General features: G+C 44.2%; 3 protein-coding genes across 4 annotated transcripts; all 3 read right to left on the bottom strand.

Annotated features, from left to right (window-relative positions):
* Positions 1-4,093: 4,093 nt before the first annotated feature.
* ACTA1 (actin alpha 1, skeletal muscle) lies at positions 4,094-6,253 on the bottom strand. The gene is made up of 6 exons (XM_022553171.2): positions 6,094-6,253; positions 5,664-5,988; positions 5,420-5,581; positions 5,127-5,318; positions 4,859-5,040; positions 4,094-4,759 (listed from the first exon to the last, which is right to left on the bottom strand). The coding sequence occupies exons 1-6, from the start codon at positions 6,220-6,222 to the stop codon at positions 4,616-4,618; spliced, it is 1,134 nt and encodes a 377-aa protein (XP_022408879.1). The 5' UTR covers positions 6,223-6,253; the 3' UTR covers positions 4,094-4,615.
* A 5,413-nt stretch (positions 6,254-11,666) lies between these two features.
* Positions 11,667-70,822, bottom strand: NUP133 (nucleoporin 133). Its single transcript, XM_022553119.3, has 26 exons — positions 70,485-70,822; positions 68,704-68,822; positions 66,029-66,132; positions 59,575-59,682; positions 57,805-57,939; positions 57,014-57,184; positions 55,235-55,390; positions 54,851-54,921; positions 51,249-51,396; positions 49,642-49,789; positions 48,629-48,786; positions 47,128-47,219; positions 42,729-42,892; positions 41,378-41,472; positions 38,580-38,804; positions 35,278-35,400; positions 34,608-34,707; positions 33,789-34,040; positions 33,015-33,148; positions 30,509-30,667; positions 24,388-24,523; positions 22,686-22,804; positions 21,059-21,139; positions 20,251-20,315; positions 18,870-18,958; positions 11,667-14,437 (listed from the first exon to the last, which is right to left on the bottom strand). Exons 1-26 carry the CDS (start codon positions 70,664-70,666, stop codon positions 14,301-14,303), a joined length of 3,471 nt encoding a protein of 1,156 aa, XP_022408827.1. The 5' UTR covers positions 70,667-70,822; the 3' UTR covers positions 11,667-14,300.
* A 2,476-nt stretch (positions 70,823-73,298) lies between these two features.
* ABCB10 (ATP binding cassette subfamily B member 10) lies at positions 73,299-104,789 on the bottom strand. Of its 2 annotated transcripts, XM_022553120.3 has the most exons (13): positions 104,284-104,789; positions 96,873-97,073; positions 95,896-96,098; positions 92,356-92,490; positions 91,450-91,596; positions 90,322-90,457; positions 84,783-84,878; positions 83,369-83,578; positions 81,412-81,491; positions 80,080-80,260; positions 77,537-77,580; positions 75,750-75,784; positions 73,299-75,287 (listed from the first exon to the last, which is right to left on the bottom strand). In XM_022553120.3, exons 1-13 carry the CDS (start codon positions 104,777-104,779, stop codon positions 75,056-75,058), a joined length of 2,196 nt encoding a protein of 731 aa, XP_022408828.1. In that variant the 5' UTR covers positions 104,780-104,789; the 3' UTR covers positions 73,299-75,055. The 2 variants fall into 2 exon arrangements, with proteins under 2 accessions (XP_022408828.1, XP_089753504.1); XM_089897378.1 differs by lacking the exon at positions 84,783-84,878.
* Positions 104,790-144,179: the final 39,390 nt, after the last annotated feature.

Genomic DNA, 144,179 nt, shown 5'->3' on the forward strand with positions numbered 1-144,179 from the left:
ACCACAATGACTGTCACAGGAAAGGCAATCCTGATTCTATGGACAGCTCTGAGAACCGCCAACATCACCTTTGCACATTTGAGTCTTTCACCCAATAAACCACCCACAGAAACTGTTCAGTATCAGTGCTATTGAACTCAGGTCCGGCTGCTCATCACTCGAAAGCTAATATTTGAGAGGTAAGTGTTGGTAGAAAGGAAAGTTTGCTTTATTCTGGAGGCTGGCAACCTGAGGAGAAGGTGGACTCATGTCCAAAGGCCAATTCTCCCCTGCCAATCAGAGGGCAAGAGCTTTTAAAGGGGAGTTTCAGGGGTGAGTAGACAGAGGGAGGGGGCTACAGGCAGCAACAGCACAGCCAGCTCTGACCATCATCTTGAAATTGGTCATTGGTGGTCTGACCAGCGTCAGCCTGGTTGTTTTCAGTACAGTGAGCCTTCAGTTCCAGGGTCGGTTTGTTCCCCTTTCTTTGAGGCCAGTTCTGGGAATTGCGGCAGCTTCTGTCATGGCTACAGTCTGGTCATCATGGAGTTAACTTCTTCCACCTGGTGGGAGTTTCAATATCTACAGGGCAGCTCACAGGATATGGCTCAGAATATTATCTATAACCCTTGAGGAGGAACTAAAATCCTTGACTTTGTTTAATGACTAAATTATTATTATTATTGTTTGACTGCTTTTCTTTGCTTCTGCATTTTCTCACTTCTCTGAATAAATGTATTCGTTGGCTAAAGTTTTTCTACAGACAAGAGGCAGGCAGAGGACATAGAGGGGGGCGTTTCTGTTCTATGAAGACCCCTTAGGGTCCCACTCCATTCCATCAGGATAAGCCATTAAGGAACTGACAAGCAGGAGCAGGGTCAATCAGAAGGCTCAGGGCTCCTGCACCCAGTGAAAGGGCCACTCTTAATGAGGGGCCCCCATTCCTCATTCACGTCAGCTAACCTCCAGCTGCCTTTGCCATCTGTGCCCCTTCTGGAAGGTGCAGCCCATGGCCTGCTGGGGGGAGTGTCTCTGGCTGTGGGTGACAAGGACGCAGGTGGACCCGGACGTGGGACCCGCCATGCTGCCCACCTCACCAGCGCGCCATCACACCAGGTCTTCTTGGCTTCTCTCTGAGCTGAGGTCAGACACAGTGCATCAGCTTGTGGGAACTCCCCAAAAGGACTGACATAGCGACAGTGCAAAAGGGGGTGACTTCCAAGGACAGTGTGGGGCAGAGAGGAAATGTAAGCGACAGAAATGAGGCAAGAAGGAAAGGGAGGAAGGCATGCAGGTGGCCTGGCCACATGAGTGCCCTCAGGGACAGGGCTGGTCTGTGGCCTGAGCCCATTCTGACTCCTGTTCTCAGGGTAGAGGCACTGCCAGGTGAGAGGCAGCAGTAGTCTGTGTCCCCAAGGCCAGGGGCGGGCAGGCCTTCTCCAGCACAATGATGGATGTTTCCCTGTAAGAATCTATTTCTGGAACCATCCAGCCTCATCAGAAAACAATGCTGTGCGGGAGGGAAGCCGGCCTGGTGGTGGCGAGTGCAAAGCAGCCAGATACCCACAGCATCCGATATCCCAGCCAGCTCCTCCAACAGGCTTTGTGGCGATCGGAGTCAAGGCATAAGTGCCTGGTGATGGCAGAGGTCATGACAGTGAACTCCCAGGATGGGACCACATCTTAGCCTTCTCCGCACCCCTGGCACACAGTAGATGGGCAATAAAGTATTTTATTAACCCCTTAGGGTTCTGCCAAATCTGGGGTGACAGTGCAGGGGACTAAACAGCTGGGAGGTACTCTGGTATCCATGGTCTAATTCTAACCGCCAAAGGTTTAAATGATAAAGCCTAGGCTGTACCCCAATCCCAGGCCCTTTTATTTTTCCCACTCAGCCTAATCCTTCTTTTTAATCCTGACACATCCTCTCTTCCCATTTTCTTCTTTGTCCCTCCTTCCTTCAACTGGGCACTAGCAATATAGATTTGGTGCGAAAAAAAAGTATGGCTATTTAATGAGCTTTTGAGAGAATGAAATAACTGCAGTGAGATTCCTGATTAAGACCTACAGGTCTAAGGAAACACACCATAAGTGATTGCTGGGGAAATTGTTTTTGTTGCTTTCAGTTCTCTCACAGCTCCAAAAATTGATTCTCTGAGATGGCTTTTCAGTGGGAAATTAGCCGTAACATTATTCCCTCTAGTGCCAAGTACACTGCTGTCACACAGGAGCTTCTCGCTTCTTCATACTGCAAGCACACTTAGAGCTGCTGGGTGTTCTCCTCACCCAGCACAAACATGCGTATATCTCTATACACACTATAAACACTCTATATACAGTGTGTGTGTTTATATATATTTTATATATACACATAAAATTATATATAATTATATAAAAATGTATATAATTATATATACATATAATTATACATTAATTATATATGCATATAATTAATTATATATACATAATCTATAATATATATGTTATATATACATATAATTCTTTACTACAGCAACCAAAAATCTTCTTTCAGGCCTAATATAGGTAACACAATTTACCAAATACCTATAATCACAACCTACTAGGAGAGCAGGAAAGATACAGAACACCAATGAAATGTGTGATGCTTGTTTCTTTTTAGAGAAGAACCAGAAAAGAAAAGGCCATCTGGCACACTTCCAGTGAAAACACACAATTCCTAATTTTTGCACATGTTTTCAGTAGAACAACGTCAAAGGTGGGGCAGAAGGAAATGCTACAGATTTTACTGAAAACTTCTCTCGGGCATTTGATGATTATGACCACAGGAGAAATGGGTCATTACCTCCTTAAATATCTTACTTAAATCCTAATTAAGAGACCTGGGGTTCTGGTTAAAAAAGATTTAACATGCTGGTTAGCTGACTCATGTAATTCTGATGTGTTTTCCCAGCTGTTGGCTATACGAATTATTCAGGCTGTGTGTGTGTGTTGTTTGCTCAGATATGCCTGTGTCAGTGTACTATTATCCATAAAAGCTGGGTACTTCTGGAAGGCTAGAATTTAGCCCTTTTCCCGGTACGCGGGCCTCTCACTGTTGTGGCCTCTCCTGTTGCGGAGCACAGGCTCCGGACGCGCAGGCTCAGCGGCCATGGCTCACGGTCCCAGCCGCTCCGCGGCATGTGGGATCTTCGCGTACCGGGGCACGAACCCGCGTTCCCTGCGTTGACAGGCAGACTCTCAACCACTGCGCCACCAGGGAAGCCCTAGCTGGTTTCTAAGCTTTATCCATCCTAGGTGGATAAATGCATGGTTTTCAGCGGATTTGGTATCATATACTTGTTTTATTAAAATCTTAAGTTCTACTGAATGATGATTCTCTTCATATCTGGATTTGGCAGTATTCCTACCTTGGAGGCTTCAATGATTTCGGAAGCTTCTCAATAGGCCATAACAGGAGGGAATAAACATATGGCAAAGTGGCATATAACACAGCTATGTTGTTAATTCTACTTATAAACTTATTTCTGAATGAGTGTATTACCTTCTTTGAGTCAGAATCTATTTCATTTAGGGACCACTTTTCCCGAAAGTCTTGACTGGGAAACACTGTCTAAAATATGTAGATGCAGTGTTCGCTCATAGAAATGCAAACTGTTACTATGTTTTGTGCCTTTCAGACACTGCGGGAGTGGAGTGGGGTTGCTTCTTCTCTCTTGCTGACCTCTTCTTCAGCACCATCTGGGCTCCCTTCCCTGCAGGCATTTCCTTGTTGGCCGGCCCCCAGTGCCCTTCCCCGCCTAGGATGCGCTGTCCTTCTTTTGGAGCGTTCACTTGGTCCTTCCTCGCCCTCCTCCGACCTCTGAGCGCTGCTCCTCCCCCGCCCCACCCTGGAAAGGGCGCTTCTTTATGCCACCATCACCTGGTACGAAGCAAAGGACTTCCCAATCGGGAAGAGAAGTGGGGATCTTCCCTTACAAATGAACACAGCCCTTTCAGTTAGATCGCAGATTCCGGAGGGAACCCGGATTCTGTAAGGCCACGCCCGCCGCGGGCGGAGCGTAAGTGCGCGCTGCGAGGCGGTCCCTGGGCCCAGCACCACGGTCAGCGCCCTGCCTGCGGCGTCCCCTGGCCACCCGCGCGCGGCCCCAGCGCCGCCGCCGACCCGAGCGCAGTGCAGAGCCGGACACGCCCGAAGGTCAAGTCGGGCCCCGGCGCGCCTGCCAGTCTGGGGAATGGATCTGAGCCAGAGGGAAGAGCCGTGAGCAGGGGAAGACTTAACTTACGGTCTTGAAAGGCGTGCACTCATTCGGAGTATTGTGCAAAGTGATGGAGGAAGATGGGGTCCCTCTTCCTCCCCGACCCCGGCCGCTCCCCGCCCCCGCAAATAAACACAACAGACAACTTTACGCAGCATAACAGAACGGCTGAGTTTAATGCTTCAAGTTTTCCATTTCCTTCCACAGGCCTTCGTTTTACAAATAACAAAATGAGGTAAATAAGTTAATGTATGTACACGTTATAAACAGTGTCGGTTTGCGGCGGCAGCAGCGCAGGTGGTTGGAGGGCAGTTGCCGCGCGGTGGCTCGAGGTCAGCCGCCTGCGCCGCAAGCGGATTCGTCGTCCTGGGGAGAAGTCGCGGCTGTCGGAGAGGCGTCTAGAAGCATTTGCGGTGGACGATGGAGGGGCCGGCCTCGTCGTACTCCTGCTTGGTGATCCACATCTGCTGGAAGGTGGACAGCGAGGCCAGGATGGAGCCGCCGATCCACACGGAGTACTTGCGCTCGGGCGGGGCGATGATCTGCAAGACAGTGACAGTGACAGTCCGTCAGGGACGCGGCCGCGGCCCGGAGCCCCTCGCGGGCCGGGGAAGCGGGGCGGGGTGGGGGGCGCCGCCCACCTTGATCTTCATGGTGCTGGGGGCCAGCGCGGTGATCTCCTTCTGCATGCGGTCGGCGATGCCCGGGTACATGGTGGTGCCGCCCGACATGACGTTGTTGGCGTACAGGTCCTTCCTGATGTCGATGTCGCACTTCATGATACTGTTGTAGGTGGTCTCGTGGATGCCCGCCGACTCCATGCCTGGGGGCCACGGGGAGGAGCGTGAGCGGGCGGGCGAGGGGCCCCGGGGGCGGGCGGGGGCCGGGGGGCGGGCGCTCGGGGCTCACCGATGAACGAGGGCTGGAAGAGCGTCTCCGGGCAGCGGAAACGCTCGTTGCCGATGGTGATGACCTGGCCGTCGGGCAGCTCGTAGCTCTTCTCCAGGGAAGAGGAGGAGGCGGCCGTGGCCATCTCGTTCTCGAAGTCCAGGGCCACGTAGCACAGCTTCTCCTTGATGTCGCGCACGATCTCGCGCTCGGCTGCGGGGGGCGGAGCGGGAGAGGAGCCCTCAGCGCGGGGCCCTGGGACCCGCGGGCCGCCCGCCTGCCCGCCCGCCCGGGGAGCCCGGGGCGCAGCGCACCTGTGGTCACGAAAGAGTAGCCGCGCTCGGTGAGGATCTTCATCAGGTAGTCGGTGAGGTCGCGGCCGGCCAGGTCCAGACGCATGATGGCGTGAGGCAGCGCGTAGCCCTCATAGATGGGCACGTTGTGGGTGACGCCGTCGCCCGAGTCCAGCACGATGCCTGCGCGGAGGTGCGGCGGGGGGTGAGCGGCGGCTCAGTGCCCGGCGCTCGGGAAGGGGGTGGGGCGGCTCCGGGCACTCACCGGTGGTACGGCCGGAGGCGTAGAGGGACAACACGGCCTGGATGGCCACGTACATGGCCGGCACGTTGAAGGTCTCAAACATGATCTGGGTCATCTTCTCGCGGTTGGCCTTGGGGTTGAGGGGGGCCTCGGTGAGCAGGGTGGGGTGCTCCTCGGGGGCCACGCGGAGCTCATTGTAGAAGGTGTGGTGCCAGATCTTCTCCATATCGTCCCAGTTGGTGATGATGCCGTGCTCGATGGGGTACTTGAGGGTCAGGATACCCCTCTTGCTCTGCGCCTCGTCGCCCACGTAGGAGTCTTTCTGCCCCATGCCCACCATGACGCCCTGCGGAGCGGAGACACCACGAGCTCGTTACCGCGGCTCCGGGTGGCGCGGGGCTGGGCTGAGCGGGTACCCGGCCCGGCTCCCTCCGCGGACTGGCAGCCTGACCTGGTGGCGAGGGCGGCCCACGATGGACGGGAACACGGCCCTAGGGGCGTCGTCGCCGGCGAAGCCGGCTTTCACCAGGCCGGAGCCATTGTCGCACACGAGGGCGGTGGTCTCGTCTTCGTCGCACATGGTGTCTGGTTTCTGCAAGGTCGGGAAGGCCGTGGAGACGCTCGGCGTGGCAGGCGGAAGGCCCCGCCATCCCGAGCGCCCTCCCTCCCCCGGGGCCTATGGACACCCCCAGCCCCCAGCCCGGCGCGGTCCCGAAGGGGAAGCAATTAATGCCACCCGGGCCGAGCTTCGCTGCCGGGCCCTGCGCTGGGGGGAGACCACACGGAGCTTTTCTCCATCCGGGAACCCAGGGCACACTGTCCCCGAGGGCTCTCTTCCTTGGTTGCAGGCGCCGCCCTCTCCACACCTCCGGGGTCTCACCTAGGGTGTCAAGGTCCGCGAACCCTGCCCGCTGGGCGACTGTGAGGGTGAAAGGAGACGCCGTGGGAAGGGTTTGGGCGCTCCACCCGGGGACGAATGGCCTATTCCGGACCCCCACGACACACCAGACTCACAACCGAGGCGCCCTTGGGCCTGACGGCGAACCCGGGGAGTAGTGGCCCTTGCTGTCCTTTGGCTCGGTTGGGACGGAACTGCCCTGAGGACGACTAGAGCAAAACCTTTCATCTACTTGGGCACAAACTAAGTGTCAGGGAGAGCAGCCCCAAGGGGCTGGGCATAAATTTGGAGAAGTTTCCAAAGGACGAAGGTTTCCTGTCTCTTCTTTAAAGCGCACGTGGCTCTGGGGTCGGAGGCGCAGCACTGAGGACGCAGGGCTGGGACTGATATAGTGAGTCGGCCGGGCCCTACCCGGAGTTCTCCGGACTCCCTTCGGTGGTGCCCCGTCCCCCTGTCCCCACCCCGACCCCGCCTACCTCGGCGGGTGGCTACACCTGCTGCTCTCCGGCTGGGGCGCTGCGGTGGCCGCTCGTCTCCCAGCTCAGGTTTTATATAGCCCTCGGGCGCTCCCCCCGCGCCGCCCCGCAGGAATGTCGCTTCCCTTCTCGAGCCATATTTGGGTGTCGGGCACTAGAGCCCCCTCCCCCGGCCGGTTCGCGGCCTGGGTCCCCGCCCGGGTCCCCCGCGCTGACCAAAGAAGGAGCGGCCTGGCCCGAGCCCAGGTAACGCGGGCCGGGCCGTATATGGAGCGTCTCCCCGCTGGTCGGCCCCTCCCGACCCCGCGCAGCTGCCCGGCGGAGGGCCTGGGGTGCGGCGAGGGTCACCGCGTGCGCGGCGTGCGCCAGCGCGCCTGCGCCCCGGGCTGCACCTGTCCGCCGCCGCCGCCCTGCCCCGACCCCGGCCTCTGCGCGCGCACTGGGCCTCGGGGAGGTGCGCCCCACATTTCGCCCCTTCTTCGGGTTCTTTGCTTAGACCCCAGAACCTCAAGTGCGGCTCCAGGGAGGAGGGAGCCGTGTTCAAGTGGTGGGCCCGAGAGGACCGGGGGAGCAGCAGTCACACCCGCGTCCCGGGCAGGGGAGGCAGGCGACCCCTCCCGCCAGCTCCCCAGCGAACATGGTCTCTCCCCCGACCCCGAGCTCCCCGAATCCAGAGGGCTGACCCGTCGGCCCCCACCCCCACCGGAGAGGGTCACCAGCGGCGGGCGGGCGCGCAGCTGTCGTGGGGCAGACAGCTAGCGGCGGGAGGCAAGGGCGGAGCGCCGGGGAGGAGGCGCGGGCCGGCTGTGGCAGCGCCGGGCGCAAAGCCAGGGCCCGTGGACCTGCCCGCCTCGGGGACGCGCGGAGCGCTCGGGGGCTTGTGAAGGCAGTGAATTTCAGGGCGTGACTGGCGCGCTCCGGGGTGCGGCGGGCCGCGCGGAGCGCCCTACCCTCCCGCATCCTTGGCGGAGCTCACTGAGGGCCCTGCTTCTGGGGCCGAAAGGCAAAGGTCACAGCCCATGACCTGGAGGTGGGAACGGTGAGGTGTTCTTACTAGATGAAGCCGCGCCCGTCCCTCCTCTCGGTAAAGAGGACAAGGACGTCGCGCTCTAGGATGGGCAAAACGTTTTCCTGCTGCAAAGGCTGAACAAACTCATCGTTATATTTAGAGGGTGATGCGCAGCCAAGGCCGGCCGCTTCCCAATCCACCTTGTAGAGTCACCGGTCCACCAGAGCCTGCTGAAGCGGTTCTATTTATACCGCTGATATATGGGGATATGCCTTTCTAATTTTCTAGAAGGATTTGGATCTATCTACTTATGGTAAGGTGGAGTGGGGGTCAGAGGAGGTTACCCAGTTGGCGCTTCTCACTCCCCCCCCCCACCTCTGCTCCCGGATGAGAACAGTTCTAACCTTGCTGTGGAAGGCACAAGGAGAAACAATTTTCTGTGATGAACTCAGTGACATGCTTTAAGGGGTACATCAGTGATGCGGTGTGAGCCAGAATGGAACCACTCATTTTTCTGATGTGCTGAAGTGTTCCCAAAATAGCTACCATTCACATTTGGTGGTGGGACTCCAGGTGTGGGTCCTCTTGAGGAGGGATATAAAAGTATATGAAACCCTTCTCCGCAGCCCACATCATGGCAGCCCTTCCCCAAAATGGCCAAAGTCAATGACAAAATAAGGAGTTTGGTTAGTACGGGGCCTCGGTATGAGTATAATGTCACTGTGGCTTCATATTCAGTTTCTGAAATTTGAGAATGAATGAATAATGGACAGAGCTACATTTCATTTTCGATACCTTGTGTCCTGCTGTGGCAGTGTGAAGTGGCGACACTAGAAAAAAAAAACAAAACCTGGCAAATGCACTCTATGTACAGCGTAAGGGGAATAAATAAATTTTGGTCTTGAAGGTAGGAAGAAGTATGCTGTCATTTACTGAATACCTAAGAATTTGGTTGACATCTTAAAGGGGAAGGAGGTTGTATTTGCCAGAACTGTTGCTCAGGGCAACTCCTCTCCTATAGCGAGCTTTTCTAATCTCAGGGTCTGTTAGATTCAGACACACATGAAAAGCTATGAATCAAGCAGTCACAAGCTAGCGGAGATCTGCTGGTACAGCAAACCTTGGGGAGGTGGGCTTGGGAACGCCAGCTGGGACGCCTGCGCGGGTTGAAATAGTACCCAAGGGCTACCACAGGGCGGCCGCGGGCCCATCCTGGTCCTGCTGAGTTCTCATTGGCTCATAAATGGCCTTGAGGAGCAGGTGGAAGGCCATCTCCATACATGTACACTCTGGGGATCACCCCAGCACCCCACGCCTGAGTAAATGGGTCACTGCTTGCACAGCCTTTTGAGAGACACTCTGAGGAAAGGTCAGCCATGCAGGGTATGCTCGACATAGAGCTCCTGCTTCTAAGTTTTCGGGGGCAGCCTTAGCTCGATCCTCTGACAGGCCCTTCTACTAGGGCCCAGCCACTGTGCTCACACCCAATCCAGCCGCATCCCCTCAGCTCCTCACATATCTGTGGTCCCCAATCTCAAGCAGTCTAAGCCTTCTACTGTGTTTCCTACCTATTTAGACACGAATCTGTAAAGTGCTTCACATGTTTTTGTGTTGTTCCATTAATCCTGTAACTGTCTGGAGGTACATGAGGCAGGTACTATTTGCGTTAGCTTTAAAAAGAAGCAAACCAAGGCTCCATGAGCCAGACAGCACGTCCTGGGACACACAGGGGCTTGGGAGACCCACCCTTCCCTAGGAGTGCTCCGGGCTGCTTTCTATCTCCCTTTAACCTCCTCCAACACTTGGTATGTTCGGGAATATAACAGATCCTCGAGGGATCTCTTCCAGTGAAGGGCCAAAGACATCTTAAATGAAGCCATGGCTCCATGTGCAGCCATCCTCTGTCATCTCAAAAAGAACAGGGAGGGGGGCTGCCTGGCAAGGCACAGAGTCAGAAGCGTTCCAGTGAGCAGGGGGGTAAAAGAAAAAACCAACTCACTGCCCTCCCAAGCCACACATCCAGAAATGTCCAGCTGACCGTGGCAGGCAGGAAGAGAGGACTTCGATCTTCTACTGGTTTTCCCAGACTGGGACTCGCTCTGCTTTGGCATCTCTAAGGGACTAATGATTCCATCCGAGGCTTCCTTTGGCCTCCTCCCCTTCTCCTCCCCCTCCGCTCCCCTCGTCCCCACCCCAGCCCACTAGTTAAGAAAGCCTGCACTTTGGTAAAGCACATCTGGGTGTACCCGCCCCTCTGACGGAGTATGTGGCCTGGGGCCGGTGGCTTCCAGAGACACTCAGCTGAGGATACCATCTACTCCTTTAAGACTGATTTCAAGGTTGAAACTAGGTAAGTGCCTGGAACACAAGAAACGATAAATGGGACAGTACCTTTCTTCTAAGTGTTTGGAGGAGGTCAGAGTGGGGAGGTGAGCAAAGGACACTAAAAATCATTAGAACAGTTCACTGACCGCTTATCAATGTCATCACTAACTGAACAGGAAGAGTCGGTGTCATTTGAAATGTATCTGGAATGAACAAAGATTTTTGTACAAAGATTTATTCCAGTATTACGGTAAGAAAAAAAACAAAGACAAAACCCCAACCCAACCCAACCCCAAACCATTAACCCAAGTGTTTTTAAGACTGTTAAGAAGAGAGAGACCTGTTAAATTATGATACAGCCATATATGGTAAAGTGTCAGGCAGTCATTAAAAAAAATTGTACCTTGAAGAATACTGAAGACATACATTCTTTTTTTTTTTTTTTTTTTTTTTTTGCGATACGCAGGCCTCTCACTGTTGTGGCCTCTCCCGTTGCGGAGCACAGGCTCTAGACGCGCAGGCCCAGCGGCCATGGCTCACGGGCCCAGCCGCTCCGCAGCACGTGCGACCCTCCCGGACCGGGGCACGAACCCACGTCCCCTGCATCGGCAGGAGGACTCTCAACCACTATGCCACCAGGGAAGCCCCTGAAGACATACATTCTTGAAGGGGGAAAAGTTGGTTCTTAGGGGGTTAAAAAAAAAATCTTAGATATTATAATGATGTGTGGCTCCAAAGGCTGTGGTACATAAAAAGATATACAATAGATTTGTGGTATTAAACTTTCAGGGGGGTGAAGGGAGCAGAGTGATTAAAGAAAATTGTCTTAAGAAGTCTCCTTAGGAGGAGTGATAATGAAAAGGAAGGTTGGCAGATGAATGGATAAAGAAGATGTGGCACATATATACAATGGAATATTACTCAGCCATAAAAAGGAACGAAAGTGAGTTATTTGTAGTGAGGTGGATGGACCTAGAGTCTGTCATACAGAGTGAAGTAAGTCAAAGAGAAAAACAAATACCGTATGCTAACACATATATATGGAATCTAAAAAAAAAAGGTTATAAAGAACCTAGGGGCAGGATGGGAATAAAGACACAGACCCACTAGAGAATGGACTTGAGGATACGGGGAGGGGGAAGGGTAAGCTGGGACGAAGTGAGAGAGTGGCATGGACATATATACACTACCAAACGTAAAATAGATAGCTAGTGGGAAGCAGCCGCATAGCACAGGGAGATCAGCTCCGTGCTTTGTGACCATCTAGAGGGGTGGGATAGGGAGGGTGGGAGGGAGACGCAAGAGGGAGGAGATATGGGGATATATGTATACATACAGCTGATTCACTTTGTTATAAAGCAGAAACTAACACACCATTGTAAAGCAATTATACTCCAATAAAGATGTTAAAAATAAAAAGGTTGAGAAATACCAGATTAAAGATACATAGAAATGCTCACAATACCTCACATCAAAATCAGCAGGTTACAAAAGGTAACACATGCACAGTCCAAATACTGATACATGCACAATCTAGGATATATTTCAAAATGGTAACTGAAGTTATTTCTGGCTGGTGGGATTACAGGGGTTTATTTTCCTCCACGCACTTCTTTTTTCCTAATAGGTTTCACATTTTCTACAGTACTTATACCTTGGTATTTAATGAGTGAATTTTACGTAGGAATATAGAAAGCTGTTTTCTTTAGAAGCATTCCTTGAATAAAGTCTCCAGGAACAGGTAGGTGGGCTACACTAATACTTTCGTAGTTATTAGCCTCAAAACGCACACGTGCGTGGGGAGCGAGGCTGCAGTCACCTCGGCGTGGCTCTCCTTCAGGCCCAGTCACCTCGAGGAGTGTGCTTCACACCGATTCCTGACAGCCCCCTACACCTGGAGGGTGAAGCTGTGAGAAAAACACGATTCAGACCCCAAAGTAAAAAAAGCAGCACAACCCGATTTCTAAAAAGTTTTCTTCAGAAACGAAATCCCTAAAACTGAGGGCATCAGTCGCCTTCCACCTCACCAAGAATTCCAGCACCGTCTCTTGCTGTGATTCTCAAATTCTGTCTTAATCCTCGACACGTTCAAAAGTTCCTAAAACACAGCCACACACAAAGCCTGTTGCTCACAATCAAACCCCCAACCTTCCTGTTTGATTTAATTGGGGCCACAAGCTGTGACTTTTCAAGCAGCGTTCAAAGACAGGAGTGAAGAAAACCTTTTCCAAGTCAGTACACTTTCTCTTTCCTAGTAAACATGCTCACCTTTACAGCACCTTTACACTTTGTCATCGTCAACTACTCAGTTTATATAAAAATCAGTAATTCTTTAATGAAGACTACGTTGTGCAACAAATTTTTAAAATTTAGAAGAAAAAATTACTCAATATTTTAGGCCTTAATTTCACTACTACTGTTAAAATAATTTTTAAGAAACCCAACCATTTTGGAGCTATGGCTACCATCTCTAACAGGGGTAGAAGAGAGAGCCTTTTTCTCCCTCAAAATGAGACGACTATCCATCCTGCTGTGACAGCGGCAGCTTCACATCCTCGGGTCCATGGGCCGGGGTCATCGTCAGACTGGCTTTCGTCACACGGGGATAACTGGGTTTGTGGCAGCGCATGAAGGTGGCAGGGTCCTGTGTCCCAGTCACAGCATCACCTGACAGGATCTCACAGGTGAGAACCGTAGGGCCCTGTAAAACCAGTCTTCTAACACAAGAATTCAACCATTTCTTGTGCTGTCTGACAAGTTCCTCTCCCTAACTTCCCCTAGTGCCCTTCAGGATATCCCTAACTGCGCCCCGCGCTGCAGACAGAGGCGAGGCTGCCCGTTTCCCTCCTTTGGTGACGGCCGAGAGCAGCTCCTCCATGAACCCGTCCTTCCACACATGCTCAGAGGCGGGGTCTGAAGCCTGCAGGGGACAGCGCGCGAGAGCTGCACTTTGTGAAGCCGGGAACCGGACTCTCTTCACCATGTTTAACTCCTGACCTTTTCAGCTGCTGGAGCAAGTTGTTTAGTGAGGATTCAACTGGGCCAAAGCCTGAATATGCCAGCAACTCCATCTTTACTTAAAGCCCGATAAAAACTGAGTGACAACATTGGTCAGGACAAACCTTTGAGAACAACTACTTTTCAGTTAAATCAGTTGCCACATTAAGAAAACCTATAAGGTTTCTAGCATTACACACACCTTAGATTAGCTAGACAGACTGTGGTAAAGATGGAATTCAGCGTAAATCATCCTGAACATGCATAAACCTGACTGAATCCCCATACTGACAGGTTATAACCCATTATATGGTAACTTATAGATAGATGAGAAAGCCACATAAATATGTTTTATTCACCAAAATACTTTTATTAATACTCTATTATTTATGTAGAAAAGTCTGACATTTTTCCCAGTGAAGTAATCAGTTATCAAGCTCACAATGAATTAGGCCCACTTTGTCCTTTAGTTTCATAATAAGTTGGCAAATTTTGACATTTACCCCACTAGATATTTTCCCCAGACCTAACCAAAATGGACACCAAATATTCCAGACACTGTCCAGTACGTAACATCCAGAGCCACAGCAATTTCAGAGACAACTTAGTGCACTCTTTCCATTTTTAGAGTTACAGAGGCTGAAGCCTAGAAGTGACCCGTGCATACGTGTAGCCAGAACCAGGGCCCTGGATGGAGTGAGATAAAAAGGAAGGGTAGCAAGTATGAAACCCACAGATAAACTTCAGAAGGAAAAGAGGAAGAAAAAATTATCATGTAACCAAAAACTAAAACCACAGTCATACAACTATTTTGTAGTAGCTTCCAAATACAGTATAAAAAATTCAGGAATACATGTTATAAAACTGTACAAACTTCTAGATATTTAAGGCCTAAAATTTTTATAAGGACACACTCATAAAAATTTTCAGGAACAATGACCATTTTAGCAAAATCACATTTGTCCCTGGACGTAGTATTCATAATTAGCTTTCAAAACAAACTCAAAGTAAGGATTGGACTTCAAGCTTCCCAACTGGTCTGATTGCAGCAGGTCCTTCACCTCTGGCAGGTACTCACTGAGCTGAATGCCTATAAACACAAACACAGAACATTTTTTTTTTTTTTCACATAACTCTCAAATGAACTGAGATGACTGATGATAAAAACACCTGTGCTTCTATTTAAAATATAACGTCACTCTGCTATTGGGAAATACTCTGTTCTAAATTCCTTCCCATCTGCCAGGCTAGGCCTGAGAATATGACATTCCTTACTTAGCAGGGGCTGCGTGACTGTTCTTCGCCCTAGTGGTCAAAACAGCCACTCTATTTAAAGTCTTTAATACAATCTGAAACACTTTCATTTCTCTCCACAGCTTAAGCCATTCCTTCGGTGTGGAAGTTTTAAACTAATTCACTTGAAAATAAGTATTTCAAGCCCGAGGAAGCAGCTTTCTAAGCAGCTGTATAGTGAGAGGTAGAAGGTATCAGTGAAAGATTGCTTATAATCCACATGTAAAATTTGAAAGACAGGAATCTGAATTATCAAGGAAGACAAGTTATACCAAATCTTCTTAAAAGACTTTCAGACATTTATCTGTCCCCCAGATCAAAGATCCACTGTTTTGCTTGGATGGGTGGTCTTCCCACACTCTAGAAATGCTTCACTGCAGAGGTGCTTATTTGAGAACCGGTTTTTAATGTTTTTTTCCTGGGGTGATTGGTCTGCTTAATTTTTTAAAAATAATTTTCTAGAGTCAACTCTGGTAATATGTATTTTCCTTGAAGTTGATCAACTTTTTTTTGTATTTCAAGTTTATTTAATTGTTTAAAAATTTAAAAAAAAGAGAAGAAAACAAGTATTTCAAACAATATTCTCCTATTCAGGAAAATAATTTAGTAGAAGCACTGCCGTGAAAGCTATCTACAGTGTCGCCAAACGTATTACAGTTTCTCTCTACGACTGGAGAGGGGGAAGAACCATGTCTTCATCAGTCAGTCCTCTATTGAGTTGGAAAGCCAGTGCACATCTGTGTAGTCACAAAACAGTATGTACGATTTTTCTCATTTTATAAATAAAGAGAACTGGAAGAAACATTTTAAATTAATAAGACAATATTTTATAGTTTGTTACATTATCATAAGTTTCTCAAAATCAAATACTGTTTATTTTTAATACCATCTAAGTGCCTAGCACCATTTTTGATACTTTATTATACAATAAAAAATCTCATAATAAGTGTTATGAGACTAAATCTGCAATATTTATATATCATTTATTACAATTAACACACTTTCAAGAGAGACTTTTTCTCTGTAAAACAGCATTACACTTGTGAAAATATCACATTAATTTCCTAAAGATTAATTCTCTTAAAAAAACCATCTTATTTAACTTCTATTTTTATAATGCATGCCTTCTGTTAGACATAATATTTGATGGTTTATTTTTCTTTAGAGCAGGAGTCAAAAAAACTCAAACGCCTGCAAAGCCCTGGCAGGTACCATGAGGAAGATGGCCTAGGGACTTTGGTAAACTTAGGACCAGCGCCCCATTCAAAGTGGGCAGTGCTCATCAGCTCCAGCTGCCAGCTGCCAGGTAAATATTTCAGTCTGGTATAGGCAAACCTTTTGATTTTTAAGACAAGTCAGAAAACAAGACTTTCGTAAGAACTATTCTCAACTATTAAATGCCAGCGACTAATTAGGAAAAATGTTATACTCCATGCAATGACGTGCATTTTTTTCTGTATGTATAATGTACTTTAATAACATGTAAAAACTGAAAAGCTCCAGGTGGCTAATTTAAATATATCTGCAGGCTGAATTCATTCCACAGGCTGAAGTAATTGTTGGGCTGCCCAAGTCTATGAAATACAATGTGAAGCTATCTATATCTACCTTCAGAATCTGCCTTTTAAAAAACATTTACTCTTGGGCTTCCCTGGTGGAACAGTGGTTAAGAATCCACCTGCCAATGCAGGGGACATGGGTTCGAGCCCTGGTCCAGGAAGATCCTACATGCCGTGGAGCAGCTAAGCCCCTGCACCACAACTACTGCGTGCACGTGCCACAACTACTGAAGCCTGTGCGCCTAGAGCCCATGCTCTGCAACAAGAGAAGCCACCGCAGTGAGAAGCCCACACACCGCAACTAAGAGCAGCCCCCACTTGATGCAACTAGAGAAAGCTTGCGCACAGCAAAGACCCAACACAGACAAAAATAAATAAAATAAATTTTAAAAAAAACCAAAAAACAAAAAAAACATTTATTCTTGTACATGGAAGCTATATTATTAAAAGGTTCCAAAAATAAATGTCTTTGGCTTGGTTTTATAATATATATATAATATTATAAATGTATGTTATTAATATATATGTATTATATATTATATCATTACACATTATAATTTATATATAATAGTTTCCACTTGTTTTTGTCCTTTGGTCAAAATTTAATAATTCTTTTTGTAAAATTATAGGTTTCTATTTCTGTTTTCCATCTATGAGTTATAATCTAAAAATAGCAACAACTGAAAAGTGAACTTTAAATAGCACCAAATACTTAATTAGCCACAATTCGGTTCAGTGGCACCTTTACAAGAGCTAACTTCATGGAAAGCATCAGATTTGGGTCCGAATGAATCTCTTCAACAGCACAGAGAAATCAACCATATCCAGTTATTTCTTCAATTCCAAATCTAGCAAAGAGAAAGCTTAATAGATATATTTTAACTCTGTCTGAATTTCAAGTATTTTTAAGCAAAAGATATTTTCTTTTGCTATACCCCTTCATTATTTAATTTTTTATTTTTTTGACAATGAAAAGGCTTAATTGCCTTTGTGTTATTTATTCATCTTTGAAAGTAAAAGCATTTAGTAAATCTACTGTCAATGTGGGGTAGTCAAGTATTCATTTTTCATAAGTAAACACCCAGGTCAATGCTGAGGTGGACAGCTCTATCTGGAGTGAACTTCTGGCGTGTAAACACCGAGTTCAGCGCCCTTTACCCTCGGCACACTGGTTGGTGTGGTGAGCTCCGCAGTGCTTCTCTGAGGCCCCCGTCATTTCGGTTAAGCCAGTGATTCTCAAGCAGAGGACCGCAGAGTGGAATCTATTACAGAAGAACTGGGGCTATGAATCTGTAAAATACTTCTAGGCATTCAAAGAACAAACGTTTGTTGGGTGACTACTATGTACCAGGCACTGGGCCGCACATGTCTTATGTAGATTAAATAATGTGTCTTGCAGATATATTATGTACAGAAATTTCCGAATGTGTGTAAATGTCAGCATCATGAATAAAATCCACATCCATTTAGAAAGGCTGCTGAATTTACTGTGGTTTTTTGTCACTGTGTACTTTTTTCCAGCTGGTATTAAAGAGAGTGTCCTTACATCTGAAAAGATTGGTAAACACTAGGTTAGCCTGTTTTGCACACTGCCTGCATTATCATCATATATATATATATATTTTTTTTTTTTTATTTTGCGGTACGCGGGCCTCTCACTGTTGTGGCCTCTCCCGTTGCAGAGCACAGGCTCCGGACGCGCAGGCTCAGCGGCCATGGCTCACGGGCCCAGCCGCTCCGCAGCATGTGGGTTCTTCCCAGACCGGGGCACAAACCCGTGTCCCCTGCATCGGCAGGCGGACTCGCAACCACTGCGCCACCAGGGAAGCCCATCATCATATATTTTGATTTAATAATTCTACAACAAATGAGCCACACTTGTCTTCATGTATAAAATGTGGAAAATCTCTCACCTCTAGTCTTTCTCCATATATTAACCTCCAGTTATATTAAAGTTAAGTACCCTCTAATTCATCTTCTCCCTTCATAATAAACATTTAACCATAAACGCTTCTTTACTTACTTGCACCTCGATCAGCAAATGGAATTTTGCTCACTTGTCTTAGGTACAAAACATATACAAAACATACTCCCTGTCTCCTTTTATTTTGTTCTTTTTTTTTTTTTTGACGAGGACCATTTTTAAAGTCTTTATTGAGTTTGTTACAATATTGCTTCTGTTTTATGTTTTGGTTTCTTGGCCCTGAAACATGTGGGATCTTAGCTCCCCAACCAGGGATCGAACCTGCACCCCCTGCATTGGAAGGTGAAGTCTTAACCACTGGACCGCCAGGGAAGCCCCTTATTTTGTTCTTAAAACTAATTTTATAGTATTAATGTCCGAAATGGATTGATAAAACATTTTGTAGTTTGCTCTCAGGCGTGGTATGGCCAGTTCAGTACGGGATATACCAAAAAAGTCACATTTTAGGTTTTCAATCTTCACAAGAGTTAAGTGGCCAAGCAGACGGCAACTCCACCATGACACAGCTCCCCAACATGTAGGGGAGGAAAGAGCCCTCCCTTTATTTTAAACAAGTTTCTCTAATTCTAAGTATGATACCGTTTAATTTTAACCCCCTGGCATTTGACACCTAGGCAAATCCCCATTATTCTAAGATTCTAAAACTGAGGAGTGACACTAATTTCCAACATGAACAAACCACTTACCATCTTTTAAAAGTTTCTGTAAGATTTTCACAAATATACTGTCTTTAGATACTTCAATTGGATCATCTTTACCATCTGAACTGGACCAGCTAGAAAACAAAATCACTGTGAGGAGAAAATGGAACTGTGGCCATAATCTGAAACAAATGACTTGTTTGCTATTGTGGATTTGTTTTGATGTTTGTAGGGGGTGAAGAATCTTGAGTTTTGTGATACTGTTGAAAACTATTTAAATAAAGGAGCTTTATTAAATGTTGGATATACCCAGAGTCTCTCTATTAGATAGGAGATGCTATACTCAGGTAGCTATTTGCCCAATATAACCAGCATGTATTTGATGTCAAAACCAAGTAGTGAGGTATCTTTCCCAAGAAAATTCTATATGTAACAACCTAGTAACGACCCTAAAGTATGGCCCTTCAGAGCACAGGCGATAGTTAAAGAATGTTATATTCTGTTTCTCATAAAAGTAAAATGGCAACCAGTGTCTGGTGTAACCTAAAAAGTTTTCTTTATCTAGCTGAGATTATCTACTACTGAAATACAAGCCCACAGAACCACCCCTTTGTAGTAATCAATGGCTATATCCCTCATGATACCGTAGAGTGTTTAATCAGGAAGCCAAGACAAGGTATTCCAGTCAAATGACATAATACATCCTTTATGATTGGGAAGGAGAATCCAACAGGCAGAGCTAGATGCTTCGGAGGATGACCTCCAAGACCAAATCTGACAACAATTTTAACTATCTGGGAGTGATTAAAGGAAGAAATGCTTTAGTAAAAATAGTTCCATTGCAATTTCTCAAAGCCACAGGAAAAAGGAAAACCGAGTAGAGAAGGCTTTTAGCACTCAAGTCATGCTCTCTTTAAAATTCTTTCCGTGGGAAAAATCCACCTCTACAGCTGATTATTCTGTCTCTCTTTGCCACTGAATCTTAATACCACCGTTCCAGTGGACAGAAATCCTCCTACGTAGGGAGATTACAGTGAAAAAGATGTCGCAATAACTTAGAAGAGGGTACTGGTTCTCAAACTGTACTAACTTCTTATTCAAAAAAAAAAAATTTGTAGCCTCAAGTCTTTCTTGGCAGAACTGGCCCAACTTCTGTGAAAATAAGGAACATACACATTTCTGTGCTAACTGACAGTGTAAAATTTAAAATCAAAAGTAGAGAATTATATCAGTGGTCCCAAGTCCTTAAGCTATTCCTTAATTATTGAATAAAAAAATTAGGATTGCTAATGAAACCATTAACATTTTTATAATATACGTTACAATACAATTAGGTTACAAAACGATTTGATGTGTATGGTATCATAATCTTCCTAAAGAGTCCTTTTCCAAAACCATGTCTTATATTCACACTATGGGAACTTACTTATCTCTCTGAAGAGCTTTGCAAAGGATTTCCAGTTTTAGATTATTTATATTTATATCTTCCTCCTTCACAGCAAAACAAAAAAATCCTCATTACGTCCTGATCTAAAAAAATACATGCTTAAATTTGAGTTATGTCAATTCCTAATTCCACATAAATATTATTATGCTTTAATTTATAATTTTAAAAAATTTCCCTTTCTTTGAGACGTTAATACTACTCAGAAGAGTAAAACTATTAACTTTGTGTGAATTTGTTTCCGATTATTCTGAGATAATCTGATTTTATCAAGAAGCTTGAGAGAGTCAAGATTTTAAACAGAGTAACAAAAAAGCCAACATATTATTGTCTTTATAATCTACCAAACTACTTTCAATTGCAGGGCCGACTACTCACCCTACAGAATTATCATTATAATCTTTTTTTCAAAGAAGGCTGAGAAACAGCTTCTCTTGGGGTGAATACTATGAAGAATAAATTGACAAGCAGCATATCAGTTTGAGAAACTAACAACGACTCAATAAATGAAAGAGAAAAAATATGTCAGGACCTTGAAAAGCAACATTTTTTATTTGTGCAGGGAAAAAGACACCTGGAAATGTGTGAGAATTATCAAGAGGTGAGATCTCTTGACAGCTTTTCTAAAGAGCTATACGTATTCCAAGAGTTACGGGTAGCTGAACCAGAAAGTCTTTTATTTTTTTGAGAGTCTTTTAAAATTAAGACATTTTCAAGATGTACTCAGTTCTACAGAAAATCATACACAAATTGTGATCCTTGCCTGAGATCATCAAGTGATTTTACTTACCTCATCAATATATTCAAGCAAGTCCAAAGCTTTCTTGAAATCATACTCATTAGCTCTTCTGTTTTCTTCACAGATATACAGCTATGGCAAGTTAAAATAAGGTAGAGAATTATTTTAACTCTTCATATAACCAAGACTGGAGAGATTTACAGAGAAGTCATCACGTCTACAGGTATCTTTATAGCAAAGAACAGCAACACGTTTGGAAATTAAACTCCATCTACCTCACAGCAAACTGTCTTTTAAAACACACCTATGTTCATTCTCAGTAACTAACTTGTATAACTTGGTATATATACTTCTAAAATGCCAGTAAATTTATATTCATAAGTTCAAGATAGTATACATTTCAGTACTCTTTCAAGCATACTCTGTAATAAACAGTTGCCCTTGCATTTTTAAAGCTGGCTATAATGCTTCTGAAATGTTGCCCTTGCAATAGTTTTAAAAATTGAGACCTATGAGAAAGCATGCAGTTGGTCTACAGTTTACTTAAGAGATAACAAAACACACCAATATGTTACCAATGCTTACCCCTGATTGGGTAGATCACAGCTGACTATATATGATCATAAATGTCCCGTAACTTTATAATCAGAAAAATGCTTGCCTTATTAACAATATCAATTTGAATTTTTCCTAACTTCTTTTTCCAAAAATTATTTATAACATAACAAATTTCATTTTAAAATACTGCATATAATCCTTTAACAGCAAAGACAACACTCAAACCATTTCAGAAGAAAAGCTATCTACTTGTTGTCATTGTCTTACAACACTTGAAAACAATATTTTATTTCACTGTTTCTGAACCTTTTTTCCCCACAATGTTAACATCCCTGAAATTGGAAGGTAGTATTAAAATTGATTCAGTATCAAGGTAAAGTTGGACAACTTTTTCCTTCTTACCAATACATAAAATAATGGTGAGTCTTAGAGGCAACAGCCCTTTAGATTTTTAAATTAAATGTGCTCTATCAGGAGAGGGTGCTGTGAGCTCAATGATAGGAAATCTGTTACTAATAATGACTAAAATACTGAAGTTTTTGAATTGTCTGCTTTCTTAGTAACATAATTAGGGCAATTCAAGGTGATTCTATGACACCGCTTTTGCACTGGAAATGCTTTCTTGAAAGGAAAAGAGAGAAGCAGAATTAAGGCTATTAAGTGTGCACAGCAACAAAATTACCGTATCTGGGTTGCAGCCCCTAATCTAGCTATGTCCTCAGGAATGTGCTATGTTGCAGAGGGAAATGGTGACGATGGCACTTAGAGGCTATGCAAATCCAGTTCCTAAAACCATTGTTTTTGAAGAGCCTGAACTATGTCTCATGGTACACATCTGTCCTGTACTAGAAAAGCACAATGGGAGTAATTTCTTCTGGTCGCCTGGATAAGCGTCTTGAGGAACAGGCAGAGAGCTATGGGGGGCAGAGGCTGACCCACTGCTTTCTGCTAACTGGCACCCTGCTCCTAAGCAGCTTCTGACACCTGACTCCAGGGGAAAGTGACCAGGAAAATAAGAAATGGAGAGATGACTACTCTGAGGAACTGTACTACGTGGTCCAGGAAACACTGAGGTGGTTTTGAGGCTACGAAGTGGTGCAGGGATTTGAAAAGCACGTACGCCAATGAGCTGTGGTGCAGTCAGTACCGGCATCGCACTGAGACTCAGCTGCTTCTCGGCCAGCAGCTGTTCAGGCAGCGTCTCCTGGTGCAGTAGGAAGCGCTCCTGCTCAGCCATTTCTAGGAGGCAACACAGGGGGAGGGGGAAACATTCACTTTTGCTCTGTCATAAACAAATCTAAATTTAAAAAGAAATGGAACAGCTCTAAAGGTAATCCCATCACTAATTCAGTGATCCTAGAATGTTATTAATTCTGCTTATTCTTGATTCCTAGTTATGTTACAAATATTCAGGGTTTGATCCAAGTCATGTGGATTATCACAGCAACCAGAAATATTAGGAGGGGAGAGAAGAGCTAAGAAAACAAACCTACCGATTGAAGCAACTGTAGAGCAGATGGATTTCAGAAGCACAAGTCCCCCAAATCTGAGGTCTCTCAGGCCATTTTAAGGTTACTCTGTAAAGTACTGCTTTTCACTTTACCAGAGTTTCTAGTATAATTTCATTCACTAAGGGAAATGATCTACTTAAAAGCCACCACGAGTACATGCCAGGAAAAACACAAGCCAGAGGACTGTGCACCAGACCTATTACCCAGCAATGGTTATTTATCGCCATACGATAGGGTGACAGGGGCTTTTGATTTACATAAACTATCATAACCTGGCTTCACCCACGAGAATGAGCTGGGCTGCAGGAAAAAAGGACGGAGAACTGTTTGCTAACAGCAGTTACAGCAAAATGGAGTGACTAAATCACAGATATGCTCATTCAAATACTGGCATCATTCCACATGATCCCAAGCTTGTAAAAATTAAACAAAACTGTTTTGTGTAATTTCCATACCTAAGAAAACAGACTGGGAGGATTAAAAAAGTAACAATAATTATCTCTAGGGCAGTGGGATTATAGACAATTTATTTTGTTGTTGTTGTTTTTTCTATACTTTACTAATTTCCATAATTAAACTTGTATAACCAATAGAAAGTTATCTCTTAAAAATCTACTCCCTTCAATTAGATACACTGTGATAATAGTCTGTAGGAAATTACTGAGACCTGAAAATATTCTCATTGTGCTAAGAAAGCAAAAGCTAAGAAGAAGTGATCAAAATGCAAAGTGATGACCAGAAGTTGGGGGGGAACCAGCAATAATAAAGCCTTGTGTTAAGATATTTTGATTAACATGATCTAACTCTGGTGGGCAGGTTAAAATACAGCTCCCCTTTCAGACTACCAGCCAGCCTTGCAGAACATATACACACTTCTCTAGAACAAAAGGCACTATTAGCGTTTAAAAATAAAAGAATGAGGAAGAATCTCCCAAACCACCACCTACAGCAGACCACCACTACAGAATTACCACCACCTACAGCAAACCCACTGAGTAAACGTCAAGTTTCTTTGCAGTTTGTTCTTAGCATATGAGTCACTAGGGGTGTAATCAGAGTACTCTGTTCAAATCATTTGAATTTACTCTTTAGGAATTCTTATTTAAGGCACAAATTACTTTTCCATAAAAAGAGAATCCTAATTATGTAACTGAGTAATTGCCTAAGGACACTGAATAGAAAGCACTCCTCTCAAAGGAGATGGCTCCTGTTTCTAATGGACCCCATTAAATGATAACAAGAGCACATTCTAAGAATACACTGACAGTATGACTGATTTGTATGTCTTCTTGTTCAAATACTGTATTTTACCTTCAATTTTTCCTTGCAGTGTATCTTCTGGAAAGTCTGAAGCTAATGCAGCCAATTTACTCAAGCCAAGAAGGGTTTTTTTCTTTGCAAAGTAACGAGTTTCCATATTTGCCAAACCCAGAAGTGTTGCATGAGCCTACAATAAACAAAATATGAAAACTATGATAAAATCTTGGATACTAATTCAAGTTGCAATAAAGATTAAGTAAAACCCAAACTTGGTTTCCCCCCAAGCTGTATCAATGAAAGATCAAGTCACTGCTAGCAAGCCTAAAAACAGATGAGTACCATACTCTGAGAGTAATTACACATAAAGTATCAGCCACCCACACTAATGACTGGGAAAAGAGACATGTATAAAACATTTGCTCTCAGAAGCAAGAAGAACTACAATTCTGCAGCTCACAGAATGAAAACCTCAGTCTCAGAAAGACAGACAAAATGAAAAGACAGAGGACTATGTCCCAGATGAAGCAACAAGATAAAACCCCAGAAAAACAACTAAATGAAGTGGAGATAGGCAACCTTCCAGAAAAAGAATTCAGAATAATGATAGTGAAGATGATCCAGGACCTTGGAAAAAGAATGGAGGCAAGGATCAAGAAGATGCGAGAAATGTTTAACAAAGACCTAGAAGAGTTAAAGAACAAAAAACAGAGATAAATACTACAATAACTGAAATGAAAACTACAGTAGAAGGAATCAATACAGAGTAACTGAGGCAGAAGAACGGATAAGTGACCTGGAAGACAGAACGGTGGGAATCATTGCCATGGAACAGAATAAAGAAAAAAGAATGAAAAGAAATGAAGACAGCCTAACAGACCTCTGGGACAACATTAAACACATCAACATTCCCATTATAGGGGTCCCAGAAGAAGAGAGAGAGAAAGGACCAGAGAAAATATTTGAAGAGATTATAGTCAAAAACTTCCCTAACAGGGGAAAAGAAATAGCCACCCAAGTCCAAGAAGTGCAGAGAGTCCCAGGCAGGATAAATCCAAGGAGAAACACACCAAGACACAGTAATCAAACTGACAAAAACTAAAGACAAAGAAAAATTATTAAAAGCAACAATGGAAAAATGACAAATAACATATAAGGGAACTCCCATAAGGCTAACAGCTAACTACTCAGCAGAAACTCTACAAGCCAGAAGGGAGTGGTATGATATATTTAAAGTGGTGAAAGGGAAGAACCTACAACCAAGAATACTCTACCCAGCAAGGACCTCATTCAGATTCGATGGAGAAATCACAAGCTTTACGGACAAGCAAAAGGTAAGAGAATTCAGCACCACCAGACCAGCACTACAACAAATGCTAAAGGAACTTCTCTAAGCAGAAAACACAAGAGAAGAAAAGGACCTACACAAACAAACCCAAAACAATTAAGAAAATGGTAATAGGAACATACATATTGATAATTACCTTAAACGTGAATGGACTAAATGCTCCAACCAAAAGACACAGGCTTGCTGAATGGATACAAAAACAAGACCCATATATATGCTGTCTACAAAAGACCCACTTCAGACCTAGGGACACATACAGACTGAAAGTGAGGGGATGGAAAAAGATATTCCATGCAAATGGAAATCAAAAGAAAGCTGGAGTAGCTATACTCATATCAGATAAAATAGATTTTAAAATAAAGAATGTTACAACAGACAAGGAAGGACACTACATAATGATCAAGGGATCAATCCAAGAAGAAGGTGTAACAATTATAAATATATATGCACCTAACATAGGAGCACCTCAATACATAAGGCAACTGCTAATAGCTATAAAAAGGAAATTGACAGTAACACAATAATATTGGGGGACGTTAACACCTCACTTACACCAATGGACAGATCACCCAAAATGAAAAAAAATAAGGAAACAGAAGCTTTAAAAGACACAATAGATCAGATAGATTTAATTGATATTTACAGGACATTCCATCCAAACACAGCAGATTACACTTTCTTTTCAAGTGCACATGGAACATTCTCCAAGACAGATCACATCTTGGGTCACAAATCAAGCCTTGGTAAATTTAAGGAAATTGAAATCATATCAAACATCTGTCCCAACCACAATGCTATGAGATTAGAAATCGATTACAGGGAAAAAAACGTAAAACACACAAACACATGGAGGCTAAACAATACATTACTAAATAACCAAGAGATCACTGCAGAAATCAAAGAGGAAATCGAGAAATACCTAGAGACAAGTGACAATGAAAACACGACGACCCAAAACCTATGGGACGCAGCAAAAACAGTTCTAAGAGGGAAGTTTATAGCTATACAAGCCTACCTCAAGAAACAAGAAAAGTCTCAAATGAACAATCTAACCTTACACCTAAAGGAACTAGAGAAAGAAGAAGAAAAAGAAAAGTTAGTAGAAAGAAAGAAATCATAAAGATCAGAGCAGAAACAAATGAAATAGAAACAAAGAAAACAACACCAAAGATTAATAAAACTAAAAGCTGGTTCTTTGAGAAGATAAACAAAATTGATAAACCATTTGCTAGACTCATCAAGAAAAAGAGGGAGAGGACTCAAATCAATAAAATTAGAAATGAAAAAGGAGAAGTTAAAACAGACACTGCAGAAATACAAAGCATCCTAAGAGACTACTACAAGCAATGCTATGCCAATAAAAACGACAACCTGGAAGAAATGGACAAATGTTTAGAAAGGTATAAGCTTCCATTCTATTTCTTCCAGGAAGAAATAGAAAATAGGAACAGACCAATCACAAGTAATGAAATTGAAAGTATGATTAAAAATCTTCCAACAAACAAAAGTCCAGGACCAGATGGCTTCACAGGTGAATTCTATCAAACATTTAGAGATGAGCTAACGCTCATCCTTCTCAAACTCTTCCCAAAAATTGCAGAGGAAGGAACACTCCCAAACTCATTCTGTAAGGCCACCATCACCCTGATACCAAAACCAGACAAAGATACTACAAAACAAGAAAATTACAGACCAATATCACTGATGAATATAGATGCAAAAATCCTCAACAAAATACTAGCAAACAGAATCCAACAACACATTAAAAGGATCATACACCATGACCAAGTGGCATTTATCCCAGGGATTCAAGGATTCTTCAATATATGCAAATCAATCAGTGTGATACACCATATTAACAAATTGAAGAATAAAGATCATCTCAGTAGATGCAGAAAAAGCTTTTGACAAAATTCAACACCCACTTATGATAAAAACTCTCCAGAAAGTGGGCATAGAGGGAATCTACCTCAACATAATAAAGGCCATATATGACAAACCCACAGCAAACATCATTCTCAATGTGAAAAACTGAAAGCATTTCCTCTAAGATTCAGGAACAAGACAAGGATGTCCACTCTCGCCACTACTATTCAACATAGTTTTGAAAGTCCTAGCCACGGCAGTCAGAGAAAAAAAGAAATAAAAGGAATACAAATTGGAAGAGAAGAAGTAAAACTGTCACTGTTTGCAGATGTCATGATATTATAAATAGAAAATCCTAAAGATGCCACCAGAAAACTACTAGAGCTCATCAATGAATTTGGTAAAGTTGCAGGATACAAAATTAACGCACAGAAATCTCCTGCATTCCTATACGCTAAGTGTGAAAGATCAGAAAGAGAAATTAAGGAAACAATCCCACTGCAGCAAAAAGAATAAAACACCTAGGAATAAATCTACCTAGGGGATAAAAGATCTATACTCAGAAAACTGTAAGACACTGATGAAAGAAATCAAAGATGACACAAAGAGATGGAGAGATATACATGTTCTTGGATTGGAAGAATCAACATGTTCTTGGATTGGAAGAATCAACATAGCAATCTACAGATTCAATGCAATCCCTATCAAATTACTAATGGCATTTTTGACAGAACTAGAACTAAAAATCTTAAAATTTGTACGGAGACACAGAAGAGCCCGAATAGCTAAAGCATTCTTGAGGAAAAAAAACAGAGTTGGAGGAATCAGACTCCCTGACTTCAGACTATACTACAAAGCTACAGTAATCAAGACAATACGGTACTGGCACAAAAACAGTAATATAGGTTAATGGAACAGGATAGAAAGCCCAGAGATAAACCCATGCTCCTGTGGTCAACGAATCTATGACAAAGGAGGCAAGGATATACAATGGAGAAAAGACAGTCTCTTCAGTAAGAGAAGGAAAACTGGGAAAACTGGATAGCTACACGCAAAGGAATGAAATTAGAACACTCCCTAACACCATACACAAAAATAAACTCAAAATGGATTGAAGGGCTTCCCTGGTGGCGCAGTGGTTGAGAGTCCACCTGCCGATGCAGGAGACATGGGTTCGTGCCCCGGTCCAGGAGGATCCCACATGCCACAGAGCGGCTAGGCCCGTGAGCCATGGCCGCTGAGCCTGCGCGTCCGGAGCCTGTGCTCCGCAACAGGAGAGTCCACAACAGTGAGAGGCCCGCGTACCGCAAAAAAAAAAAAAAAAAGGATTGAAGACCTAAATGTAAGACCAGACACTATAAAAATCTTAGAGGAAAACATAGGAAGAACACTTTTTGATATAAATCACAGCAAGATCTTTTTTGACCCACCTCCTAGAGTCATGGAAATAAAAACAAAAATAAACAAATGGGACCTAGTGAAACTTCAAAGCTTTTGCACAACAAAGGAAACTATAAACAAGACGAAAAGACAAATGTCAGAATGGGAGAAAATATCTGCAAATGAATCAACGGACAAAGGATTAACCTCCAAAATATATAAACAGCTCAATATCAAAAAAACAAACAACCTAATAAAAAAATGGGCAGAAGACCTAAATAGACATTTCTCCGAAGGAGACATACAGATGGCCAAGAGCACATGAAAAGCTGCTCAACATGGTTAACTAGAGAAATGCAAAACTACAATGAGGTATCACCTTACACTGGTTAGAATGGGCATCATCAGAAAATCTAAACAATAAATGCTGGAGAGGGTGTGGAGAAAAGGCAACCCTCTTGCACTGTTGGTGGGAATGTAAATTGATACAGCCATTATGGAGAACAGTATGGAGGTTCCTTAAAAAACTAAAAATAGAACTACTATATGACCCAGCAATCCCACTACTGCAATCCCACTACTGGGCATATACCCAGAGAAAACCGTAATTCAAAAAGAGACATGCACCCCATTGTTCATTGCAGCACTATTTACAATAGCCAGGTCATGGAGGCAACCTAAATGTCCATCAACAGACGAATGGAAAAAAAAGATATGGTACATATATACAATGGAATATTACTCAGCCATAAAAAGGAATGAAATTAGGTCTTTTGTAGAGATGTGGATGGACCTAGATATGGTCGTACAGAGTGAAATCAGAAAGAGAAAAACAAATATCATATATTAATGCATATATGTGGAATCTAGAAAAATGGTACAGATGAACCCATGTGCAAGGCAGAGACAGAGACACAGATGTAGAGAAGAAACGTATGGACACCAAGTGGGGAAAGTGGGGGGTAGGGAGTGGGGGGTAGGGAGTGGGGGGTGGGATGAACTGGGAGATTAGGATTGACGTATATACACTCACATGTATAAAATAGGTAACTAGTAAGAACCTGCTGTATAGCACAGGGAACTCCACTTTGCTGTAAAGTAGAAACTAACACAACGTTGTAAAACAACTATACCCCAGTTAAAGAAAAAAAAGGGCTGTAACAGGAGCCTAGCCAAAAAAAACCCCAAAAAACCCAACATTTGCTCTCACGTCAATACCCTGTCAAGGACAAACTTTAACTCATGTACTCTTTTTACTGATAATTTGAACATTTTTATTACAAGAAAATACTCATTACAAAAAAAGGCCAATAACTGCTAATTATGTGTTAAAGTTTTTGTGCTTTATTTTACTGTAATAACAGTCAAATCACAATAGTCTTCATTTTTTTTTAACTGAGATATAACAAGTAATGGCAGTACCATCATAAATGAAAAATACTTTTATCAAATTATGTGAGAGAATAGGAGATATACATTTTTTAAAAATCCATAAGTAGTATTTAACTACAAAAAACTAAACTAGTTAAAACTAAACAAAAAATTGCCTAAATCTGCTCCATATAACTGAATCCTTCTTACCTTTTCTAATTCTTGGCTGTTAATTTCATGTAACCAGCTGAGATGTTCATGAGCTTGCAAAAAATTGGCCAACTGTCCGTGCTGAGAAATAGGCTGAGATAATAATTTGCCTCGCTTTCCTTTCTCCAGATACCAACGGAAGAGAAAGTCTGAAAAATTCTATAAAGAACAAAGCCATGAATTCAAGAATATATAGTAATACAGTTTTTAAAACCACATTTCTGGGGCTTCCTTGGTGGCGCAGTGGTTGAGAGTCCGCCTGCCGATGCAGGGGACGCGGGTTCGTGTCCCGGTCCGGGAAGATCCCAAATGCCGCGGAGCGGCTGGGCCCGTGAGCCATGGCCGCTGAGTCTGTGTGTCCGGAGCCTGTGCTCCGCAACGGGAGAGGCCACAACAGTGAGAGGCCCGCGTAGTGCAAAAAAAAAAAAAAAAAAATTCTGATAATAAAGTATTAAATTTCTCCCAAAGGTCTTAGACTCCAGAATAGAAATCCAGTTTTAAACACTCATTTCCTGCATTGTAGGGTCCTCAAATCACCTCATTTAACAAATGAGGCCATTCAGATCCAGAAAGGGGATCTCGCTCAGGGTCACACAGATGTGCGCTGTCCAATAATATGGCAGTCACCGGTCACATGTAGTTGCTTAAACTTAATCTAAAATGTAAAATTCAGTCCCTCAGAGACACCAGTCACATTTCAAGTACTTGAAGGCCATCTGTGGTCAGAGACTCCATTTGGGACAGCACATATGGGCAAGATCTCCATTACCACAGAAAGTTCCACTGGACGGTGCTGAGACGCTATCCTTCCAGAATGAAAGATTCTCAGGGGCAGAACTGGGTGCCACGTGTCCATGTGGGCTGGCACAATAAATCAGAATCTAGAGAGGCATATCCAGTTTCCCCACAGGACGTTTGCTGGATGCTGGGGTGGTGTGAGGCTGGGCTGGAAAGGAAGACAAAAGTGTCCTGCAGTCTCACAGTACTTAAGAGATATTTCCACTAAAGGGGGAATTCTGCAAGGAACACACCAGCCCCATAAGACATCTGAAACCAGAAATGAATGAATTTAACGGAAGCTGCAGTCAAGCCCTGACCCACCTCTATTCTTGATGTATTGAGTGATCTGCCGCTCATCTTACCTGTCTCCCAGGGGAAAGAACAGCATTGATTTTCGTCTTTACGGTTCTTTTATACACAATGTCCAAAATACAATTTAAAAAATTGCAAGGGACTTCCCTTGTGGTCCAGTGGGTAAGACTCCATGCTCCCAATGCAGGGGGCCCAGGTTCAATCCCTGGTCGGGGAACCAGATCCCACATGCATGCCACAACTAAGAGTCCGCATGCCGCAACTAAAAAAAAAAAAAAAGATCCTGCATACCGCAACGAAGATCCCATGTGCCTCAACTAAGACCCGGCACAGCCAAAATAAAAATAAATAAATATATATTTTTTAAGTTGTAAGACATAAGAAGCAGAAAAATATGAATATGCAGGCAGCAGAAGCAGACCTAAGAATGATCATTTTGGAATCAGCACAAAAGGACTTAAAATAACTAGTAAACATATTAAAGAAAATAAAAGGAACAAAGCACAAAAGGATGGAAAATATCAACGGAGAATAAGAATCCTTAAAAGGAATAAAAATTATGATGGGCACAAAGTACTTACTTCAGCACTACTGTGAAATACGAGATAAGCCATGTCCAGCAATCAAGTACTGATCAAATAAGTTACATCCAGTCCATGAAATACCATAACAACATTAAAAATGTGGTTGTGTAATATTTAGTGATATGGACAAATGTCTGTTATGTATTAAGTGAAATAAGCAGTTAACGAAACATGTTTGGTAGAGTAAAAAGACTAGAAGAATAAAACCAAATGTTAAAAAGGGTTCTCTCTGGGTGGTAGAATTATGAACGATTTTTTAATCTTCTTTTTTGTTTATAGTGGTTTCCTGAATTTTATACAATGTTACCTTTATAGTAAGAAAAAAAATCAGGTTTTACATAAAGATCAACTGACTGAATAGACTGGCTTTAAGGAACAACTTAAATGTACCTAAATAGTGTCACAATGCGAACTTTAAAAAAAAATAGTAAGCGTAAAAAAACAAAAACAGGAAGCATGTCAAAGAAGGAAAACAAGAATCTTAGGTGTATGGAAATCTGAGCTCTCTAAAAGTAGCATCCCATGCTCCCAAGATCTTCTACTCAAACTTTAGAACTCTAGCAATATCCGTATCCCTAAGTACTTTTAATTATAACTGAAAATATAAGAATAGAAATAAAAGTCTTAACATCTTTTTCAGAGGTCAAAGAATCCGTCAGTAATATTTATATATAAAGAATTGTCTACCTATTTACAAAGAAACATAATGTACAAATTAGTGTCTGGTAATCTGCAAAAAGACTGTATCATCTTCCAAAAACCCCAAGTAAGATTTGAAATGGTAAAGTCTTCTTACAGGGTCCACTGCCTACACCCCCAGGGTTCGTTACCTGGTCAGCAAACTGTGTCATGTAGCGCTGCAGTCTGGCCTGGTTGTCAGTCTGCTCACACATTTGTACTAAGATATCAAAGTCACAGTATTTTTCTGCTAATGAAGCAGCCCATGGGTACTGGCCTAGTGTGACTATGGAAATGAGAACAGATGGAAAAAAATCCTGTTAGCGAAAACTTAATATGTAATAAAAAAATATTCCTTGAAATTTTACCTTTATTCATATTATATGCTAAAGTTAATTAATAGAAACCTTTCCAGTTACTGGCATTTAGTTTCATAATCCATATAAACTCATTAAAGATGTAAATTCAGTCCCTTGCTTCATCACTGCCCACCTAAGATGCTATCCCCTTCCTTCATGTAGCAAGACAAGCTTCTTCTCTGAATCCTGGCTGTGACCGTCTCGTGTCCTCCTCTGAAGAGCCGTACCACCTCTCCACACCGTGGAACGACCCTTGTCTGCTCTACCCTGCAGTCTAGCTGTTCCTGTGAAGGTCTGAGATGGTAAGCAGTCTCCACATGCTGTTAATTTATTTATTTTTAAATCATCTTTAACACCATCTAGGACACTTGTTACCTGGTAAGTAATGACAACGAGGCTGAATAAACGAACACAGAAAGCTGTACACAGGAAAGCTCTGCTTTAAGCTCTGAGCTACAGCTGGGTTAACGACATTACACTGCATAACACATTGCGTGAATGATTTGGCTCCTACATCTGTTCTGCAGACTCAAGACCCACAGCCCTCACTAAATATCAGGCACTTACGAAGCGGAGATAAGAGATCTGATCTTTTCTGCAGGTATTCCATTTCCAGATTGTTATATCTTTCTTGATCACTGGATCTGTCCACAGACTTGAGCTGAGAAACATAACCATCCAGGAAGCAATCAATCAGTGCTACCAGCTGCTCTGTCAGAATGTTTCGGAGGTTGCTATCCGCCTGAGGATAAACCATTTTCAGGACAATCCCATGCTGGCGCACTATTGCTGTTCGAATGCCGGCAGGACCACTCGTTGCTGTAAAATCACACAAAATAATATGACAAGTAAGGATTCCATAATGGCTACGGGAAAGACCAACTGCCTAAAAATTATATCCCGTCAGCCTTGATGGATGGAAAAAGAAATCAAATAGGAGGTCAGCTGATACTTTTCTATGTCCTGCTCAAACCCATCTTCTCTATGAGGACGGCCTCAGCAGAGCCAGGTAAACATGATTCTTCTTCCTTCTAAATTCCTTTAATGCTACTCCACTTATTTTCTTGTATTAAATCAACAAAAAATACAGTCAGTACATCCAGGGCCTGCTGCTATGAATAACTATACGTACTAAAACCTAGTAGATGCGTGAGTACCAGTTTAAAAAAATGAGTTACAGAGAGATCTACAAATTATTCCAAGGCAATAAAGTGATTTTCGTAAGAACTACTCATCTTGGAGATGGCACTTATGTTATTTTTCATTTCACTCACAAACTTGCACTAGGAGAACAATATGGCTTCTGAAAATAACAGACCATTAGAAATATATTTTGATCAACTGCTAATGAATCAGTATATTTGGGCGCAGTGCTTGCAATCTCACCTGTCCACGGAATATACTCAGGTTCTTTTTCTACTGGCTCCTCTCTTCTATACAAGGAGTTTCTATTTTGTCGATAATGACTAGCAGCTTGCAGCATGTCCTGGAAAATGAAATGTGTTATCACATGCAGGAAGCAAGGGATCCCAGGATCTCTAAGATAATCTGAAACATCAAGTCTATTATTACAAAAAATTACTCGGCACAGACCTGTTGGACTACTTTTTGATTCTTTCTGCATTTGAAATTTGTTTTACTCTACAGTTTAACTTCAGTTTTAGAGAACTATGGTAACCGAACTAGGAAGACAATTACTATAAAGTCCATGAGCTAAAATTAAATGAAACATTTTAATCAATAATATAAGTAGTGTGCTTTTGTGTAATTAAAAAGCAGTTACAGTAACATTAATACCTTTGCAATGATATACATGTCTTCTCCAAATAAAAGGTTTATTCTACCAAATAGAAACTTCTAACATGCACAAGGCAAACACTCAGATGTGTATTAACTGACTGATAAAATGACTGAGGTTTTCCTAACTTTTTGGAATGAACGAATACCTAAACCATTATGGATCACTGGTGATGCAAAGTAGGAACATGGAGACCACTTCCTCCTCCATTCACAGCCTGGGCTTTGAGTTGCTGGTACCTTCAGCACGCGTGCGTACCTTGAGAATACTGTTCACACTGATCGCCGCCTCCGCCCATTCAGCTGGCTCCAAGGCCGTGTCCTTCAAGACTTGCTCCTCGTGCTCCAGTAAGCACTCCCAGACGCTATCTACCTGGGACACCTGAGGGAGGACAGAGACGGTACCTACTAGGAACAGAGACCATGCCGATGTGCCACGCTTACAGCTGCCTGGAATCGACTCAGCAGGCTTTCCTCACTAAGTCACACCCTCTGCTCAGTAGTCAAAGGGACAGTCAGTGATGAAAACAAATTTAAAAGCCAAGAAAAGTTAGAATCTCCTAACTTTTAAAAGGTGGAGAGCGCAAATAACTGATAAATAAGTCTGATAAATAAGCAATCTGGATTGGTAGCCGGTAGGTTTTTTATTTAAATATCAAGTAACTGAAATATTTGTTTATTATAGCTATGAGGGCTCAATGCCACCTTTAAATAGTACTAGGCTACAAATGATGTCACATAACAATGCGAGACCCCAAAGTAATGAATTAAACGAATGAACTAATGGATTAAAATAGTTATCCAACCAATGAAGTTGCTAATTTCTTTCTCTGAAGAATTTCTTTTCTTTAGACATAATAGAAATGTTTGTAGAACAGCAGTAGCTACATAGAAACTAACTAAATACATAACTTGTAACTGTTCTATTTTTTGTGATTAATTAACACATGAAGGTAACTGTGCAAAAATGTTAAGCACTGAAACACTTGTTTCCAGTGTCAGCCCCCAGTTAAGCTTTTCCCCCTTTATTTATCAAGTGGATATTTACTTGGCATTTAGAGTTTGCATAGCATTGGGTGCTCAGAGATAAGAAGAAATGGAAATTAGATTTGCTGCCCTCAAGGAACTTACAAACTAGTTGAACGAACGATTCATAAACACATGCACAATGGAGCCCAAACAAAATCACTCTTCTTCCTTTAGTATTTCTGATGTCAGTCAAAGGCATCCTAACAGCCCTAGCAGGAAACCTCTGGCACGTTGAATTTGTAAGAATTTTTTACACTGTTAATGTGAAAAAGATAATGCATATGTGATATAAAAGGCACGAAATAATATAAAAGCAAATAAAATCCCAAGACACTTGCTAGACAGCCTTACCACATGAGTTACATGTTCAGTGGTTTCAGACATTGCTCATAAGCTGTACCAACACTGCTGAGGGCCTGTTCTGAAGCAGTTATCTCATTTTATAGAGCCCCAGGAGGTGCGGGGGCTCCGTCCAGACTGGCTACAGGTGGAGGGTCAACCCTCAAGCAGAGTCTGTATTATTTTACCTTCTATCCAGGGTTGTGAGATCACATCTCCCCTACACAGCCCACCAATCAGAGCCTGACTTGGGTTATCCAGCTCTTCTCTTAAAATGCATACCTGTTTGTAATGTAATTTACCACTCCCAAGTGGATGGACAGGTAAAAAGAAAAAAAAAATTGATACATATTTTTTCACTAAACACATGCATACCTCTTCAGCTCTCTCTTTTTATTATGGTTATGCCATGTGGGAGGACCTTTAGAACTTCACCCAAAGGAAGCTTAAGACCAGTAAATGTAAAGAGAAATTAAAATAAATGGTGATGTAAACAGTCTTAAACATTACTATCTTCCATATGGAGCATTCTTTTGAGGAACCAATCACATTTTTAGTTTTTCTTTTTTCCTATCATATTCCTACGGTGCTACTCATGAATTATGTATTCATCCAACTGATAACTTCCAGACCCTATGTTTTTTCCAGTTAATTGGAAAAATGTACTTATACATAATTAACTAGTATGCTTTGCACTTTGATCCCAAAGCAGAAAAAGCAACCAGGCTTTTGCTCAACTCAATTTGTCATTAATAATTAAATAAGAAAAACAAAAACTTTATCATGTAAAATTATGTATGAATAAAGACAAAAAAGGACACAAAAATGACAACAGTTTGGTTAGATCATGAAATTTGAGGTGAACTTTCTTTTTTTTCATTCAGATTTCAGGTATACTTGATTAAAAAACAAAATAAAACAGAAAAGTGCTTTGCCTTACATTCCCTAGAAAAAAAGCCCAAACGTATAAAAATGAGGCCTTCTTCAAACTAAATACATTTACGGAGTCTACAGAACTGAACATAGTTCAGTGTCTTATTTTTGGTTGCAGTACATCAAATATTCAGAGTAGAAGAGACCCTTGGCACAGGCTGTTAGATGCTAGATGACAGCCGGACTGCACGAGGAAGGAGATAAAATTAGAGGCACCAAACAGAAAAACTTCCCAAATGCAAAAAACAATTCCAAATTCCACAGAGCTGGGGGAAGAGCTAGCACTGTTTCTAAACTCAGATAACGCCACAAAGGGAGAAGGGACAGCCCTAGTGAAGGACTACAAACTCCTGAAGCAACTGACTAGCACACCCAGAACAGCCTGCTGAATGGTGGCTCAGAGCCAGGGTCTGTGGTCTCAGCTGAGTCAACCGGCCCCTGGGTCTTGGCGGCAACACCTGTAAAGGGAGACGGGAAAGTCAGCCCTGCCTTTCATGAGGTTGCGAGGTATCGCTCAGGTACCAGAGCTGTGTGCTCTGACCAGTGCCCAGCTGCCACCAGCTGGCCAGCACCTTCATCTCCCTCCCAAGTTTACAGCAGGCTTTTCTTTTCCTCTAAATCTGACTTTAAAAGTGAGGTGTAGAGCAGGATCCCAGCAGGTAGCTGAGGAGAGTTTAGTGAAGGGACTGTTTACAAAGATGTGGGCAGGAGTCAGGGGACCAAGGCGGGATGGTGCAGCCCCGGGCTAGCAAGATGGGGAGCCACAATTAGGTCCAGGCCTGAAGGGGAACTGGGACAGAGCAGTCGCTGGAGGGGCGGAGAGGGCGGCCTGAGAGGAGCCTGGTCTGACAGCAGGCACAGCAAACAGGTGGAAGCAGCAAGGAAGGAAGCTGGGGACGACAGCTCCAAGCTCTGACCTGATGGTGCTGCACCTTCATCAAAACAACAGAAGCTGGGGGACAGGGGAGCCCACCACGGAGATGCCCTCTGGGGCAGAGTCAAGACGTGGTGTGGAGAAACACAAGGAAAACATCCAGACGTGATAGGGAAGACTTTGTAGTCATCTTTACAAGCCCTAACTTACAGGGAAAGCGATAAATGAGTGATACTTTTGAGGGATAATTTACCCAGAAAACATGGAGTCCAATTTAAAACTTCAATGACATCTTTTGTTCTCAATCCTTTCCTCACCGGGGGCCCGTTCTGTAAATGGCACAGCACTCCAGAGCCGCACTAAGGGGAGGACGGGTCTTGTCTCACCTCTCTGAAGAAGACGTCTGCGGGAGTCAGGTTGCACGGGATGTCGCAGTCCCTCTTGTTTAAGGCCATCAGTATTGCTGTGTTGACAAGGTCGGAAAGCCTCGAGTGGTGGTTCTTGAGGACGATGGCGGCGGCCAGCTTCTCAGCGTGTTCACAGAGCAGCAGCCGTGTGGCCATCGGCAGCCCTCTCACTGGAAAAGTGCCGAGACGTCCAAACAAGCCGACCTTGAGACAAGACGAACACGTGTTATTAGAAAGCATTCACAGTAACATACAGAAGAACGCAGTCACATTTCCACCAGCAGCTCACTGGGTACAGAGATGCTGGCCCCATCCTCCCCCAGAAAGACCTCCGTCCATTGGTCTTTGGGGCTGTTCCTAACTCTCTCTCTCTCTCTCTCTCTCTCTCTCTCTTCAGCCAGGGCCATTTACACCTGTAAGAAAGTACAGACATTCCTGTTCTAAGATTAGGGTCAACTACTGTTGTCTCTACCTACCTTATTCCTCAAATGATTGTTTATGGTTATCAAAATCATAAAATTGTTCTTTTCTAGCTACATTGATCAACTCCCCTAGACTCCAGACCTTCAGAACTAGAAACTCAGCAGCCTCCACCTTCCAGAACCCTAAAGCCATGGGGAGGGTGTGGGGGGGTCTCTCTGACCCTTTGCATCAGCTGCCTCTGATTTGCTTGATGCCCATTTCTGGCTTGAGGAGGAGAGTTTTATATTCAGAATTATTTTCTTAGATACAAGTACCCAGTTGTACATTTTTCCTGATTATTAATGTAAATCTTTCAATGAAATGAGCTCTAAATATTAAAGGAAATATAAAGGCACAGGCAGACTGGGGTTTTTAGATCTGGCTAGACATTCCCTTGCAACGGATGACGCTGCCAACAGCTGTGTGACTCCACGAGGGTCTGAGGCCCAGGGAGGCTGTACCAAGAGATGCCACAACAGCTCCAGACCCATGGCTCCCCCCCCTTCGTACCCCGCCCCTCCTGATAACTTAGCATCCCCGCAATGTGGCATGTGAGGACCACGGACTCCTCCCACCCCAGCCTTCTGCACACCCTTCTGCAACGTAACCTTGCCACTCCTCCCATCAAGAGGCACAATCAAGTTCCCAATCCCTTTTATCTGGCCTGGCCTTGTGACTTGCTTCGACCAACGTCGCTTTGGTGGAAGTGATAATATGTGACGTCTGAAGCCTACAGCTTCTAAGTTCATCCCCTTGAAGCGCCGCCTGGAGACCACAGGAGGCCAGTCCAGCTTAGAGGAGGATAAGACTAAGTGGGGGGAGAACCAGGAGGCCCCAGCGGACGGTGGCACCGACTGCCAGTCTGACAAGAGACGCCTGGGGACCTGCCAGCTCAGCCCACCCCAAATGCAGCTCAAGGAGAGGGCCCAGGGGAAATCAGCAAAGAACCGCCCTGCTAGCCCACAGTTGTTTTAACCCACCACATCTGGGGGTATTTGTTATGTATTAAGAGTTAACTGATAACAACTGACAATTACATCAGAAGAAAACATGTTTTTTCCCCATTGATCTGCAGCCCACCTAAAACACTTTATTTGTCAATGAACAAATAAAGTTCTCTTGCCCAGACAGTAAGAGCAGACTGGAGCCAGACTGTGCATTAAAACTGAAGCAGAGGGCTTCCCTGGTGGCGCAGTGGTTGAGAGTCCGCCTGCCGATGCAGGGGACGCGGGTTCGTGCCCTGGTCCGGGAAGATCCCACATGCCGCGGAGCGGCTGGGCCCGTGAGCTATGGCCACTGAGCCTGCGCTTCCGGAGCCTGTGCTCCGCAACGGGAGAGGCCACAACAGTGAGAGGCCCGCGTACCGCAAAAAAATAAAAAACTGAAGCAGAGTGAGGTATTAGAAACCAAGGTATTTCTGGAATCCTCTAGAACCACACTGTCCAATAAGGTAGCCACTATCCAGCAAAGTGGTGACTTTAAGTTAATTAAATTTAAATTTAGAAAACTTCAGTTCCTCAGCTGCAGCAGCAATTTCAAGTGTTCAGCAGCCACACAGGACTGAGGCTGCCAGGCTGGGAGGCACAGCCACAGGGCAGTCCCATCACCACAGAAGGTTCTATTAGGTGGCACTGACTTCAGTCTCTTTAACAGGGAGGCATACTGATTCTGGGAGAAAGTGTGCAAAAATGGATTTAAATTAATTCTTTTGGATTATGCCTGGGAGCCACAACTGATCAACAAGGTAAGGATGGGTGATTTTGTGTAACAACTCTGTCTAGCAGCAAAAACATTTACTATTATTAGGCTCAATATAAATGGGAATTCCCTTACCCCTTAAAAAAAAAGAATACTTTATATGAGTATTTGATGCTAATGGCACCTCGAAATTAAACATCCACATAGAAAAACCTGTCACCACCTTCAGATTCTTCACTGTCTTTCTAATAATACAAAATCAACTCGGGAAAACCTAAGTTTTATATAAAAGCACACAGGAAATCCGAATGAAAAGCAGGGTATCATAGGATGTAACAAGAAAAGCTGAAATAACATTTCTGCTGAAATACACTATTTTTCTTCTTTTTATCCTATTTTCAATGCAGCTTTGCTTCTTGTAGTAACAGGCCTCCACACAGCCCTGGAATTATTTACTTAAGTCAGCAAAGAAAATGGACAACACTAGTCATGTCCCACCCAATGAAACACCTCAGAATTAGTGAGAAAGGGTCTCCCACTGTCCTGGAGAGAGCCACAAAGGGCACAGTAAAGCCAGGTGTCCGGCCATCCCTGTTCACAGCGACTGGGTTGCCTACTTGGTGAATGAAGTCCATAAGGAAAGAATGGGCTTTCATCTTGTCTTCGAGTTGGTGGAGAATAATCAAAGATGTATTGCTGAACCCAGGTGCTTCTGGTGAAACACAATAACAAGACAAAAACATAATACACTGGCTTGACAGAAAGTACTGCTATTAAAAGTTGAGAAAAATCTATACAAAAGGAAAGTACTAACCTTTCAATGCAATTATTAATTACATTACCCAAGAGGTTAAAAATTTAGACGAAACTTTTGGGGGTTTGATACAATTCATACCGTATTTATTCAAAACACAAATATGTTATTATTAGTTTAATCACTTGTATCATTCTAAGCTTGACAGCTCAAAACAGTCAAAGAAAGAAGGTGAGCACTGATGTTTTCTTCCTAAGACTCTAATGAGAATTGCTTGCTAGGCAGGAAATTAGGGATTGAAAGGATGTTTGTGACAGTTGCATGGTCCTTGGGGACCCCTGAGTGCCCCAATGCTGCATGGAGGGACAGTCACCCAGGCCGAACAGGAGGACACATGCCCACTTCTACAGGCTGAGATCTGACCACTGCTGCTCTTAGAGAAGCACGTAATTTCCATTAGCCAAATTCAGTAACTTATGCTAAAATTATCATTTAATTTGGGGCAAGTGTCAAATGCCTACCTATGCCACCAATTTCCTTTTAGAAATAACATGCTGAGAAAGCTAAGTAGGGCTGATTAATCTGTTCAGACAGAACATGTAGGATTTGCTCCAATGTTTCCTCAGTTTCTATTCTACTATGTAGACCTGTTCTGAGCCCTTTATGTATGTATGCATGTATGTATGTAAAATAGATGAGGTGTTTTTTTCTTTTTTTCTTATTTTGGCCATGACACACAGCTTGCGGGATCTCTGTTCCCCGACCAGGGACTAAACCCGGGCCATGGCAGTGAAAGCTCTGAATCCTAACCACTAAGACCATCCAGGAGCTCCCTGTTCTGAGCCCTTTTAAAAATCTACTATGGGCTTCCCTGGTGGCACAGTGGTTGAGAGTCCACCTGCTGATGCAGGGGACATGGGTTCGTGCCCCAGTCCAGGAAGATCCCACATGCCGCGGAGCAGCTGGGCCCGTGAGCCATGGCCGCTGAGCCTGCGCGTCCGGAGCCTATGCTCCGCAACAGGTGAGGCCACAACAGTGAGAGGCCCGCGTACCGCAAAAAAAAAAAAAATCTACTATAAGGAAAGTTACAACTTTTATAAAATACTGAATTAATATTAAATTGTTTCAGAAAATAAAAAATATGCACTGAGAAACGCTTGAACAAAAGAACCAGAATGTTCTTCTCCATAACATTAACATTAGGATGCTCTTACCCTCGGGGACAGACTCAGCCCACCGTGGATCAGAAGCAGGGTAGTCGTCCACCAGGTCCACGCTGATTTGGGTAACAGCTCTGTCTAGTTCACAATTGGAATCCGAATCAGAGTGAGAGGAAAACAGCTCATCGACTATCATTTGAGCATGACCTAAATCTTTTCTGAAATAAAATCAGAAAACAAAAGTAAAAGTATTAGGAGATACGGGGATATATGTATATGTATAGCTGATTCACTTTGTTACAAAGCAGAAACTAACACACCATTGTAAAGCAATTATACCCCAATAAAAAATTTTTTTAAAAAAGTGAAAGTATTAAACTCATCATGAAAAAGTTAATTGTGAAATTAAAAGTCCCATATGTTAGCCCAAAGTTTATTACTTCTAATAACATTTATTTAAAAGGGAGACAATTATGCATTCATTAACTCAACAAATATGTGTTGAACACTGATAATATGCAGGCTCTGGAGACAGAACAATAAACAAAACATCAGAACACAGTCCTAAGACTTCACAAAGTATACAGTGGCATGAGGAGTCAGATAATTAAAGAAGCAGTTACACACACACACTAGACAGGGAAAGAACAGAGGCCACATAGCACACAGAGGGAAAACCAAAACCCCCGACAGGCAGGGAACACTTCCTGGAGGAAGAGGTGCAGGGAGGTGGGGGTGAGTGTGGGAGGGGCACACAGCGGCAGAGAGAGCACAAGGCACACCTCTAAGAAGTACGCCTGCGTCCCAGCAGAGAACGGAAGCCCTGGGGGAGAGAAGATCATCCAGTGAGGAGAGAGGGAAGAAGGGTCCAAGGCAGACCTCTTAGAAACAAAGGACAGAGCACAGAAGGTCTCGTAAAGCATGTGACGGAGTTTGAGCTTAGAAGGAAATGTTGCAATCTGTTCTATTTTTAAAAGATCATTCTAACTACGCTATGGAGATGAGGGATCAGACAGGAGGGAGAAAAATCCAGTGAGGAAGTTACTGCAGAAATCTATCCAGGCAAGAGAGGACGGGAGTTTCCACCAGCAGCAGCTGCAGCAGCTAGGAGACAGGCAGACAGCTTTGAGAAAGAGACACAGGAGGGAAACTCTGGCCATCGGCTGGCTCTGATGCATAAGGATGACTGAACAACTGACTGTGGCTGCTAGGACCTGCCACTGGAACAGGGGCTAGGAAAGAAGGAATAAGCTCTGGAGAAGACAAGCACAGTTTCACATGTGTTACAACTAGGTTCCTGTGGAACACACAACTGCTTCTGAACATTCTTCATTTGTATGTAATGGCCCAGAGCAAGGTAGGGCTGTGCTCCTTCAGCAAATGAAGCCAAGGAAGGAGGAAAGATGGCGCAGGGAGTAGAAAGAGAAAAATATGGAAGACGATAACAACTGGAGACGCCGTCTCAGGCAGTTTAGCTGTAAACAGGAACACACAGAAGAGGTGCTAGCTCAAAGGGGGACAGACTGGTCTTTTTAAAATGGCAGATTAAATATGATTAACAGCTGATGAGAAGAGGCCAGCACAAGGTCAAAGATGTAGAAGGGGAGTAACTGAGAGAGTACAGTCTCAAGGGAAACAGGACACAATGGCACTCAGAACAGAGAGACTGGCCTTAGGAAGAAGAACACCTCTTCCTACTCCCCAGGGAGGGAAAGGGAAGAGGAGTCGGGATGCAGGTAAGTTTGTGGGCGCTAAGTACAGGGAGTTGTCCTCTGATGGCTTCTACTATCTCTGTGCAACAGGAGCCTGAGTCAGCTGCTTGGGGGGGAAAGGGGCAGAGAAATGGCAAGGTAGCGAGGCGAGGAAAGGGTTGAAATGGTCTCTGCAGAAGAGGAGACAGAGCTGACCAGAGAAACACAGAAAAACTGCCGCGAAGTGTTAAAGGCAAGGTTGAAGCCGGAAACCTAGTTATGCTAGAGGTCGTGGGAATGCAAAGTGGACCATAGCATGATCACTCAATAATGAACTATTTTAATCAAAAGACTAAGTTCCTTAAAACTCTCACGAACAAAAGATTTTATATTTATATTAAGTAAAATGAAAATCAAAATAATATAAAAATTAATTTCAAAGAAACCATGCTATAAAAATAGTAATATTACCTTAGCAAAAAACTGAATGGATAATAGTTTAGAGTTCTATCCACCAGCTTTGACCCCCTGAAAATAATTCTGGTTGTCACGGGTTGGGGGGAAGGATGCTACTGGCATCAAATGGGAAGAGGCCAGAGATGGTGCTAAACACCCTACAGTGCACAGGACGGCCCCACAACAAAGACCATCTGGCCTCAAATGTCTGTAGTGAGAAGGCTGAGAAATGCTGCTTTAAAGGTTCCATGATCCCATTTGTGAAGAGGCTAATTTTTTTAGACCATTGGCTGATACCACCCCAGAAATGACTTCTTGTTAACCTCATGGTACTTTATGCTAAACAGGATAACACAGTTGTGTCAGAAGTCCAGTAACACCGGTCCTAAGGTTACTACGCTCTGAGCACTTGAGGTCAGGGACCCCTTTTCGTACTTAATCATCTTCCCCAGTAAAACATTTAGAAATGACTATACTGGGTTGAATGATGTTCCCCCAAATCCAAGTCCACCCAGAACCTCAGCACGTGATCTTATCTGGACAGAAGGTTTTCGAAGATACGATCAGCTAAGTTCACGCTGAGGTCATACTGGATTAGGGTGGGCCCTAAACCCAATGACCGGCGTCATCATCGGGACACGTGAAGACAGACGCACAGGGAAGAAGGCCATATGCCAATACAGACAGCTGGAGCGATGCGTATGTGGCCAAGGAAAGCCAACAACTGCCCGCCATCACCAGGAGCTAAGGGAGAGGCTAGCGAACACCCTTCCCCAGAGCCTTCAGAGGGTACACGGCCCTGCTCCCACCGTTCTCTTGGACGTCTGGCCTCCAGAACTGTGACAGAATAAATTTCTATTGTTTTAAGCCACCCAGTTTGTGGCAATTCACTACAGCAGGCACAGGAAACTAGTACAGTGACTCCATTACCATTTAAATGTTGAGATGCCACAAGTCTGACAGAACTGTTAATTAAAAGATAAATTTATACAAGATAAAATCAGAGTATTAATCCAAATCTTGGCAGTCAGACTGAACACCATGCAACAGAACAAGACTTAAAAGAATACTATTTAAAAACAGAAACAAAACACTGGTGCCCTCTTCTGGACAGGAAATTAAGCTCAGTAGACCATCAGTACGATGGCACAGAATTTTCAAACTGTAAATGCACTGCAAAGTCTCAAGTGTGTCCCTTCTGTGAGAGGGAGCCTCCACGCACCAGACGCCACTAGGAGTGGAATTACGGGACTGTGAGCTGAGAGCGGCAAAAATGGAGGCAGTAAAGTCTGACTATTTCTTCAAAACAAAGATCTGCTAAACTCCAATTCCAGAGACATTAAGCAATCTGTCCAAAGTCTCACACAGTTAATCGGGACAGAGCAAGGGCTGGATCACAATTTTCCCGAGCATTCATTCCAATATAAATGGAAGGTACCAGGTACAGAACATGAAGAACGTGTGTGCAGGACAAACTGAAATGACTGTATAGGGTCAGCAAGTGCGACAGAGCGAGTGCAGTTGTTTCCTCCACCCCGCGCACACCCTCCTGCGAGCAGCCTTCCACGGGGCCTCACCCCGGGACTCGCTGGGGCCAACGGGATATTAGCAAATGTGACCAAGCAGAAACTCGAAGAGCACTTGTGCAGCAAGGCTTCCTCTCTTCCACTTCCAGAGCCCTGAGGTTTGTGAGCAGGCCAGGGTAGCCTGCTAGAGGAAGAGATGCCGCATGAGGCAGACAGAGCTGACCAGCCAGGGTCCCCAGATGGGAGCAAGTGTAACCAGACAGCTGGCTGCTGACCACAGACCATGCGCGAGCCCAGGCAGGACGAGGAAAACTGCCACCCCAGCACAGCCCCAAACAGCCAGACACAGGGCCAGAAGCTGTATTAAATAAGCCACTGAGTTCTATGGTGATTTCTACACAGCAGAACTCAACCAACAGGCCAAGACTAATTCCTTTACAACAGCGATGATAACCCTTTGTATGCAACTTCACTGCCTTCACATTATACATAAAGCATGCTTGCAAGCTGCCTTCATGACCACCATTTCTAGTGGGACATTGTTTCCATCGAGTGGAGAGGCTGTGTTACACCAGGTTTCTCCCAGCCTAGCTGGAACCCTCCCGCGGCTACCAAGTTCAGAACAAGAGTTTGTTAAAGTGCTAAAGCTCAGAAAAACATCTTCTCCTGGATGGCTTCACTCCTCCAACTCGTTCCCACTAGTCAACAAATAAGCAGCATATGTCAGTAACATGTGTCCTCAAACATCAAAAGGGCAGTAATTTTAAAGACTTGTCATACCTGCAGTATTGCAGAAAAGCAGCTTTTAGCAATTTGGTTTTATCTTCCCGGGCAATAGTTTCATTCTTGGTAGAGGTGTCAAAAACCACACTCTGTAAAATAACAAACTATAATTTAGAGGTGAAGGTATAAGAATATTCTTAGTTATTGGACTAAACACTGGACCCACCTATGAGAGCAACAGTACAGACACACAGCTGTTTGCCGTACCCTCTATACCAATGGTTTATATATTGATACTTAAGACATTTATTGAAACAAGATAAAACACACCAAATGATCAACTAAAGTCCTATAGAAAATGTATATATAATTCAGGAATTATATTGTGAGTAAAATCATTTGCAGATTTCATCACAACACAACCTTCTTATAGGCTTACCCTTATACAACTCATCACAAAGTGTATTTCTAAGCATAATGGTTGATTTCAATCTTAACATACAGCAGTATTATGAAAACCACATGATTACAAAAGAAAAAACGTAAAAAAAGAAAAGTTACTTTCTGTTGAACCTGTATCAAATCATTTTCATTTTGAATTACACAGTCTATATATTTTACATACTTTTCAAATGGAAATTACCCCAAACAGTGTTAATTTTTAGCCTCCTGTAAAAGAATGATAAAAATCTTTTTTACGGATCAGGGTATTTCAGAATTCAAGATAACAGGAAAAAAAAATGATGTTTTTTTCCCCCACTCTCCCCTCAAAAATCATCCCAGAAGAAAAAGAAACACAACCACCACACATCTGCGGTTCCAACTGCAACACACAAAGATGGAAACCAGAAGGGAGGAGCAGCAAGTGACAGAGCAGGGAGGAGGCCAGGCAAACCTGTGCAGTGCGGGGACAGGCCCTGAGGACAAGAAATAGGGAAGTTCCAGGCAGACAGCAGGCAAGGGGCTTCTCTAGAGACGTGACCCTGGGCAAAGCTTTACGGAAAGGCACCTACGCAGCTGCTGGAGGGTGTGGGAAGATTAAGCCATATATCAAAGAAAAGTAAGCAAATATGAAATTAGTCCACTCCAAGAATCACACCAAGTTGTACACTAAAGGAAATGGAATCAGCACACTGCTTCACTCTGGACTATAAACAACATTCACATAGCCCTTATAATGGAAAAAATGTACACTGGGGTGATGAAGGCAGAGAGGAATGCAGGTTACCCAAGTCCTCATCCTCCAACAGGAGATCTGCAGATGACGAGAATCAGTGAATGAGAGACAGCAATACACGCATATTACTTAGAAATGTGGAGGCAAACGCCAAAAAAAAAACAGCTGAAGGACTTACAAGTAGTCGCTTCTGAATAAGAGGACAAAAAAGATGAGAGAGATAAAAGAACTAATGTCTTCATCACAACTCTTTTAAAAGTGTCTGACTTTTAAACATTTGTGGGAAACACCCTGATAAAAATCGTTAAATCCTTCGCAAATCAGCTACACTTTAAATCAACTATACTTTAAAGAAAAAAAAATCTTATGGAACCACGTTACTTCATTGCCTGGTCCAGCAACTGAAGATGCCAGGGAATCTTCAAGGTCTTCTGCCAATACGGACACATTTTCCCTTGAAGTAATCGACACCAATCCACTGTTTCTGGAAAAAAGGATAGGAACGCCCCCACAGGAACCAGCTCCTAAAATACTATCTCCTAAGAGAAAGAAAAATACACGATCAGATAGACATAACCAAAAAGTACTTTCCTAAATCCACCTCCCAGCAGAAAATCCTGGTGATATCCTTTGCCGTGTTACTCCTACTCTGTAATCCCGCGTCAAAAGTCAAGGCTCCCCGCTATCTGGAGTGGTAGGCTGTGTCCTTCACTGTGCCTTGCAAGAGTAGTGGGCACAGAGCACCAAATGAGAAAATCACCCCTTCTGCAAGACTCAGAGTACAGCTTGCCAACCCTACCTTGACTTACTGAGTAAGCCAGTGCGGAAGGAAAAGGTTTAAGCTCTCTTGTAGTCTTAACAGCATCCCACTCACCCAGTCAAGGCTCTGGTGCTGGGACTAGAGAATTGAGGTTCCATCCTGCTGCCTCACATGGATTTTGCCCTTTGCCCCTTAAGATAAAGACCCTAATGAGACTGTCTGCTTGGTGTTTTTCACACCTGGCTGGCTCCCCCCATCACCCACACCTCCCCCCCAATTCCAGTCCCCTTGCATGAGTCCAGCACCTGGGATTCTTCTTACCCAGGGGTCTGGACAAACATTTAAAGAACATCAGCTCAGAATAAGTCACTCTTACTGACCAGGAACAAGCAATTACTTCTGTTAGCATCAGTTCTTTTCTTCTTGGCCTCTTCTGGGAAAAACGTTACTATTTTTTGCCCATAAATGTATCAGTTTGGGAACTCTACCACCCTTCCAGTTTTTCAGCTACTGTAGGCGTGGGATTGAATGTCACAGGCATCATGCTTGAAGCAAAGTTTATGGAAAGAGAACAAAAACTGCTCAGAATGACTAACGAGTTCCCTAATCCTGTTTTCTAAAACCACTACCCTACCTTGTGTATTGAAGACGATTTTCTCCCGAGGAAGAGAAAACTTCCCAGTTCCTGTGGAGCACACGTAGACAGCACTTTCAGTATACAGATAGGCAGTCTGGTTTGAAAAGTTTGGGACCATCAACTGACATATAATCAAGTCTTCAGACTGAAAATTAAATTTAAGATTACATTTAATCAGAATTGAAACAAAAATACTTGTTTGTATGATTTTGTAATTCACACTTTTGTACGCTCATAAAAATGATAAAATAATTTGTTGATTATCCTTGTAAAAACCTAAACACTATCCATCAGATGATTTACAAAACATGACAGAATAAGTTTGTAAACATCAATTAGAGAGACCATTTGCTGAGTTGCAAATAATTAGCAAAGTTTGAAAACGTTTCCATGGTGATAAGATTTTAACTAACCGCCTGTAACAAATGTGAGGAAGAAAATAAAAGGATTAGTTCATTATTTATTTTAGAATTGACAAATTTATTTATAAACGACCCCTGATAAATACTGTCTTTTTCTTCACTGTCCAGATATCAAGCACAAGAAAACTGAGTTAATTTGATCATATATGAAATTAAAAATAGAAATAAGACCTAATTAAATCATAAAATTAGCGAAAGCTAAAAAGGATATTCCGTTTATTAAAAGAATTTTACAAACATAACATAAACATGGAATTTTTTTATTCTCAAATTGTCTTCTTTATACCCTTTCCCACTGTCTGAAAAATTTTAACACTGAGCATATTTTTCTTGTATAATCAGAACACATAAGGTTTATTTCTGTTTGAAATAAAAGACCAAACTAAAAGATTTCCTTACAGCACTCAGCTACACAAATCATATTAAGAGTGAGAGTTCAACAGAATTAGATACTATACAAGATTAAATGAAATGAATTTACAGCAGTTAAGGCCTTTCCTCAAAAACATCATACTTATTCAACAATGTTCGATTGCTATTAAGAAGCTTAAAATTAGAGAGCTTGCCTTTTAATCGTTCACATGAAATTTGACAAGTATATAATGTGGTTACCTACAAATATAATCCTACTCTGAGGAAAAATGGGATTTTTCTGTAGTATATAGGGCTCAAAACCAAAGCCCAGTTCATGTCAGGTTTCTTCCTTATTTTTCACTCTGCAGTTCATCATCAATGTTTTCCTTCTCAGCAATACTGAAATGAAGACCCCTTCACAGAGCTATGGCAGGAGAGGCACGCTCCTCGCTGTGAGGGGCTCCCACTCTCACTTCTCTTTAGCTAAGGCTGAACAAAGGACTGAGTATGAGATGGCAAACAGAATGCAATGCCTAAAAACTAGCTATTTAAAATGTATTTCCAGGAACTCCTTGGCAGTTCAGTGGTTAGGACTCTGCACTTTCTCTGCCAAGGGCCCAAGTTCAATCTCTGGTCGGGGAACTAAAATTCCGCAAGCTGCCAAAAATAATAACAATAAAGCAATAAAGAGATTTTAAAAAATAAAATAAAATCTACTTCCAAGCTCTGCAGATGAATTTCTCAAAGAATCTGACCCTGCAATGGTTAGGAAAAGAACTCAGCATGTTACTGTCACTTTGTACTTTAACTTACAGATGTAAACCTTACCTGAAAAGGTGGGTTATACTGAGTGACTTCCACAGTCACTGCATCTGACATTTGGTAGCCGTTATCTTCTACTGTTACCAGCGAGTAATAGACGAGACAGGGCTTGTCTGCCAGGTGCCATGCCGCTGACAAAATCAGGAGACCATCGCTAATTAGTGAGAAAGAAAGATCTATTGTCTCTTGGGCAAACAGTCCAGCAATGTCTTGAAGAGTTAAACACACGTTTCCCATATGACCTAGCAAGCCCAGTCCAAGAGACTGGGACCTTATAGTGGCTTTACTCATGATTGCCTAAAACTGGAAACAACCCAACATCCTTCAACTGCTGAATAGATAAACAAATCCTGGTAAGTCTATACAGTGAACTACTACTCAGCAGTAAAAAGGAAGAAACCACTGAACGAATATCAAATGCATTATGCTAAGCGAAAGAAGCCAGACTCAAAAGGCTTTATACCCTATGATTCCATTTATACTATAAGGACAGAAAATACATCAATGGTTGCCAGGAGCTGCAGGTGGAGAAAGGGGTTGACAAAAGAGTACAAGGAAATTTTGGAGTGATAGAACTGTTCTGTATCTTGATTGCGGTTCTAGTTAAATGACTACGCGTTTGTCAAAACTCACCAAATTATACATTGAAAAGCGAGCAAGGTATTTTCTATATGTAAAATAAAACTCAATAAATCTGACTTAAAAAGACCAACAAATCATCAATTACAGGGATTGGCAAAGTGCAGCTCTCAGACTAAACTGAGTCCCGGTTGAGGTTTTGTAAATGAAGCTTTCCTGCCATGCAGCCACGCCACTTGTTATGTGTTGTCTATGGATGCTTTAATGCTACCACTGATAGAGTAAAAGAGCTGCAGTGAAGACCACATGGTCCCCAAAGCCTGAAAATATAAAACAGTTTTGGAACCTTCACAGGAAAGGTTGCTAACCCCTGATCTAATCTGTCCTTTAAAGCTTACTTTTGTACAGAGGAAAAACATTTTGTTTTTAATTTTAATAACCAATCATAGAACTGCTGCTGTATATTCAAGCTGCTGTATATGTGAAAAACAAACCTTTTTCCATCTTAAAGTGTATATGGTCCTCTTAAGTCTATCAAAGTTGTTGCCCCCAACCAATTAAATGGTCTCTAATCTCAACCCTTCTAAAACATTTAGTAGCATTTTTAGCAACTCTCGGTTCAAGTCTCAGAAATATTAACAGGGTGGCAAGCACCCTCTACTGACAACTAAAAATAATAAACCGAGCTAGTGGCTGGACAACATGCACTTCAAACCAAGCAGTCCTAACGTGGCTCTCATTTCCCTTCTCCACTGTTCTCTTCCTCCAGCTCCCCAGCCCTTATCACTTCTACCTGAATTCCCGAGAAGAATTCAAGGACACTGGCCCACATCCAAACATACTGGCAGTGACCTAAAGAGCTACTGATGACACGTAAGAAGGAAGCGAGTGAGGCCGCAGAGAATGCAGTCTCTTGCCCTCCGTACCAGGTAGGGAGGGAGAGACGGCCACGTCCAGATGTCACTCCACACTGAAGTCACTCCAAAGACTGGACCGCTGTGGGGTAATGGGTGCCCCCTGAGGCCCAGAGACACAGCTAACAGAGGATTCCTCAGGGAGTGGTGCTTGGACCAGTTTCATTTGACATCTTTATAAAAACAAATCTTCCTGATTAAAAAAACATGAAGGTATTTTAGGTAGCAAAGATGATAGGAAGATAACCAATTCTGCAAATCAGTAAAAATTTGACAGGGACTTCGCTGGTGGTCCAGTGGTAAAGAATCCGCCTTCCAATGCAGGAGACACAAGTTCGATCCCTGGTTGGGGAACTAAGATCCCACACGCCGCGGGGCAGCTAAGCCCACGCGCCACAACTACTGAGCTCACATACCTCAGCTAGAGAGCCTGCATGCCACAAACTACAGAGCCCACACACTCTGGAGCCTGTGCGCCACAACTAGAGAAGAGAAAACCCGCGTGCTACAACTAGAGAGAAGCACATGTGCCGCAACAGAAGATCCACATGCCTCAATGAAGATCCCATGTGCTGCAACCAAGACCCGGTGCGGCCAAAATAAATAAATAAATAAACAGAATTTTTTTTTTTAATTGACAAATTTTTATGCGAGTATATACAGGGCAATACATTTATGATTTCAAAAAATCCAGAATGAAGCTACCTGAGCTTTGCGTCAGTAATCATCTGGTAAAAGAACTCATGAGGCTGTTCACTGCAAATAGGAGCCGAGGTTGCAGCTCTGGCCAAAAGGAGCAATCGACCGAGGAGGAGCAATAAGCATCAGGGAGACACACTCGCTCCTTAAACAGAAGAGGCCCACCCAGATGCGGTGCACGGATCACCGGAACAAGAGTATTCAAAAGAGCGATGACCGCATCATTTGGAGCTATGGTGGGGAGGGGCCCAGAAGGAGGGTGAGAGCTGCATCTCACAGGCCCCATGAGAATCGAGCTGCGTTAGCATGACAGCACCGGGGGAGGTGCCCAGGGTCTGCCTTGGCACAGCCAGTCCTAAGCAGGTTTCTCTGTTCTCAACCTGTGTCTCCGTTCTGAAAACTACACATGAGGAAACGTCTGCATCCCCGCATCCTACACCCACAGTGGGCTGTGTCCTGGCAGCAGTTCTAAATTTATGAAGGTCTGGTAAAGCTAAATGAAAACAAGATATACTGTACCTAATGCAACTGTTTTGGGAAATTAAATATATACTATTATTTTTACTTCTTTGATAGTTTACATATGTGGTTTTCAGAAACTATAAAGGGTCCTGACAGTCCCAATAGCCCAAGAGAGAAAAATTAAACAGCACAACTTCAAGCCAAGAAACAAGCAGAATTTGTTCTACTAAACTAAATTACTCTAGAACACATAAAAATACTCCTTAACTTCTGGTAAGTTGCGTTTTGAAAAATTACAAGTCATGTATTTGCACTCATTATGAGCTCTGCCACAGAAGCCATATTACAAATGGTTTTTAAGTTCCATATGGCCTCTGGTATTAAAGCTAAACAATAACATGGGATTAAGTAGCTTTATCAGACTAACCTGGGATCTTAAGCACCATTTAGAGCACCATTTCTAAGAGGAAATTCACTCTGAGTATAAACCGTGACTGAATTCTAATTTGTACCACCACGACAAAACCTCACCCCATCCTTCCTTTATTCAATACAGCGACAAACACAGGCTAAAGCTCCTTCAGCAACAGAAAAAGGGCTGGAGAAGAGCGCCTGGCATCTCCACAGAGTCGGGAAAAATGACAGCATGGAGCAGCCCCAGCAGCGGGGTAGGCAGCTCTTAGAGGTTCCGGCTGTGACAGCAGAACAGACGGATCCCTACTGAGGGCAGACAGCTAATGGAACACACAGTGGAAGGCTGACAACTGCCTGTATTTCTCAAATGAATTAGCATCGCTAGACAACACAAAACGATTTAGTTAAGACATAATAGTATAAGATTAGCATTAGAGGCATTCGAAAAACAGATGGCAAGACTGCTCATCATTTTATAACAAACATCAGTTTGTTTTTCCAAACAACTCCTATGTTCTTCATGACAAATTAATTGCTTACCAGTTTTGCTTCAAATCCAAATACCGAATGTTGACCCCTTCTTTAATAGCTTCATAGTTACTTTCAGATCCCTACATGAAAATATCAATAACGTAAGCTCCTTGAGTTTAGGAATCGTTTCTTTTCACCTTTATATCCCCAGCACCTACTAAAGTGCCTCATCCACAGTAAGTCAAACATTTACTGAATGAATGTATGCATTGAAAAAGTTAAGTAAATCAGTGCTTTCCAATACTTCTAAAGATTGACTACTCCATTTCAGCCTATCTGATGGCTAAAACTTTGTGTATTACACTGAAATGTGTTCTAATAAATACAACAACTAAAGGAACTAGCGGTCTCACATAAATGAAAATTACAGAGATGAATGTTACTGTTCCTTACCCAGATAGCATCAATAATGTTTTCCTTCAGGACTCTATTTATATCCCAACTATGTGCTTGTTTTTCTGAAGAATCATCTAATTCCCATTTACCGATGTTTGAACTTGTCAAGCTATAAAAGCTTGATCGCTCTCTATCCCAAAGGACACTTGAAAGCTATATGGAGAGGAGAAAAAAGTTTATAGATTATTACGTTCTAATGTTAATGAACTATTTTTCTGAAATTCAAAATTAGTACATTTTATAACTATTTGATTAGTAATCCTAGCAGAATTCTTCATTTAGGACTCGAAGGAAGGAGTGATCCTGAAACAGACCTTGAGTAAGGAGGGTTTCCACAGGCACAAATATAAAGGCAGAAGGCCCAGGAAGAGCAGAGTCGGGAGGTGGGAAAGTCACAGGATCTTCAGAGAACAAGACACAGCCCTGCTTAATTGGAATGCGGATTACAACCAGGAAAGAAGCAAAAATAAGGTTCACACACAGCACAGTCTTAAATGTGAGCTTGTAAACCTAGTAAGCAAGGGAGATAGTCTCAATGGCTTGTGAGCACAAGAGCTGTGTTACAGGAGAAGGAATCTGGTAGGGCTGTGTGTAGTTCCATGTGGGTATGTTAACCTCGTCTTTCTTGCTTCTGAAGAACAGATGTGTTTTTTAAGTTGCGTATACAGAACTGTTGAGTGAAAACCCTAATTGTCTCCACTTCTCCTGTCACCATGACTCTAGTCACTAATGGGACCGGAGGGGCCAACAGTGAGTAAAGCGGACTGGCACCAAGAATTAGGGGAAATTAACCAAGAGTGCATATTAGGGCCTTACAGTGGAAGCAGGAAGATGGGGATGGCAGTGAGACATGAAAGAAGCCAAACCTATAGAACCTGGTAAGGAGAGAGAGAGAGACACACACACACACACACACACACACACACACACACACACACACACACACACACACACACACACACACACCAGGGTTTTATACCTGGGTCTCTGAAAAAAGTGACAGTGCCATTAGAAATAGGTCAAAAAAGAAATGAGTTTTGTAAGTCAACAGGAGAGAAGAGAATATCAGCAATTTGCTTCCAGACATGTTACGTTTTAGGTTCAAAGACCAGTTAAGGAAGCAGATAATAATAGCAACCTGAAATTAGAGGGAACAGCATAGTTTAAAAAAAAAGGTGTGCTCTCAATTCAAACAGACGTGGGTATGAATCTGCCGCCGAGTGATTCTGTAACCTTGGGCAATTTAGCCTCACTGAGGCCAGTTCCTCATCTACAAATTGGAAATGAAGCTCTCTACGTTACAGGTCATCTAATAATTACAGGAGGTAACAAACATGGAGCACCTAGCAGAGAGCAGATGCCCCCCACACGTTAGTTCCCATCAGCCTCCCTTCACTATTCCAGAGACTGAGGCAGAAGCCCAGCAGACATAGATTTGAGTCATCCACACAGATAGCTGGAGTCATGGGGGTGGAGAACACACTTTTGGTTATGTCTAGAAAGCAAAATTAATCCTTAAACACGTTTATAATTTTACATCATAGTTTTAGTTCAAAGAATTTACTTATAAGATAATCTGTGTGACTTAAGAATATTAACGTTACAGGGTATGAACTCATTTGACCATCATAATAAAAATGCTTCACTGAAAGATCAAAGCTTTCAGCTCATGTACACCACAGTTCATACAGAGGCAATACCAACTTCATAGGGAACTGCCAACTTATTGATTTCACTAAGAGAAGCTTGTAAAACAAAGTTATTTTATCAACTTACTATGAGATCACTGCTAGAAGATAAAATTCCCAAAAGAGAAGAAACCTTCCGACCAATTCCCGAAAGCACACCTTGCCCTTGAGGCAGGATATGCTGATGAATTTTTCCTACACTTTCGGGTATCAGGCGAATCAGCTGGCCTCCCGATGAGGATAAAATAAAACTTCCTCCCTGTGAACAAACATAGCAAAGTTAGTTAAGCAGTTAAGACTAAGAAAAGAAAATTAACACAAATCAGTTTGATACAGAAGGAAATCATCTGTACCTTAAAACAAATCTAAAAGAATAAAAAAGAACAGTGCTATTTTATTAAAATCACTTACTTATGAATCCATTCAACTTAATATTAATTCTACACAGAATAACTTTGTTGCAATATTTTTAACTGCATGTATTTTTTAATTCTGATTTTTAAGTGATAGGTTCACCATCATGCAGGTTCAACAAATCAAGTATCAGATTTTATTTCTTCAGTAAACCTGCAGAGTATATATTAGCAAACCATTCCTCCTACTGTCTAAGAGTTTCTACGTCACTTTATGAAGATCTTTCTGACAGAAATGAATAACATCGGCTACTATGCACTACTGATATTGCAGAGTCCTATGAGAAGGGCTTCCCTCTGTCTAAGTGTTCAAATCCTAGATCCTGACATTCTTTTCTTGCCTCTTTTTGATTCCCCCCACCCCCTGCCTGTATGATGTGCTCAAAACCCCAAATTTTTAGTCATTTAAATCCCACTTCCAAGCCAAATCACAGCGTTCCAATAAATATAAAAGAATATCATATACCTGCACTGTCGTTAGGAAACTGCAAGTCTTATCACCTCCCAGATCTACGGACGTCTCTGTGTAGGTGTCTTCACTTGCAAGGCTTGGCCAATAGCGGATGGATCCTTCTCTGGTGGCAACCATGACAGCAACAGCCTCAAAACAAGACCATAATACTCAGTAACCACAATAAAAGAAGGAGCCCAAGTCGGGAGTTTGGTGACACTGATATAAAGAAACCAGGGCAATGTACTATTGATTAACAGAAATCAGAAATAAAAATTCCTTTTTTTCCATATTAAAAAAATTATCATACAATAAAACTGACATTTTCCCCCTTTTGTTTTACAATTTTTATACTCTGGTTTCTCTTCAGACCGCATAAAATCTTTTGCTTTTTACAGTTCTGTGAATTTTAAAACACGTGTAGACTCATGTAACTACCACCCTAACGCTTTCCCTTTACTGTCACACCCTTCCCTACTCTAACCCCTGGCAATCACCGTTTCCATCATTATAGCTCTGTCTTTCTGAGAATGCCAAACAAATGAAATCATATAGAATATAACCTTTTGACTCTGGTTATATTTGACACTGAATAGAACCTGTATCTCACTTAGAATGACGTCTTTGAGATTCATCCAGGTTGTTGTTGCATGTATCAGCAGCTCACACCTTTCTACTGCTGAGTAGTATTCCATCCTATGGATAAATCGTTTAAAGGACACTCGTACTGTTTCTGCCGTTGGCTATCACAAATAAAGCTGCTATGACATTAGTGTACTGTTTTTTTGTGTGAACATAAGCATTACTTTCTCTAAAGTAAATAGGCAGGAATGAAATTGCTGGGTCATAGGGCAAGGGTACTTTAACTTTATGAGAAGTGAAAATCAAGTGGCTGTACCACCAGCAGGCCCGCCAGCAACGTATGAGGTTCCGGCTGCTCCACGTCCTCGTCAGCACTTGGTAGTGTCAGTGCTTTTCATTTCAGCCACTCTAATAGGGGTGTAGTGGTATCTCACTTATTTTATTTGCATTTTCCTAATGGCTAATGATGTGAACACCTCTTCATGTGCTTATCTGACATCCTTATATCCTCTTTGGTAAAGCATTCAAGTCCTATTCTAAATTGGGTTGTCTGTTTTCTTACTAAGCTTTGAGGGTTCATTTTATGTTCTACATACAAGTCCTTTGTTGGATATAAAAATCGTATATAATATTTATATAATATACTATTTCCTACCAGTCTGTAGTTCTCTCTTCATTTTCTTTTCAGTGCCTTTGGCAGAGCCAAGTTTTAAATTTTGATTAAGTCCAATTTATTTTTTTTTTATGAATCATGTTTTTGGTAATTTCTAAGAACTCTTCACCTAATCCCAGGTCATGATGATTTTTTTTCCTGCTTTCTTCCAAAAGTTTTTAGTTTTACATTTAGATCTATGATCCATTTTGGGTTCATCCTTACATAAAGAATGAGGTTTAGGAGGAATGCTTCTTTTTTCCATAAAGACAGCCAATGATTCCAACACCAGTTACTGAAAAGACCACCCTTGATCCACTGAATTTCTTTTGCGCCTTTGTCAAAGATCAAAGGGCCATCCTTGAGTGAGTCTATATCTCTAGTCTCTATTCTGTTCCACTGCCCTGTGTGTCCATCTCTTTGCCGTCACCTCTCCGTCTTGATTCCTGTAGCTTTATAGCTACGTTTCAGAACTGGGCTGGAGGATTCCTCCAACTTTAGAACTCCCTTATTTTAAAAAATGTACTTCAATAAGCATTTAAGTCACCTACCTGAGTAGAATGTGCTTCACCTGAGGTAGCAGAGTAAGACAGAGCCACCAAGTTGGCACTCCAGTGGAAATCAGTAGGTGGCAGCTGAAGTTCTTTGCAAACAGATAACTATAGAACATATCCAAACAAAACATCTTTCATGTCAAATCCAAGTTTTTGAATATGCATCTGGCTTCACTATTTCCCTTCTCTGCATATTTTAGATTCTAATTCATTGCTGGAAATACCATTCTACAAATACTCTTTCTTCTCATATCTTTTTGATCAGGCTTTCATCATCATTTTCAGTAATTTTAAAACAAAATATTTTAAGAGATATAGAATCAGGAAAACATAGCAGCTAGACCAGACCCTTAATATAAACTACTCCAATCTCTTCCCAGACCAAAAAGTCTATTGGTTGAAAGAAGTGTGTAGGCTTCCTATGGAATTTTCCCAGTCTAATCTTGATTTGTTTAGTTGACATTTAAAATCTGCATGACCACAGAGTTAGTATTCCAAGTCACCTAGAAAACATTTCTTAGACTCAGCCAAGTGTCAGCGTTCCTCTGCTAACTCAGGATGCCCACCCCAGGCCCTCTCCCTCACCTATGCTCCTAAAACTACAAACAGGGTTTTCTAGGTAGCAGCAGTACAGAGGCCAGTAGACGTGAAGAGTTTAGGTAAGTGGGAGCCCAAATCCCAGTGGAACAATGGCCCAGTGAACACAAGTGGTGCAAGAGAGTATGCCTGATCTGGAGCGGAAAGAAAAAGAGGCTGCTGAGGGTACGGGAGTGGATGTACAAATGAAAACCCCCGTGTGAGAAGTTGACAATTGAAAGTTAAATTAGCGTTATAAAAACTGGTATCATTTTTTCCTATTTTATTATGCATCATTCAGTAGATTCAGTGAAATACATTCCTATCTTCTAAGAAACTCAGTTCAGAGTTACGGCAGAGAGCACGGTGAGAAGCGGATGGCGGCCTTCTAGCTCGGGGCCCTCCAGGCCCTCCGGCCTCTGGTCGGCAGGTGAACTGGGGGGGCCCCCGGGACAAGCTCAGGCTGTGTCTTACCGAGCCCCAGAGCCCTCGCCGCAGCCACCCACTGGCAGGGCCCGAGCCTGGAAGCAGCAACGAACTGCCCCCACACCCCGACCTCCGCGACCTAATGGCGGCGGACCCTCGGAGCCCAGATCCCACCCACCGCCGGGTCTCTTGACCCCACGCTGCAAGGGTTAGGCGAAGCCTCCGGCAGCTCACCGAGGACGTGGCGCCTTTGAGCGTCGGGCGTGGCAGGGCGAGAAGAATGGCGGCCACTGGAACGCTGCGGAGGGCCGTTAGAGCCTCGAGGGCCCGGGAAGGGGGCTCTACGTGGACGCCAGCTCAGCCACCCTTAGGCCTTAGAGCCCGCGCGGATCCGGGACCTGAGGTGACCTCTCTGCCCCAGTTGGACCAGACCTCACCTCGTCCGGACAACAACGGACAAAGGCCTTAACGGGCCCGGAAGGTGAGCGGAGCCCCGGTCGACGACGAGTGGAACGTTATCGGGTCATCGGGCGGTTGGGGTTGGTCATCGTTCTACCAAGACCTCGATGTCGTTAAGATAGAAATGGTAGAATAACGTACCACATGCGGCCAATAGGAACTGCCCGCCACCCTTTGGGAAGATTTACTGGCCGTTTATAGAAGGCCTGTGTATATAATATGAAAAAGCTGCTCTCAACTTTCCCCCCAACCTTTCGAAAGAAAACTTCGCTACATATAGGCCTTCTAGATGTGAGGAGGTTGCCGACGTATGATAGAGTTAAAGTCACATGTCTTGTAAATGCCTATTTGTTTCTTTAAAAAAACCGTAGAAAAGAAATGTCTTCTAGAAATGACTTTTCGAAATGGAGTTGTTTGACCGCCTCTAGAGGCGACATCAGGAGCCACAGAGGTCCACGTTTGTTCCGTGGGTTAGAGGACATGGAATGGAAGACGTTGAGGAGGAAGAAAAGAAGGTTCTGTGCCAGACTGGTCACAGTTAGAAGACATTTGCATATTAGAACCATTGGTTTGTGTGTGCATTTTACTCCTTACTACTGTATGTGTAGTTGACAATAAGTACTTTTTTGAAATATCTAGTCTTTCTAGATCTTCTAAAGTGCCTGATATATGTTCAAAGTAGAGGTAGTAAAAAGACATTTTGTATATATCTTTTTGTTAAAATTCGTATGAAATGTTGTTTTGGGGGGGGAGGGGTGGCCAAACCACCTTTCTGAACAGGACGCAGTATGCACTGTGTTTGTGCACTGGTTCAAGGTCGCGGGGAGGAGAAGGAAGTGCAAAGAGCTCTGTGCCAGTGTGTTTATAGTGAAGCAAGATTAACCATTGTCTTTTTTATGTTCCTGCATTTTGTTTCACTTTGCTGTGTATATAGTGTATATAATGGACAAATGAGTCTTAATTTACAACATCTAGTCTTTCTAGATGTTAAAGAGGTTGCCAGTGTATGACAAAAATAGAGTTAGTGAATAATACATTTTGTACATTTTGTGTTAAAATTTATGGGAAAGATTGTCTTCTGAAAATTTGAGCATGATAGCCCTCTGGGTTGGTGGAGGGGGGAGAGAGAGAAGGGGGTTGGTCTTAGAATGGCTAGAATGCTGGTATTTTGAAGACAGTTTCAGATTATAACTGTTACATGTGTGCAGTTCATTCAGCACTGCTCTGTATATAGTGGACAAATTAAGTCCTTATTTGAACCATCTAGTCCATCTAGATGTTTAGAAGTGCCCAACGTTTGTTAGATGTAGAGGTAGTAAAATATCACTTTGTAAACGTCTTTTTGCTAAAATTCACAGGAAGTACTGTCTGTGGGAATGTTAAATGTTAAACCACCTCTCTGAGCAGTATACTATTGTCTATACTTGTTCAGTGGTTTGGAGGAGGGAGGGAAAGAATTGCAAAAGGTAATATGCTAGTGTGTTCATACCTGGACATTTTCAGACAAAACCATTTTTTGTATGTTCATTTTGTTTTGCTGTGTATATCGTGTATATAATGGACAAATTGAGTCCTAGTTTTGCAACATCTAGTCTCTAGATGTTAAAGGGGTTGCCAGTGTATGACAAAGTAGTAAAATGAGCACATTTTGTATACTTTATTGAAATTCACAGGAAAGCTTGTCTTCTGTAAATGACTTTTGGATATGAATTTGTTCAACCACCTCTAAGCATTACATATGCATGTACTTGTCCACTGGATTGGCGGTGGAGAGAAGGAAGTGAGGGAGGAAATGGTTCAGGCCAAAATGGTCATATTTAGAAGATACCTCAGATTATAACCATTGTTACATGTGTGCAATTTTACAGTGCTGTGTACATAGTGGACAAGTAAGTTCTTATATGAAATATCTATTCTTTCTAGATGTTGAGAAGTGCTTGATGTATTTAAAAGTAATTTTAGTAGAATAATGCTTCTTGTAAATAGCTTTTAAAAACTGATGGGAAATACTGTCTTTGGAAATGGAATTGTTAAACCTCCTCTCTGAACAGTATACTCTGTGCTTGTTCATTGGGTTTAGGGAGGTGGGAGGGAAGATTGCAAAAGATGTTTTGCTAGCAGGTACTAGAACATTTCAACTTATCCATTGCTCTATATGTTACATGCATTTTGTTTAACTTTACTGTATATATTTTGTATATACTGGACCAATGGGTCCCAATTTTATAATATCTAATCTCTAGATATTAAAGAGGTTGCCAATGTATGACAAAAGTAGAGTTAGTAAACTAACACATTTTGTACACTTTGTGTTAAAATTCATTGAAAGGCCGTCTTCTGAAAAGGGCCTTTGGAAGTGAAATTGTAAATCACATCTAAGTGACACCTGTGCCTGTACTTGCGCAATGTTGGATGGATGGCAGAAAGGAGGTACTGGGAGAAATGAAGTGTTCTAGATTAGAATGTTCCTATGTAGAAGACACTTTCAGATCTAACCATTGTTACATGTGTGTAGTTTATTCAACACTACTGTGTATATAGTGGACAAACTTTAGTCCTTATTTGAAACATCTAGTCTTTCTAGATGTTTAGAGGTGCACAAAGTATGTTAAAAGTAGAGGTAGTGAAGTAACATATTTTGTAGATATATCCTTTTGTTAAAATTCATATGAAATACTGTCTTTTAGAAATGGAGTGATCAAAATGATCAAACCACCTCTCTGAGCAGTACACATTATTTTATTTGTGCTAGTTCAGGGAGAAAGAAGAAAGTGTAAAGGGCTTTATACCAAGACTAACCATTGTCCGGTGTGTCTCTGCGTTTTGTTTTACTTGGCTGTGTACACAGTGTACATAAAGGACAGAGGGTCCAAATTTACAACATCTAGTCTTCCTAGATGTTAAAGAGGTTGCCAGTGTATGACAAAAATAGCCGATAAATACATTGTGTACACTTTGTGTTAAAATTCATAGGAAAGACTTCTGAAAACAACTGGAGGAAGTAAAATTGTTAAAATCCCCTCTAAGCATTACAGATGCTTATTATTCTTGTCCACTGGGTTGATAGAGATGAGAAGGGGAAGCTTCTAGGCCAGAGTGTTCCTGTTTAGGAGACACTTTGTGACTACAGCCTTTGTGTGCAGTTTCTTCAGTGCTACTACGTGTATACATAGTGGACAAACTTAAATCTGTATTTGAAACATCTAATCTTTCTAGATGTGTAAAAGTACACAACAAATATTGAAAATAGAGAGTTAAAAGTAACACCTTTTAAGTATTTTTTTTCTGTTAATTCATAGGAATGGTTGTATTGGGGGAGTGGAAATTGTTAAACTTGAGTCTTGGAGAGTAAGCTGACTATTCACTGGGTGGTGGGGAGGCGGGAAGCGGACAGGGAAGGAAGTACAGAGAAGGGATCTGTGCCCATGAGTCTTTAGACAAGTTCAGATTGTCTAACCATTGTTCTATTTGTGTGTTTTAGTTAATATTGCTGTGTATTAAAGAATAAGCAAGTCCTAATGCCCAAAGTATATTAAAAGTAGAGGTAGTAAAATAACCCCTTAATAAATGCCCTTTTGTTGGTTTTTAGGAAGGGCTGTGTCTTCTGGGAGCGTCTACGTTAATCCACCTCTTGGAGCTAGATATAGTCCTGTACTTAGTCGCTGATATGCTGGAGGAGGGGTAAGAGGAAGGGTGAAGGGAAGGGCTCTTAGCTAGTATCTCCATATCTAGAAGACAGTTTTAGGTTAAAACCATAGGTCTAAATGTGCATTTTTGTAAAGTACCAATGCTTACTATGGACAAGGTTCATTCATTATTTTGTAACATCTAGGCTTTTTAGGAGTCCTGAGATGACAATGTATGATAAAAAGTAGAGCTAGTGAATTAACCAATTTGTAAATATCTTTGTTATAATTGGTAAAAAAGTAGCATCTTGGACATGGAACTGTTAAACCATCTGAGAAATGTACACCAGGACTTGTTCATTAGGTTGGTAGCAGAGGGGCAGAAGGAAGTATAAAAGGGAGGGAAGTATGTGGATGTGTTCCTTTTTATATTTTGATGATAACCATTGATGTGTGTGCATCTCTAAGCTGTACTATAGGAATACATTGTTAAGTAATTCAGCGGAAATATACCTCCTTGCTAAATACTTTAACAGTTTAGATCAGATAATGAATCCTCTTAAAAGCATTATACTTTGGGTACTCTGTTGCTTTATGTCTCATTTTTAATTGAACGTTAAGGGAATGTAGTATTTTAATCATAACTCTGCCAATATCTTTATCTAGAGGCCTGTTGCCATTTTTGTCTTTTCTGAAGTTTTTGTCGCCAAGAAAGGATTACATTTTTTTCCCTTCCAGACTGAGTTGGTGTAGTGTATTTTTGGTTATCAAAATACTCATAGCTTTGGGACTTTGAAATGGTAAATATTCATGATGTGTGAAAAAGCATGATACATAACTGTATGATCTTAATTACATAAAAATGGATGCTTAGTTGTGTTTAAATACACAAACAAGACCTAGAAGGACACATCAAATGGTAAACTGCTTGTGATGATGGATGACTTTGTATTTCGCTTCTTGTGTTCTTTGGTGTCCTATTATGCACATGTTAACTTTTAAGAAATAAATGTTATTTTGAAAACCTTAAAAAAAATAAATAAACTCAGTTCATCAGCTTATGTGGATGGCTTTTAGTCTTAGACTTCATTAGACAGAGTGACTAGCGTGACATTCATTAAAAACTTCCATGTCTCTAATTTTATTAAATGTAAATAAGATGGATCTTGCTTAAAATCATGATAAGGGGAGAAACATTTTTGAAATGATATGCTCAGTATTTCATATTGCTATGAAAATGCAAATCTATAATGCTTGAGTAGATTCAAATTATGGTCCTCCAACAACTCTAAAAATTTAGGGTAAAAATTCAGAGCCAATTAGGAATCCTCTCCTCTCTTTCCAGCTCTCTAAAGAACCATTACCTTGGTAATAGGTGACAGAGCAATCTTCCAAATAATGAGTTTCTCTTTGCAGACCAGACAAGCCCATCCACCTTCATCTATGTGAACAGTCAGCTGATCGTCAACTGAAGAAAAAAAATGAGGTACGTAATTAATCTTAAAGTATGAATAAGAAAAACTTAAAACTTCCTCACACCAAAATCTTCTTCATTGGCACCATCTTCACCTAAACAAGTAATCAGCACACACACACGAGGTTAACTCACAACAAAAAATACTCTTGAATAATTCAAGAGTTATTAATATCCGAAACAAGAGATCCATTTAACTTTGACAACTACTTTTAGAAATATATCTAAAGGCAAAAAGTATATTTTGGGCCTAGGTTTAATATTTCTTAAGTTTTGTTATAGACCGATATTTTACTTTTTATAATATTATATTTAGTAACATTCATAATTTTGATAAAGCAACACAAATAATAAACCTCATTAAATATATAAAATATTTCAAGGAAAAATCACGTTCCTTCAAAAGAACAAGATTTTCAAATAAGAGCTCTGTGAAAGTATGATAAATTACTTAATTATATGGTGACCTAAAGGGTTACATTCCGTATTAAGTGACAAAACTAAATTAGTATACAGTAGTCACTCCTCATCCTCAGTTTCCGTGGTATGTTACCCGTGGTCAACTGCAGTCCAAAATATTAAATGGAAAATTCCAGAAATAACACTTCTTAAGTTTGTGATGAAATCTTACACTGTCCTGATGTCCTGATGGGGAGGTGAATCATTCCTTTGCCACCCGCCCATTAGCCACTTATAGTCGTAGTGCAGGTTATCAGAGTCACTGTCGCGGTATCGCGGTCCCTGTGTTGAAGTAACCCTATTTTACTTAAACATGGCTGAAAGCACAGAGAAGTGACGCTGGCAACTTGGACATTCTCTTACTGTGCCTAATTTATAAATTACACTTTACCACAGGTATGTACGTCCAGGAAAAAATACAGTACACACAGGGTCCGGTGCATCCCCTGGGGGTCTTGGAACATACGCCTGTGGATAAGGGTGACTGGTCTATTGCTGTTGTACATGTTGGTGGTAAACCTGAGTAAATGTATTAGCGGCCCTAGAAATTTAATTAATGTGAGCTTTGCTCTTCGTTTAGAGTCAGGGTAGGGCTTCCCTGGTGGCGCAGTGGTTGAGAGTCCGCCTGCCGATGCAGGGGACACGGGTTCGTGCCCCGGTCTGGGAAGATCCCACATGCCGCGGAGCGGCTGGGCCCGTGAGCCATGGCTGCTGGGCCTGCGCGTCCGGAGCCTGTGCTCTGCAACAGGAGAGGGCACAACGGTGAGAGGCCCGCGTACCGCAAAACAAATAAATAAATAAAACTAAAGTCAGGGTAGAGGGGCAAACTAAAAGGCATCAATAATGTACAAGCTAAAATATCACATCATACCTAGGTTAAGGGTGGGCTTTTTGCTGAACTGGAGTATCTGCTCCGTATTTTCTTTTCCTGAAAGCACTACAGCAGCTCCAAATCCTCCACTGGTGAACCCTCGAGGACGCTAACACAGCACACCAACTGACTAGCACTTGGAAGTTTCCACGTGAGGACGAGTTCCTCTCAAGTTTACACACTCTTCAATTTACACATCCTGATTTCTAGAGACTCTCTCCTCTGAGGCTGTGTACTATTTATTATTAACATGATCTGGTGGCAGGAACCAGGAGTGTGTCAAAAGGTTTAAATGCAATTTAAGCTGAAATTTTTAGACGGGAAAAGAAAAAATATATTTAAAATAGGTACAATGCATGACAGAGGTTCACGGAAGTTTAGCTGCCTGAAAATAATTGGACCTGAAGCTCCCATGGACTTACTGGCAAGATGTGCCGGTTCAAGTTGATGAGAAATATTCCTTCTTGTTGAACGGAGTACTTTAAACTTTTGTGACTGTCATTCACAGTATGAAATCCATTTTACATCATGATGCATTCATACACAATTTTAATAAAACGAAATGAGAAGCACTCTGATATTTTGCAATCTATTTTACTTCATTTTTAAAAAAAATGCTGGTCATGAACCACTAAACTGATTTCAGTCACTACCTGCAGTCTCAAAAACACTGTTCCAGGAAATCACAGGATGCTCTGAACTTTACTCTTCTAGTCACCCCAACTCATCCTTAACGGTGTCTTTCTAAAGCTTGTGTTGGCTGCATCGTCCACACTTCCAGTCTAATTGTCTGCCAGGAGAATCTTCTAATGGTGCACCAAATTGATAACATAAATTTGTGCATACAGCCTCTAGGGTACTACATAGGATCCAGAAATGGAGGTAAGACTTGATTCTACTGAATTATTAAACCCAGTAATGTGAGGCAGTAGTTTTTTGGATTTTGTTTAAAAAGCATATACTCATATGCTCATATACTCAATCAACTTTTGAAATTGGACTAACTTTTGCATATAGAGTATGTACAACCATAAACATTTATTTTGATTGTGCTAAAATGAACTCATTCTGCTTCCCAAATTGATATTTCTCAATTACAATGAAAAACCAAATAAGCCACCTATTTCTCTCCACTGAAGTGAAGGTATACCAGAGAAAGCACAAATTTCGATCTCCATGCCAGACCTAGGCTTCATTTTGCATTGCTAACAGAAGCAAATGAAAATGATACCCACCGTCAGCCAATGTTAAGGCTTCCATGACTTTAACAGGGAGAGAAGATCCAAATGTTTTCACATCATAGTTCACAGACTCAGTTATGGAGTGGTGCGGGAATATTCGTGTAGGTGTTCCTCTAAAGAAACGGGACCATATTATTTCACTCATAACTTAAAAATTTCCATTATTCATTATAATTTTTATGTATATATTTTCACAATAAAGAGAAAATCTCTGATAAACAAGAAGAAAGATGAAGTATAACAGTGAAAAAACTCTGGCTCATATATACTGTGTTATTAAATTTATTTTTCATTAAAAAAAAAAGACTGACAGGATTTAGGAAAACTTGGCTTCAGACTTTCATGCTCTAGTAATTAGATGCATGATCTATTCGCTTAAACTCTTTATAACTCTGCCTCCTTAACTGTGAAATAAGGCTGGACTAGATCAGTGTTTTTCAAATTATGGGTCTCAATCAACATTTTTAAAAAACGAAATAGAATATAGAATTTATCATACTCTGTGGTCAAAAAAGTTTTACAAACATTAGGTTAGATTATCTTTAAGCTCTCATCAGATACAGAATTATAAGAATCTACCAGATTTATACAATCAAAATCAAGAAATTAAATAGGGTCGTGAGTATCTGCTGCTACCTGGTCTTCGATAACAGATACAGCAGTAGAAATTATACTTCCTTCTCCCCTTCTTCTTAACATTCAGAAAACCAGTGTAAATTTATTAGTATAAAAGTTATTCTACCTCTTATCACAGGATTAACTGAGGAGATGCAGAGTGACTGAGAGCATTGTTTCTGACAAAGTATTATAACAAAGGTTTTTCCTTTCAATGATTACCGAAAGGTAAGAAGAAATAAAAAAAAAAAAGAAAACCAAGTATGACTTTTACTCACTGACTTTTCTCAAAAGGAGTAGAAAACAATCACAAGATTACCATTTGAAAAGCACTTTACAAAACGCAAAAGGATACAAGGTATTCTTTAAAAATCATTTCTCCTTTAAAGTATTGCAAACTTCTATAGATAAATTTTAACTATAAGTTCAAGACCCAGTATCACCGTCTTTTTGCAGGGGAAAATTCATTTTTGATAGACGAATTCAAAAGAAACCACTCAAGACACATGTTAGCTTCTTCTAAAATTCTAGTTTAATTATGAAAGGGGAGATGCAGACCACGGTTTCACGAGTGACGTGAACTGGTGTGCCATGCTTTTATTTGGTAACAAAACTACTAGTCTTATCTCATTGCTTATGGAAAGCCTTTTCCCTATTAATTTGGCTACAAAGCTAACTTCTGTAGCTAAAATCCCTTTAATTATCCACCAGCGGATATTAAGGGCAGTTAGTATGTTAAGCACATATAATGATTTTCCAGGGTTTGAGGTCCTCACTCTCCACTTTATATCTGCATCGTGGCATTTCATACTGACTCCTCGCAGGCTCTGGTCAGGTATCATTATCGCCATTTCGCAGACGAAGAGATCATGAGTGACCTACACCAGATCACAGGGGTACTAAGAGTGAGGCGGGTAACCACTGATTCTAATCCAATGTGTTCTTCACCTCTACACAAAGGTAATTCCATGCAAAGTGCATGATGCGAAGACTCAATTGATGAATTAAAGCGAGACTGAAATAACAACACACAAGGATGCAAGGGTGACAGAGGTCTCTTCTCCCAATACTCTGGCGTCCCGCGCCGTCCCCGGTTCCGGTGGCTTCTGGAGGCCCGTGAGCCTGTGACTCGCCAAACGCAACCCGGGACGATCACTCACCGCGAGCTCAGCGAGCTACGACGGCCGGCCGGCGAGAAGAACACCGGAGAGCTGACCGAAGACCCCAGGGCCAGACCCTTCCTGCTGGTCGCCCGGGGCGTGGAGCCCGGCCCAACTCCGCCCAGCGGGCCCCTTCGGGCCCCGGGCCCCGGGGTCCGCGGAGAGGAGACGGCCGGGAACATGACGCAAGGCTACAGAGAGCGCACGTTCAACCGTGGAGCTGAGGCTCGGCCAGCGCGCGAAGGTTGAACACCTGAGGGGAAGGAGAGAGCGCGGTGAAGACGTCAAACCGCAGCGCCAGGCCACGGGGCGCGCTGTGATGACGTCAAAGCGCCTTGCCGAGGCGTGGGGTGTGGTCAGGAAGTCAGGAGAAACCGGAAAGGAGGGGGTGGGGTGGTGACGTACGGGGTAGCGTCGAGCCACGGGGCGTGGTCAAGGCGGCGGCCCCTAGAGGGGGAGAGGGTCTGTGTGCTCGTGTCCCCGTCGTGGAGCGGCGAGAATCCGGAGTTTCCAGGGAAGTGAAGTAGCAAAAGCAGGTGCCCTTCTCCAGTCCGGCGGGTGGGGGTGGCCCTCCAGCAACTGGAACGCAAAGCCTCTGCACGCTGGTCCTTCCTGAGCCTCTTGGGAAATGAGTTCTTCCCTGGTCCAAGCTGAGAAGGGAGGGAAAGTGTTAAATCTGACACTGGTTTCACACTCAGTGTTTTAGATGTTATTCTTTAGGTTTGTCATTTCCCATTCACGTTGGTGACGCCACAAGTCCGTATCGCTAACCAGATCCTGCTCAAAAACCACAGGCTTCTGACAGCCTCCTAGTGGACGCTTTCACCTGGAAGTCCTGCAGACCCCTCACAATTCAATCGTTGAAAGCTGGTTTCACGCTTTCATTAGGACCCCTATCTTACTACCACCTCTGCCCCATTTGGTAAAACTGGGCAGTTGGCCAAGGCAAAAGGAAGAGCTCTGGGCTTCCCTGGTGGCGCAGTGGTTGAGAGTCCGCCTGCCGATGCAGGGGACATGGGTTCGTGCCCCGGTCCGGGAAGATCCCACATGTTGTGGAGCGGCTGGGCCCGTGAGCCATGGCCGCTGAGCCTGCGCGTCCGGAACCTGTGCTCTGCAACGGGAGAGGCCACAACAGTGAGAGGCCCGCATACCGGTAAAAAAAAAAAAAAAAAAAGTTTGGTTAAAAATTAGTATGTCCAATATAAGCCCATTTTTGTTTCATTAAGATAAAAAGAAAAATACCCCACAAGTGCAGCGTGTGTGTGTGTGTAAGATTCTCAGCCTAGGTGTGCCTCCCTCTGTCCAACCTTCCTAAAACTCAGCCCATTCTGTTAAGACCACACTGATTGATGTGGGACTCATCCCTGCGGTCAACAACAGGGAAGCAGCCAGGATTATTTCCTGCAGATGTGGTAGAACTATCAGAATTCCGTTCTCAGCAACACAGTAATTATGATCCTCTTCAAATGGAAAGGCAGGGGTGCGATGAAGAACTCATCATGGAAATTATCCAGGCCCAGTCATTTCCAAGGCCCCCATCTAGTGGCAATGGAACTTCTTGAGATAACTCTAAATTTCAGCATAAACATCCTTCAAGCAGTGAGAATGTGTGTTGTTTTCCCCAGTGCTGGAGGCTGCAAACTTTTTCTGTCAAGGGCCAGAGAGGAAGAATCTCCAGCTTGCTGTCTGTTGCCCTGAGTATGGCTGTGTTCCAATAAAATTCGACTTATGGACACTGAAATTTGGATTTCATATACCTTTCATGTATTATGAATTTTTTTTAACCATTTGAAACTGTAAAAACCATCCTTAGCTTTGCAGGCCATACAAAACAGGTAGCAGGTCACAGCTTGGGGACCCCTGTGCCAGCCTCATGAGGGAGGTGCAGCCAGCACCTAGCACAGGACCTAACAAAATAGAAGATGCTCCATAAATGTTTATTGAATGAGTTGAATGGAGATTACCAGCTAAGCTCCATGATGCCTCAGATGTAAAAACGTAGAAAAACAAACACCCTCGAACATTTACAATGCAGTTTCCATATACTTCTTGCATTAATATACTTAACGTTTTACAACATTTACATTTCTTTTCATTTATTTTCTAACAGCTTTGGCACTTTTATGGAATAAAATGTATTTCCCTAAGTGGAGCCCTACTTTATAAAAGTACATATACAGGGTACGGCCTATAATGGTTTAATTTGTGATTATTTCCTGGGAACCAGTCAGGTCCAAGGTCAGAGACCTTACACAGAGAGGAGCCTGGGAGAGCAGACAACAGAACACTAAGCTCACTGATGTGACATTTTATCTTCACGTGGAGACTTTCATGTGATTTAAACTTCTTTTTGCTTATCTTCTATATCAGGGGTCCCCAACCCCAGGGCACGGACCGCTAGCAGTCCGTGGCCTGTTAGGAACCAGGCCGCACAGCAGGAGGTGAAGGGTGGGTGAGCGAGCGAAGCTTCATCTGTATTTACAGCCGCTCCCCATCGCTTGCATTACCACCTGAGCTCCGCCTCCTGTCAGATCAGCGGCAGCATTAGATTCTCACAGGAGTTCGAACCCTACTGCGCATGCGAGGGATCTAGGTTGCGCATTCCTTATGAGAATCTAATGCCTGGTGATCTGAGGTGGAGCTGAGGTGGTGATGCTAGTGCTGGGGAGCGGCTGCAGATACAGATTATCCTTAGCAGAGAGGTTTGACTGCATAGTAAATCAACTGCTTGCAGACTCATATCAAAACCGTATCAGTGAGTGGCAAGTGACAAGCTGCATCTGTAATAATAATAGAAATAAAGTGCACAATAAATGTAATGTGCTTCAATTTTAATCCACGACATAAAATGTTACCCAAGACACAATTAACACATTGTATAAGAAAATAAAATGTAATGATCAAATTCAATTTTGTAAATATTTCCATGGCACAAAGAGATTTCCCTCAGATCCAACCTTGTGATTGTATCTTTCTGAGAACTATACCATAGTAGTAAACCATGAAGAAAACAAGTAAAGCTTAAAATTACTGTCACAGATGTACTGTTTACTAATTCAAAGAACACTGAGTTCATTCATTCACTGAATTCATTTTATTCATTAATAAATTCCCTTAGGTAGAATAAATGTAATACTCCATGCTTATCGTGAAATAGTGGTTTCTTCCAGTATAATCAGGAAACTAATCAATACTTAGGACACGAGGAAACTTCCATTTTAATCACATCAACATTGTTACTTCTTAGGTTCTGGCATTATCAATGTAGAAAAGTACTTTTTCTTGAGGCAACAGCAAATTAATGGTGCCGATATGAAATACGACAAATCCAATGGCGTCAGCATTGCTTGAGGAATTTTCAGAAATTTAGGTGAATAAAACCATAACCACAAATAAAAGAAAGATGGTTAGTTATGTCCTCTTTTCAGAAGAGTGAAAAGCTCTTAAGCTTTCTTGATCTTCTGCAGAATAGCAAGAACATATAAGCTTCCTTCAAATGTTTTAAGGTTGAACATTAGTTATATTAATAATTTTGGAATTTAGCCTCATTGAATGAAATTTCAAAACTAAGTAACTGATAAAAAGCTGTAAAATTTGGCTAGGAATTATAAACTCTTAAAAGATAATTTTCAAGATACATGCCTCAGACAACATAAGTGTAAAATTCATTTTTACATCCTTCTTGGCTTCCCAAATTCACAGAAACAAATATGTAAATAATGAAATCAGAAGTTCTCATATTCAAAGGATGGGGCCTCTTCCCTTTTCACAACTCATCAGGTTCTCTCATGTGCCAAAAATGTTGAAAATGCACACATCCAAACACAGTCTCAGCCCAGAGGAACACATGTCCCTGAACTTTCACACCTCTGAAGAGAGGAGATGGGGAACATACATGATCCCTCCTTGCCATGTGATGTTAACTATTTGTGTGTGTGTATATATATATACACACACACACATATATATACATATATATATAGATACACACATATATATAGATACACACACACATATATATATATATATATATATATATATATATATATGTCAGGTTTGCTTTATGAGATTATCAGGATAAAATAAAGGGTTAGATTTTCACCTTCTATTATGCTACCTGGTACAATGATACCCAAAGTAGGTAGAGTACTACCAAGAGATTACACAGTGATTGGTAAAATGGCCTAAAATAATTAGGCTCTTTATTTATAATTCCCTTTTAAAAGTTGTCATTTGACAATAGCTTCAATTTATAACAGCAGATAAAAGAAAGTGAGGTGCCAGGCTATATTAATCAAAATAGTCCAAGATAAAAGTACAAAACCTGAAAATAACTTCAGTGAACTGGACACTTAGAAAGTTACAATTATTAAAACTCTGAATAAAAAGGTCTTGAGAACAGGTCGATCTCAAAACAATATTTTACAATCTTTGGAAAAAATTGGCAGATTTCAAATAACTTGAAGTATGATTTACAGATTTCATACAGCCTGGGTTTTTAAAAAATGTTTTTCCTGCAGTGCTGCTTTGATTTAAAGTGTCTCATATTAAGTTTACCAATAATTGCTTCTTTATGCTGAAATAAAACTCTGTTTATTCATTAATTTCCTGTATATCCCATCTGGTTTCGAAAGCAGTTCTTCGTGTTTCCCACACTCGGTGATCTTCCCCCGGTCAAGGACAGCTACCATATTGGCATTCTTAATGGTGGACAGACGATGGGCGATGATGAACACCGTCCTTCCTTCCATCAGTCGATCCAGAGCTTGCTGAACGAGGTACTCGTTTTCAGCATCCAGTGCACTGAATAGGAGAGCCCACAGGAAAGCAAAGACGTCAGGGCCACGCACACTGTTCACGTGTGTATTTCCTGGTACATGTACACTGGCCCCTCATTAGCAGCCAATTTTCACTATGATCAAAATTGCAACTTCTTGGGTCAACTGTATTTTATATTATAAAGTTACTATAAAAAAAAGCAGCTTTGGACCCTTGATCTCCATAGAACTACTGCCATGTAAGTTAAAAGCATTTTGCACAGTTGCTGATTGGTGATCAGGGATTCATCACAAATGTCTGAATTGAAACTAGAACCCTCAACTCATGACTCGGCCTGCTCACTGCCTCCCAACTGTCATGATTAATTCAGACCCCGTGACTTTAAAGTGTAAGGCATTCTCAGCCGTATCACTTGAAGTACAGAATAAAAGTTTGTGATAGAGGAAGAATTTGGTTTAATCCAATTACACATTAAGATAGCCTCACCTGGTTGCTTCATCTAGGAGAAGAATTCTGGGATTCTGAAGAAGGAAAAACATTAAAAGGAAAAGAAAACATAATTTTATTAGAAAAACACAAACTCTCAGTAATAAAACGAAATAAAGTGCTGATACGTGATACAACATGGATGACCCTTGAAAACACTCTGCTGAGCGAGAGGAACCAGACACAGAAGTCCACCTCGTGTGCGATTCCACTTAGAGGAAATGTCCACAACAGGCAGCTCTGCAGGGGCAGAGTCGTTACCTGGGACTGGGGTCAATGGGGAAATAGGCAGGGTGGTGTGTGGATGCTATTTTGGGGGTGATGAAAATGTTCTAAAATTGATTATGGTGATGGATGCACAACTCTGAATACGCTAACACTGAACTGTACGCTTTCCATGGGTGAACTGTAGAGTGTGTGAATTCTATCACAATAAAGCTGCTACAAAAGAAGAAAAACAAACTCATAAGTGTCTGAGATCACATGATCTCACACAAAAACCATCATCACAGTGATCAATGAATCGGATATTCTTCATAGTGCAGCTTTAACCTGCTGGTGAATCAACCAACAGTATGAAGTGGGGCTCTAAAGTGAGTCAGATGGAGTCTAGACTCTCAAGGTCCTGCTTGTAGTTTAGCCAGGAGTAGTACACACAGAACTGAGAAACACATAAATTCTAGCTTTGTCTAGGAATCCATCCGTAAGAAATGAAAACACGCCCACACAAAAGCTTGTGCACTGTTCATTCGGAGCAGTGCTATTCACAACAGCCCTAAACCACAAACAATCCAGAAGTTCATTAACACTTGGGTGATAAACAAATTGTGGTCTGTCCATACAAAGGAATGGAAAGGAATAAAGTACTGATATAGGCTACAACATGGAGGAGCCTCAAAAACTATACTACTGAAAGAGGCTGGAAGCAGAAGACTGTATCTTGTCTGATTCCATTTATCTGAAATGTCCAGAAAGGCAAATCTAGACAAACAGAAAGTAGATTAGTGGCAGGCTGGGGCTGGGAAGGCAGAAAGGTTGCAAAAGGGTATCAGGGTGATAGAAATGTTCTAAAATTGGATTGTGTGATGGGTGCACAACTCTGTAAATTTACTAAAAGTCACTGAAAAGTACATTTAAAACTGGTCAAGTTTATGATATGTAAATCATGCTTCAATAAAGCTGTTTTTTTTAAAAAAAATCACCTGTAAATCTGAGGAGAATAGTTATATAACAAAGGAGAAGGCCATCATTTCCTAAAAAATACAATGTCTATGACTTTCAGCTTTTCCCTCTCCTCTCAGGAGCCTTGTGTAAGTATTTCAAGTCTGTACCATTCAGTTTAGCAGGTGATTACAGATTATACAGGTGAGCATACTTGTATTATTTTGATATAACCACTACTCTACCAGTTAGACTGTATGCTTAATTTTATTATTTTTTGTACTGAAGTGTAGTTGATGTACCATGCTGTGCTCTGCTACACAGCAAAGTGACTCGGTTACACACATAGAGACATTCTTGTGTTAAAATGTTCTGTATGCTTCTTGATGGAAGATCCGTGTGTTAAACTGTTCTCCCTCTGGCTCCTAATACTCAGGAAACACTTGCTAAATTTGGACCACAGGTACTCAGTGGAATTCCCAACTCATCTTTCACCAGAACTGTCAACCATATACCCACCCGCCCCTTCCCAAGAAAAAGGAAGAAGAAGAAAAGTTGCACATTACAAATTACAAGGTCCCTGATTAAGAACAATGCCAACCCCCGCCGAGAGGCTTCCGGCTTACCTTAAGCAGAGCACGGGCAATTGCAATTCGCTGTTTCTGCCCACCTGACAATGACAATATATACATTTTAAAATTGAACGCCTTAACAAAAATTCTTGGTAATAGGCTTTTCTGATGAGCCATGTGGCAATTTGAAGGTAGTTTCTCCCAGTCATAGTTGAGATAGATGCGAGAACAGAAACCTACGTTTTAAATATTATAATGTTTCCTCATCTATCTCAAGATTAATAATAACAATAATTATTATCATGGCTAACATTGAGGAATTCCTACGTCCCAGGCATTTCCTAAATGCATTACATGTATTATTTCATTTCATCTCAAAAACAAGCCTTTGAAGTAGATCCTATAATGATTCTCTTTTTACAGGTGAAGAGCTGAGGCACAAATACCCTGTGAGAGGCCTCACAGCTGGTCAGTGGCAGAGCCGAGGTCTGAACAGTGTTGTGCGCTTTTAACCACACACGTGCCATGCCCCGCAAGAGGGCACCTCTTGGAGCAGGAAACGAACGGGAAACTCGAGGAAGTTAGAGGTTTCAGAGCAGTACGTGAGATGGACAGGAGCGAAAGGAGCTGGGACTGGTAACTCCACTGTCCGCCCAGAACACTACTCCATACTTCCACTCTCACGCTGTTTTCTTTTTCCTGCCCCAGGGAACGACCGACACACGCGGTACTTTGCGCGTGTATGAAAATGGGGGCAACAGACAGACGATACCATGCTAGCCAGCCCCCTTTGTAAAACTCAAATTCGACTAAACGCCAGGGGGTGGTGTGGGGGAAGGGGGAGGGACGGACAGATGATACTTCCCCTCCTCACCCCTTTTGCACCCCACCCTCTCCTTCCCCCCAGGGATGCTCTCCTAAGTTATAACTGGTGAAGTCTCAGCGCAGGACTCAACTCACTCCTCCCAACTTAGTTCATGTTAGGAAACTCAATTCCACTTTTGGTGACGAAAACATTCCTTTTTGGTTGATGTTACTGGCTGAACCTACTTATTATTTCATCTGAGACAAGTTAATCATTTAAACTGAAATGGGTGGTGCTGCTAAAAGCTGTCCTCAACCAGGCAACCCCACCCTCACGAAGAGGGAAGGAGGAAAAACCCTTCCTTTCCCAGTTCTCTGGTTGGTGGGGGTCTGAGTGCTTGGTGTGGGTCAGCAGGGCGGCCAGCAAGGGCTCTGGTCAGCTCTGAAAACCCCAGTGCCAATGCGCACACGGGGGGCCTTCCTCCAGGGTAGACTGTGACCTTTGGTTATTTCACTGGAGATGGAGCTTGAGCATCCTGGTCAAAGGGAAGGACATGCAGCACCTGTTCCAAGCGAGCAGGTGCTGTGCTCATGGGACAGAGCACAGGTAGCTCCCAACCCCACCCCTCCATCTCGGTAATTTCACCACCAGCAGCTTACACTGGAGTCCTGCCCAAGGGCACGTCTGTTCCAGCGACACAGTAGTGGTTCTACTCCCGGAACTTCTCCAATCTATCAAAACCCCGGAACTTCCCCAATCTATCAAAAAACATTTTTTCATCTACTGCCTATCATTGAAACAAATCATACACAACAAACTTAAAACGTTTTTGTGTTAAACTGTCTGCAGTCTAAGTTCAAGCAAACGGTTTAGCACTGGAAGGACTCCTGCCCCCACCCAACCCGGCAGCTTCACTCTGACGTGGAGGCCTCTACCCCCTGCTCGCACACATCCCGTGACAGAGCTCGTCGTGAAAGGAAGTACAGTTGAATATTTGTAATAAAAAAAAAAAAAATCTGTGTTTCACCAAAGATTTACTCCTCTATTCATTGGTCCCACTTCTGTACTTGAAAGCAATAGAACTGTTTTCTCTTTCCCTCCTGGAAACACTGCCCCCAAAGGCGATCTGACCTGCGGGGTGAGCCGATACCATGGGCCAGATGGTGCCACAGCCCTGCGAGCCCCCATTCGTCCAGGACGGGGCAGAGCGGACTCCACCTGGGCCAGGTCTGGACCAGGGCCTGTCTGTGCACAGCCTCACGCTGAGAATGCTTTTTATGTTTTAAAGGAGTCGTTAAAAAATAATAGTAAGACTGTGACAGAGACCACATGTGACGCACAAACCTAAATCATCTACCCTCTGGTCCTTTACAGAAAAGTTTTAAGTCCTGGGTCTACACGTAACCTACGAAGTGAGGAATAAGGAGCCCCTTCAGCTGCACGTCTGCCCTGATGCAGTCTCTGCCTCCCTGGACAAATCATCCTGCCATCCGTGGTATCTGTCTTATTTTCTACAATTTTCAAGAATCTCGAGTTACAAAACGTATCTTTTCTGGGATGAGAGAAAGCTGCTGTGGCTGAGTACTACCCAATGGGACACCAGTGGGAATCTGGAAACATCTCTGGGGTAGAAAGTGAAAGGAACTGGGGAGTTGTCCACATACAAAAGAGATGTGAGAAAACGAAAAAGGTTAATTTCATAAACTCTAAGGACAAGAGCCTAATTAGGAAATAACACTGCGACAGGAAGTGTTTAGAGAGTGTTTGCTGCAAAGGGGTAACAAAAAGGTACCTGAGAGGAGAACGCCCTTTTCTCCAACCACAGTGTTGAACCCTTGAGGGAAATGTCGGATGAAAGCAGCTGCATTGGCTACACCAGCCACTCTCTCTACCTGCTCGGCCGTCACCGAGGAAGGGTCGTCTGCACCATAGGCAATGTTCTCCGCAATTGAGCAAGAAAACAAAATTGGTTCCTACACATTGGAAATAAAACGTATTTATTGCAAATTGCAACAGTCTAGTAAATACAGTGGAGCTTAGTACAATACTTACAGCTAAGACACTAAACGGTTCCCAGAGAATATATACTGTTTTTCTGGTTCATTCTCCATAAATATACCCCATGGGCGATTAAAAAATTCATGCATTAGCACAAGCAGGACTGCCTTTATCACCTGTAGGTCCCCCACTGCAGGACACGGGGTCCCACAGTAGCCACCTGCAAGCGTCCGGCACACAGCAGGCGCTCTGTAAATGCAAGTCCCCTCCCCGAGGAGGACCCCGAGCCCGTCTGCATTCTCCAGCTGCCTGCCTTCCAAGGGCAATGGGAGAATCCATTTATATCACTTTTTGATATACACACAGAGCAGGAGGGAACGTGGCATTTGGACAGAGCTATTCTGTGGAATAGTGCTAAAAAGCAAATGAACTCCCAGCTTCTTTCTCCCTCCCTAATAAGGCTGTGGCACTGCCGTTACCCTTGCACCACCGAGCCAAGCCCCCCGTCGCTGCCCCCCACCAATGGAGTGGTGCTGAGGGAAGGCTCATTAGAGGAAGAGGCTCAGCAGTCGGGGTGCTTGGGTTTGCCTGCTGTGCACGAAGCTTGGTGATAAAAATACCAATAGCTGTGTCAAAACTCCCCTGCACCGAGGGGTCCTGTGAAAACAGCCTCATCAAAGACACCGCATTCCATCAAGGTTCTTGAAATCTGCAGCCTCTTTGCAAGGAGACCCTGGCTCTGGCTACAGCCTTTGCTTGCTTGTCTCTGAAACCCATTACGCAAAACAGTAGACTGGCTAGCAATGAAAATGAGAATTGAGGAAGAGCCAGAAGCAGCTAAGCAGTTGTATCTCTTTCTCCCCAATCTTCTAGACTACATCTGCATTACAAAGTAATGCCAGTCCCCAGCTTCTGATAAAGTCAACGCTTCCAGTGGTTAAAATGTTTAAGGTCTTCAGGAAACAGCACTGTTTACAAACCTAAACAACCTGCCCTGGAGACTGGTTTCATACATCTAGAAAACTTCCATTCCTTTTCTTTTGAAAGGTTCAAGACCAAGAAAAAAGCAAATGACAAAAGCAATTTTAAAAGAAAATGTAATAAAAATGGAGCCCTCTCCTCCTACCTGACTCACTGTCCCAATCTTGGATCTCAGCCAGACTGGATTTAGCTGACGGATGTCACGGCCATCAAGACTGATCGTTCCTTGCAGAGAAGAAGGAAAGAGTCACTGAGGGTCATGGGGCCAATGACTCATGTAAACACAGAAAGGCTCTGGTGTGAAAATTCTAGACTCAGTTTTTTAAAGATCAGATACTCAAAATCTCCAAACAGAATCTAAAACCAACGTATTTTAGGGAATTTCAGAGCCAAAAGGGACTTTTCTGGATTGTCCATGCCTACTATCTCCCTGCAGTGGTTAGATGACTAAGCCCACCTAGCTCATCCATCCAGCTCGCCTTCCCGAGTAGGCACAGCTGGAGAGTCTGCTGTCTGCAGCTAACGCTGACACGGTGGCAGAGTGTTCCAACACTCAGATGTAACTCTGTGACCTCCGCTGACAGAATTACCTCTACACCTTGAGGGGACGCAATCATGCTTCCCGATGACAATGACAGTGACCAACACAAGAAATCCCATTCCTTCTCAGTTAGGTGTGTGGCATTATACAAGCCAGCTGTAAACTTTCATAGACCTACAAAAACCTGAGGTCTTGACTTAAAAAGTGTAAGTGTTCTATAGGCTACACAAGGCAGGAACGTAAGTGTAGTTGCTTTTCTCCTTGATTTATTCACCGTGATGAAGAAACTAGAGACTTATTATTTTGACTTGATTTGTATCCCACTCACTAGGATTTTTCTAAACTCAGAATTTTACAGCAAGTAGAGGGTAAACCAAGGTAGTGATTCCAGAGGCAAACAGTGTAGTAATACCCATTTTAATGCACTCGGTGGTTCTGTGGGTCAAGATCTGTGAGTCAGATAATTACCTGGCACATAACCAGCTCTCACACTGTTGTAACCAAAAAGACCATAAGACATACTCTTCAAATTCATGGTTTTATTTTATACTGACAATTGTTTTCTTGCTGAGAAATACCATTCTTTTTTTTTTTTTTAATATTTATTTAATTTTACTTTGGCTGCGTTGGGTCTTAGTTGCGGCATGCGGACTCTCAGTTGCAGCATGCATGTGCGATCTAGTTCCCTGACCAGGGATCGAACCTGGGCCCTCTGCATTGGGAGCGCAGAGTCTTAGCCACTAGACCACCAGGGAAGTCCCCATCATTGTTTTCTTAATCCAAAAACAGACTATCTTCTCCGAGCTCTGATACAAAGAAGGATATCAACTCTGTAACTGTGTGTGGTGATGGATGTTAACTCGACACGCTGTGGTAATCATTTCACAGTATATACACATATGGAATCATTATGCTCTACACCTGAAACTAATATGTTGTAGGTCAACTGTATATTTTAAAAAGATATAAAGAAGTAAAATAATGTGTTCTTTGCTCTGAAAGCTGCTATAATCCAGTTAAAAATTTAAAAAAAAAACCCGAATGAGAAAAATCCGTAAGAAAATCTCTACTACTGCAAGCAAGCTTCAATGGAGCAGCGGCCCAGAAGTGAATCAGTGACGGCCACGTGCCGTGTCTGCACACCAGCCCTAGGCAGGAGGACCGCAGGGCTTCAGGGAGAGCCCGGGCTCCTGCACAAGCTCAGGGCCGGCACAGAGTGGCACGTACTCATGATGCTGCCATGGCCGGTGGTGCTCAGCAGCCCCGAGGCACCTTCTCGGAGCCCCTCTCCCGGTGGAGGAAGCACCACACGGGAGATGAGGAGGTGGGGTTCAGGAAGTCACTCTGGACCTGAGTGGCGAACACAAGATATACAACGTGCCTGATGGGCCCTCTGTGTGAGCTGCCATAGCCTGAAAAGTGAATCCTCTGTTTGGGACTTCCTTCCTGGGAACAAACCCTCTGTGTTCAGAACTCGTGCACCGCACGGCCCCTGCGTAACCTGACCCTCTCTGGGGGCTCAGGAAAGGCCTCCCGTCCTACAATGTGCTCAGCCACTCACCAGAGCTGGCGTCGTACAACCTCAGCAGGAGAGAAATCACTGTTGATTTGCCAGAACCACTTGGGCCAACCAGCGCTGTGATGGATCCTGCTGGGATAGAAAGGCTGAAATCCTGGAATATGGGCACCTCTGGGCGAGCTGGATAGGCGAAATGCACGTTCTTGAACTCCAAAGCGCCCTGGAAGCTCTTCTCGTTTAAAATGGCCCCCTCTGCAAGGGAAGATGGAGCTCCAATCACTCAGGGCAAAGCTCAGGCTCACAGCGGAGCCCAGTGCCCACCTGTCTGACTGCAGACGCGGCCCAGCATGGCGAGTCCTGGAGTCTGGGCTCTTCCCGGGCAAGTCAGGAGGCCTCCGACCAGCGCTTCCCTGAACCCGCTCTGCATCGGCAGTACAACCATACGCCCGCCACCTTGCTGGAGCCTCGCAGCCCTGAGAGGTAGAAGTCCCCATCCCAGTCTTACTGACGGGACGCCGAGGTGAAGAGGGGCCAGCCTGCCCGTGCCAACCGAGCCGTGGATGGAGCTCCCAGCCCGGGAGCCATCCGGGCGAGCCCAGTGGCCTTCTCCCTGTATGCCGCCTCTGCGGTTCCCTTGTCTAGGGTTTACCTCACCTTCTCTAAATCAATGTTTTCAGAGGATGATGAACAGGCGGGCGCTGCACAACAGCCCCGGAGCTAGAGGGGCTCAGAGGTCTGCTCTGTCCTGTGTAACCTTGCTCCTGACTTGGGAGAAGGGGCTCAGTCTCTCCCAGCCTGTCACAGTGGAGAATACTGGGCGTTCACTGCTGACCTGGGGCCAGCTGCCAGTACCTAGGGATCAGCGAGCAGCTGGCAGTGGCTGCCGCGCCCAGCCCCGTCCCCCGACCCCTGGCTGGCTGGCCCAGGCCGCACAGCGGCCCCGAGCACCGGCTTCCCGGGAAGCCGCTGATGAAGGAGACAGCTCCAGCCAATTAGCACCAGCACCCTCCACCCCACGCCCGAAGACAGGCAACTCAGAGGCTTTTATACGGGTGAGCCCTCTTCCTGCCTCCCTCCCCCTGCCCACACAAACGTCAAAAGCACCAAGGGAGACGAGTCTGGGCACTGGCCGGGCCCTTCCTATCTGCACCCCTGAGCTGCACTCTCTTCTACCCTGCTGTCTGTGGTAGCAAATCGCCTGCAGGGAGGTAAACAGTGGCTGCACACTTTGTGGTCAGTCCCCACGCCTTCAGGGACGCCCTGGGGCCCCAGGACAGCGCCCAGCAGCTGTGCTTCCTCACCGCCCACCCCGCTGACGGCCCTGTCCCTGCCACATGCAAGGGACAGCGTCCCGCTCCAGCTCATCCATCCCAAGTGGGGCAGGCAGCTGGTGTCACGGTCCGAAACCACATTTGTTTAATCCCAGCCAAGAGGAGCAAACCCATTTCAGACCCACCATTGAAAGGAAGCTCCGGCTCTCTCTCGAGGAGCTCCCAGAGGCGGCCCCCGGCACCCAGGCCCTTCATCAGCTCTGAGTAGAAGGAGCTCAGACCTGGGCGAGAAGCAAAGGCACACGTCTATCACTGGTACCAGGAAATGGCCCTCTGCTACTCCCGCACCTCTGGGAACAGTGACCACAACCTGCTGTTAATACAGAATCTGATTTGAAGCAGCTACCTGGGAATCCATCAGAGTTCCCTCAGTCTCATACCCTTGTGTTCCTTCAGTTTCTCCTTCTCCAATTTCATTATTTCTAATAAGGATTTAATGTTTGGTCAGATCAGGGAATTTATAAATACATATAGTCATACTAATCAACCACTGAATTAAAATCACAATGTTAGGGCTTCCCTGGTGGCGCAGTGGTTGAGAGCCCACCTGCCGATGCAGGGGACACGGGTTCGTGCCCCGGTCCGGGAAGATCCCACAGGCTGCGGAGCGGCTGCGCCCGTGAGCCGTGGCCGCTGAGCCTGTGTGTCCAGAGCCTGTGCTCCGCAACGGGAGAGGCCACGACAGTGAGAGGCCCGCATACCGCAAAAAAAAAACAAAAAACAAATCACAATGTTACATAAAAGTCTACCTACTCAAAAACATAGCAATATAAATAAAATATAATGCTTATCCCATACTTATAAGGAACTTACGGTACCCCAATATTCATTTAAAAGACATATCCACATAATCAAACCCTCCTTTCAGACACTCAACAAATACAACCTTTACCAGGCTAAAAACTGAAAAGAAATTTGGCAATGTTAAATACTCCAACCTCTTCTTTTTTTTTTTTGCGGTACGCGGGTCTCTCACTGTTGTGTCCTCTCCCGTTGTAGAGCACAGGCTCCGGACGCGCAGGCTCAGCGGCCATGGCTCAGGGGCCCAGCCGCTCCGCGGCATGTGGGATCCTCCCGGACCAGGGTACGAACCCGTGTCCCCTGCATCGGCAGGCGGACTCTCAACCACTGCGCCACCAGGGAAGCCTCCATACTCTTCTTAAAGCCACCTTTGAACTATGATTTAATTAATGATTTAAACTCCAAGTACATTCCATGTCAACTGCCAGAACATATACTTGTAACACTTTCCCTCAGTAAGGATGCTGAAAAAATGCAATTCAAATATTCTGTCTAAGGTATACGGTTATTTATACAAGATACGGTGGATTAAAACCTTCAGGTTAAATTAAGAGTGCATTGGTCAGAAACAGAGCCACATACATATAGTCAGTTGATCTTTGACAAATGAGCAAATGCAATTCAATGAAGAAAGGGTAGACTTTTCAACAAATGGTGCTGGAACAACCAGACATCCATGTGCAAAAAAAGATTCAGGACACAGACCTTACACCTTTCACAAAAATTAACTCAAAGTGGTCTAAACGTAAAACGCCAAACTATAAAACTCTGAGAAGATAACATAAGAGAAAAACATATATGACCTTGTGTTCAGCAATGACTTTTTAAGTATCATATCAAAAGCACAATCCACGAAAGAAAAAAATAAGGAAGTTAGAGTTCATTAAAATTAAAAACTTCTGCTCTGTGAAGGACACTGTCAAGAGAATGAGAAGATGGGCCACAGTCTGAGAGAAATTATTTGCAAAAGACACATCTGACAAAGGACTGGTATCCAAAATACAGTAGTTCCCCCTTATCCGCGGGGGATACGTTCCAAAACCCCCATGGATGCCTGAAACCGTGGTGCCCCATATATACTACAGCTGACCCTTGAGCAACACAGGGGTTAGGGGCGCCAACCCCCTCGCATGTGAAAATCCATGTATAACTTTGTAGCAGGCCCTCTGTAACTGCATCCGTGGATTGTGTAGTACTACAGTACGTATTTATTGAAAAAAAATCTGTATAAGTGGACTCTCACAGTTCAAACCCGTGTTGTTCAAGGGTCAATTGTATTTTTTTCCTACATACACATACTTAAGATAAAGTTTAATTTATAAAGTAAGAGAGTAACATTAATAATAAAATAGAATTATAACAATATACTGTAACAAGTCATGTGAACATGGTCTCTCTCAAAGTATCTTGTACAAATTAAATGCCTTTTCCAACTTAACTAAGCAGTGTGGTGTAACTTTTGCAGTTTGAGGTGGGACAGCAACACCAGCATGAATTTCTTTTCCCTTCTTCACAATTTCATGACCAGAAGACTCATTCTTACCATAGATCTCAGTAACCTCAGCATATGATTTTTTCTCTTTCTTTAAGAAATCAAGAACTTTCACCCTTTCACTTAAAGGAAGCACTTCATGGCTTCTCTTTGGCATATCTGAATTGCCAGCATCACCACTCTTGCAATTTGGGGCCATTATTAAGTGAAACAGGAGTCACGTCAATACAAGCACTGCAGTACTACACAGTGCATCTGATCACTGAGACGGCTACCAAAAGACTAACGGGTGGGATGCGCTGGACAAAGGGATGGCCCATGTCCCAGGCAGGAGGCAGGACAGCGTGAGATTTCATCATGCTACTCAGAATGGTGTGCAATTTAAAATTTATGACTTATTTCTGGAATTTTCCATTTAATATTTTCAGACTGCAGTTGACCACAAGTAACTGAAACTACAGAAAGTGAAACCGAGGATAAGGGGAGACTATTGTATACAAAGAATTCTTAAAACTCAACAATAAGAAAACAAACAGCCAATTAAAAAATGGACAAACAGACATCTCACCAAAGAAGATACACCCACGGCAGATAAATATATAAAAGGATACTCTGCATCACGTCACCAGGGAAAAAAGCAAATTATGACAACAACGAATCTATCAGAACAGCAAAAATCCGAAGTCCTAACACCACCAAATGCTGGTGAGGACGTGGAGCAACAGGAACTCCCATTCTGGACTGGTGGGAGTGCACAGTGGTGCAGCCACTTTGGAAGAATGTCTGGCGATTTCTCACAACACTAAACATACTGTTACCGTATGCAATCTAGCAATCGTGCTCCTTCGTGTTTACTCAAAGGAGATGAAAACTTATATCCACACAAAAACCGGCACACAAATGTCTACAGCAGCTTTATTCATAATTGCCAAAACTTGGAAGCAACAAAGATGTCCTTTCAATGGATAAACTGTGGTCCATCCAGACAACATTAAAAAGAAAAGAGCTATTGAGCCATGAGAAGACATGCAGGGACCTTCAATGCCTACTACTAAGTGAAGGAAGCAAAGGTGCAAAGGCTCCACACTGCGTGATTTCAACAACACGACATCTGGAAAAGGCAAAACTGTGGAGACAGTAAAAAAATCAGTGGTTGCCGAAGACAAAATGGCCCTGGATAAACAAAATGTGGTCTATCCATACAATCGAATATTATTCAACCACAAAAAGGAATGAAGTACATGCTACAGTGTGGGTGAACTTTGAAAACATGCGAAGGGAAAGAAGCCAAACACACAAGGCCACAAACCATATAATTCCATTCACGTGAAATATCCGGAATAAGTAAATACATACAGATAGGAAGCAAACTGGTTGCTAGGGGCTGGGGAGGGGGGTATAGACTGCTTGATGAGTATGGGCTTTTCTTCGAGGTGAGGAAAATACTTTGGAACTAAACAGAGGTAGGGGTTGCACAACACTGTGAATGTACTAAATGCCACTGAGCTGTACATTTAAAAATGAGTAAGTTTGTGTTACGTGAATTTCACCTCAATAAAAATGTAAGAAAAAAAGATATTGGGTTTGATAGGAAGATGTAAGAGCCTTCTCTGGTATAAAAGAAACAAGCATGTTTTCCTTCAAATAGCACCTCTGACCCTCTCACAACAGAAAATATATGTAGAATTTACTGTGGGTTTTTTTATTTTTCAGTAAAATCTATTCTAAGCAGGAACCAACATATAAAAATTCTGATTTATTTAATAAATAAAACAGGATTTCTTGATTGCAGATTCATTACAGAATCACTCTAAACAGTGAGCTTCACAAAAACATTTAAAACCCAACTCAACCTGTAACAGGTCCCTACAGTCCCGCCCACACTTCACTCCTCTCTCCACCTCCAGACGGCAGGAACCATCAACCAGAGCCGTGGGGTGGCCTGTGGCTCAGGAGGCCGAGCCCCCCGAAATCTCAAGCACAGACAAAGCCTCAGCAGCACATCTGTGACCAGGGGAGGTAACTGACTCCCAGGGGACGAGAACTGTGTTTCCAACCAATTTCTGTGCAAGACACAGCTATGAACCTGGGACAAAAGATAGGGCAGCAGAACACCCCAAAACAGAGGTAGTGTCTATCAGGTCAAGTACTATGGAAAAAAGGAGGTGTCAGCAGAGGGACTAAGAAAGATCAAGACAAATGTGGCAGAAAACGCAAGATTGGGGGAGGGGCAGGAGGAAAGCTGACAGCGGTCAAGCGTGGACCGTGCACAGGAAGGCCACAGAGAGGGAAGGTGGCGGCAGACAAGTCCGCTCTGAGGTGGGACAAAAGGCTGAAAGGAACCCACCCACACAGGTGTGCGAGCCTATAGCCCGACAGGCCCAACCCAAGAGACGGAGAGAAAAGAGAAACACTGTCATTGCTCTGTCCTCCTGAACTGGCCCTCTCGCATCCCAAGTCTCTCAGCACCCAGAAGTGTCTTGATCAGGTTTGTCTTCAAGACCAGCCAGAGGCACTAAAATGCTATTTTTAAAGGGGTCTCTAGAAATCTCGGTCCAAAACACATCCTCACTTGCCTGCAGATGTCTAAGGAAAAGCCTATACCTTTAACCAGCAGAAAACAACCCTGAAAACAACAAGAGTGTCGGGCTGAGGTGACCCCCATGGGATACCTGAGCTCCTTGAACCAGGCTTCAGTGTTTATCGAACCTTTCCATCTCTTTTCAAAGAGAAGAAGGAAAACAAAAAGCAGGGAATCATCTGCTCCCAGTTGGCTGGGGCCTCAGGAAAGCTACGGAAGAGAAAACCTCGCAGACTCCATGGGTCTTGCTTCCCTTCACCCAGAAGTAGACGATGAAAGCTCATCTGAGAGACTCTTGACAAAAGCAAGCAACTGTGCTTCATGTACTTTATCGCTTATGTTTGTGATTGTTCACTAGTTTTGAACATGGCTGACTTTGTACAGAAGGAACTTTACTCCCCACCAGTGACTTGCCCATCATGGAAGCATCACCACCAGAGGACGGGGGTTCCTGTACATGCCTGTTCACACCACCCTTCCTCCCCAGCATCCATCCTACGGTGAAAGGGAACAGGCTGCCCTACATGCAGCTGGAAAGAGCTCCAGTGAGACCCGGAGCTCCACCAGCTACGGGGGGCCTGCAAAACCCTGGAAATTCCAGACCCCAGGGAGGATCCCACTTGTATCTTTGCTCTTTCTTTCAAAGTCAAGTTGGAGTAACATTCTAGGAGAGGTTTTTGCAGTTAGTTAATTGATGAGAGGTGGAGTAATGGGAAAGTTAAGTTTTCATTTCAGAAACTATAACCCTATTTTTGATTTGTAAATCCCCAAGCCTATTTAAATTATATACCTCCAATGCTTAATCCAACCCAGAAAGCATACATTAGGAAGGAAGAGAGTTCACCCACTGTCATGTGGGCACTGCCCATCAGCAGTCCTCCTTTGTACAGGACGGAAAGCACGATCAGGTTCCCAGAGAGCCCGGTCTGTCAAGGGAAGAAAACACAGAAGTCAGGTGGGAACTAAAGTCGCCAAATGCAAAAAGCATTCACATGGCCTATAATTCCCTTTATGCATTTCACCATCAAGCAAGATTTTTCCAAAATACTAAATAAGTTTTAATCTGAATTTAAAAATACTTTTGAAATATCACAATATTGAAGGAAGTAATCTCATTAACACAGAAACCTAAACACTAAGTCACCCGTCAGATTCCTATTTTACTCAGTCTAATCAATTTGCAAAGGAGAAAAATGATAGTAAGGAGGCCTTCCCTAACTGGAGGAAATCAGTACACTGTACCGTGATGGGCTGGGCAGGCTGCACTGAGAAGCTAGAGCCCTGCATCTTGCTCACCTGCCCTGACCTGCGTTAGGTGTGTGGTCTCTGTAAGCGCTGCCTCCTTGGGCCTTCCTATCTGTTAAGTCACAGCTGTTACTGAATCACCTCTAACGTTCTAATATGTTTGAACATATTATGAATTTGCCATCATGGTGATTTTCTAGTTCGGTGTCCTACCCGAGTTCATTGTGATCAACGTGATCAATTTTCTTATACTTCCTTCTTGAAATACACTGAGATTATTTTGGTTAATCCTCAGTGGGTCTCAAACTGCCTGCATCAGAATGACCTGGGGCTAAATCACGGATTGCCAGCCCCATCCCAAGAGTTTCCAATTCAGGACATCCTGAGTGGAGCTGAGAATCTGCGTGCCTAACCAGTTCCCAGGTGAAGCTGACATGCCTGGTCTGAACCACACTCTGAGAATCAGTGCCCAATCCCACACTGTCTTGGTCTCACCACCTTTCCTTTAATTACATTTACTTGTTTTCCTCCTCCTTCACAAAAATATTTTAAGGATGGTAATTCTTACTCTTGAGGGAGAAGCGTTTTCTATGTATGGCAAGATTCACAGAATAAAAACCCCTCCCAATCATAACGTCTACCCTTTTCACTCTTTCCAAAATGATCTACTTACTGCTCCAAAGAAACCAGCCCGAGCAAATGCCTCTTTCCTTGCTAACTGCATCACATGGTCCACTTTGCTGGTGTATTTCTCTATCTCAGTCATTTCTTTCCCAAAAGCTCGAACAGTTCTTATATTTCCAATACGTTCCTCAGCTAGCTGGGAGAAATAATACATATATTTCGAGGGAGGCAAAATTAAAATGTGGTTCTCATTTTTAAGATACTATCAATAGAAAGCTGCTCATGATACGCAACTAAGTCAAAAATAGATTACAAAGCAGAGTATATGATAAACAATCCTGTTTTTGGAAACAAATACATATCTATACATAGACACATCATATATATAGGTAGATAAAGAGATAAATGGGAAGGTAGGTAGATAGATAAAGAAATATATTTTATGTAGTGAAAAAGATAGATGAAAAGGATAGACTCCAAAATGTTAATAACATTCATTCTGAGAGCTAGAATTATGCATGTTATTTTTTCTCTTTATATTCTCAAAATTTTAGTTTCAAAATATGCATGGTTTTGTAACATGAAAATATAAGTTATTTTTAATTTTTAAAAAAGACAATACTGGATAGCATTACAAAGCTACCTTTATTAATTAATGAAGGACAGAGTATCATCCAGAAACTATTTTCAGAATATAATTAGCTTTTTCGTCCTATAAGAAATAGTGACAGTAAGAAGTTCACACGATGTACAGTCAAGTGGGCTCAACGCTGAGGTGTGGGTACTAATCTAGTCTAGAAGGCAGAGTACTTTGTGTTGCTAAGATCTGGGGGGCTAATGTAAGGAAAAGGAAGTACTTTTTTGAAAAGCTTCAGCACATCCCTTAGGGTCTGCCCACCGATACCCCGGCTCTGAGTTCATTCAAGTGGAGACCACACCAGGGAGGGGCCTTTACCTGAGTGGCTTGTGCCAGGGAGTCCTGAGTGACTTTGGTCAGTTTCCGTAGGTATCGGCCATAAAGCACAGCAAGGATGGATATTGGAGGCACCACACTCAAAACAAAAGTGGCCAGATTAGGGGAGACAAAAAACTGTCAAAAACAAAAGCCAAAAGGTATTGTGTTACACAGAGTAGCAAGACATTCTCACTGCCCGCTCTAAGTGTGTGCGTGTGTTGAAATTAACAGGCAGGCTTAAAGGTGCTGTCTCAAAGTCGTACATCCAGTTTTGGTAGAACTTTTCAAACATTTTCAATCTTCACAAAGCCCCATGAATATTCAGCCTGCCACACAGGAGTGACCGACAGAGAGCTGCTGAAGCAAGGGTGGGGTTCTTTTACCCTCCACTGCTGCACCACTACTGGCACACGCAGGACCAGTGCTGTGTAAATCAGGCCACGCTGTTCACCAACAGAGAAGGGGGGCAGGATGTGAGCAGAGGAAGGAAGCTGCCTTCTGCTCCACGCTGGCCAGACCACACCAGGAGTTCTGCATTCAGGTCCAGATCAAGAGCTCTGAACAACCTGAGCAGTATCTCACTGAAATGACTCAGGTGGCAGCAAGACCAAAAATACCCACATCATATGACAGACTTGAAAGAGGACTTGGCAGGGGGTGTAACAACCAAGTTAGAGCTGTTTCCGCGGCTCAGAGGACTGGAATCGCAGTCGGATAGATCTAGACTCAACAAAAGGAGGAGTCTCCTAACAACTGGAGTTGCTCGAAGGGGAAGTAACACAGTGGGGTTTTCCCGTAGCCAACCCTGCAATTAGGTGATTGTATTTTAAATGGTACGAGCATCTCTTCGACAAATTATTAATTATAAAATAGTATCATCAGTACAAGGCTCTCCTAAAATGCTGAGGAAAAGCTGCAGACTGAAATGTAAAGTAAAGGACGAAGCATGCAATCATTCACTTATTTACTCATTGGTTGCCTAATGCCGTCATGCAGCGAACACTATTCTAGGCACCTGGGATATAACTGACCCACGTGGAGCTTCATCCAAGGGGACAGCAAAGGTGAGAGTCGGAGAGCAAACAGGAGAGAGGGAGAGAGAGAGAGAGAGAGAGAGAGAGAGAGAGAGAGAGAGAGAGGGAGAGAGAAACCACAGGGTCATGTGGTCTTGGAAGAGCAAGTACACAGAGGCCCTGAGGCAGCAATGAGCTCAGCACCTTGATCCATGGGACGACCCACCCTGAGCAGACAAGCAGACGCTGGGATGGCAGTGGCCACAGGACACATGCAGGGGCAGCGAGGCACCCAGGCAGGTCTCAGCACAGCCCAAGCAAGCCCTCTGCACGGGGGGCAGGAGCATCCCTCGGTACCCCCCAGGCCCTGGGGACGGGCTCAGAGCCCTCCCTCCCTGTGCTCCGGTTCCACGCTTAGAAATAACCTTCTGAAGAATATCGCAGGATGCTGTCATACAAGGAGTGCTCGAGTATCAGGACACACATCTTAATGGTGGGAGGGAGACCCCCGAACGTAAATTACCAAACTGGCAGTATGGTACAGACATCATTAGGTTCTTGGGAGCAGGCTTACCATAGTCGGGTCCAGGGAGCCCATGAGAAACAAAGCACACTTCTGTTCCTCCAGAGCTAAAGGCCAGGTCCCAGGGGATGCACCCTTATGAGGCCCTGCTATGAGCTGAGTGTTTGTGTCCCCCCAAAATTCATATGCCTTTAGCCCCTATGGGGCTGGACTTGGGGAGATGGAGCCTCTAATGAAGGAGTTAAGGTAAAATGAGGTTATAAGGGCAGGGGCCCTGATCTGATAGGATTCGGGTCCTTAAGAGAGGAGACACCAGCGAGTCAGCTCTCTCCCCACAAGCACAGAGGAAAGGCCTTGTGAGCGGAGCTCACAGCGAGAGCATGGCTGCCCACAAGCCAAGAGAAGAGGCCTCAGAATGAACCTACGTTGTCAGCACCTTGATCTGGGACTCCCAGACTCCAGAACCATGGGAAATAAGCTTCTGTTGTTTGAGCCCACAGATGTGGTACTTTGCTATGCAGCTCAAGGTACTAAGGCTCCCTCCCTCTGATGAGCCACCTGCCCTACACTGGGACTCTCTTCACCTGCTACAAAAAGAGGTTCCCAGCTCTTCCTGAGCCCTGGACTATTAATATCTGGAAATGGTGCTTTAGTTCAGGAGGGCCCTTCTCCCAGAGTTTTGCTTCTCTCTTGGCTGGGCATACATAAGATTTCAAAGCTGTCTTCCATTCTGTATGTCAGATCTTACAGGCTCAACATATCCTTCTGCTCTGGACTGAATGCCCTGTGGGACACAGGACAGAAACCCAAGCTTTCCCACCTGTGAGAAAAGATCAGTCACCGTCCTCATTCTAGGGGTCTAGAACTGTGCTAAGATGACAGCCTCTCACAGCTACTGAGCACCTGAAATGTGGCCAGTGTGCTGGGGAACTAAATCTTACATTTTATTTAGTTTTAATTAAAATTTAAATTTAAAAACTGATACTCCATTTCTATTTAGTTATTGGTAAAGTTTTAAGAATGTCTGGGAATTTGGGTATGTTAATATACTTTTTCAACCACAAATTTTATGAAATCTAAATACAGATCAGGTATTCCCAATGAAAATTTAGCATCCAGATTTAGATGTTCCGTAAGTATAAAATACACACTATATTTTGGGGGCTTCCCTGGTGGCGCAGTGGTTAAGAATCCACCTGCCAATGCAGGGGACAAGGGTCTGAGCCCTGGTCCGGGAAGATCCCACATGCCGTGGAGCAGCTAAGCCCGTGTGCCACAACTACTGAGCCTGTGCTCTAGAGCCTGCGAGCCACAACTGCTGAGCCCGCGAGCCACAACTACTGAAGCCCGCGCGCCTAGAGCCCATGCTCCGCAACAAGAGAAGCCACTGCTATGAGAAGCCCGTGCACCGCAACAAAGAGTAGCCCCCGCTCGCCACAACTACCTGCACTAAGCAACTAAGACCCCAAAATAAATTTATAAAAGAAAACACTATATTTTGAAATCTTAATATGAAAAAATAATTTGAAATATCTAACAATTTTTATATTAAACACATGTTGAATTGATAATAATGTTTATATTAAGTAAAATTATTAAGATTAATCTCATCTCACCTTTCTTTTCGCTTTTTTTTTTTTTTTAAATTTTTTTTGGCCACACCACGCAGCTTGTGAGATTTTAGTACCAGTTCCCTGACCAGGGATTGAACCCGGGCCCACAGCAGTGAAAGCGCCGAGTCTTAACCACTGGACCGCCAGGTAATTCCCTCTTTTTGCTTTTTAAAACGTGGCTACTAGAAAATGTACACTGGCACACGTGGCCTGCACTACATTCCTACCGGGCAGCCACGCAGGTGCCACCAAGGAAGCAGCTGCTCCAGGTCCCCGCGGCCTCTGCGACAGCGATGAGAACAGCTCAACGGAGCGCACCTCATGCCTGAGAAGAGGGTGCGAGCGGGCCGAGCCCCAGCCGCAGGGCGCCCCATCAGCCGGGCCGACATACCATCATGCCAACGCCAATGGAAGCCTGGGCTCCGGCCCTGAGCCCGTCCGAGAGGTTCTCGGTCACCGACCGCCCCAGCAGGGCCGCGTCTGAGGACAGGCGGTTGATCAGCTCTCCGGTGCGCGTCTTGTCAAAGAAAGCGACCTCCTGCTTCAGAACCGAGGAAAAGAGCGAAGCTCTCAACCTATTCACGATGCGCTGACCTGCAAGGCAAAGAGCAGTGGCGTCGGCTTGGGCTCAGCCGCTAACACGCAGCTGCGCGGCCCGAGGTCGGCGCCTCTTCTGAGCCGCAGCCCCGGAGGCCTGTCTGCACCGGCTCGGGTGCGGTGGGAGCCCGGGCGCACTGACCGGCACGTGCTGGCGACCAGCACCGATCTCCTCTCGGTGCCCACAGCCCGAGAATGCCGAGGACAGGATACAGCGGTAAACAGAATGTGACCAAGAGACTTTCGTAAAGTATAACTTACAGAGAAGTTTTACGACCTTAACTTCTCAAAAGCTAATTTTGCTTCTCCTTCGCAATCCTTTCCTGGATTTAACTTCGAATGGCAAGAACTGGTTACTTATCTACAGAGTATTTCATCAGCTAAATGGCCAGCAACCGACTCGGAGTCGGGTGTCCCGGGCTCTAGCGTCACTGTGGTGTCACCGCCTACTAACAAGCAGGCCTCACAGTGACACCGACCACTATCGCCCGGCTCCGCCTGCAGGGGCGGCACAGCGCGGGGCACATCCCGGCTTCCGCGGCCGCCTCACTCAAACCTCCCGGAAGGCACACAGGCGACTGCGCTCCAATTCACGGGAGAGGCCGGTTGAGCACAGAGCACATGATCTACAACAATCCCCAGCCCAGTGTTGGCCCTGTCCCCCACGCGGTGGAGGAAGAGAGGACAACATGGGGGCCGGAGCACAGGGAACCCACGAGATCCGCCCCCCCAACCCCCACCCCATGTGGCCCAGGAGGTGGGTCGTGGCACCTGACGTCTGCATGAGGTAGACGCGGACGGCGTTGGCCGCGGCGCCGCACAGGAACACGCCGCCGAGCGCCAGGCAGAGGCGGGTCAGGCTGGAGCTGTAGTCCGCAGAGGGGTTTGTGTAAATGACGTCGATTATCTTCCCCAGGAAGAAGGGGGCGGACATGGTGATGACACTGGACACCGTCAGAAACCCAACTGCAGCTGGAAAACACAAGCAACTCTCCGGTTCATCGGTGCCTCGTCCAAGGGGCAGGGTGCTGAGTTCATCATGCTTCTTTCCCGAATAAACTTTTCAGAGCATGTGATGCTCTCAGACGCTGGGAGTCTCCTCCCTTTAGCTCCTGGACCCCTGACTAAAGGGAAGAACCGAGTAGTTTCTGGGGCCAGATCAGGCAGGATGACTGTAAGGGCACTGATCGTCCCCAAGTACCCAGACAAGACGGCTTTTGCTTTACCCTGGTCTGCTGCTCTCTTCTTCCCCAGGAGTAACTGACAGCTAACCACAAAAATCCGTTCTAGCCTCCCTCCCGAGATGATATTTTTCCTACATTCGTGCTATACACTGTTATTTCCTGGCATCTAACTGTATCTTAGCTTGAAGATCAAACTATGCAGGTAAAGCTCTTGATTATGTCTAATATTTCAAAACACTTGAACCTTTGGAAAGCAGTTATGGGCAGCCATTACACATGTGATACGTTCCTTCTTAATATTATTGCTCTGGGAAATAAAGTACCAGAGTATGAGCATGATAATAAAACATGTAAGAACACAACTGTTCACACGCCTTAAAAACAAAAAAGACACAGGGCACAGTATCTTTTCAGAAAAGAAAATATTGAGAAAATCCAATTAGGAACAACATGTATCAGATAACAACATTCCTAATAAGAGGAATGCAAATTTACACTACACTTTCATCTAATGACTGGCAAAGATCAAAGAGTTTGACAGCATGGTGTTGGTAAAGCTGTGGGAAAAGAAGCATTTACACTGTTAGTGGGTGTGCAAACTGGTACAGTTGCAATGGCAGAGCGATGTGATCTTATCAGTCAAAACATAAATGCACATTCCCTTTCATCCACCAATTCTATCTCTAAGATTCTAACTTACAGATACACTCCCATATGTGTATGCAAAAAATGTACACTCAAGGGTGTTCATTATGACATTGCTTATCCCAGCAAAAGATTCAAAATATCCTAAACGTTCATTAATGGAGAAAAGTTAAATCAATTATGGAGCATTTATTTTATAAATATTATGCAGTCGTTAAAAAGAACGAGGTGAGTCTATACGAAGCGACATGAAGCCATCCACCAAGATACACTGTTAGTGAAAAAGCCCAGGACACAGATGTTAACATCTGTGGCACTTTTTTGCTTGTTGATTTTCAAGTTCATGAATGCACAGAATATCTCCAGGAGAGTAACAAGAAACAAGTAACAGAGGTTCCTTCTGAAGAGTGGCATGAAGTGACTGGGGCAGGGCGCGTGCCACTGTGCACCTTCTGAGTTTGGTCCCGCTTGGGGCCCAGCTAGCTCCATCACTGGAGAATCAATGGCGAGAACCCCAAGTGGACACAATGTGGGTTGAGCCCTGGGGAATGGGCGCTGCCAACACCCTGCAAACAGCTTCTCTATCTGTGTCTTGCCTAATGCTCACACTTCAGTGAAAGGCTTTACTTTCACGAAACCTTAATAAAAAGAGTAGAGAACGAACTCAGTGTGAACCGGTTGTTCAGTTGGCAAACAGAGCTCTAGGAGGAACGTGAGTCTGACTTAAGTCGGGAACATTGCACACACTCTCTCCCCTCCTGGGGGTCTTCTAATGGCCTCCCCTCAAGGAGGCCTGCTCTGCAGTCCTATCTGTTAATACAGACCCAAACACAGCAGCCTCGCCCTCCATTCTCCTCCCAGCACTTCCCAACGCTTCACTTGTCTACTGTCTCTCTCCAGTAGGATAAAAGATTTCTGTCTGTTTTGTTCACTGTTGTATCCCCACTGCCTACAGGGACAGGTATATAGGAAAAGCTCAATAAATATTTGTTGGATGAATGAACAAATAAACTGAACTTTGGCAAAGGAGGCATGAAAGCGTATCAGATTTCGACAACAGCCTAAAGAGAATCGTAAGATCTGGTGGCTCAGGAAGTCCGTGTGTGGCAATGACTCCTTTACCAGAGCCAGAAAGCCCATGTGACTAGCTGAAAACCCCTTTTATCACAACCGAACTGCATAACGTGAACCTAGCCAAGGGCCATTTCCTTCTGCTTTAAGACCCGGGGTCTTTTTTCAAATCGCCGTGTTCCTGATGACAGTGCTCAGAGGGACTGGAAGCCCGAAGTGTGTAGGAGGCAAGTGTAGCTCGGGTTCTGCAGGGCACGGTCGTGGCAAACGGGCTGCTCCAGAAAGCAGGGGCCTGGCGAGCCGGGGGTTAACCCGAAAGGCCTGTTTCATCTGTCATCAGCAGCCAGCTTCTCTGGTCTGTTTCTTCCCTTTGGCAAATACTTCAGTAAGTGTAATGTATGCAGAGTGCCATCAAGGTCCATCTCTCCCTCCCGCCTCTAGTTTTCAAACTCAAAGTTACAACTCCAAAATAAGAACCTGTATATCATGAACACACACTAGTTCTTACACAGTAATGATAATGATTACAAAGAGAAAGGAATTGGGCTGAATCAAAATTCGTTCCAGGATCTCCCCTCTCTTTCCTTTTAATTAAAAAAACAAAAACAAAGAACGATTGACAGCTTGTCTTATTGCCATTTGCCTTTCTTCTACAAGTTGAATGTATACAAAAGTTAAATTTTTTTTTTTAGCGTTGGGTTAGCTGGATTCCTGTTAATTAAGGTTTTACTACATAGCACCATCTCGGACATTCATGAATCATGTAGATTTGCGCCACAACTATCATCTCTGATTCCTCCCCAAACCTGACAAGCCAAGTATACCATAATCCTTCGAGAAACTCTTCTCCACCTTTTCTCCATGGTTAAGCATCTTGCTTGTTCCTATCCTTGCTTGACGGGTCCCAAGCAACTGTCATCTGTCTCTTGACAGGTATCTTCAAGTATCTTTCCGTTACCCTCATTCTACTGCATCACAGCGTTCAAAGAATAAGAGAAATCTCCTCCAAAAGAAAGGGGATGGAAAACCTGAAACAGAGGCTGTTGGGAGAAGGGCTGTGGCCGGTAGACAGCTCCTGGATGGACAGGTCTGGGGGGCGGAGGAGGCTCTCAAGCATGTCTATCACCACTGGATACGGGACAGATCTTTTAATGACTCGTCTGCTCACTGTGCTGGGCAGGTGCAGCTACCCCCATGTCACTCAAGTACTAAGGCACCAACCACCCACCACTCTCTGAAGCATTTGATATGCGCTCTCTCCAACAATGCTTTTATCACCCTCAGTTTTGTTTCCAGAGAGGAAACTCAAGCACAGAGAGGTGAGGGAGCTTGCCCAAGGTCACCCAGTTCATACACTGAAGAGCCACATTCTGAGACAAAGCTTGTCTTCTCCGTCTTCTCACATTCCAAGCCAAGAACACAGCAGGGGCCTCGCCTGGGGGTGAGGGCAGCCAGGGAGCAGGAAGGCTGCAGGATAAAGCTGGAACAGGGACTCTGGTGCAGAGAAGTACTGAGAAATAAAGTGGAGGCATACTAGGCTCCGGGTTCTAAAGTAGAACTGGGACTCTGCAGCAAGGCAGGCCTAAAAGGGCCTCGGGCTGGGGAGTGAGACAGTCAGATTTGCCTTTTACATGATCCACTCTGGCAGCAGAGTGAAAAGAAAGGACCTGAGGCTCCCCTGATCCAGGCGAGAGGGGAACTGGGGTGAAACGGGGAGGGGCAGAGGGGATACGGACGGTGACAAGGACTGCAGATATTTTTAAGAACTAGATTCTACAGGACCTGAGAATTTCAGATTTGGGAAGCATGTTGGGAAGGTCAGTTCTGAAGTTGGGACTGACAGGGTCAGTGCCCTACCTCTGCCATCCAGCTGTTTGACTTTGAGTGGGTCACTCAAACTCTCTGTGCCTCAGTTTCTTCATCTGTCAAATAGCAATAAAAAGAACCCCTCCCTCACAGAAATGTTATGAGGAGAAATTACACACACACATACACACACACACACACACACACACACACACACACACACACGTAAAGCCTCTGGCCCAGTGCCCAGTATCTAGTAAACAGTAAGTATCCGCTATTATCTATATTACAGCTGTCATCGCAAGGCGTCAGGAATGACCTGTGTCCCTGCCAGCAGCTCCACTCTCTGACGGGTGGGACAGAGGAGGAAAGGAGCTTTCTGTGTCTACAGGGAACAAAGGAGTAGAGGCCCGGTGCAGGCTGGAGGCTGAGCTAGCCTGGCATCTAGCTAAGCTGGCCAGGGCAGGAGGTGAAGGGGGCTGACAGCCAGCAGGAAGCGGACGGTGAGGAAGCCTCGCAGGCTCGTGGAGTGACCTGGAGAACAAAGGTCTGGGCAAGGCCAGAGCATCGGGTGCTCCTGTCCAGCAGACACGCGACGGGCGCCGCCCACAGAACTTAAAATCTTCCAGCTGCCACATTTAAAAGAAACTGGTAAAATTAATTTTAATACTGTATTTTATTTGTATATTTGGATCCAATATATCCAAAATATTAATCAACATGCGATGAACATTAAAAAGTAAAGAAAGTTCACAATTTTTTTTCCATACTAAGTCTTTTCAAAATCTGGTGTGTATTTCCGTCTTGAATCAACTCTGACTAGCACATTTCGCAGCACAGATACAGAATGTTCATGTTTTCTCTGCAACATGGTACTTCCGTAGGGCTTTCTGGAGCAGTCTCCATTGCGGAGGCTCAGCCTCACTGTCCCACCAGTGCTGTCCTTGTCAGACCCTCTGTCCCGACTTGGGCTGCAGGAAACATGCTTCGCCCTCTCCTTGCTCACCGCACCCACTGGTTTCGCCACTCTGTTCATTTTGGTCACGTCACGGTCTATCTCCATAAAATGTAACTACAAATGCAGCAAAAGCTCCTGGCGGGCATCAGGTTCTGAGACCTGTCCTCTTCTCAAACCACACAGGCCCTTATCAGTGTTTAAGTGAACGCCCTGGGGGTGGAGGGCTGGACGTGCACCTGCCACATCTGACCAGGGGCCTGCCTGCAAAGCGTGAGCAAGACAAGCTCCCCTGCACCGGGCCCGCCGCACAGAGACCCTCCATCGGCATCTCACGGCCCCCTCCTAACTCCCAACCCCACGGACGGCGCAGCCTGCCTCTAACTCCCTGGGAGCCCCAGCCGCTTCTATCTGCCAGGCCCAGCAGGACGGCTCTGACCAGTTACCTCTTATCCCATCAGCCCACAGGGGCTCCGCAGTGAGCTCCTCCATCTTTTAAGACTCCTGTGACCAAGGTGATAAGATGAAGAATTATCAGTGAAAAAAGACTGCAGAGCAACCTTGTAGGCCACAGCTGTTGGAAGATATCTGCAAATTCCTACATAAAGTGAGACACAGGGAGGAGGGGCCGCGGAGAGCATCGAGGCCTGTGGTTCCTTTAGAAGAGAAATGGAAATGGCTGTTCTCAGCAGATACCTATAAACATGTCAAATGGTGGACCCTGCTTTTAAAGTTTCTGACACAAATCACTTAAGACCAAAGTTTTCTGGTCACACAGTTCAGGCAGCATGCTCACCAAACTACTGAACACAGATGAAAACACTGTTATTCAAACGTACAGCGGAATTTTTGAAAAAGGATTTTTGTATTCCTTTTCCTAAAAATTAACAAATTAACATTGGAATTCCTTCTCTTCAACTCAGCTGTTTTTGGCCTCTTGATTTAAAAGTACACGCACACACACACACACACAGGCTAAGGACTAGACACAGAAAGATGAGGCAGACACAGCCCCTTTCCCAAGCAGCTCACAGGCCAGTGAGAGCTCCTAGCCTCAAAATTTTCTTTTAAAAGAGGAAAAAGGAAAAAAACTTTATTTCCATAAAAATACACGCACAACCAACTGAGCGATGAGATAGTTCTCTTTATACCTCAGTAATACCAAGAAGCCCCCTAAACTGTAACAGTCAGTGAGAGGTATAAATATTCCCACTCTACTGCCCTCCTCCACGGCGCCAACCCGCCCTACATCACAAATAGCTCTCTAGGACTATCCTTCCTAAAGCAATGGACTTGTAACAAAAAAAGGTGGGATTCTCTCCTCTTTCAAGCCTAAGAACCTCACAAGCCCTCTTTGCAAGCCCTCATCACATGTGCAGTTTTATCTCCAGTCACATATCTTTTCATCAATGTTTCTCCCCCACTAAGCTGCAAGGCCCAGCAGGGGCGGGAACCATGTTTCTTCCTGCTCATCAGTGGAACCCAAGGGCCTAGCACACAATGAGACTCAATATTTATTAAAGAAACGAAGACTTGGAGAAGTCTCAAAACCTTTGAGATCTTACAAGGCCCTTGCATTTAAACATTTCTCCATTTATGGCTAAAATGACAAGCTATACAAAAATCTGTTTATCTGGATTTTGTTTCTAAAGATATTCTTTTTTTTTTTTTGCGGTACGCGGGCCTCTCACTGTTGTGGCCTCTCGCGTTGCGGAGCACAGGCTCCGGACGCGCAGGCTCAGCGGCCATGGCTCACGGGCCCAGCCGCTCCGCGGCATGTGGGATCTTCCCGGACCGGGGCACGAACCCGTGTCCCCTGCATGGGCAGGCGGACTCTCAACCACTGCGCCACCAGGGAAGCCCTAAAAATATTCATTTTGATTTCTTTTTAAAAATTACTTAATTATGATTTAGTTGGGTTATGAGTCACAGTTTCTCAACACTTCTGGAGTTTACAGATCACTGATCACGACCAGTGTTGACTCTTCTGATAAGAACTTAGTAACTTCCTGCCTACCACCCAGGAGACAAAAGCAGGGGACAAACCTGAAAACTTTACACTGCTTTGCTTCACAGAGTAAAAATATTGTTGGCTGCTTAATAAACTTGCCTGAAGCACGCACATATGACAACATTGGTTTATTTGGGGTTAGGATTAATTTTACAAAGATACGGGGAAAAATCCCAGGTCATTCTGAGAACGCCAGCAAAGTAAAAATGGAACAGACCCGAAAACTGCAACACTGAGATGCTGCCCCATTTGTATAATATGTATCAAGATAAGAAAACAAACATTAGCTCTGGGAGCAGATTCCCGGCGGGCCTGCCGGCTCCACACCGCTACAGCAGGCGCGCTCTGTCCGCGCTCCAGGTGGGGACGCCCAGGTAGAGGCACCCCGTCCTCCGCACCGTTTCCAGTGGCCCCGGGTCCCCCTGCCGCCACCGCAGTGCCCCTCTCGGCGGCCCCGGACCTCGCGTGTGTAAGGTCGCGGTGACCGAGGGGAGGGGACGGGGGCCCTACCTGCCAGCCTCCGGCGCTCGGGCTGCGCCAGCCTTAGGAGCTTCTGGGCCTCCGAGCGCCCGGCAGCCACGGGCCGCTGCAGCGGGTCGTGTCCGGGGGTCGCCGCGGCCGCAGGCAAGGGCGGCTCGCGCAGCCAAGCCTCGCCCCCGGCCCGCGCGACCGCCGCTGGGCCACCGGGGAGCGCGGCGCGCGGGAGCCAGGGGACGCCGGGCCCGGCGAGCGCCCCGCACCTGGAAGGCCCGGAGGGCCGCGTCCACAGAGCCAGGAGCCGCGCCAGGCCCGCGCCGCCCGCGGGGCTGCCGGGACCCCCACCCGGGCAGCGTCCCGCCCGACACCGCGGGGCTCGCGCGGCTTCGCCACCCTCGAGGAGCGATGGCCCCGAGTCCCCAAGCCGCGCCGGCGCCAGGAGCGTCGGCGGCGGCCGGGTCCCGGGGGCGCGGGCGGCTGGGCCCCGCCTCAGGAGCAGCCGCAGCGGCCAGGCCGGGGGGCCGCGCATGGCGCCGCGTCCGAACCTTGCGCCTCGGTCCGCAGCCTCTCCTGTGCTCGCCGCCGCCGCTCGCCGGCTTGGACCACCGCCCCGACGCCCGCCCCATCCCGGCCCGCGCGGCCCCGCCCCGGGGCGGTGAGCCCGGCCCCGACCACCCCCGGGCGCCCCGGCGCGCAGCGCCCCCCACCGGGCAGCCCAGCGACTGGCGCGCCGCCGGAGCCGCGGTGGCTGAGGCGGAAGAAAGCGCCGCGCGCCGCTACGCCTGCGCACTGCCGCGCGGGGAACAGTTTCGCCCTCCTCTGCCCCTCCGGAAGAACCTGGGAGCGGCGCGGGCCCTTTCTCACGCCCGCGCACGGCGGAGCGCGCAGGCGCGATCACACGGGCCCGGCGCCTGAAAGAGGCGGGCGGACAGCGCGCTGCGGCAGTGCGCGGGCCTGGGGACCGCTGTGCGGGACGGGCTTGGCGGTGAGTGAAACTTGGGTCTCTGAGAGGGAAAGGGTCATCTCATAACGTGGACAGACGTGCGGGAGCGGACGTGGCCCGGGCGCGCCGGCCGCTCCGAGTAAGGCCGGGCAGAACGCGCAGTGTTTTAATACACGAGCGCGGAAAGGAGGAGGGGAGGGTCTAAACCCACTGGGACGCGGAGACTTCACGGCAGGGTGTCTGTACCCCGGAGCCTGGTCCTTATCTAAGAGTCGTGGTTCGGGAAGGTGGATAGCTTTTTGTTGACTCGTCAGTATTTTAAAGGCCGGGACTCGGGTGAGGCCAGTGAGAGGCAATTGCCTCAGTTGCAGTATTTATGGATTCGGAAAAAAAAGTCAATAATCAAGATAAGTATTTTAGTTAAAAATTTTTTAAAGGCCAAAATTAATGCAAAAAAACCCATAATGAACAATATATCAAAATATCAAATGCAGGATCTGCCCCCGCACTTGTACGAGCCCACCTCTCTCTCCTCACCTTGATCCCAGCCCTGGAAGCTTTATTTCCAAAATCAAGCAGTTAGCAGCTTTGTTTGCCAATTTGTTTGTTTAATTTTTTTGCGTTAAAATACCGTTGATCTTGATTACTGGGGCTATTTAGGGTTCCCCTAAATTTTGCCCCTAGGAGAGTGCCTCACTTACCGCCCCCTACTTGGGGCCCTGGTAGATAAGGACTGTAGGACTTTTGAGGAGAAGTACCCATAATGGAAAGATAATGCGGGATTAAATCGCACTCTAAATGCCCCTGTGAAGACAGCAGGAAGCATGCCATCCTCTAAATTCCAACCTCTGAGAGCCAGGGGGGCATGGAGTCCCCCCAGGTTACCTTAGGTCAGCCTCTCCCTGGTGTCTGCATTCTAGAATGCAAGCTGTGATTGAAGCTGACGCTGCTGATTTATGAGTAGGTATGTCCTACTGGGAAGGATTTTGTTAGGTGACTTCTGCAAACAAGAGAGATACAGTGCCTCATACCCCACGTCATGTCAGAGAATGACCTTCCCAGTTGGAGAGAAAGTGACAATTTTAACTCAAATCTAATCTTCCTCTTCTTTTCTGTTTCCTACTTTCCAGAAAACTGCTGCTGCTGATCGCTGGGGAAGGCAGGACTGGCCTTTGCTTTCTGCCTTCCCTGGAATGAAGTCTGCCAGGCCTTTTCAACCAGCAATCTCTGGGGCCTGGAGTCAAAAGAAAAATACCTGAAGTGTAGCTGATGAAAAAACCAAAACTCTCTGTGTTGCTTGCATTTCGAACAGTCAGCTGATAATATGAAAATTATCCCTGACAAAACTGTCATGCTTAAAAAAAACAAAACCAAAAAACCCCACCCAACTATCATGATATTCAAGGCAGAAATTTTTTTATTTACTAGCAAAGAATCTAAAGAAAACGTCCATGGCTCTTTAAAAAAAATACAGTGGGGGAATGGAGCCGGGAATAATAATTGGCTGAAGGCTCATCTGGACTTATATAGTCATCACACCAAAAAAAAAAACAAACTGTGGCCTGCTCTAAATATATATATTCAATATATATTGGCAATTATATATATGTGTGTGTGTGTGTGTGTATTCCCATTTTAAAATAAGGATAACTTCTCACTGCCTTTTTAGAAGTTAGGATAAAATTCCTTGGCCACTGAAAAGGGCAAGAAATGCTCTAAGGTGAGTCTGGGAAAGAAGGAATAAAACCACTTAGATGTGAGTGGATTAGTAGTACAAAATTCCTCAGGAAAGCAAGGAAAGGCTGCACATTAATTCTGAGACAACAAGCAGAAGTTCAGATGCTACCCACAGCGAGACAGAAAGGGCTCTCGGCAGAGGGGTGACTGAACCAAGTAGTAAAATCTGGCCCTTGGTGAATAGATGCTTAATAGGTTAGGCGGCCAATAGGCGTCGAATTCAAAAAGGATGTCTTTTGGCTGAAACTTGAGATCAGTTGAGACTACTTCAGGAACAGCTCCACGTGTGGGTCCTTGTCGCTCTCAAAGGGCGACAAGGTGGACAACAGGAGGGGGGCCCCCCTCAGAGCACAATAGCACGGGAAGCAGACAGAAGTCTCCCTGGCCTGCAGTCTGATCTGTGATCTAATGGGGGATCATTTGACCCTTCTTAGTTCATTTCTTTTCCTCTGCAGCTTGCAGCTCGTCCTGTCAGGGACAGGGTGGCAGGGTGATGGCTGAAGGTGGAGCATGCAGTTCAGTGAATCACAAACGAAAGGACTAGGATCCACGTGGGGCAGAAGTGCTTTGTAAGTTCCTCTGAAATTAAGCTTTTGGTAAGTCATCCACCCTGTGCTTACAGCAAATGCCGATATGGCTCAGGCAGGCTAATGCAATGTATGTAGAAGGTGTCAGCCTCTTTGGCTTTTACCTTGTCTCTCTCACCTTCTCCCAAAAGATTCTAGAGAAAGGTTGTTATGGGTTAAATTGTGTCCCTCCAAAAAAGGTATGTTGAAATCCTAAACCCCAGTACTTCAGAATGGGATCTTACTTGGAAATAGAGTTATTGCAGATATAGTTCAGATGAGGTCATTTTGGAGATGGAGTACGGTGTCCTTATAAGAAGGTGGCCATGTGAAGACAGAGACACACGGGGAAAATGCCACGTGATGACAAAGGCAGAGATGGCAGTTATACAGCTGCAAGCCAAGGAACACCAAAGATGGCCAACAAATCACCAGAAACTGCCAACAGGCAAGGAGGGATTCCCTACAGGTTTCAAAGGGAGCGTGGCCCTCCAAAACCTTGATTTCAGAATTCTACCCTCTAGAGCCATGAGACAATAAATTTGTTTTAACACCCGGTTTGTTTTTGTTTTATTAAGGTAGCTCTGGGAAAGTAGTACAAAGGTCAGTATCTCGTCTGATACTGCAACACATGCTCACTGTTTGTCCACTTACTCATGTTTGGCCAAAAAAGCAACTGAGTTATTCAGGCTACTTTATTTATTTATTTTTAAAAAATATTTATCTATTTATTTATTTGGTTGCACTGGGTCTTAGTTGTGGCACGTGGGCTCCTTAGTTGTGGCATGCAAACTCTTAGTTGCGGCATGCATGTGGGATCTAGTTCCCTGACAATGGATGGAACCCGGGCCCCCCCGCACTGGGAGAACAGAGTCCTAACCACTGTGCCACCAGGGAAGTCCCTATTCAGGCTACTTTAAATAGTCAGTTTGCAGATCACATCTGGTACAATGCTTAACTTTATTTTACCAAAAAGTATGTTCAGCAGCTGTCCAGATTTCAGGCTACACAAAGAACCTTGCATGATCTAATGAAATGTAGCTCGGGACTGTTCCACAAAAGACAGCATAAATGAAACTAGACGGTGCACCTGATTCTATGCTCTTTATAACATTTAGGTATGGTATTTTTTCTTATGTTAAGAGGCTGAGGTTGTACCCAGATATACAGAAAAAGTACCCATACCCTATTACTTTTCTCATTCAGTTCTAGTTTCACCTCATGCTTAAAGATGCAAGGTTGACTGCAGGGTATATGATAACTGTATTTTTCAATCCAAAATATAAGATCTTAAAACTATCGTTCCCATTCCAATTTGTAGATTTCTAACTATAAAATTAGGTTCAGACCTAATGGAAAAATGGGCAAAGAAAATGAACAGGTACTTCACCCAAAAGGAAATTCAAATGGCTCAGACATATTAAAAAAAAGGTGCTCTATCTAATTTATAATGAGACACGAAAATTAAAATGACAAGCAGATACCCTATTCCTTTAACAATTTAGTGACGATCAAAAAGTTCAACTATATTGTATTGATGAGAGTGAGGTATAAAAATAGGCAAGGCTGATGTAAATTGCCACGGTAGTTCTGGAAAGCTCTTATATCTATTAAAAATTTTAATGCCTATATCCTTTGATCCTGCAGACGCCCCCAGGATTTAAAAAAATAGACTTTTATTTTCCTGGAGCAGTTTTATGTTCACAGCAAAATTGAGTGGAAAGTACAGGGAGTTCCCATGGACCCCTTTTTCCTACACACAGCACAGCCCCCTAACCACCACACCCCCACCAGACGGGACATTTGTTACAATGGATGAACCTACATTGATGCATCATCATCACCCAGAGTCCATAGCAAACATTAGGGTTCGCTCTTGCTGCTGTACATGCTATGGATTTTAACAAGTGTATAATGACATGTATCCACCGTAATAGTATCATAGAGAGTATTTTCAGTGCTCTGAAAATCCCCTGTGCTTTGCCTAGTCATCCCTCCCTCCCTCCAACCCCCTACAACCACTGATCTTTTTACTGTCTCCATAGTTTTGCCTTTTCCAGAATTCCATATAATATAGTTGGAATCATACAGCATGTAGCATTTCAGATTATCTTCTTTCACTTATAATATACATTTAAGTTTCCTCCATGACTTTTCATGGCTTGATAGTTCATTTCTTTTTATTATTGACTTAATATTCCATTGCCTGGATGTACCACAGTTTATTAATCTATTCACCTAGTGAAGGACATCTTGGTTGCTTCCTAATTTTGACAATTATGAATAAAGCTGCTATAAACATCTGTGGGCAGTTTTTTGTGTGGATGTAAGTTTTCAACTCCTTTGGGTAAACACAAAGGAGCACCACTGTTGGATCATAACATTAGAGTATGTTTAGTTTTGTAAGAAACTGCCAAACTTCCTTCCAAAGTGTCTGTATATTTTGCGTTCCCACCAGCAATGAATGGGAGTTCCTGTTGCTCCACATCCTCGTCAGCATTTGGTGTTGTCAGTGTTTGGGATTTTAGCCATTCTAATAGGTGTGTCACTTCTAGGAATTTAGGCTATATATATATACTCCCACATGTGTGGAATGATAAATATGTACCAAATATTTATTACAGTATTGTTTATAATAGCAAGACTGTAAATTACAGTCCAGCATTAGGGCATTAGTTAAATAAATTGAGGTACATTCATGCAATGGAAGACCATGCAGTCTTCAAAAAAATGAGGCATCTCTACATGCACCAATTTGGAACCATACCCTAGATGTACAATGAAAATAGCAAGGTGCAGGGCTGCATGTATAATATAGTGTATTTGTGTAAAAATATATACATATAAATACACTGACAAAAAATATAAATACACTAATATTCATATATTCATAGAATATATTTGGAAGGATACACAAGTAACAGTGGTTGCCTCTGGGGAGAAGTGAATGGGGTATAAGGGTAGGTGTCCTGTAACTTGGATTTTTCACCATTATTCAAAAATCAGTTAAAACTATTGACTAAGAAAACAAAGATAAGAAAAAAAAGGAAGAAGACATTTTTTAAGATAGCAAAAGGTTACCTAAAAGCAAAATATGGGGGAGTTCCCTGGTGGTCTGGTGGTTAGGATTTGGTGCTTTCACTGCCGTGGCCAGGGTTCAGTCCCTGGTTGAGGAACTGAGATCCCGCAAGCCATGCGGTGTGGCCATAAATAAATAAATAAGTAAATAAAAATAAAAAAACAATCTCCATCATTGTCTATAAAAATAGATAAAGAACCCGCAGCCACTTGAGAAAATTAACGGAGAATGGTCAATTCTGAGACATTGTGGTAGATTAGACCTTAAAGATACAGAAAAAATTCTTGGGCTTTCCTGGTGGCGCAGTGGTTGAGAGTCCGCCTGCCGATGCAGGGGACGCGGGTTCGTGCCCCGGTCCAGGAAGATCCCACATGCCGCGGAGCGGCTGGGCCCGTGAGCCATGGCCGCTGAGCTTGCGCGTCTGGAGCCTGTGCTCCGCAATGGGAGAGGCCACAACAGTGAGAGGCCCGCGTACCGCAGAAAAATAATAATAATAAAAAAAAAATTCTCAAAGCCTCCAGGCAAAAGGGTTAAATAACTTGCAAGGGCAAGAGAACTAGACAGACTTCAGACTTCTCCAAAGTAACACACAAAGTAAGGCAACCATGGAGCAGCACAGAAAAGAAAAGTACGAACTAAAGATTTTAGTCTGTATTAGTTGCCTAGGGCTATCATAACAAATTACCAAACTTGGTGGCTTAAAACAATGGACATTTATTCTCTCAGAGTTCTGGAGGCCAGAAGTCTGAAATCAAGGTGTTGGCAGAATTGGTTTCTTCTGGTGGCTCTGAGGGACAATCTGTTGTTCCATGCCTCACTCCTAGCTGCCAGTGGGTGCCAGCAACTCTCGACATTCTTGGCTTGTAGCTGCATAACTACAATCTCTGTCTCTGTCTTCACATGGTCTTCCCCTCTGTGTCTCTGTTTAAAATCTCACCCTCTTTTCTCTAGAAGAACACCAGCCATTGCATTTCAGGTCCATCCTAAATCAAGGATACTCTCATCCCAAGATTTGCAGATAATTATATCTGCAAAAACCCAATTTCCAAATAAGTTGATGCACAGGTACCAGGGGTTAGCACTTGAATCTCTCTCTCTCTCTTTTTTTTTTTTTTTTTTTTGGCGGTACGTGGGCCTCTCACTGCTGTGGCCTCTCCCGTTCCGGAGCACAGGCTCCGGACGCGCAGGCGTAGCGGCCATGGCTCACAGGCCCAGCCGCTCTGTGGCATGTGGGATCTTCCCGGACCGGGGCACGAACCCGCGTCCCCTGCATTGGCAGGCGGACTCTCAACCACTGCGCCACCAGGGAAGCCCTCTCTCTTTTTTTTTAATGTTAATTTATTTATTCGGCTGTACCGGGTCTTAGTTGCAGGACGCGGGATCTTTATTTGTGGCATGTGAACTCTTAGTTGCTGCATATGGGATCTAGTTCCCTGGCCAGGGATCAAACCTGGGCCCCTTGCATTGGGAGGGCGGAGTCTTAGTCACTGGACCACCAGGGAAGTCCCTTGAACATCTCTCTTTGTGGGACACTATTCAACCCACTATATTCTCCTTCAAGTATCAAGACTATAGAAAAATTGATTTGAACATGCAAAAGCTTGGGAAAAACAGAGTTTATGAGCCTCACTTGAAGAGTCTATTAGAGGATGAACTTCAACTAAGTGATGTTGGGGAAAACTTTTATAAAGCCAGTATAATGTTGATACTGATTCCTGATTAAAATAATACAGAAACAATTACAGACTGATGTCACTTATGATTATCAAGGCTAAGATACTGTATTATTTGTTAGGGCTGCCTGAACAAAATATTATAGACTGGGTGGCTTAAACAGCAGACATTTATTTTCTCACAGTCCTGGAGGCTGAAAGTCCAAGATAAGGTGAGAGCAGGTTTTGTTTCTTCTGAGGCCTCTCTCCTTGGCGTGCAGATGGCCACCTTCTCCTTGAGTCTGCACACGGCCTTTCTTTTGTATGCATGCCTGTCTTGGTCCAAATGTCTTCTTCTTATAAGAAAACCAGTCACATTGGATTGAGACCCACCCTAAAGACCTCATTTTAACTTAATTACCTCTTTAAAGACCCTATCTCCAAACACAGTCACATTCTGAGGTACTGTAGCTTAGGACTTCAACATTTTAGGTAGACACAATTCAGACAGATACTAAACAAAATATTAGTAAACAGAATGTACCACCACATTAAGGAAATAATGCATCATGTCCAAATACAATTTAATCCTAAATACAAGGTTGCTTCAATATTTGGAAATTCATTAATACAGTACAATTGACCCTTGAATAACATGCAGGTTAGGGGCACCAACCCTCTGTGCAGTTAAAAAATCTAAGAATAATTTATAGTTGGCCCTTGGTATACATAGTTTATCCATTATCTGAAGATCCTCTGTATCCCCAGCTCTACATTTGAGGATTCAACCAATCGTGGATTGTGCAGTACTATAGTATTTACTATTGAAAACAATTTGAGTATAAGTGGACCCACACAGTTCAAACCCATGTTGTTCAAGGGTCAACTGTATACACCATATTAACAGATTTAAGGAGGAAAATAATATCATCTCTCTAGATTTTGAAAAATCATTGACAAGATTCAACTCCTATTCCTACTCATATATATGTCGTATATCATAGCTCTAAACCACCATCTACTTAGAGGGGAAATACTAGAGGCATTTCTATTAAGATAAGGAACAGGAAAAGGATGCCCACTATGTACATTACTACTTAACATTGTATTGATACCAGAGGTATTAACCAATGCTAATTATAAAAGGAGACAGGAGAATTGGTAAAAAAAAAATGCAGATGATATGATAGTAACCCTAAATAGCCTCAGAGAATCGAAATTAAAGCTGACTCAACAAAAAGTTTCGTTAAGCTAGCAAAATATTGTACAATATCAGCATACAAAAAATAAGAGGGGCTTCCCTGGTGGCGCAGTGGTTAAGAATCCGCCTGCCAATGCAGGAAACACGGGTTCGAGCCCTGGTCCAGGAAGATCCCACATGCTGCAGAACAACTAAGCCTGTGCGCCACAACTACTAAGCCTGCTCTCTAAAGCCTGTGAGCCACAACCACTGAGCCCTTGTGCCACAACTACTGAAGCCTGCGTGCCTAGACCCCGCGCTCTGCAACAAGAGAAGCCACCGCAATGAGAAGCATATGCATGCAACAAAGAGTAGCCCCCGCTCGCCACAACTGGAGAAAGCCCGTGTGCAGCAACGAAGACCCAATGCAGCCAAAAATAAATAAATAAAAGAAATAAATTTCTTAAAAGAAAAAGAGGCTTCAGATACATAATTGCCATTTAGAAAATATAATATAGAAAATGTATTTAGGAATAAACATAAAAATGTGCAAAATTTATATGGGGATACTTTGAAACACTTCTAAAAGATACAACAGTGAATTTTAAACAAATGGAAAAATATCCAGTGTTCTTAGATGGAACATCTCAGTATCATAAACACATTAGTTCTCTATAAGTTAATTTATGAATTTAACATGACCTCAATAAAAATACCACTAAATCTTTTCTAGGACCCAATCAATTTGATACTGAAGTTCATGTAGAAAAATAAACATACAACTAGGAAAACATGGCCAAAATATATGAAAAAGTACTGACCTTACCTAGTAATTAAGTGCGAATTAAAGCCATGAGATACCAGTCTCTCCCTACTAAATAAACCAGTTGCATTAACCAATATATTAAATGAACCAAGATATTTAAAACAACAAGTATTTACTTTATAGCACAGGGAACTATATTCAGTATCTTGTAACAACCTATAATGGAAAAGAATCTGAAAAACAACATTTACATATATAATGTTTTAATGTTTTTTGTTTGTTTGTTTGGGTTTTTTTGCGGTATGCGGCCCTCTCACTCTTGTGGCCTCTCCCGTTGCGGAGCACAGGCTCCGGACGCACAGGCTCAGCGGCCATGGCTCACGGGCCTAGCCGCTCCGCGGCATCTGGGATCTTCCCGGACCAGGGCACAAACCCATGTCCCCTGCATCGGCAGGCGGACTCTCAACCACTGCGCCACCAGGGAAGCCCTAATGCTTTAAATTTTTAATCTTTTAAAATTTTAGAATTAAAAAAATTTTTTTAATTTAAATTCTTTTCTTTTTATAAACATCTTTATTGGAGTATAATTGCTTTACAATGGTGTGTTAGTTTCTGCTTTATAACAAAGTGAATCAGTTATACATATACATATGTTCCCATATCTCTTCCCACTTGCGTCTCCCTCCCTCCCACCCTCCCTATCCCACCCCTCTAGGTGGTCACAAAGCACCGAGCTGATCTCCCTGTGGTATGCGGCTGCTTCCCACTAGCTATCTGTTTTACGTTTGGTAGTGTATATATGTCCATGCCACTCTCTCACTCTCTCCCAGCTTACCCTTCCCCCTCCCCGTATCCTCAAGTCCATTCTCTAGGAGGTCTGCATCTTTATTCCCGTCTTGCCCCTAGGTTCTTCATGACTACTTTTTTAGATTCCATATATATGTGTTAGCATACGGTATTTGTTTTTCTCTTTCTGACTTACTTCACTCTGTATGACAGTCTCTAGGTCCATCCACCTCATTACAAATAACTCAGTTTTGTTCCTTTTTATGGCTGAGAAATACTCCATTATATATATGTGCTACACCTTCTTTATCCATTCATCTGTTGATGTACACTTCGGTTGCTTCCATGTCCTGGCTATTGTGCATAGTGCTGCAATGAACATTGTGGTACATGACTCTTTTTGAATTATGGTTTTCTCAGGGTATATGCCCAGTAGTGGGATTGCTGGGTCGTATGGTAGTTCTATTTTTAGTTTTTTAAGAAACCTCCATACCATTCTCCATAGTGGCTGTATCAATTTACATTCCCACCAACAGTGCAAGAGGGTTCCCTTTTCTCCACACCCTCTCTAGTATTTATTATTTGTAGATTTTTTGATGATGGCCATTCTGACTGGTGTGAGGTGATACCTCATTGTAGCTTTGATTTGCATTTCTCTAATGATTAGTGATGTTGAGCATCTTTTACTGTTTGTTGGCCATCTGTACGTCTTCTTTGGAGAAATTTCTATTTAGGTCTTCTGCCCATTTTTGGATTGGGTTTTTGTTTTTTTGATATTGAGCTGCATGAGCTGCTTTTATATTTTGGAGATTAATCCTTAGTCAGTTGCTTCGTTTGCAAGTATTTTCTCCCATTTGAGGGTTGTCTTTTCATCTTGTTTATGGTTTCCTTTGCTGTGCAAAAGCTTTTAAGTTTCATTAGGTCCCATTTGTTAATTTTTGTTTTTATTTCCATTTCTCTAGGAGGTGGGTCAAAAAGGATCTTGCTGTGATTTATGTCTTAGAGTGTTCTGCCTATGTTTTCGTCTAAGAGTTTGATGGTGTCTGGCCTTACATTTAGGTCTTTAATCCATTTTGAGTTTATTTTTGTGTATGGTGTTAGGGAGTGTTCTAATTTCATTCTTTTACATGTAGCTGTCCAGTTTTCCCAGCACCACTAATTGAAGAGGTTGTCTTTTCTCCACTGTATATTCTTGTCTCCTTTATCAAACATAAGGTGACCATATGTGCGTGGGTTTATCTCTGGGCTTTCTATCCTGTTCCATTGATCTGTCTTTCTGTTTCTGTGCCAGTTCCATACTGTCCTGATTACTGTAGCTTTGTAGTATAGCCTGAAGTCAGGGAGCCTGATTCCTCCAGCTCCGTTTTTCTTTCTCAAGATTGCTTTGGCTATTCGGGGTCTTTTCTGTTTCCATACAAATTGTGAAATTTTTTGTTCTACTTCTGTGAAAAATGCCAGTGGTAGTTTGATAGGGATTGCATTGAATCTGTAGATTGCTTTGGGTAGTAGAGTCATTTTTACAATGTTGATTCTTCCAATCCAAGAACATGGTATATCTCTCCATCTATTTGTATCATCTTTAATTTCTTCCGTCAGTATCTTATAATTTTCTGCATACAAGTCTTTTGTCTCCTTAGGTAGGTTTATTCCTAGATATTTTATTCTCTTTGCTGCAATGGTAAATGGGAGTGTTTTCTTAATTTCACTTTCAGATTTTTCATCATTAGTGTATAGGAATGCAAGAGATTTCTGTGCATTAATTTTGTATCCTGCTACATTACCAAATTCATTGATTAGCTCTAGTAGTTTTCTGGTAGTATCTTTAGGATTCTCTATGTATAGTATCATGTCATCTGCAAACAGTGACAGCTTTACTTCTTTTCCGATTTGGATTCCTTTTATTTCCTTTTCTTCTCTGATTGCTGTGGCTAAAACTTCCAAAACTATGTTGAATAAGAGTGGTGAGAGTGGGCAACCTTGTCTTGTTCCTGATCTTAGTGGAAATGCTTTCAGTTTTTCACCATTGAGGACGATGTTGGCTGTGGGTTTGTCATATATGGCCTTTATTATGTTGGGGAAAGTTCCCTCTATGCCTACTTTCTGGAGGGTTTTTATCATAAATGGGTGTTGAATTTTGTCAAAAGCTTTCTCTGCATCTATTGAGATGATCATATGGTTTTTCTCCTTCAGTTTGTTAACATGGTGGATCACATTGATTGTTTTGCATATATTGAGGAACTCTGCATTCCTGGGATAAACCCCACTTGATTATAGTTTATGATCCTTTTCATGTGCTGTTGGATTCTGTTTGCTAGTATTTTGTTGAGGATTTTTGCATCTATGTTCATTAGTGATATTAGCCTGTAGTTTTCTTTCTTTGTGACATCTTTGTCTGGTTTTGGTATCAGAGTGATGGTGGCCTCGTAGAATGAGTTTGGGAGTGTTCCTCCCTCTGCTATATTTTGGAAGAGTTTGAGAAGGATAGGTGTTAGCTGTTCTCTAAATGTTTCATAGAATTCACCTGTGAAGCCAAATGGTCCTGGGCTTTTGTTTGTTGGAAGATTTTTAATCACAGTTTCGATTTCAGTGCTTGTGATTGGTCTGGTCATATTTTCTATTTCTTCCTGGTTCAGTCTTGGAAGGTTGTGCATTTCTAAGAATTTGTCCATTTCTTCCAGGTTGTCCATTTTATTAGCATGTAGGTGCTTGTAGTAATCTCTCATGATCCTTTGCATTTCTGCAATGTCAGTTGTTACTTCTCCTTTTTCATTTCTAATTCTATTGATTTGAGTCCTCTCCCTTTTTTTTCTTGAGAAGTCTGGCTAATGGTTTATCAATTTTATCTTCTCAAAGAACCAGCTTTTAGTTTTATTGATCTTTGCTATCGTTTCCTTCATTTCTTTTTCATTTATTTCTGCTCTGATCTTTATGATTTCTTTCCTTCTGCTAACTTTGGGGTTTTTTTGTTCTTCTTTCTCTAATTGCTTTAGGTGTTAGGTTAGGTTCTTTTTTTGAGATGTTTCTAGTTTATTAAGGTAGGATTGTATTGCTATAAACTTCCCTCTCAGAACTGCTTTTTCTGCATCCCATAGGTTTTGGGTCATTGTGTTTTCATTGTCATTTCTTTCTAGGTATGTTTTGATTTCCTCTTTGATTTCTTCAGTGATCTCTTGGTTATTAAGTAGTGTGTTGTTTAGCCTCCATGTGTTTGTATTTCTTACAGATTTTTTCCTGTAATTGATATCTAGTCTCATAGCGTTGTGGTCGGAAAAGATACTTGATATGATTTTGGTTTTCTTAAATTTACCAAGGCTTGATTTGTGACCCAGGATATGATCTATCCTGGAGAATGTTCCATGAGCACTTGAGAAGAATGTGTATTCTGTTGTTTTGGATGGAATGTCCTATAAATATCAATTAAGTCCATCTTGTTTAATGTATCCTTTAAAGCTTGTGTTTCCTTATTTATTTTCATTTTGGATGATCTGTCCATTGGTGAAAGTGGGGTGTTAAAGTCCCCTACTATGATTGTGTTACTGTCGATTTCCCCTTTTATGGCTGTTAGTGTTTGCCTTATGTATTGAGGTGCTCCTATGTTGGGTGCATAAATATTTACAATTTTTACATCTTCTTCTTGGATTGATCCCTTGATCATTATGTAGTGTCCTTCTTTGTCTCTTGTAATAGTCTTTGTTTTAAAGTCTATTTTGTCTGATATGATAATTGCTACTCCAGCTTTCTTTTGATTTCCATTTGCATGAAATATCTTTTTCCATCCCCTCACTTTCAGTCTGTATGTGTCGCTAGGTATGAAGTGGGTGTCTTGTAGACAGCATATATACGGGTCTTGTTTTTGTATCCATTCAGCCAGACTATGTCTTTTGGTGGGAGCATTTAATCCATTTACATTTAAGGTAATTATCGATATGTATGTTCCTATTACCATTTTCTTAATTGTTTTGGGTTTATTATTGTAGGTCTTTCCCTTCTCTTGTGTTTCCTGCCTAGAGAAGTTCCTTTAGCATTTGTTGTAAATCTGGTTTGGTGGTGCTGAATTCTCTTAGCTTTTGCTTGTCTGTAAAGGTTTTAATTTCTCCATCATCTCTGAATGAGATCCTTCCGGGTAGAGTAATCTTGGTAGTAGGATTTTCTCCTTCGCCACTTTAAATATGTCCTGCCAGTCCCTTCTGGCTTGCAGAGTTTCTGCTGAAACATCAGCTGTTATCCTTATGGGGATTCCCTTATGTGTTGTTTTTCCCTTGCTGCTTTTAATATTCTTTGTATTTAATTTTTGATAGTTTGATTAGTATGTGTCTTGTGTTTCTCCTTGGATTTATCCTGTATGGGACTCTCTGCGCTTCCTGGACTTGATTAACTATTTCCTTTCCCATATTAGGGAAGTTTTCAACTATAATCTCTTCAAATATTTTCTCAGTCCCTTTCTTTTTCTCTTCGTCTTCTGTGACCCCTATAATTTGAACGTTCATGCGTTTAATGTTGTCCCAGAGGTCTCTGAGACTGTCCTCAGTGCTTTTCATTCTTTTTTCTTTATTCTGCTCTGCAGTAGTTATTTCCACTATTTTATCTTCCAGGTCCCTTATCTGTTCTTCTGCCTCAGTTATTCTGCTACTGATCCCTTCTAGAGAATTTTTAATTTCATTTATTGTGTGGTTCATCTCTGTTTGCTCTTTAGTTCTTCTAGGTCCTTGTTAAACGTTTCTTGTATTTTCTCCATTCTATTTCCAAGATTTTGGATCATCTTTACTATCATTATTCTGAATTCTCTTTCAGGTAGACTGCCTATTTGCTCTTCATTTGTTAGGTCTGGTGTGTTTTTACCTTGCTCCTTCATCTGCTGTGTGTTTTTCTGTCTTCTCATTTTGCTTAACTTACTGTGTTCGGGGTCTCCTTTTTGCAGGCTACAGGTTCGTAGTACCCATTGTTTTTGGTGTCTGCCCCCAGTGGTAAGGTTGGTTCAGTGGGTTGTTTAGGCTTCCTGGTGGAGGGGACTAGTGCCTGTGTTCTGGTGGATGAGGCTGGATCTTGTCTTTCTGGTGGGCAGGTCCACGTCTGGTGGTGTATTTGGGGGTGTCTGTGGCCTTATTATGATTTTAGGCAGCCTCTGTGCTAATGGGTGGGGTTGTGTTCCTGTCTTGCTAGTTGTTTGGCATAGGGTGTCCTGCACTGTAGCTTGCTGGTCATTGAGTGGAGCTGGGTCTTGGCGTTGAGATGGAGATCTGTGGGAGATTTTCGCTGTTTGATATCACATGGAGCTGGGACGTCTCCTGTGGACGAGTGTCCTGAACTTGGCTCTCCCACCTCAGAGGCACAGCACTGACGCCTGGCTGGAGCACCAAGAGCCTGTCCTCCACACGGGTAAGAATAAAAGGGAGAAAAAATAGAAAGAGAGAAAGAGGATAAAATAAAATAAAGATAAAATAAAATAAAGTTATTAAAATAAAAAATAATTATTAAGAAAAAAATTTTTTAAATTAAAAAAAAAACGGACGGACAGATCCTAGGACAAATGGTGAAAGCAAAGCTATACAGACAAAATCTCACACAGAAGCATACACATACACACTCACAAAAAGAGGAAAAGGGGAAAAAATAATCTATCTTGTTCCCAAAGTCCACCTCCTTAATTTGGGATGATTCGTTGTCTATTCATGTATTCCACAGATGCAGGTACATTAAGTTGATTGTAGAGATTTAATCCGCTGCTCCTGAGGCTGCTGGGAAAGATTTCCCTTTCTCTTCTTTGTTCGCACAGCTCCCGGGGCTCAGCTTTGGATTTGGCCCCACCTCTGCGTGTACGTCGCCGGAGGGCGTCTGTTCTTTGCTCAGACAGGACGGGGTTAAAGGAGCCGCTGATTTAGGGGCTCTGGCTCACTCAGGCCGGGGGGGATGGAGGGGCACGGAGTGCGGGGCGAGTCTGCAGCGGCAGAGGCCGGCGTGACGTTGCATCAGCCTGAGGTACGCTGTGCGTTCTCCCGGGGAAGTTGTCCCTGGATCCCGGGACCCTGGCAGTGGCAGGCTGCACAGGCTCCCCGGAAGGGAGGTGTGGATAGTGACCTGTGCTCGCACACAGGCTTCTTGGTGGCGGCAGCGGCCTTAGCGTCTCATGCCCGTCTCTGGGGTTCGCGCTGATTGCCGCGGCTCGCGCCCGTCTCTGGAGCTCCTTTAAGCAGCGCTCTGAATCCCCTCTTCTCGCGCACCAGGAAACAAAGAGGGAAGAAAAAGTCTCTTGTCTCTTCGGCAGGTCCAGACTTTTCCCGGACTCCCTCCCGGCTAGCTGTGGCGCACTAACCCCCTGCAGGCTGTGCTCACGCCGCCACCCCAGTCCTCTCCCTGCGCTTCGACCGAAGCCCGAGACTCAGCTCCCAGCCCCGCCTGCCCCGGCGGGGGAGCAGACAAGCCTCTTGGGCTGGTGAGTGCCGGTCGGCGCCGATCCTCTGTGTGGGAATCTCCCCGCTTTGCCCTCCGCACCCCTGTTGCTACTCTCTCCCCCGCGGCACCGAAGCTTTCGCCCTCCGCCACCCGCAGTCTCCGCCCGCGAAGGGGCTTCCTAGTGTGTGGAAACCTTTCCTCCTTTGTGGCTCCCTCCCACTGGTGCAGGGCCCATCCCTATCCTTTTGTCTCTGTTTATTCTTTTTTCTTTTTCCCTACCCAGGTACGTGGGGAGTTTCTTGCCTTTTGGGAGGTCTGAGGTCTTCTGCCAGCGTTCAGTAGGTGTTCTGTAGGAGTTGTTCCACGTGTAGATGCATTTCTGGTGTATTTGTGGGGAGGAAGGTGGTCTTACTCTTTCGCCATCTTGAAGCTCCTCCCCCTAAAATTTTTAAGATTTAAAATTTTTTAATGAAAAATATTTTTTTAATTAAAAAAATTTCTAATTATAATTTTAAAATTTTTAAATTATAATTAAATTTTTTTAATTATAATTTTAGAATTTTAAAAATTTTATGTTAAAAGAACATTTATAGATATAATGTTTTATATATATATAACTGAATCACTTTGTTGTACACTGAAAACTAGCACAATATTGTCAATCAACTATAATTCAATTTTAAAAATTCAGCAAAATATTTAAAAGTACCATACCCAGTATTGTGGAGAATGTATGGAAACAGCACACTCATACACCTATTGGTGGACTTCTTAATTGTACAATCTTTTGGGAGGACTGTTTGGCAACATGTTAAAAGAAACCTCAACAAATACACTTCATTTTAATGTTCCACTTCTAGGAACTTAACCTAAAGAAATTGTTAGGAATTTGTAGCAAACTGAATGGTCCACAGTTCAAGATTCATAAAATAAATTTTGGTACCTCCCTACAATGGACAACTTTGAGGCCATTAAAAATCATGCAGAACAATATTTAATGACAATATTTATGACATTGTTAAATGAAGAAAGGAGATGACGTTAATAGCATCTTAGGTTTCATCCTGATTCTGCAAATGCAAACAGTTGATTAAACAGCTGAACATGGCTCAATTCTCTCTGAAGGTGTAGTTACCTGTAATTCTAATATTTACTTTAGTGATTATTGGTCTTTTCCAAGTAGCCTTCAATAAAAAAGAACTCTCGGGCTTCCCTGGTGGCGCAGTGGTTGAGAGTCCGCCTGCCGATGTAGGGGACGCAGGTTCGTTCCCCCGTCCGGGAGGATCCCACATGCCGCGGAGCGGCTGGGCCTGTGAGCCATCGCTGAGCCTGCGCGTCCGGAGCCTGTGTCCCACAATGGGAGAGGCCACAACAGTGAGAGGCCCGCGTAACGCAAAAAAAAAAACAACAAAAAAACCCTCTCTTTTAATTAGAAAACAACCTCATATGTTCCTACATGTATCTACACCAAAGTTCAAATACCTAATTAAATATTTGACATGAGGATGTTTATGTTAGTTGCATTTTCCTAAACAGCAGTACCTCACTTTACTCTCAGGGATGATTAGGGGATGAATTGGGACGCTGTCTCGATTTTTAGTCTTTTTTGGATGGCCTGAAATCTTCCTTTGGCTTAATCAACAAGGGTCATCATGCCTATTTACAAACCAGGCACTTCCTTTGTTCTCCTGGCTGACAGACTGTGGCAATTTCCAAAGCAGATTCCTTGAGATATGGTCCCCAGGGATGTCAATGGGCTTAATGAGATTAGGGAAAAAAGCTAGTAGTGTTTTGGCAGCTAAGTAAGTTTTGGAAACAGTTGTAAAGTTTAATTTTCAAAAAGTTACAAAGCATGAATATCTCATACAAATATAAAATCAAAATGTGTCAAGGGTTAAGTCATTAATGAGAGGACCAGCAGGATGGTAAAGCCTCAAGGAGCATTTGAGGAACAAGAGTCCATTTGTTAATCAGGAAAGACTTTATTTTATTTTATTTTATTTATTTATTTATTTTTGCGGTATGCGGGCCTCTCACTGTTGTGGCCTCTCCCGTTGCGTAGCACAGGCTCCGGCCGCGCAGGCTCAGCGGCCATGGCTCACGGGGGCCAGCCGCTCCGCGGCATGTGGGATCTTCCCGGACCGGGGCACGAACCCCTGTCCCCGGCTATCGGCAGGCGGACTCTCAACCACTGCGCCACCAGGGAAGCCCAGGAAAGACTTTATTTTTAAATGTAGAATGAGATTACTGCATTGCTACAAACATGGCTAATTTCCCACAGGGCAATAAATGATACTTTGGGGCGTGAGCTCTACTCTAAGACAAATATCAGTTGCTGTGCCATCAGTTTTCTTCAGGTTAATCTCCTTTAGAACTTTAAAACACCCTAACCAATACTAAGTAGCAAGTCAGAAGAAGGTTTTTCTAGCAAGCTTGTTAGAAACTGAGCGGGACACTGAAACAACAACTCATAATCCCTTTTTTCCTCTTTCCAAAATTTGGATAAATTTTCTTAATAAACACATTAAGCCCAAGCTAAACAGGTTTCCTTCCTACTGGGCGTTAATATGCATATAGCTGGTATGTGAAACAAGCGGTATTTGTAACACACTGGAAATTCAGTTTTACTTTTGTCTCCTACAGTCCGTACAAAGGTTATTGAGCAGAGGTAATCTTCCCTTGTTCCTGGAAGAAAAGTCAGGCAGGCACAAGGATGTCCTGCTATTCCGAGGTAACAGTCAGTTCTAGCTCTGCACCAGATCTCCTTCCCTTCCGCAGTGCGGGCGGGGCAGGTGGCTGGCTTCTCCGCTCTCTCCCCGTCTTGCCCTCAGAGACTCTTCTTCGCTCCCCGTCTTCCTGCTCCTGCATCCCGTCCAGTTTCTTGGACCCACTCCAGTGTTGGAAAAGGGTCGGGTCAGAGCGGCGTATAGAGTAGGAAAGCCCCTCTTTGAACTGGCATGGTCCAGGATGCTCTCCGGGCAGGGTAGATGTTTGAAACTGACTAATGAGTCAGTTGCCTTCTGCACGTGATACCACAGGATCCCAGGAGAGTCCTGCTGTTGGGGACCCTTGTTCCCCTGATCCAGGCTGATGCGTCACTATTCGGGATGCTCATTTGGTCCTCCTTCCTCAGCCCCTAAGAATTTAGCCTTGGCCTCCAGCATCTTGCTATTGGGTCCCCTTGGGCTTTGCAGAGTATCTGTAGGGCACAAGATGACCACATGATAGCGCTCTCTGGCATGACCCACATCTGGTCTTCAGGAAGCGTTTGTGTATCCCATCCTGACAAATGGTGGGAGTGTAGGCTGATCCCAGCGCAGCCACCCTCGTCCTGTGCACACAGCCCACTTGAGCATCTTAGGTTGAATCAAGCACTGGTCTTCTGTGTCTCCAATTCAGGGTATGCTTTCCAGGCTTGATAACTGCCACACCACATACTCACAGACTGAGAAGGTATTAGGGGAATATGTTACCCTTGTGTTAAAGAAACATGATTGAAATGTAAGACCATATACTATAAAACTCCTAGAGGAAAACATAGGCACAACACTCTTCCACATAAATCACAACAATATCTTTTTGGATCCGTCTCCTAGAGTAATGAAAATAAAAACAAAAATAAGCAAATGGGGCCTAATTAAACTTAAAAGTTTTGCAGAACAAAGGAAACCATTAAAAAAAAAAAGACAGCCCACAGAATGGGAGAAAATATTTGCACATTATGCGACTGACGAAGGATTAATTCCCAAAATATATAAACAGCTCATACAACTCAATATCAAAAAAAACCAAACAACCCAATCAAAAAATGGGCAGAAGATCTAAATAGACATTACTCCAAAGAAGACATACAGACGTCCAACAGGCACATGAAAAAGTGCTCAACATTGCTAATGATTAGAAAAATGCAAATCAAAACTACAGTGAGGTATCACCTCACTCCCTTCAGAGTGGCCATCAGGGAAAAGTCTACAAATAATAAATGCTGGAGAGGGTGTGGAGAAATAGGGAACCCTCCGACACCATTGGTGGGAATGTAAATTGGTGCAGCCACTATGGAGAACAGTATGGAGGCTCCTTAAAAAAACTAAAAATAGAATTACTATATGATCCTGCATTCTCACTCCTGGGCATATATCTGGAGAAAACTATAATTTGAAAAGATACATGCACCCCAATGTTCATAGCAGCACTATTTACAATAGCCAAGACATGGAAGCAACCTAAATGTCCATCGAGAGATAAATAGATAAGGAAGATGTGGTACATATATACAATTTAATATTACCCAGCCATAAAAAAGAATGAAATAATGCCATTTGCAGCAACATGGATGGACCTAGAGATTATCATATTAAGTGAAGTAAGTTACACAGAGAAAGACTAGTATCATATGATATCACTTACATATGGAATCTAAAAAAAATGGTGAACTTATTTACAAAACAGAAATAGACTCACAGACATAGTAAAGTAATTTATGGTTACCGAAGGGGAAAGGGGGTGGGGGGAGGCTGGGATCAACATATACACACTACTGTATATAAAATAGATAATCAGCAAGGATCTACTGTACGGCACAGGGAACTCTACTCGATATTTTGTAATAATCTAAAAGGGAAAAGAATCTGTAAAAGAATATATATATATATATACACACACACACTGTGCTATATACCTGAAACTAACATGACTTTGTAAATCAAGTATACTTCAACATAAAAAAAAAGAAAGAATAAACATGATTCACTTTAGAGTTTGGATTCACTTTTGAGTTTGTAATGATTTGTGTTGTGCTAAGATACAGAGAAATGATGGTGGTATTTACTTTAGAAATTCCTGGTAGATGTCCCATTATTTTCTGTGTGTGCATAATTAATAGATTCACACGTATTTAGGTAAAACACATGTGATGTAACTTTTAGGAAGAGAATCCTCTTCAGCAGTTTAGACGTGAGGAAGGCTGGTGTAGAGGCTGGAAATGTGGACTTGACTTCCTGCAGTGCCTGAGATGGACCGATTGCTTACATTCCTTTGAGACTCAGTTTTCTCACCTGTAAAACTGTGTAATGTCGCTCATAGTGAGGTTTGAATTAGGTAGCAGAGCCCTATCAAACTGTCGGCAGTGCGTTATTCTAGCATGCAAAATCTGAATTTGAACAACTCTGTAAATGGCCTTCTTCAATTTCCTATTCGTCACCAACTTCATAGATTTATCAGTTGATGAAATGCAATGAAAATTTGTCACCTTTGAGCATTAAGCATTTATGGTGTCAAGATTATGGGCTCGTGGTTTTTCTGCAAGGCTGGCCCACAGAAATTTGTTCTTTCAGGGTGGGTTGCCCACGGCTCCCGGGAGGCGGGATGCAGGGGGTGAGTTCATGGTCACAGGGAGGTCCAAGGTGCTGTTAAAGCACAATGTCAACAAGTTTGCAATGTGACTCTCAAATATGTACAAAAGGAACACCTGTCAAAGATTTTATTCAACTTGTAATTAATGGGGGAACCAGTAAGATAACAAGTCTGGTTTAAAAGGGAATTTGAGGAACAGAGATTTATATAGTCAGTCCCGGGAACACTGAAATGAATTGGCTAATAGAGACAAAATGGATTAATGTCCTACAGGGCAATAACCTCTGGGCTGACCTTTTCTATCTGATAGAAATCCACATATCACAGTAGGCTTCACAGTAGCTGGGCTTTAAGGAAATGATCAATAAAGTCAAACTTGGTGCATTCCGCTAGATGACTGAATAATTAATTCTCTATGTAAACTGAATTGACATGTCAATCACCTTTTTACCTTTTGTGTCAGTTGGGGCCTCTGGAAGCAGACAGTGAATGCGAGTGGGCTGGTGGGGGCGTGTGGGTTGAATCGGGTCCTGCCCCGAAGAAAAAAAGATATGTTGGAATCCTAACCCCTGGTGGCCGTGAACGTGACTTTATTTAGAAAGAGGATCCTTGCAGATGTGATCAAAATGTAAGCTGGGAGGCGGTCACCCTGGAGCAGGCTGGGCCTTTAGTCCGACATGACTGAAGAGAAGCAGACACACAGGACAGAGTGCCACGTTCAGGACGGAGGTGGAGACGGGTGACATGGCTACGAGCCGAGGGGCACCCCAAGGGCTAGGGGCCCCCGGAAGCTGGGACCGATTCTTCCCTCGGTCCTCAGGGGGAGCGCGGCTCTACTGACACCTCGATTTCGGACTTCTAGCCCCCAGAGCTGTAAGACAACAAACTGCTATCGTGTGCAGCCACCGGGTTTGTGGTAACACGTTCTGGCAGTGATAGGAGACGCATGGGGCGGGGGAAAGCTTGCGAAAGACCCGAGGAGAGGAAGCAAAACTGAGCGGGAAAAGCCCGCAGGTCACAATGTGGGCCTGACGCACGCGTGTGGAAGGCACAGAGGAAAGCCGCAGGGCCGGGCAGGGAGGGCCCTCGCCTAGGCTGGCAATCTGGCGAAGCTTTGGTCAGCTTAACGGGAGGGCCAGGGTCAAGGCTGTCCCTTAAAGGAGTCCCACTTTGGGCAAACACGGTCCTGGCCAGTCCTTGGCTGGGGGCTGCCTGGAAGGGCATGGCCGCGATTGAAGGCTGGATGGCGCCCCCAGACGCTGTGGCTATAGTGTCACTGGCAGTGGGCTCTGTCTTGGAGGGAGATTCAAGCGCACCCACCCTGGCAGCCCCGCCCACCGCCTGCCACAGGGCTCCGCTCAGCCGCTCCAGGGCTCCTGGGCAGTGGGGCGAACTACGGTCTGTTGCTGCTCGAGGACTCAGGGCCATGATGATGCGCGCTGGCCCCTCCGCCACCGTCCGTTCAATTCCTCCTGCCCTCCTCTGTCCGTCCTGCTAGTCCTGGTGGCTGGCTTGGTGGTGTGACCCCAGCCCTCATTTCTGAGGATCCGATCCTCTTCTCGGGTTGGTGTTGCTGCACTTGACCGTTCCTGGTCACAATGGTCCCAAGTGGATCACCGCGGTGACTGCTGCCCTTGCTGTGGGGCGGCAGCTCTACCCCTAGTGGTGCTCAGAGCCAATTACCCCTGCCAAGGTGGGGCTTGTCCCCTTACCTCTGGGTCTCTGGACACATGGGCACAAAGCAGCCATATCCTGTAGCTCGGTGGGCACTTCGTTGTGTCCCCTGGCTTTCCAGAGTGCAGAGGGGGAGGGATGGCCAGCAGGAAGGCCCCCAGTGGGCCCTGGAGAAGGATGGGAAGCAGGATGCTCCCACTTCTGCCCTTTGGTTCTCGAACCCTTGCGTCCTCTCTACTGGAGACGCCGCCGCAGAGGCCTCAGGCTCAGAGCACACGACTTAGAAGATGGCATCTCAGCCTGGCGGCAGAGGGCTGTTTCCAAACGGGCCCCTCCGCTGTGCTGGGGGCAGGACCTCGAGTGCTGGGTCCCGCCGGGGCTGGGATGTGCAGGATGCTGAAGTGGGTCTCTAGGGTGAACGCTAGGTGGGTCAGAAACTTCACAGCCCCCAAGTGTGGTGCTGGCTGAGGTTCTGTGGACAGGAAGGGCAATCCGGCCTGGAATAAGTGCTTATTCCTATAGGACAAGTTGTGCACCTTCCCAGGATGCTGTAAACTTGCCGCTAAGTGGCTGGTTGGTTCTATCAGAAAATAGTGCCACTGCGGGGTCTCTGGGATGGTTTCAGTCGCTGGGAGGTTGGACGTTCAGAGGCAGAGGTATTTAGATCAGCCTTGGCAAGTAGGAGTCCACGCCATGGCGCTCACGTCAGCTGTCCATCTCTGGCACTACCGCCACTCCATTTCTGTGACCTTCTTTCCAGTGCTGGGGTGGCTGATGACAAAGGCTGGCTGATGTCCACAGGCTGAGTCCGTCTGTCGATGTAGCTGACTGGCGGCCGCCTCTTCTGTGGTGGATGCTTTCTGCTGAGCGTGGTGTGCGCTCTCCAGGTCTTCCCACCCTGAGCCCACACCCTGATGTCCATCCACATAGGCGTCCTCCATCCCAGACCTCCTCATCCTTGGTCTTTCAGGTGCCCAAAATAGCCAGCCAGGTCATTCACCACTGCCCTTGAGTCCATATATATTTTTATCCTGGGCTGCTTTTCCTTTCACTCAGCACATGCAATCAGGTACACTGCCCATCGGGAAGGTTCCCCCGTACCACTGTCTTTCAAGGTAACTGCTGAGTGTGGCTACAACGAAGCTGCCATCCATTTTCTGGCTTGAATTCTCTCACTGAGCCAAGCCCTCATCATCAAGTGTGGACGCTTGCTTCCTGCTGCATCTGGTTTTACGGGACCCCCGCCACCATGTGGCTATTCATGTCAGTTGAGGTGGGGAGAGGTGTGACAAGTGCAGCTGTGGTGGGGGCAGGGGTCTGGCTACTGCCCACACGGCTCACGTGTGCCCTCTTGTCCTGCTTGGGCTCAGCCTGGAGGCACCATCTTGTTATGGATTGTCTCTGGGCTCCCCTGGTCCTGTGCATCTGACAGAACCCAGGTCATGACGGGCAGTGCTGCTGTGTGGCCACTTGGTGTCCATGGTCAGACATTCAGTCCCTTCCAGAGCCCTGTAGCATAATCAGGGGCTGTTTTCCAAGGAGCAGAGCTGGGTCTGCATGTGCCTCTCCCTTGAGCTGGCCGATGGCTCCTCACAGCATCACCTCCACTAGCTTCAGGCCCGTGGGATCATGTGGCCTGAGCAGAACTGCTTTGCCTGTAGCCTGGGCCCAGTGAAGACTTCCTTCCTGCTCCAGGCCCCATGCGAAGGGGTGACTTTGGGTCACCTGGTATATGGACTGGATGGGTTGTCCTGAGCGTGGGATGCATCACCAGAATCCAAAGAGGCTTCTTCCTCTGTGGTGAGGGATGCCAGGAGTTGCAACCAGTCTTTCACTTAGTACGTGTGTCCCAGCACACCCCTGACCGTCATACCCCGAGGCACCAGGCTGGAGGGGGCTTGCAGGCCTCTGAATCTTTGTGCGGATTATCTCTGTGTCTTATCAAAGCCTCCGGCGTGCTTGCTTGTCCAGTTGGACCAGCTTGACGCCAGCACTGTATGTTGTACGTACCTGGAAAGTTTGACTACTTTCTCATGGGTTGGGTCAGGCACATAAATTGGTAGGAAAACATGACACACATCTCCAATATAAAAATATGTGCTCCTAAAACAGGACAAGAAAGATTAAGGAGGAATTCCCTGGTGGTCCAGTGGTTAGGATTCTGTGCTTCCACTTGCCGGGGAAACTGGTTCAATCCCCGGTTGGGGAACTAAGATCCCGCTTGCTACAAGGCCAGGAAAAAAAAAAAAAAAAAAGAATGATTAAGGCAAATAGTTTGCCAATTTTCTGCTTTTTTGGGGATCGAATCATCAGGTCAGATAGCACGTAATGTGACAAAAATGAGTTAAGTTTTACAGTGTTGAAATTTGCCATCAAACCTGATTTTGAGCACTGCTTTAAATCAATTGACTTTAAGAAAGAAGAAATTTGTTTTTCCTTAGTAGGCTAGATCTAGGGCATTCATGTTCATAGGAATTTCTTGAACGGTTGGGTACACTTATAAGGGAAAAAAAAGACAACTTACTGGGCAGGCTTAGCAAACGTTGTCAGTGTTCAACCTACATGCGAACATTTCAGGTGTCTGAGTACCTACTAGTCACAAGGCTGACCTCTCTGTTTACTGAAAAATGGAGATACCAGTTGAGCAAATCTGGAAGCGCGAAATATTCACCCTACGTCACACAGTCTCGATAACTTTGTCTAGAAGTGGGTGCCACCTACAAATATTTAAAGGGCTTAGTTGATGTAGTTCTAAGTGTAATAAATTTCTTACGTAATCTTCAAATTCCCAGACACACGTAGCATCACCCTCTTTGAACTTGCAGGATACCGCATCAGTAGACAGAGCCCTGTGCTGCATTACCCCCGCTGACCAGCTGGAAGTATTTTAGGTGTTTGTTTTTGTTAATAGACCAGATCCATGAAATCACTGCTCACAGGAATTTCTTGAACTGTTGCACACACTTACAAGAAGCAAGTAGATCTTAAGCTGCTGACCCTCAAACATTTCAGTTCAGTGATGTCTGAGTAGCTGCTGAGACAAGGCCTCTCTGGTAACTGGAAGGTGGAGGTGCCATCTGATTTATCACAGAGTCTCTGGCATCTAGCACGATGTCTGGCACACAGCGTATAGTCTATAAGTGGTAGGTTTTTTTAAAAAATAAATTTATTTATGTATTCATTTATTTATTTCTGGCTGCGTTAGGTCTTCGTTGCTGAGCACGGGCTTTCTCTAGTTGCGGTGAGCAGGGGCTACTCTTCGTTGTGGTGCACGGGCTTCTCAGTGCGGTGGCTTCTCTTGTTGGGGAGCACGGGATCTAGGGCATGCGGGCTTCAGTAGCTGCGGCACTTGGGCTCAGTAGTTGTGGCACACAGGCTTAGTTGCTCTGTGGCATGTGGGATCCTCCCGAACCAGGGCTCGAACCCGTGTCCCCTGCATTGGCAGGTGGATTCTTAACCACTGCGCCACCAGGGAAGTCCCCTAAGTGGTAGTTTTTATTATGATCCCCTGCTCCTTTGTAAAAATCTACTCCCCTCCCTTCTTCCCCCACAAATGTCCCAGTTACCAAAAGACATTGCCCCCGAGTCTCTTATTATTTACCATAGCTTTGTTTCGGCTTAACATGGATTACAACCTAAGTGCCAGTCGTACTGCTTCACTGGGGGCCCCGCAGAGAAGAACTGCCTTCCACTTCCTCAAGGGGTTCACCCCTCTTATCTCACCAAGAAGGTGAAAGGATGGGGGGAGTGAGGGAAGCTCTCCAGGACCTTCAAAAAGGAACGTGCTGACCACTGGCTCTAAGAACTATGTTATCAGAACACAAGGCCCTGGGAGAATAAGTCCAAAAACAGAGAAGCTGTTTTTGAACTGTTTTTTTGTTGCTGTTGTTAGTGCTGGGTGACTAAATCAAAGCCTCTTTCTTCCCCACTTGATGTGCTGGGAAGGGGCCAATGATTTCTTAAACTGACAACTGTTTTCTAGAGCAGGGGGCTCTAAAGTCTCGGGTAGTAGAAGACTATGGTCCAAACCAGGCCAAAAGAAACAGGCTGGGGCAGGGAAGTATGGTAACTGCCCTGCAGAAAAGGCAAACTCAGGGCCCCAAGAGGAAAAGGGCATTCTTTGCACCTCAGAGACACTGCAGAACCAGTGTAACGCTAAGTGACGTTGTTAAAAGGGGAAAAAGCGAAACCCTGGAAGAACCTTTCAGTCGCACTCAACTTGGCTTAGAGGTGAGTCCACCCTTACAGAGGCGGGAAACATCGAGCCCCAGAGTGGCACTGAGTCAGGCCCTCCCACCTCCTCCTCCGCAGCTCCTTTTGGCAGCTGGGCCAGGTTTCCGCTGAGGCCATACAGACCCCGGAAAGACCAGAGAAGTCTCTCTGGATGGCCAAGGTGGGAAGGACACTTCTCAGAATACAGATACTTTTACTATGCAAGGAGCCAGGACAGTTCTAGGGGCATTTGCATGCCCACATCTTCCCCACTTTCTCCCCAGCTCAGGACCTAGGCTCACAGAGACTTGGCAAGCACAGTCTCTACACCTGACCTTCCTCCCCTAAAAGAAAATCTGGAAGTGTGCCCCTTCTTGCCCACAGGTTGTCTCCTCAGGGCCTCCTGCGGGGGTGGTTCCGTGGCAGGGCCTGGTCTCAGCTGGCTCCCGCCCGAGCCATGAGGTCTTCCAAAGCATTGTCCTGGTCACTGTTCTGTAATAGCAGAGCTTCCTTAATATCTTTCAGTCCGAAGCCACTGGCCGGCTTCCAGTTCATCCCACTGTTGCTCGGAGCACAGCAGAGCAGGGTAAGGCCGGGCAGGGATGTGCTGCGGCTGCCAGGGCATCTCAGGGCTCCTCAGAAAGGCGCTGCTTTGGACCGCGGCTCGGATGGACTCTGACACAACAGAAGGCCACTTCGAGCTCCCCAGCTGCTGGAGGGAAGCTGCGGGAGTGCTGTCCTCCCTGGTGGAAGAGCTGCCTCGGGAGCCTGCGCCCCAGTGCTCTATGTTCAGGCGAGCGGATCCCACCCATCACACAGTCACAGATGCTAAGCTCCATCACGGTTTGAACTCTTAGCAAGGAGAGAAAAGGCAGGAGGCTCGAAAGCAATGCGGGAACTGGCTGAGAAAAGCACCAGGAAGATAAGAAATGAAGAGGGCTCTTCAAAGAGAGGGCTAAATTTTGGGGGTGACAGATTCTCAATAGCAGTGGAATCTAGGGATCTCGCTCTTTTTTCTTTTTAATTTTTTTTAAAACTTTATATATTTATTTTTTTATTTATGGCTGCATTGAGTCTTCTTTGCTGTGCACAGGCTTTCTCTAGTTGTGGTGAATGGGGGCTACTCTTCACTGCAGTGCGTGGGCTTCTCATTGTGGTGGCTTCTCTTGCTGTGGAGCACAGGCTCTAGGCACATGGGCTTCAGTAATTGTGGCACACAGGCTCAGTAGTTGTGGTACACGGGCTTAGTTGCTCCGCAGCATGTGGGATCTTCCCAGACCAGGGCTCGAACCCATGTCGCCTGCATTGGCAGGCGGATTCTTAACCACTGCGCCACCAGGGAAGTCCCGGGATCTCATTCTTATTTGAGGATTAAAATGTTTAAAGTTAAAGAGAAGTATTTCTAATTAAGGAGACATTCATTTTCTGTCCTTTAAGAGGTAGGCTTTTGACTTCTCAGTTTTTTATAACTAGCCCTTAACAAAGATGACAGTTGTGAAGGAGGTTAATCCAAGGGCTCCCTGTGGTGCCTTCCTGGGCCTTGAAGTATAGCTTGATGGTGCCCGGATTGCTGTCTTTTATTCTTCTTCACTCCAGTAGAAGGAGCTGTATTTTATTCTTCTTCACTTCTGGTCCCTTGTTGGACATACCTGTGGTTTCATTCTGAGAGGCCAAAGGATTTTACCAACCAACTCAATGAGCCATCAGATCAACTTGCGGGTTCAGTCAAGTTTGAACTTTATCTATAAATAGAGGGAAACTTAGAAACATTGGTAAACCCAGGAATGTTGGCTTAAACAAGAAATGCATTTAAAAAAAAATTGAGAGACACTGTTAGGAAGCATAAATCCCATTTTAGAAAAATAGCAGAAGAGGGAGTTCCCGGGTGGTCCAGTGGTTAAGACTCTGTGCTTCCACTGCAGGGGGCGCAGGTTCGATCTCTGGTCAGGGAACTAAGGTCCCACATGCTGCGCGCTGTGGCCAAAAGACTAAAAAAAAAAAAAATAGCAGAAGAAACTAGAATGATTCACCACACAAAACTTGAGGCCTTGAGTTAATATTTCCAGCGGAGAGGTCAGCCCTTGGTGTCCTGCAGGAAGTGGAGCTGAAATCTTCTCAAAGTCAAGGGCCTGCCTGCTGTCTCCCCGGACCTTGCCATGAGGCATCCTCTCCTACTTCAGGAAACCTCTGTGTGCGGATTACAGGGCACTTACATCATCTGGAGGCAGGATCTTCCTTCTGAATTTTTTGGGTAACAGCTTTATTGAGATTTGATTCACCCCTTTAAAGTGTACAACCTGATGGTGTTTTGTATATTCAGAGTAGCACACCACAGTTTTCATCATCTCATGTTACCTTCTGAGTTGAACTTTGATTTCTCTAGGCACGCCTGTTGGCTTTTTCATACATTGGTAAGAGATATGCTAGATTTTTCACTCAATATTTCTGAGTACATATTATGGCATCCTTTGACTGTTAAAATTTGTGTCTTCACTGCTACTTCAGTTCCTTTTTTCCGCAGAGATGAGTCAACAGGCTCAGAGAAGCCAAGTGACAGCCCCAGGGCCATAGCACAGTGTTGGCCCCGTGTTCAGCGGCACACTTATCTTTTCAGGCCTCAGCGTTCCTTCTGCAAAGAGACCCCGGGCCCCAGCCCTGCACCAGCTCAAACCAAGCAAGCTGATTAAATACCCTTCTCCCTACAACCCCCCTAAAGCCCAGATTTCCTTCTTACAGGTACGTGCATTTCAAAGCATCTGAATTTCGGTCTGCACTGCCGCAGGGGGTAGACTGTGCATCCTGCCCCTTCTCCTGGAAACCAGAGGAAAGCAGTGTGATGGGGCTTTGGGAGGCTCAAGTCCAGGCTGAAGGCGCCACCATCACTGGGACTGTACCCAGACAAGACCGCCAGCATTACGGCAACTCTCTAGGTTTTTTTTGTTTGTTTTTTTCCTTTGTGTTTTGAAAAACAATCTCAAGTTCAGAGAGGCTAAGCTGCTTGCTCCGGGCAGTGTATCTGTCATCAAAGCTGAGTGATGTGAACAAAACCTAATGCAGAAATAATCCCAGTGATCCAACATATGTGGGTTCAGAAGCTCATTCTTTTATTTACAACGCCCCTCCCTCTCCCCTTCCTTTCCTTGTCCCGCCTGTGCGCCCCGACCCCAGCCCTCCCACCTTCTCCTCTCCTGCCCGCCCTTCCCTACCCTGGGCTCCTCTTGCCAGATTTTGGGGAGTCCAGGGCAGCACCCTCTCATCTGCCTGTGATGGCCTGGCTTGTGGGTCATGAACTTTTCTTTTCTTTTTTTTTTTTTTTGGCTATGCTGCATAGCAGGCGGGATTTTAGTTCCCCGACCAGGGATCCAACCAGTGTCACCTGCAGTGGAAGCTTGGAGTCCCAACCACTGGACCGCCAGGGATGTCCCTCGTGGGCCATGAACTTAATGTGTGGGTTGTGACCAGTATTAAATGTTGTATCTCACAGTACATCACACATGGAAATGGTTTTCTATGTGTTGTACTCTGTGGAGTCCAAGACACATTTTTGAAATTTCTGGGCTCAGGAGAGAATGGGCCTCACAACTGGATGGCACCTTACCTACCCTCGGCCAGGTGATGGTTTTGACACATAGAGTGGGTGGTTAGTCCAGCTGCCAAGCCCACATCACTGCAGCCACTCATTTCTGTCAGCAAAATATTTAAGGACGATTTAGGAAGGAATAAGAAGCCTGGTTGTTTTCTGAAAGCTTCTGTTGATGCCAGGATAACGAAGGTGCTGACATCAAGCCTTGCAGGATGGGTGTCAATGGCCTGGAATGAAATCCTGGGGACAACAGGCTGCCTTCTCCTAAGATGCTCCAACCATGGTGTATTTGAGGGCACAGAGGGGAAAACTTAGATACTGAGGACTGACTCAAAAAGTTGGACTCTGGGTGAGGAAGTTTTAGGAACACCCATACCAATGTATTTCACTTATAAGACTATGTAAGTCTGAAAGTGCTTTAAATAAACATAAAATGAGGACTTCCCTGGTGGCACAATGGTTAAGAATCCGCCTGCCAATGCAGGGGACATGGGTTTGAGCCCTGGTCCGGGAAGATCCCACATGCTGCGGAGCAGATAAGCCCGTGCGCCACAGCTACTGAGCCCGTGTGCCACAACTACTGAGCCCACGTGCCTACAGCCCATGCTCCACAACGAGAAAAGCCACTGCAATGAGAAGCCTGCACACCGCAACGAAGAGTAGCCCCCGCTCGCCGCAATTAGAGAAAGCCCGTGTGCAGGAAGAAAAACCCAGCACAGCCAAAAATAAATAAATAAATAAATAAATAAAGTTTTAAAAAACCTCATTTCTTAAAAAAAAAAAAAGAATAAAATCCCATGAAATAAAACGAAACTTATAAGCAATAAGAAAGCGTTGTTCATCATTTGATGACAGCTTAAAAAAATACCTCTTATAATCAACGGAGCCTTAGGTTCAATGAAACTCTGTATATATGTGCACTAGGTCACAGTATAAAATATATTTTTTCCTGTAGGTTGAGGTCTAAAAGTTTGAAAGCCCCTGCTTTAGGAATTTTCATTAAAACCAACAAAAACAAACAAGCAGGCAAACAAAACCATTCTTTCCGCTTCCACATGGCTCAGTCTCTGCCCCCTTTAAGGAGCCGCTTGCACCAGCTCCACCTGCCACTCCCTCCTCAACTTTTTACTCTTTTGGAAACATTTTAAACATAATGAAATAAAACTTCCGTGCACCACATAACGGATAGTTCTCAAGTGTCCACTGGGGACACCATGACCTAAGTCGTCCTTGGCATGCTAGCAGCCCCTCCTGATGAGGACCCTGGCCCCCTTACAGTTTGGTTGTCTTTTTTTTAAATATATAAGTTTAGTTATTTTTGGCTGCGTTGGGTCTTCATTGCTGCGCGCGGGCTTTCTCTAGTTGCAGAGAGCGGGGGCTGCTCTTTGTTGAGGTGCGCGGGCTTCTCATTCCGGTGGCTTCTCTTGTTGTGGAGCACGGGCTCTAGGCGTGCGGGCCCAGTAGTTGTGACTCGTGGGCTCTAGAGCTCAGGCTCAGTAGTTGTGGCACAGGGCCTTAGTTGCTCCGCGGCATGAGGGATCCTCCCGGACCAGGGCTCGAACCCTTGTCCCCTGCATTGGCAGGCGGATTATTAACCACTGCGCCACCAGGGAAGCCCAGTTCAGTTGTCTTTGAACACATACTACAAAATACACAGTTAGTTTTGTGGGACTTGAACTCTGTGTAAATGGAAGCATTCTGTGGAAGTAACTTGTCTTTCTTCCTCTTCACTCAACATTGTGAGATACAAACATGTTGTTGCTTATAGCTCTGCTCTGTCCGTTTTTCTTGTTGTATTTTATCACCATGTGACTACTCACTAATGTATATATCCTTTCACCTCACGGGCAGTTAGTTTGTTTCCAGCTTTGGGAAATGGTGAACACTGTTGCCCTGGACTTTATTGTGTCTCTTCCTGAGCAGTGTAAGCATGCATCCCAGACAGCCGGTGGGATGGCTGGGATGACAGAGTCTGCCTTTCTTCAGCTTCCTTCTGTAATTCCAGACTGTGTCTCAAAGACATAAGGCACCTCCATTCCCACCTGTGTTACAAGGGTCCCAACACACCAAACTTAGCACTGACAGGCTTTTACAAAGTTCTTAGTCTGATGTGTCTATGCTGGAATCTAATGTTTCAAATTTGCATTTCCCTGAGTAATACAAGGATGAGTAATTTTGAATTTGTTCTTGGCCATTTGAGTTTCTTTTGTGAAGTGTTTCCTGTTAAGACTTTTGCTTTTCTTCCCCACTGACTATAGGCTTTTTTTCCTCACTAATATGTAGGATTTCTTCATAATATAGAATTCTGCAGACTAATATGGTAGTGAGTAGCCTCATGAGGTTAAAATCATTAAATTAAAAAAAATCAGTTCCTCAGTTTTACTATCCATATTTCAACTGCTCAATAGCTACATGTGGCTTCCAGCTACCTTACTGGAAAGCAGAGAACTAGAGAACATTCCCGCCCTCACAGAACATTCCACAGGACAAAACCTGAGAACATTCCCTCCTCAAAGAACATTCCAGGGGACAGGACACTACTACAGAATATTCCCCTCCTCACAGAACGTTCCATAGGACAGGACAGGACTAGAGAGCATTCCCCCCATCACAGAATATTCCACAGGACAGAACTAGAGAACATTCCCCTCCTCACAGAAAGTTCCACAGGACAGAGTAGAGAACATTCCCCTCCAAATAGAATGTTCCACACACAGGTCTAGAGGACATTCCCTTCCTCAGAGAACATTCCACAGGACAGGACTAGAGAACATTCCCCTCTTCACAGAACTTTCCACAGGACAAAACCCAAGAACATTCCCCTCCTCACAGAACATTCCACAGCACAGGACTAGAGGACATCGCCTCCTTACAGTATATTCCACAGGACAGGACTAGAGAACATTCCCCTACTCACAGATGGTCCACAGAACAGGAAGGACTAGAGAACATTCGTCTCTCAAAGAACATTCCATAGGAGAGGACAGGACTAGGGAACACTCTCCTCCTCATAGAATGTTCCACAAGGAGCACTAGAGGATATTCACTCCAGTCAGAACTTTCTACAGGACAGGAAAGGACTAGAGAACATTCCCCTCCTCCCAGAACATTCTACAGGACAGGACAGGAATAGAGAACATTCCCCTCCTCATAGAATGTTCCACACACAGGACTAGAGAACATTCCCCTCCTCACAGAATACTGCACAGGACAGAACCAGAGAACATTCTTCTCCTCACAGAATATTCACAGGACAGAACTACAGAACATTCCCGCCCTTCACAGAACATTCCACAGGACAGAACTAGAGAACATTCTCCTCGTCTCAGGACGTTCTACAGGACTGGACAGAACTAGAGAACATTTTCCTCTTCAAAGAACATTCCAAAGGATAGGGTAGGACTAGAGAACGTTATGCTCCTGACAGTACGTTCCACAGGACAGAACCAGAGAACATTCCCCACCTCTCAGAACATTCTACAGGACAGGACTAGAGAACATTCCCCTCATCACAGAACGTTCCACAGGACAAAACCAGAGAAACTTCCCCTCCTCACAGAACATTCCACAGGACAGCACCTGAAAACATTCCCATCCTCAGAGAACATTCCACAGGAGAGAACCAGAGCACATCCCCTCTTCACAGAACGTTCCACAGGACAGGACTAGAGGACATTAACATCCTCACAGAACATTACACAGGACAGGATTAGAGAACATTCCCCTCCTCACAGAACGTTCCACAGGAAAGAATCAGAGAACATTCCCCTCCTCACAGAACGTTCACAGGACAGGACGAGACAAAATTCCCCTCTTCATAGAACGTTCTACAGGACAGAACCTAAGAACATTCACCTCCTCTCAAAACGTTCTACAGGACAGGACTAGAGGATATTCACCTCCTCACAGAACATTTCACAGGACAGGAATAGAGAACATTCCTTTCCTCACAGAATGTTCCACAGGACAGAACCAGAGAACATTCCCCTCCTCAGAGAACACTCCAGAGTACAGAACCTGAGGACATTCCCCTCCTCTCAGAACATTCAACAGGACAGAACCTTAGAACATTACCCTCTTCTCAGAACATTCTGTAAGACAGGACAGGAATAGAGAATATTTCTCTCCTCTCAGAACGTTCCACAGGACAGAACCAGAGAATATTCCTCTCTTCTCAGAACGTTCTACAGGACAGGACAGGACTAGAGGACATTCCCTTGCTCACAGAACGTTCCACAGGACAGAAGCAAAGAGCATTCCCCTCTTCATAGAACTTTCCACAGGAGAGAAGTAGAGAACAATCCCCTCCTCTCAGAATGTGCTACTGGACAGGGCTAGAGAAATTTCCCCTCCTCACAAACGTTCCTTACCACAGAACCTGAGAACATTCTCCTCCTCACAAACATTCCACAAGACAGCACTAGGGAACATTCCCCTGGTAACAGAACGTTCCACAGGACAGTACCAGAGAACATTCCCCTCCTTGCAGAACGTTCTAGAGGACAGGACAAGACTAGAGAGAACATTCCCCTCATCACAGAACATCCCACAGGATAGAACCAGAGAATATTCCCCTCCTCACAGAACGTTCCACAGGACAGACTGAGAGAACACTCCCCTCTCTTCAGAACGTTCTACAGGACAGGACTAGATAACATTCCCCTCCTCAAGAACGTTCCACACGACAGAACGTGAGAATATTCCCCTCCTCTCAGAATGTTCTACAGGAAAAGGCAGGACTAGAAAACATTCCCCCCTTCAGAGAACTTACCACAGGGTAACCAGAGAACATTCCACAGGACAGAACCAGAGAACATTCCCCTGCTCACAAAACGTTCAACAGGACAGAATCTAAGAACATACCCCTCCTCTCAGAACGTTCTACAGGACAGGACAGTAATAAAGAACATTCCCCCTCTCAGAGAACTTACCACAGGGCAGAACGAGGGAACATTCCCCTCCTCACAGAACGTTCCACAGGAGAAGACTAGAAGACATTCAACTCCTTACAGTCCATTCCACAGGACAGGAGTAGAGTACATTCCCCTACTCACAGATGTTCCACAGGACAGAACAGGACTAGAGAACATTTGTCTCTCACAGAACCTTCCATAGTAAAGGACAGCACTAGAGAACATTCCACGCCTCATACAATGTTCCACACACAGCACTAGAGGATATTCCCCTTCTCTAAGAACGTTCTACAGAACAGGAAAGGACTAGAGAACAGTCCCCTCTTCACAGAAGGTTGCACAGGACAGGACAGCAATAGAGAACATTCCCCTCCTCCTAGAGAGGACTAGAGAATATTCCCCTCCTCAGAGAATGTTACACAGGACAGAACCAGAGAATATTCCCCTCCTCACAGAACATTCCTTAGGACAGAACTAGGGAACATTCCCCTCATCATCTAAATTTCTAGAGGAAGGACAGGACAGGAATAGAGAACATTCCCTTCCTCACAGAACATTCCATAGTACATAACCTGAGGACATTCACCTCATCTAAGAAAGTTCCACAGGACAGAACCTGAGAACATTCCCCTCCTCTCACAATGTTCTATAGGATAGGACAGGGCTAGAGAACATTCCCCTCCTCACAGAACATTCACAGGACAGAACTAGAGGACATTCCCCTCCTCACAGAATGTTCCATGGGACGAAACCTGAGAACATTCTCCTCCTCTAAGAAAGTTCTACTGGACAACACAGGGTGGACTAGAGGACATTCCCCTGCTCACAGAATGTTCCACCGGACAGAACCTGAGAACATTCCCCTCCTCTCAGAACGTTCCACAGAACAGAAGCTGAGAACATTCGCCTCTTCTCAGAACGTTGTACATATAGCACAGGACTATACTAGAGAACATTCCCCTCCTCACAGAACGTTCCACAGGACAGAACCTGAAAATATTCCCATCATCAGAGAACATTCCACAGGAAAGCACCTGAGAACATTCCCCTCCTCACAGAAGGTTCCACAGGACAGAACCTGAGAACATTCCCCTCATCTCAAAACATTTTACAGGACAGGACAGGACTAGAGAACATTCCGCTCCTCACAGAACGTTCCACAGGACACAAACAGAGAACATTCCCCTCCTCACAGAACATTCCAGAGGACAGAACTTGAGGACATTACCCTCCTCTCAGAACGTTCCACAGGACAGAGACTGAGAACATTCCCCTTCTCTCCGAACATTCTACAGGACAGGATAGGAGTAGAGAACATTCCCCTCCTAACAGAACGTTCCACAGGATGGAACCTGAGAACATCCCCCTCCTCACAGATGTTCCACAGGACAGGACAGGACTAGAGAAATTCCTCTCTCAAGAACATTCCATAGGAGAGGACAGAACTAGGGAACACTCCCCTCCTCAAAGAATGTTCCACGCAGAGCACTAGAGGATATTCCCCTCCTCTCAAAACGATCTACAGGACAGGAAAGGTCTAGAGAACATTCCCCTCCCCAGAGAACATTCTACAGGACAGGACGGGAATAGAGAATATTCCCCTCCTCATAAAATATCCCACACACAGGACTAGAGAACATTCCCCTCCTCGCAGAATGCTCCACAGGACAGAACCAGAGAACATTCCCCTCATCTCAGAATGTTCTATAGAACAGGACAGGACTTGAGAATATTCCTCTCCTCAAGGAACATTCCGCAGGATAGGACAGGACTGGAGAACAATCCCCTCCTCACAGAAAAGAACCAGAGAACATTCCCATCCTCAAAGAATGTTTCACAGGACAGTACCAGAGAACATTCTCCTTCTCTCAGAACGTTGTACAAGACAGGACAAGAGAACATTCCCCTCCTCACAGAACGTTCCACAGGACAGAACAAGAGAACATTCCCCTCCTTATAGAACGTTCATAGGACAGGAGTAGAAGACATTCCCCACCTCACAACGTTCCAAAGGACAGGACTAGAGGACATTCCCCTCCACAAGAACCTTCCAGAGGACAGTACCAGAGAAAAATCTCCTCACCTGAGAATGTTCTACATGACAGGAGAGGACTGGAGAACATTCCCATTCTAACAGAATCTTCCACACAACAGAACCTGAGAATATTCCCCTGCTCTCAGAACGTTCTACAGGAAAAGACAGGACTAGAGACATTCCCCCCCTCAGAGAACTTACCACAGGGCAGAACCAGAGAACATTCCCCTCCTCGGAGAACATTCCCCTCCTCGCAGAACTTTCTACAGGACAGGACTAGAGAACATTCATCTCCTGACAAAACGTTCCTTAGGACAGAACTTGAGAACATCCCTCTGCTCTCAAAACGTACTACAGGACAGGTCAGGACTAGAGAACATTCGCCTCCTCACAGAACGTTCCATGGGACAGAACCAGAGAACATTCCCCTCCTCACAGAATATTCCACACAACAGCACTAGAGAACACTCCCCTCCTCACAAAACATTCCACAGGATTGAACCAGAGAACACTCCCCTCCTCACAGAGCGTTCTATAGGACAGGACAGGCCCAGACTAGAGGACATTCCCCTGCTCACGGAACGTTCCACTGGACAGAACCTGAGAACATTCCCTTCCTCTCAGAACATTCCACAGGACAGAAGCTGAGAACATTCCCCTCTTCTCAGAACGTTGTACAAGGTAGCACAGGACTATACTAGAGAACATTCCCCTCCTCACAGAATGTTCCACAGGACAGGACAAGACAACATTCCCTCCTCACAAAGCTTCCACAGGACAGAACGTGAGAACATTCCCCTCCTCACAGAACTTTCCAGAGGACAGAACCAGAGGACATTCCCCTTCTCTCAGAACGTTCCACAGGACAGAAACTGAGAACATTCCCCTCCTCTCCAAACGTTCTACAGGACAGGACAGGACTAGAGAACATTCCCCTCCTCACAGAACGTTCCACAGGACGGAACCTGAGAACATTCCCCTCCTCACAGAACGTTCATAGGACAGGAGTAGAAGACATTCCCCACCTCACAACGTTCCAAAGGACAGGACTAGAGGACATT

This window comes from Delphinapterus leucas, chromosome 16 (genome assembly GCF_059928025.1).
Source record: "Delphinapterus leucas isolate spDelLeu-1000000601 "Yukka" chromosome 16, BTC_Dleu_Yukka2, whole genome shotgun sequence".
NCBI lineage: Eukaryota > Metazoa > Chordata > Mammalia > Artiodactyla > Monodontidae > Delphinapterus > Delphinapterus leucas.

Bases quoted from the DNA above. Each gene is read 5' to 3' on its own strand.
- ACTA1 (XM_022553171.2), bottom strand. From the start codon at position 6,222: ATGTGCGACGAAGACGAGACCACCGCCCTCGTGTGCGACAATGGCTCC. The intron at 5,582-5,663 runs GTGAGTGCCCGG...ACCTCCGCGCAG, and splicing joins CGCCTCCGGCCGTACCACCG to GCATCGTGCTGGACTCGGGC. The intron at 5,319-5,419 runs GTGCGCTGCGCC...CGCCCCCCGCAG, and splicing joins CTACTCTTTCGTGACCACAG to CCGAGCGCGAGATCGTGCGC.
- NUP133 (XM_022553119.3), bottom strand. From the start codon at position 70,666: ATGTTCCCGGCCGTCTCCTCTCCGCGGACCCCGGGGCCCGGGGCCCGA. The intron at 57,940-59,574 runs GTAGGTGACTTA...TCTTGTTTTGAG, and splicing joins GTGAAGCACATTCTACTCAG to GCTGTTGCTGTCATGGTTGC. The intron at 20,316-21,058 runs GTAAGTAAAATC...TTTGCTGTGAAG, and splicing joins TGCTTGAATATATTGATGAG to GAGGAAGATATAAATATAAA.
- ABCB10 (XM_022553120.3), bottom strand. From the start codon at position 104,779: ATGCGCGGCCCCCCGGCCTGGCCGCTGCGGCTGCTCCTGAGGCGGGGC. The intron at 92,491-95,895 runs GTATGTCGGCCC...TGTTTTTGACAG, and splicing joins CCATTGGCGTTGGCATGATG to TTTTTTGTCTCCCCTAATCT. The intron at 81,492-83,368 runs GTGAGTGGCTGA...CTTCTCTGCAAG, and splicing joins GTTGTACGACGCCAGCTCTG to GAACGATCAGTCTTGATGGC.